Source organism: Periplaneta americana, chromosome 11 (genome assembly GCF_040183065.1).
Source record: "Periplaneta americana isolate PAMFEO1 chromosome 11, P.americana_PAMFEO1_priV1, whole genome shotgun sequence".
Classification (NCBI taxonomy): Eukaryota; Metazoa; Arthropoda; class Insecta; order Blattodea; family Blattidae; genus Periplaneta; species Periplaneta americana.
The window spans coordinates 84,584,773-84,728,951 of NC_091127.1; the positions used below are offsets into that span (position 1 = coordinate 84,584,773).

Below are 144,179 nucleotides of genomic sequence, written 5' to 3' on the forward strand. Positions count from 1 at the left end.
GATTGCATACTAATTGTAGGTAAATGTAATAGAAAGTTATGGTGAAACCCGTACATAAGAATGTAGTGGTACACCATAACTTGTATAAATGTTGATAGCAATACAAATAAATAAATAAATGAGTAAATAAGTAAACAAATAAATCAATCAATCAATAAATGAGTGAATGAATGAATAAATAAGTAAATAAGAAATCAGTAAAACATTGAAATAAGTGTTGGAAGTTCATGTCAGACGACGTATTACTTGTACTTGCACGTACTTTTTCTTTTATTTTTTTTTCCTCTCTCTCAATGTGTCCTCATATTCACCCTCCTGCTGTTTGAGTCTCTCGATCTGGTTTTCTACAAATTCTATAATAGGATATTTAATTTGTGTGATCGTCAGTTTCTCTTCTTCCATAAATTGGTCGTCTCTAGTGATATGCAGTGTGTTTAAATACAGTCGTCTCTAACTTACCTGGATCTGGACACAGGAAACTTCGTGTTTTGGCTGGATCCTGGGATCTCCACATACGAAAGTCTGATTTTCGCAAGCCTTAACTTGGACAATTCCAGACTATCTCTATGCACCCGTATTCTGCGTAGGTCACTATCAGTTGATCTTGAACGTAAATCCGTTTCTCTCATCGCCATTTTCACACACAATGTAAACTCTTTGCTTACAAAAGCGCAATATGTACTATCAATGCTGTGCCGTTGCCAGGCGAAAGTATTTCATTATTACAAATTCTTTGTTATTTCCTATCCATTGAAATAATAAGTAAGAGGATTTTTAATTAATTTATTTTACGATGCTTTATCAACTGCTATGGTCATGTAACTTCTGAGTGAAATGCAGGTGAAAATGCCACCGAAATGAATCCAATGTCCGGCGACGAAAGTTATCCAGCATTTGCTCTTATTGGGTTGAGGGAAAACCCCGGAAAAAACCTCAAGCACGTAACGTGTGCCAACCAGGATTTGAACACGGGCTCCCTCGTTTCACAGTTAGATATGCCGCTACTCCACAGCAGTGGACTGTAGGTTTATTATTACACAGTAACTGCATGGTTTTGACTCGTCTCAAATATAGCTTAAGGGAAGGAATTTTGACATTTTGGCATAGAAAAGTTAGCCGTATCATGTCTTTAACTGGAATGTGCGACACCATGATACAACTTTGTTACAAACTGATTCACATTTATAATTATGATAATAATAATGATAATAATAATAATAATAATAATATTTTTTAATCCGTGGAGCCACAGCCCATAAAGACCAAGGCCGGCTGCTGGCATCACGTCCACACGCCTCAACAGAGGTGAACGATCATCAAACCAGATCAGAGTCATTGTGTGAATGCACATAATTCCCTCAGTTGTTACAGCTGACGCTATGTTCGGTTAAAGTTTGTCGAGTATGGCAAAACTCGATATTCGTCGACATTCACGCTGCAGGAGGATTGTCGTACACGTGTTCCACCTTCTTATATTCATGAAATATTCGCTGTCCTCCACTCCCATCTCTTGATGTTTTAATAGCTTACGGTTCTAGCACAGATCTTGTGATTAATTGATTTTTCATATGAAATAAGAGAACTTTGTAATGTCTTAGTTGCCTCTCTCATGTTCGAACATAGCAATACAGTAGTAGCTACCCAAATTCATCATGATGCTGGGCAGGCACTGGTCGAAATTTCATGAGAAAACGTCTTCCCCATGAGCAGCGCGCATTCTGTAACTCGAGTCTGGAGTATGCTTGGAGGGAGTAAGAATATGGAGTTGGCGCTCTAGGCGAATAATGACGAGGGGAAGCGTGCCAGGTGACAGAAGGGGGGAAGAGGTGGGCGAGGACATAGTACACGCGATTAAATACAGAGAAGCTGTTTTTAAAAGAAAATCAAGTTGTAATAACACATAAACTTTATTTAATGTCAGGCTTTCATACTACACAAACTTTATTTAACACGACATAGTGAAAGAAACGAAATTATTTGACTGTTTTAGAGAAAAAAATTCCGTTCTTTACATAATCATGATACATTACACCCATCTGATACATCTATATGACAAATTAATTATATTTCGGTATTTTAAAATTATAAGCATATGAAATTACAATAATAATATATGGAGGGTAGCTGCGAATATATTTAATAAGCTGTCGTGGACAGCCGATAAGGTGTGGTCCTCCACCTTGGGGGTTGGGCGAAGGGCTAACAACTCATCATATAAAAACAGCTTGTTACGAATCCATACAGTAAGCCTCGGAATGGGACTGATTCTCTGGCACGACCACAGCAAAGAAATAAGGTTACGAGATTTGGTACGTGGAACGTAACTACTAGTCTTTATAGAACAGGAGGGGTAACATCAGTAGCAAAAGAACTAGCTAGAATAGACTTCGTGGGAGTACAATAGGTTAGGTTAGATGGGGATGCCATATCACAAATAGGAGATTACTTGTTGTGTTATGGGGAAGGAAACAATAATCACCAATTAGGATCAGGATTATTTGTTCATAAAAGAATAAAATCAGTAGTAAAAAAAAGGTCGAATTTATCAGTGACAGGTTATTATATTTAGTATTTAAGGGTAGATGGTGCCATATCGTAGTTATAAATGCTCACGCCCCTACAGAAGAGAAAAACGACCATATAAAGGATAGCTCCTATGAGGAATTGGAACATACTTTTGATCAGTTATCTAGATATCATATGAAAATTTTATTGGGGGATTTCAACGCTAAAGTAGGACGGGAGGATATTTCAAACCAACTATTGGAAAAGAGAGCCTACACGTAACTAGTAATGACATTGGAGTTAGATTAGTCAAACCACATCAAAAAATTTAATTGTCAAAGTACAACATTCTCCCATAAGGATATACATAAATATACTTGGACTTCTTCAGATGGATTGACATACAACCAAATAGATCACATCTTGATAGATAAACGGAGACATACTAGTATAGTAGACATTCGAACTTTCAGGGAGGCAGATTGTAATTCTGACCATTATTTGGTAATTGGAGAATTAAGAGAAAGACTATCAGTAGCCAAGCGAGTAGAGCAACAAGTAAATATTAGTAAATTCAATATTCTGAAATTAAAGGACAAGGAAACTAAGCAACATTATCAGGTCGAAATTTCGAATAGGTTTGCCACTTTAGGAAGTTCCGACGAAGTTGAGAAAGAGTTAAATGTTAATAGCGTGTGGGAAAATATTACAAATACCAAATTGCAGCTGAGCAGAGCATAGGTTATTGTGAAACTAAGAAAAAGAAACCGTGAATAATACAGTTTTATTTGCTACATTTCTTATTGAAACAACCCTATCCACAGATTTTTCACATATAAAAAAGACGAATAGTTACGTATTTCTTTCTTGATGTCCTATTACTGCAGCCAAAAGCAGCACAAAACCTCATCTTGTTTGTAAATAACTACGCTTATACATTAATATAATTGTTATGAATATCTGACATTCTAATACACACTGGATATAAATAAGAATTATCTCTGTAAAGTACTTCAATACACGTTCTCCTCCTCCTGTTCAATCCAAGTATGCATGTAGTGGGAGAGGACTCTAGCAGACGGCTTCCAGAAAACTGGCCGCAAGCTGACATACTAAGGCTTAAGTTACTCCATATTCTCACTCCCTCCACGAACAAATGTGTTGAAAATACTGCCTTAGCCCATATATGCCCAGAATAATTTTTTGTTATCAAATTTAATAAAACTGCTTTCCTGAGTGAATTAGCATAATGAACTTAGAAATTTCAGAATTATTGATTAATTATCGCATTTCTAATTCCTGGGATATGATGTGTTGCAAAAACGCATCACCGGGCACACAGGGTAGCAATTATCACTCACATTGTGTTTTTAATATGATGGAATAATAATTAAATATGGCGACATATTTTGACCTAACCTATTTTATTATCATGCACAGGTTGTATTTTACAGATCTGAGACATTATTTATGAAAATTAAATTCTTGAAAGTATTTAACAGTGAATGCAACAACATGAAAAGTTTACATTTTACATCATAATTTCTGGGGGGAGGGGGGAGATCTTGGAAGTATTTAACATTCAAGGCAACAACATAAAAAGTTAACATTTTATATCATTAGAGACATTATTTCGGAAAATTAAATTTTTTGAAATTTTATATTATTTACATCGTTAGAAACATTATTTCTGAAAATAAAATTCTTGGAAGCATTTATCTGTGGACCTTTTGCACCTTGATAAACATCAGAATTTACTAGGTATCCTGACCGAAAGTTATGACACCAAACTTTGTAGCCAAATCTAATTAGCTTTCCTCGTATAAATAGTTTTAATGCACGCCTTCCAAAATAAGGTATCATAGCCTCGTCAATAATGGATTTATTCTCCCACAGTGCATACTGTAGGCAACTTTTTCTAAGTTCATCTAGAAAGAGCCTTACTTTAGACAACCTATCGCTCTTGTCATCAAATCTATTGTATCTCATAGCTCTGACTATTGATTCATTTTTGTGTCACTGCACTGCTCAGTACATTCGACGACACGGGACTTTAGTATATTCACTTACAAGAAGAATCCCAAAGAATGTTTTGAAATCACTTGGGGGAAAAACTAAATTTATCCCTGCCTTTCTGCACTGCATACGCAACACTTTGTTTTACAATATCAAGTACAAAATTTTCATTTAAAATAATTGAAAAATATCAATTGGGAATAAGTTCATGTTGGGGTTTGGCTCACAATTCTCAATTTCCTCCTTTAGTTTCCTTATCAGTTTACAGTAACTTGGTAAATTATTCTTCTTCCATTTCCTTACAATAGTCCCTGACAGGCTCTGATATTTCATGTACTTCTGCACCTTCTGGTATCTCTTCATTCTGCGCCTGATTTTCTATTACTGTATCTTCTTCCATATTTCTGAGGACCACTTCCCCTACACTCCTCAGTTGATGACAATTTAGATTATTTATGTTTCCACCGAAGTCCTCGTCAGCACTTTCTTGATCAGTATCACTTCTAGCTTCCGGTAGAGATAAGGAAACATCCATAGAATCTGCCTGAATTTTTTCTTTCTCTTCCACGATGGTTCCATGATGGTCATTATTTCATGTACACTTAGGTCCCTTGAATATAAACCATGAATAATATAACCACAGTCTAGTATATACAGTCACGAAGCTTAATACATAGTAAATATGCATCCCTAGATAGTTGCTAATCACTAGGATCGCTAATATCGCCTCATTACAGACAATGCGAAATAGTACCGGCACAGTCTATTGTTCCTAGCATCCTCACAACTCAAGCTTCGTGACTGTATGTAGACCTATATACTAGACTGTGGTATAACTGTGTATGTGTGTGTGTGTGTAATGCCTACCCACTTCATTTGCGTGATTCGGGTTCTGCATACTGCAGATAGATGGCAGGACGGTGACCCATTTTCAAGTTGCACACCACTTCGGCAGGCCACGTTATGCATGATGTGTGTCTGTGAAAAGTTATGTCGTGTACTAGGGTGAGTGTATATGTAATTGTAGAGTAAGGGATGGGTGAGAATGATGATGAAAGGGGCAAAGGAAGTGGCGAGATTGAGTGCAGTTCCATACGCCTGATAAAGTTACCCGATATTCATCCATAGGAGTGAGGGGAAAAAAACCGAAAAAACCTCACCCAGGCAACTCGTCCCAAGCGGACACGCTACCGCAAGATCACAGTGGTGGACTGAATAGAATAACTATTTTATGCAAAAAATCGAATTACATAAGTAAATGTATATAATTATTTCACTAATCTCATAAAGACGGTTATGATATTTCATGTGCCCGGTGTTGCAGAAACACAACACCAACATTCAGGCATACATTACAGAAATAACGTATCATGCAATATCCAGCTACTTTTACAAGAAGTATCCTTGGAGTTTTTAGATTGTAATATATACAACAAAAGTTGTAATAAAATTATAATAATAAAAAACATAAATTACCTTCCTTTATGATAGTCTGCAGATATTTCAACACTTGTAATAATCACTTCCTTTCTTCTGAAGTACTGCGCCAACAATGAATCAGTTACTAAACATTTTCAATACACCTGGTCTACCAACATCAGTATAATATAAAATAAGTGTCATAAACTTAACAAATACTAAAAACCCTATTTCACACACGTTTAATAGCAAAGAAGTAAAATGTTGCGAAAACGCATCACCAGGATAATATGGGCTTTAGGTGGAAAGGTTCCCTCCCACTAAACGCATCCTTTGGCATGGATCTCCCACTATAAAACGCATAGTTACCACGGGAACCAGGTAAACTTTCTCATTCCTTCGCTATCTGACCTAACACAGCTACCTACCAAAGTTCCCAGGTAGCTGCATACCAATGACAACTTCCGAACCAGAATGTTGCTTTTCGTGTTTGAAGAGAGTGAAATCCTATCTTAAAAATACGATGAGAGAAGAGAGACTGAACGCATTAGCTATGTTTTCCATTGTAAAGACTATGTTAAATGACATATCAGATTTTAATAAGAAGATGATTAAAAAGTTTGCAACCTACAAGACAAGGCGCATGGAACTAATATTTAGATAAGGTAAGTTGCATAGTTTATTTTTGTATGCAGCCCCCCTGAATTCAATACCCACGAGCCGCCACTGCTCATAATTAACTAAAAATTGTAACTACCCTCATTGATATCATCTTTCAGAACTTTCCTACATCACTTTCTAAGAATTACTTCCTTACCATAAACTTCTACCTGTATCTAAATTAATTAGCTAGCCACTGTTTTAAATTTCCTAACATTCTTTTCAATTCTATAACTTCCTAACTGATCTCTACATCCAAGTTCTTCTAAACATACAGTAGCGTTCAAAAGTATTTTGTAGGATAATTTCGAAACTATGTGGGCATAAAAGGATTCAGAAGAATTTCTCCACTGTTGCAATGAAAAGCATGTATTTCTCCTACAAGTAATACTAATGTATACATAATGTGATGAAAACTGATGTAAACAAAAATTATTTTTCGAACGACAAAAGCTCAAAAGTATTTTGTAACTTTGAAATGAATTGAATATGAATAAATTCTTCTGTTTTAGAGAAAAAGAACTTAATATTTTGTAGCATAACCTCTTGCTTTCATGACAGCACTACATGTTCTTGGCATAGGAACCACTAGATTTTCCAGACGCTCCTTTAAAATGTTCATCCACTTTTTCCTTAAAATCTCCAAAAATTGATGTTTATTGGAGTACTGCCTATAACAAACACGTCGATCCAACTCCTTCCAGATATGTTCTACTGGACTTAAGTCGGAGATTTGACTTAGCCATTCAAAAATCCTGTTTTTCTTCTCTGTAAACATATTTTTGACATGGGCTGATATATGTTTCAGATCGTTGTCCTGTTGGAAAATCCATTGCAGTGCGATGTATTTCCTTCATGTGGCACCATATGTTTTTCCAGGATATTTTGGTACATGAAACGATCCATTTTGCCCTCGACTTCAGTCAGAGATCCTGCACCACTTCTGGAGAAACAACCCCAGGTCATTACGCTACCTCCACAGTGCTTTATTGTAGGAACCTGATATCTCTTGTTGTTTCTTTCATTTATAGGACGTTGTACATAGTAATACTATCAGAGGATAATAGATTAAATTTACTCTCGTCACTCCATAAGATGCGAGACCAGTCTTGAGAGGTCCACTTGGAATATGTTTCTGCGAATTTCAGTCTGGTCTTCTCATCTGGGAATGGAACCTGCTGTCACCCACCTGTCAGCATCAGATTCATGAATGCCACCCAGGCCACCTGTCATTCTGGAACAATCATCGCACATGGTTGTACAATGGGCCAATATGCACAGATCCATTCCATCTGGCGCTCAAAATGACAGCCAAGCAATCCTTGAGTGTTACAAGTTTACTGAATTCTAGATACATATTGGTAACACAAACTTTCATTCTTACCTTAATTGCACTCAGAATTGGCTTATGCTTGATGATGATGATGACGACGACGACGACGATGATGTCTAATTAAGAATAAAAAAAATTGTGGTGTAATATAGTCTAACTACGACTCATGGTATTAAAATTTGGGAAGTCTGTGACATATCAAAGTGGATGGCTTCCTAGCAGTTAGGAAATGATGAATAGGAGAATAGGTTGTTAAAATAACTAATTAACTTATTTGAAAATATAAAAACCTTACACGAGACAGGCCTACCTTATTTGTTTGTAAATAAGTTAGCCTTTCTCTCCTTCATTACAAAGTGACCTCATTCATTCATTCATTCATCATTCATTCATTCATACTTTTCTGCACAAAGACAGGTCTTTCACTAGGCTATAGCAAGACAATCGCAATCTTGGAGCAAACATACACAGTAATGCTTAAACAAAGCATCTCACAATGAAAAATTAGTGGAACAAAGGTGGTTACAAAGAATTTTAGAGAATACTTATCTGAATATAAATTTATATGTGTTGCTTTCAAATTTGACGTGTAAGAAAATTCTTAATAATTTTTAGTTATTGCTATGAGAGAAATATTAAATAGCAACATACTTTAGAAACTGGTTTACTCCAATTATAGACCAATATGCCCTCTTACAAAAGACTTTCATGAACTATATGTAGTTATTAAAATAATATACATTTTATCATATATGACATTTTTTATTAAATTATGATTCCACATTTAAACCTCAAAAAGAGGTGCTAAAATGGCCTGCCAAATAAATGCAACTAAATTTAGTCATAGTATTGTGTGTGTAGTAGTATAATATTTAACTAAAAAACATACATATTCACTATCCCTGCTAAATTACACTTACTTGCAAAAATGTTCAACATCAGTCAATGGAACTTAACCCTGATTATTACACGTATTCTTATAGTGTGTTTGTGTATTGTTTTCTGTCTCTCATTTAAGAGATTCTAAAACTATGAATACCAGTAATTACAATAATTTGTGTATAAATTTATAAGACACACATTAATACAAGGTAGATTTATATTACATGCATGCAAATTCAGTTACAATAACCTTACCATCGTATGTTTAATACTATCATAATCCTGAAACTTTTTTTTAATATGTAACTTTACACAAATTTTGAAAACTTAACATGGATGAAATCACAAAACCTGCACCTTATGAAACTAAACCACATTTATTTTCACTAATGTTATATACCATTGCACTCTCGGCAGCAAATATTTTTAATCAATATATGTGGAACTATATGAAGTAATAACCCACTAAGTTCTACACCACTTCAAGAAATGAAAAAGATGTGTCCAGTAGCATACAACTTACAAGAGCATACAATACAACTTAAAAGAATAACTGAATATTTACACATTATGGTTAGTTATTAGGACAAACCTATTATAAATATCTACAGTTTTACTACAGAATTAAAGAACATAATGTACTACATAAATAAAATATATACAAGAATGTAAAAATCTACAGTTCACGTCTAAAATGCATGTTTACCACAAGAACAATATTCAATATCTGTCCACACTCTACCCTATTTCTCCTGGCTTAGTTATCTCATGAGTGAGTGATGCCTTATTGATGTCACTTATGAAGTTCCAACCTGTCTTCAGAACTGCATGCATTTTATTCTTTACCTGACATAATTAGAGACATTAAATCCAGATGTTTGAGATGGGCAGGGCATGTAGCACATATCGGCGAATCTAGAAATTCATATAGAGTGTTAGTTGGAAGACCGGAGGGAATAAAACCTTTGGGGAGGCCGAGACATAGATGGGAGGACATTAAAATGGATTTTAGGGAGGTGAGATATGATGGTAGGGACTGGATTAATCTTGCTCAGGATAGGGACTGATGGTGGGCTTATGCGAGGGCAGCAATGAACCTCCAGGTTCCTTAAAAGCATAAGTAAGTAACTTGTTTTCAGACAGATGATTAAAAAAAAAAAATAAGATTCGTACAAAATACATGCAACTTTTCAAAATAATTAGACATAAAAAGATATTCCCGATATGGTAGTGTCTCAGCTTAGGAAATAATCCATGGTGACAATATGGCTGATAATGGCCATTTTTTTTTGTATCTGGGGTTTTATATTTTATCCATACTCTCTGCATCATAATCCACAGTTAATTCCCGATTTACGACGAAAATCGTCTGTAGCTGCATTTAGATTGGCAACAGGCCATATTGTTTGGCCAAACACCTGCATAGAATTGGAATATTTCAGTCCCCTAACTGCCCATTGTGCAACTCAAACCAAGAAATGGATTCGGAACACCTCAAAATCTGTGCTTCAGTGGCTGGCCATGATAATATCTTTGAAAAATATTGGAGTGCAAGAAATCAAATGACTTTATTGTCAAATGCCTGGCATTAGAAAACAACAACATATTTTATCCATACCTAAACTTCGATTGTAAGTGGAAATGAAACCTAAATTTTAATTTATTAAAAAAATTAAAACACCAAATTATTTTAATTGATCTCAAACACTCCCTCCCATAAAGTAACTGTTTCTGTTGTCGACAGCAGAAGCATTCTTACTACAGGTACATATTGTGTAACAGTAAAGACTTGTAATAACCCTCTGTAGATAAAATACAGCCATGCAGCATTTGACAAAGGTTTTTCAGACTTGCATTTCATGCTTTGACATTTGATTTCTGCATCAAACTGATGAAACCAACTTTCATCACCAGTCACTATGCTTAATAGAAAGTAATCACCTTGTTGACTGTACCACTGAAGCAATTGAAGGCAAATGTTTCGACATTGCAATTTTTGTTCCTTTGAAAGCAAATGAGACAACTATTGTGCAAACATTTTTCTGTAGCATAGCTTCTCCAACAAAGTTTGGATGGCACTACTACCTATACCAAGTGTGGTAACCATTTCTCGAATCGTTATACAGCAAATCTCTTGGGCAAGCACTTTAGTCTCTTCTAGTTGTCTTCCATCAAAGGTGTTGACAGACGGGAAGAGCAGGGTTGATCAGCAATATCAGTATTGCCAGCTTTAAAATGCTGCACCCATCTTCAAACACTAACGAGACTCAAACAAGACAATCTAAGCTTTCTGCAATGGTTTGTAAATTTTCAAAGGTGAATGTTCTCTTTCACGAGAAATTCTATGACAGCACATTGTTGAAAAGAAACACAGTAGTCTGACAGCTTTTCAACTATTACTTTGGGGCCCTTTCTGTTAGTTTGAATAGTCCACCAACAGATTTAATTAGATGTCCTAGTCAGCACAATAATGTTCCTCAAAGGGCAATATGATGACTTTCGGTATAATCCTCGTAGTTGAATGATTGCAAATACCTCCAGACATGGTCATTTACAACTATCTTGATTCTCAAAGCCTGATAGTATCGCATTTCACTTCTGAAGTAGGAAAATTAGAAGGTGGAATTCATTAGCCCCAATAATGGGATGTTAGAAGAGTATAGTAATGATGACTATTCCTGTACTTAGGAAAAAAGATGCTAGACAGTTAACAAATCATACAGGATGATTCACGACTAATGATCAATGGTTCAAGAATCAGCTGTTCTATGTGCCATTTTGAGAATAAAATGTCATGTGAACATGGGTCTCATTATTGATTGTTAAGGAGTAACAGCTGATTGAATCCTACGAAAGTAGCAGTGGTTTTGAGCAGAACTAAAAGTTATTCACTTAAAAAACACAGAAATATTAATTCAAAAGACTGTATTAACCATAAAATAAACATACCTCAGTTTGGAAGCAGATTTTCAAACATCCCTTCTTTCATTTCAATGCACTTGACCACACGGATGTGAATAGCGCATAGCATTCCGTATCTCGTCATGGCTGTCCCTGATGAGTGTACCTGATATCAACAAACCTATCTTCCCCTTCACCCCTGTACTTCACGTCACAGCACAACCCTCTGTTTAGTTTACATTCTAATGTTTGTATTACGACACAAGCAACTACAAAGCCTAATTTACAATATGACGATTGGATTTTTACGAATAACTTTCAAATTTATGATAATTCAGACCCATGTTCATATCACATTTTATGCTCAAAACAGCCTGTAGAACTGATTCCTAAAGCATGGGTCATTAGTTGAGAATCATCATGTATAGGTGTTGTCAAGTGCTGTTGCCACTTTTCACCAACTTGCCTGACCATTAATTCCATCTCCTTCCACATTTGTTACAAATGAACTCAATGCCTTTTCTGATTTAAATTTTAATTACGTGAAGTGTTGCCAATCAGCATGGTGGTTTTGTCATACACGAAGTCATGTACATATTGGTCACATAATACCCCTATCTGTAATTTGTAGGGTACAAAGTAGTTCCCTTTTCAAACTGCGTAAAATTCTAAAAATATATCTAATCACTTGCTAATAAAGTATTTTCAATATTGAGCTACAGGCTTGTGAAGGTTATAATCAAGCTTTACAGGGTTTATTATTTTTTTTTCAGTAATTTTAAAAAATTTACTTTACCAGAGATGCCACCCTTTCAAGTCAAGTATGTTATCAGTAATCCCATAGTGCGCATTTCTTCCCCCCCCCCTTCTGGCAAAGTCATATATAAAGTATATTACATATTACGACAGACATGTTAAATTATAGTCATATTACAACAGTATTTTCTCATAAGCAATTAAAATATATATGATTACACTGTATGTGTCACTGCTTCTGCGATAAAAAGTGCTTTGTACCATATTTCACATCTAGTAGCTGCTTTCCTACAAATTTCTTCTTGAAACATATTTCTCTTCGTAATGTCATCTTGATCTGGATCAGAAGTAATTCCTATGTTGATGAGTTCAATGTAGGGCTCAATTGTCTTATTTTTTTTCACAACACTGAAAGACTCCACTTTCACTTCTGACATCTTCAATTTTAGCCCAATTTGTATCTATTCTAGATCTCCTTATAATGTATTCAGGAAAAGTGTAGCATTGGTAACTTGCTTATTTCTCTTGAGAAGTAACGATTTGATCTGCTTAGTTGAGTTGCCAGATTATGCACATAGAAGCAAATAAGGTTGACATACTCCACCCCCTCACCTTTTTGTTTTATATATTTTTTTGCTGTGACAAGTTTGTTTTCGGTAATAATTTTACCTTTGGCTGTAACTGTGAGAGAAAATCTGTAATAGCACCTTTGCTTTACTTTCTACAAGCACATGATTTTTTATTTTGTCTAATGGCAGGTCCCTTAACCAACCATTTTTCACTTCGACTCTACAAGTCGTCGCTACAGTTCTTAATGGTTCCAAGTCCAATTTTTTTTAAAAATTGAGTTATTGTATCCATGCGAGACTTATGGACATAAAGAATATAAATTTTTCATAAAAGTATGAAAATGTAGTAAAACTAAGTTTAAATTTACAATTCGTTTTAGTTCTAACTCCCAACGTAAGAGTAATTTGAATTCTTAATGGGTGTATCTCCAAATGCCAATCATAGTACAGTATACAGTCATGTGATTATGTAAACAAAATGGCTGCAATGGAGATTAACAAGAGCGTAATGCTGGAAGAAAAGGACGATACTATAACTTGTATTATTTTGAAGTTAACTATGAGTTACTGAGAGTGTGTAAAGAATATATCCTAAGCACCCTTGATATTAGCCAGAGAAGGCTTTATCATAGTATTGTAATAAATGCAGAAACTGGTATACTCGTTACCCCATCAAAGGAAAACACACTAACAGAGGTATTCCACAAGAACAACTTGATAAAGTTCGAGAGCATATACAGTCATTTTCAGTAATTAATTCTCATTACTGTCGAGCCTCACCAAGTCGTCATTATCTGGATTCAAATTTGAATATATCACGCATGTACTCGTATTCATTGTACAAAGAGTATTCAAGCCATCCTGTTAAAGAGAATACTTATAGAAAGGTTTTTGTACAGAGTTTAACCTCAGTTTCTTCAAGCCTAAAGAAGATAGGAGTGATCATTGTGAGGCATTTAAATGTAATGTAAAACCTACTGATTATGAAGTAAAATGTAACACATACCAGTTTTTAGAAGAAATGAAGGGAAGCAAGAAAAAGATAGGGATAAAGAGGATTTTAAGACAGGAGATCAAACCACAGCATTAGTTTGTTATGACCTGGAAAATGCTTTTGCATTACCTAAAGGAAACATATCAAATTTTTTCTATAAAAGAAAACTGAACTGTTATAATTTAACAGCTTTTTGTTTTGTGAATATAAAAACGTACTGCTCAATTTGGAATGAATCTCAGTCCGGGAGAGCCGGGAATGATATTGCTAGTGCTCTGGTTTCAATTCTCAATAAAATCTGTGTAAACAATCCCAAGGTTACAAAATTTAAACTTTGGTCCGACTCGTGTTCCGCAAAATAGAAACAGTATCATGTCAATAGCCCTCTTGCACTTTTTAAGTAACAATCAGAAAATTATAACCACAGTACAGAAGTTTTCAGAATGCGGCTATAGTCTTGTACAAGAGATCGATGCAGTGCACAGTATCATTGAAAACAAACTAAAATTTACAGAATATTCAGCCCAGTATGATTAATAAGAAACCTTAAAGCAATTCAGACTCACAAAGTGCACCTAATTGTATATTAAATGATGACGAAAGACTTTCTTAATTATAAGATGGCTATTTCGAAAGGCATGAATTTCTCTACTATACCTTACTGTAAAGTTAGACATACACAATAAAGTAATGTTTTTGTATCAAGTATAGGTTAAACTATAACTGTGAATTTGTTGATGTAAAGCTTTTAAAGAAAAATCAACAAGAGCACATTTTGTGACACCTTCTAAAGGGAATAATATGAATTTAACCATGCCCAGTAATTCCCCTTGTACCAGTCACGTGAGTATTCCTTCTGCAAAAGTGAAAGATCTTATGCCGACAGTTGATGTACAATTTTACAAAAATGTGTTTAAAACATGTTAACAAGTATACATTAGTAGTTTTTTTGGACATACACCATCTGGTAGTTAAAGGATTTTGACTTTTATATTGTCATAGGTTCTATCTCCAATACATTTGTTTACAATACAGCCTTTATGTACCAGTGAAAATACTTGTTTAAGTGCTCTATAAATATTTCGTAACTAATATCAAATTGTTGTGTATTTAATTTTTCTGTAACTTCACTATAAAAATGTTTATAGCATCTGTAACATACAATCACTGTTTTCTCAGAATCAAGTTTTGTGGAGTTAGAATAGTTAAGAACTCGAGTGACGAAGTGTGTTCATAGATTTTGTTATTGCCAAGAAGCAAAGACCACTTAGTTCATCAGAGATTACCCAGAGTGCACCACAGGATGTCACTCTACATTGCACTCGTAATGGATGAGGATGATGATGGAGAATTGTTGGGATGCCACATATGAACTGGAATGTCTGGGGAAAATCCCTGTTTGTCTGGACCATGGGCTTGTCTGACACAAGTTATAAATTCAGAATGGAGCAACCAGGGTCTGAACCCAAGCCCCCTAACCTATAAGCCCAACATGCTACAATTGAGCCACCATGGTGATAGCACATGAATGTATAGAAGCACCATTTACCATTTCAGATTCTGTTCATAGATCCAACAATTTTTACTGTAATATTTTTTATTTTAGTAAGTTATTTTACGATGCTTTATCAACATCATAGGTTATTTAGCATCTGAATGAGATGAACGTGACAATGCCGGTGAAATGACTCCGGGGTCCAGCACCAAAAGTTACCCAGTATTTGCTCATATTGGGTTGAGGGAAAACCCTGGAGAAAACCTCAACCAGGTAACTTCCCGACCGAGAATCGAACCTGGGCCACCTGGTTTCGCAGCCAGATGAGCTAACCGTTACTCCACGGGTATGGACTTTTTACTGCAATAATACTGTCTTTGCATCATAATAAATAAATAACCTTATTCATCATGAATACAGCAAATGAAAATATGGTACTGTTATTGACATCTTTCCAGGACCAAGCAAAAAAAAAAAAAAAAAGTTTGTTTAAACACCAGAAAAAAAAAAAGATAAGCTAAGGATGATATTTACCACTCACAATGTGCCTAAACAATTAGTAGAGACCACAGATTTTTGCATTAGCGGTAAAAGCGCAAGTCGTTGATTATAAAGAAAGTTGTTTTTCTTTACAAATATGCCTGTAATAATAGCGAAAATAGCAATATTTTATCACGAATTTTCGCGATAGATGTGTTTTGAAACGAAATAAATTATTTCGGCGGCAAAATGGCGAAATTGATTAAACATTTGAATTTCGTTATTTTTTTAAACATTTGACGCACCATTTAACTCACTGACCCAGGTTTGATTACTGTAACATTGGTACTCGGGTGTAGTCACACAAACCACGCGAGAACTTTTAATGCATATAAATCTGATTTTTTGAAAATTAACTCCAAACTAAAATACCAGGACAGTAGAACCCCGATTATCCGTCACCCTATTAACTGATAGGCGGATTATCCGTCTTTCTCTAGCTCCTTTTTTTTTATTGCAGAGAACAAATGAAGTGCTGTACGTTATGTTAGTACATATTTGTTCTTCAGAGGGTTATTAATTACAAGCCTTTACTCTTATACAGTATGTAGTAGGAATGCTTTCATTACTGGCAACAGGAACAGTTACTTGTGGGAGGGGGTGTTTTTCCCCAACTTGTAAAATAGTCACTAATGCTTTAAAAGAAATTACCCCAAGAACTTTCAACCCATGTCGATTGATAGCTTATCCTTACTATTTGAGTGGGCGTACCGTGTACTTCTATGCAAAATATCTTCCACAGGTGTCAAAAGAAAACGTGTTGTGCTAATTATCGAAAAAGATACAAATAATTGAGATGTTTGAGGAAGAAACTGTGGCTCATTTCCCTTTAGAATTACGAGATTGGCGTTACAACTGTGCGCTATTTACTTAAAAAAAAAAATACAAGAATAAAATAGTACTAAGTACGTGTACATAAATCTACAACACGAGACTTCTACTTTTCCTATCTGTCTGCAGACAACATCCTTGGTCCTTAAATTCCATCGTTGACAATGATACTTAAATCACTGAAGTTCTGATTCATTACCTAGCATGTTAAACATCATCACAGAGGAAATTACGAAATTGTAGTTTAATTATGAAAATCTTTTATTTACAGATTATCTGATTTTTTTCGATTAACCATTCAGTCTATTCCTTCATTACCACAGATAATAGAGGTTCTACTGTATAACTGGCCGACAACAATGAACATATACGTGTGGCTTAATTAGTTTCATGGGTTAAACATTTTTAACTTGTGAACATAACATCCAGTCTTCTTACAAGCTGAAAGCTAGAACTGGAAAACCACACATTCCAAAGGACATTAAGAGATTACCCCTACTGCCAAACCTGGTCATGACACTTGACAAAGGGAAAAGAAGGTAGCTTACTCTGTCTTTTTTTTTTTCTGTTATACAAAATAGTAAGGCCAAAGTCTTTATCGAATATTCAGTTGTAAAGATGGGTTGACAGTTTTAGTTCATTCCAGAGTTAAAGAATTTGCTGGTGAGGGTCTTTATGTATCTGAGACTAATATTTTAATGTGTAAATTTTGTATTATGCGGATAGACTGGGAGAAACAAGACACAGTGTCTAAACATAAAAATAAAGAGCATGTGCGTCTTAAAGAAAAAAGTGTAGGTTCGAACGTTTGTTCGATCATGAGAAGAAAGCCAAACTAGAAGAAACGGAGTTTGTAATGGATACTAGAAAATGATTTTGAGTGCACATATTCCTATTGAAAAGGTGGATAACCCAGCAGTTAGAACTTGGCTTCTATAGTATGTTCCGGGTTTGTTTTAATATATACAGTATTATAATTGTAATATTATAATTATTATTGCGCGCGTGTTGTACTACTAATATTAAAACAGTACTATTTTTATTTTACATGCTTTTTCATAAAGCAAATACCGGTAATCCCGTTAAAATAACTGTTCCATCGTACTATTCAGCACACATACCTAAAAAATCACGTTAATTTGATATTTCAAGCTAATTTTCAGTATTTCTCAAATTATTGTATATAAATAAAAATTATTTAAAATTTGCGTAGGATCAGAATAAATGTAGAATAAATTTATGTATAAAATCTTTTCTATCGTATAAAATCTTTTCTATCATTTTTTGACCCCTAATACATAATTTAGCGTTATTTTTTCACTTAAATTTATTTCCAATTTATACAAAATTATTGCGATAATCTTACAATTAGTTAGCAATAAAACGTGAAATATAATATTTTTATCACAATTTCTTTCCGAAATTAATGCGAAATTCTGTGGTCTCTAACAATTAGATAGCTCTGATTAAGTTAAATGTGTTACTAACTCTTCATTTTATTTTAGTAGGTTATTTTACGATGCTTTATCAACATCTCAGGTTATTTAGCATCTGAATGAGATGAAGGTGATAATGCTAGTGAAATGAGTCCGGGGTCCAACACCGAAAGTTACCTAGCATTTGCTCATATTGGGTTGAGGGAAAGCCCTGGAAAAAACTTCAACCAGGTAACTTGCCCCGACTGGGAATCGAACTCGGGCCACCTGGTTTCGCGGCTAGATGCACTGTTACCCACAGGTGTGGACCTAACTCTTCATATTTCCAAAACTACAGCTCAGTTCTTTCCTGGTGACAGCTCTTTCTTGGAAGTGCGACATCATGGACGAGTTTAACTCAGGATATTGTTTATTTTCTTGGAAGTGCGACATCATGGACGAGTTTAACTCAGGATATTGTTTATTTCCAGGGGTGGTTGGCTAGTCTGTTCTCTACTGTGCTTGAGATCAGAGGTCTTGAGTGTGAAGTTTTTAGTATAGTTGTGTTGAGGATAAACTAGATCTTCTGTAATTGTATTAGTAGTTTTATTAAGTAATATTTTTTGTGTATTATATTTTAGTGTTCTTGCGAAGTTAACACTTCAGCGCTTTAGTGCTACGACATCTTCGCGAATCAAGCGGCAACATTTTCCTTTTGTATACCTTTCCTGCGCACTTTTAACAATGCATCAGTGCTGTTATACTTAGAGGGCGGATTTTGGCATATTTGCATGTTTTATTCTTTGAAGGTTAAAGATATGCATGTATGAGAGAAATGTGTTTCATGCTATGGGAAATCGAGGGGGGAGTTTCATAGTGCATATAAATGCATATTCAGGGGGTTAGTGCATGTTTCTCAAATATTTGCATGTGGATGCATATATTACACTTTTTACCCAAAGGTCGTTACTAATGAATGAATGATTTCTCAAACCTACATTTAAATATTAACTTGAAACTCTCCACTCCAACACAACAACAATCATTCGTAATCATTAAAATTTTGAAATTGTTCCATAACTGTGAGAATAACATTTAATAAAACTGAAAATACAAGTTTAAGTTTCAAGACAATTCAATATTTTTACATCCAAACCAGCATTTCTTTGTGTATGAAACAGTGCCGTAGTGACAATGCTCCAAGTGGGTCGGGTAGCAGCAGTTATAAACCTTTACAAGTCAGTAAGCAAAAATGATGCCGCAAGGGAAAGCACCAAGAATGTGCTTCCAACAATGGACAGTTTATTGGTGGTTGGAACTCGCCTTTTAACTTAAATGTTTCTTTCTCTTTAGTTTAAATTCTTACCAGTTTCTTTATCACTGTCATTTTGTAAGTGTGAGTGAACAGACATAATGCCAAAGGAAAAAAGTAGCAAAACATATTTGCTTAAATAGTGGACTGAGGGGAATCCTACATTATCAACGGATGGAAAAATTGTCCTCTGCCAAGTCTGTAACAAAAATGTGAGTTAATTTTATTATAAATCTTTATTATATTATAAATTATAATATTTATATCTCTGCAGTAAATATTTTTGTTATATTATTTACAGTAAGTTTAATTTTTTTTTGCCAGAAAATTTTGAGAAATATTTAGTTGTGTACTGTAACAAAAACAATTGATTAAATGATCATGAAGTGATTGGTGAATGATATTTGATATAATAAATATAATGATTAATGACATGAGCACATAACTAATGAGACATTATGTAAGTATAGTTACTCTCTTTAATATTTGCCTACTTAGGTTTTGTATCCAAATCAATGTTTATTCTGATTATCTTAATGACAAATATGAACAACAAAAAATGTAAATTAATATTTGAGGAGAAAAATTCGCTCCGGCACCGGGGATCGAACCCGGGTCCTTGGTTCTACGTACCAAGTGCTCTGACCACTGAGCTACGCCGAATTCAATCCACAGTACCGGACCGAACCCTCCTCCTTCAATGTTTCCCTTTGTGGCCTGACTCCAAGTTAGGCATATATGTTGACGTATATGTCCATTGCTGTCAACTGCCATTATACTAGGAGCGCACTCAGTGGCCAGTGGATACTCTACATTGAACTTATTATTATTATTATTATTATTATTCTCATTGTGATTGCACTGGACATATATAATGGTATCAGACAATATAATACTGCCCAAGACTCATCATCATGCAGCCAATACAACAGCCACTGCAGTGTGCGGGTCAAGGTAAGATTTCAATTATAGAAGACTGTGCAGTTCTCCTCTGTCGGATAAGAGTTTCATTACACTCCCATACTAATACCCCTTCCATTAAGAGCATCACCCTCCTCAAGTGATAACTGTCACCAGGAAAGAATCGTACTGTACTTCCTATCTCTCCTCCATTGCCTTAACAGCTGCCATGCATCTTGTGCCATTTCATTCAAGGACAGGCTTCCACATCTACGATATCGGCCTCTCAGCTTTGCTTTACTTTCCTTTCAAATGAAGTCACACCAGAACAATTTTACTGCCATTAGAAGTGTGTCAACCTTTGCATGTTTGGACTCGCAAATCTAAGATGTAATGGCATGCACATTTGGTGGTAAATTGGTCTACACAACTAGCTTCATATGAATGAATAATGAATAGTCAAGCACCGACCATTAGAAAGAAAAAGCAGAAAGGGCACAATCAAAATGAATATAGCAATTTATCAGTGCTTAATAAAAATGATCATCAATTATGTGACAAATTACCAACATATATATATATATATATATATATACATATACACATATTCGTATAAGACTTCTTCCTTCCTCTTCCTAAATTCCATAATACAGTAAAATCCCTTGTAACCAGCACCCAATTAACAGATACCGAAGTGACATTTTTGACTGCACAAAAAAAAAAAAAAAAAAAAAAAAAAAAAAAAGTTTAAATCAGTCGAGCTGTCTGTGTTGACACATTAGGAAGTTCACACGAACTTCATGTTCAGTGGATATTCGAACATAATATTAGTGAATTATTTGTGTTGTGTGATGTGTTTTAATAAAGAAAATCCACACAGTTTTTATGTTATTTAGTTATGACCAAGTAAGTACCAGAAGTAAGGTTCAGAGTTGACATCATAAAATATGAACAGGTAATTTGTTAAAATACTTATTCAATTATCCGGAAAAATCTCGTATCCAGAACTAGCCTGGTCCCTTTGGTGCCAGTTAAGAGGAATTCTACTATATTTAAAATCAACAACATACAGCAAAAATCGTTTCATACAATTAAAATAAGAGCAAAGAAAAATACAAGTTTTTCAATGCTTATATCTACATAAATGAAAGCAACGTAATATAATTTTTAGAAACACTTGCTATATTATTTACATATTTAGCTTTATGCAGTACTTTCATTACATTAATGTCACTGAATATTTCTCCAAATCAAATTCATGTCTAGTGTAAAATCTCAGTGAGTTACAAAACACTAAAATACAGAACAATTAAGTTGCCAATAAATTTCTCCATTAACAGAAATATTATGAAAATTACAGAGTACATATGCACAGTAAAACTTCATTTATACATTCTTATGGGAGTCTGAAGACAAACGTGTAATTGAAATGGCATTTAATTACAACTGAAATAGCATTAATAATTAATAGCGTGATTATTTAAAAAAAAAAAAAAAAGTCAGTAACATGCACACTTCCTCTTTCACTCAATGGAATTCAAAAACCAATTTTCTTTCACTCATTGGAATTCAAAAACCAATCAGCAACCTTCTTGTCATATCAAGTTGAGTCTACTGTCGAAATATTTTCACTTTGGAGGGGTATTAGGATAGTTTTATTCAGTACGGTCACAGCTTTGAACCTCGATTCTCATCATTCAAAATGTTCCATTTCTTCCCTCTATATATACTTCTTGCCCCTCTCAGAATTGATTCTCCCACTGGCGCATAACCAATTTACTAAACCAATTTCGAAGCCAGCCACATTTTAACAATGAACACACATTTTACTGTATTTAAATGATTATAATGATTTGACAAAACGTCGTCTAGAAAACTGGAATGAATATTATATTCACACTCAGTCATACTCGAACAAATTAAAATTTACACTCTATTTACAGTGTGTTTCAAAAGTACCATTATATTGTAGAAATCTGTGTGAAGTGTTCTTTCAACAACATGTGTATGACGAGACAGGTAAATATGACAGGTAGGCCTGACCAACATTTACTCCAGGGGATGTGTGCACACCGTTATTTTCATGGCACAGTATTATTCACCTCCAGGAATGGTGTGAAATTTTGCGCAGCATTGCTGGAGAGATGGAAGCAAATGCATTCCGAACAGCGTTTTTGAGTTCCTCAGTTCTCTGATAACGATTCTGAGCAACTTTCTGTTTGATGTGTCCCCATAACGCATTATCATAAGATATCAGATAAGGACTTCGGAGTGGCCATTTCACGTGTGTGTATTATATTCGATGGCATAAGTACGATATTTTCGCGTTCTTACATTTTTCACGGCAAATCTAATTGTGAGCAAACTTTAATTACAATGTATAAATGAAGTTTTTACCTCTCAGGGTTTATAATACGATTGTATAAATGTGAAAAACATATAACTGAAATAAATTAACATGGAAAATATAGGCATTTTGCCGGGACTTAAAAAAAAACGTGTAAGTGTGAAAAACATATAAGTGAGAAATGTATAAATTAAGTTTCATTGTATGTATCATGGTGCTCAATTATTAACTTCTGTTGGTGTCATTTACACAATTATTATCAAGTTAAAATCCTGACTAAAGTTTTTACGTTATATTTTACAATGGCACATGACGACCTAAAATTCTGTATGGTCGGCTTTTCACTCTAGCAACCCAGTTTCGAATTCCTGCAGGTCCAAGTGGAATTTTTGTTGGTAGGTTCTTATGGGATACCTACTCCTATTTCCTTACAGGTATTCTACCACTGCTCTATTATTATTATTATTATTATTAATCATCTTCATTGCTGTGGAGTAACGGTTAGCTAACAAGTGGGCACAAGTTCAAATCCTGGTGGGGATAAGTCACCTGGTTGTTTTTTTTTTTTTTTTCTTTCCTCAGACCATTAATAGCAAATGCTGAATAACTTTCAGCGTTGGGCCCTGGACTCATTTCGCCAGCATTACCACCTTCATATCAGACACTAGATAACCACAGCAGTTGATAAAGCATCATAAAATAACCAACCTCCTTTCCTTTCCTCATCATGTAGTTTGTTTCCCATGGCGCACCTAGGGAGTTTTGGTATGTCACTCCTAGAGGGGAATAATTAGGTTAATGATACAAGTTCAAGTACCCATCACTGGATTTTAAAAAATTACACTGTACACATATCCTAAGTCACATTATTTTAAGTGTAGTGGGAATTCTGCAAATACACACTTTCGTCAAAATAGGAAAATCAATATTCAAGTAAGGCTGTTAAAGCAGATATGAAGAAAATTGTAGCAGATGTTGGTGCCTACTATGAGTTCAACAATGAACACAAATAATCAGCATGATGCCGAACTGAAAGCAATTGGAACAGCTCACTATAATATTTTATATCACATACACCAGAAAATTTAATGGCTCCAAAACAGCAATAAATGGCGTCACCAATTATAACAGAAAAATTAAATAAATTAGCATGAAAGAAGAACAACATAGTGCTGTTCAACTGATACCTGCACATGTGGGAATAATGCATATTATTTGACATAAAAGGGCACTACATACATTGGAAGTTCCAACAAAAACAATAACACAAGTTAATATAATAAAGCAGCATTTTACAGATGAACAAAGGCTAATCAAGAAGAATTTATTAAAAGATAACGAATATGTTGATATTTTATAGTCACTTTACCTGCGAGGTTGCTGTGCGACTATCGACATTTCTGCCATCTATAGCCACATCTGCAAACCATTATGCCATAGTGAACATAACTGAAGACATGTCAATCATGTACAATCAGTAGGAATTAAGGTCTTGCGAAACATTATCTGCAGGTTTGTACAGGAAATGGGAACCAAGCCAGCATTTATCTTTTTCAGTAACTAGATTTATAGTGTATTTTAAGAATGAAGAAACCACTAAAAACCCTGACCAGATTGGCCCGCCCAGGAATTTCAATCTGCAATTTCCTGAATGCAAGTCGAGTGTTTTATCATTGAGCTACCTATGCTGACATTATGGACAAAGTTGACATACTAAGCATGTCAATAAAATTACACTTGCTTCATTCGGAATAAAAACAGAACATGACTATCTATGCTTATGGCAAACCTGCATATGACCTACAATGGCTTCAAGGCTCCTGCAAATCAGAGGAGTGCAGTGTAGACTAATCAAGGAATATCAATGGGAACAACTGGCACTTGGGCATATTTTATTCTGAAATCCAGTAGCTTGCCAGGTATAAAAAATTAATTTCTCTAATTTTAGCTCACACAATTCTCTCTGTGCAATTATTATAAAGACAGTGTTCGAGCTTACCACATTCTGAAACAAGAGCATCTGCAACACTTAAAACAGTTACAAGAAAAGAAACACACACAGTCCAGCTGACTCACTGTTATTGTCCTCCCTACTATTAAAATACACCAAAAGAAGCTGTGATGTGTGTTAGCAGTCATTTCTGCTTTTCATGTGACGGTATATTTCTGTTATAGCATGTCACTGAGTAAAGCAAATGACAGTGATAAAAGAGAGAGAAAATTTTGTGTTTTACAGAGTCAGGCACAAGTTGTATTTAGAGTTTTTAAAAGCAATAGTGTTTTTGTCTGCTGATCTGTAGCTGCACTTTGGCATGAGTTCGATTCCCGCTTGAGTTGATTATCTGGTTGGGATTTTTCAAAAGTTTTCCTTAACTGTAATGCAAATGTCAGGAAATTCATGGTGAATCCTCAGTCTCAACTAGCCAAATATCAATTTTTTTATGACCTATTTCATCGATGCTAAATATCTTACTAGACTAGACGGCATTTCAGAAGGTGGTTGGCTGTTATATGCTCTGTACCATTTCTGGTATGTGACGTCACAAGCTTTTACAGTAGAATCAATCGGAATCAGTCTATAACAAGTACTTCCCGAGTTCGTTTCTTCACGTGTGAGTGTTTCAATACATTGAACTAACATTTACTGTGTGTGTGTGTAAGATAAATAAATGGAAGAAGAGACTGTAAAAAGACAAGTATTGCACAGGCAGGCACGGAAAATAGTGTTTAAGATTGTGGCAATGTTGTACGCTGCCTTGCTCTCTCTATCTGTCTCTCTCGACGCAAATGCTAGCAGACTACCACCTTCCGAATTGCCATCGACTCTAGTCATACAGCATTGTTAAATAACCAGCTTAAGAAAAAAACAATGGGTCATCTGAGTAAAACACAGAACAATATTACAGGAATTCGATTTTATAAGAAAGAGAGGGCGGGACGATATTTTAGAACCAATTATAATAACTTTTAAAGACAGTGACACAGAAAGGAAGCAGTGCAGCTAGGTGCAATGACTAACACGAGTACAGTCAGGTACATTTATTTTATTGCATCTTATTAGCAGCTGAACATATGTATATTATGAACTGCATGTTTCAATACGTCTTTAGAAATGTTATACAACATAATGGGGAATTGATTTCTCCCTCCCTCCCTCTCTCTATCTTCTTTCTCTCATAAAAGACAGCAACATTACTATGTTACAGAGTGATCTGCTATTGGTTCTCGCCATTTACATTGCATTTCAACGCAGCTAAATAGTTATGGAAGGTACCTGCCTATATGTGTGTGAGTGTGGGGGCATGGGTGCACGCGATGTAAAGGCCTGAATATTAATAGTATAGCTGTTGTAGGTAATGACGTTAACGCGTTAATGCTTTGGCCACAATAAGAGCCCCATCAGTCTTTCCATATGTGTTGGACTTAGAGAACTGAAAGAGGATAAAGTTAAGGAATTATGAAGTGCTTGAAATGAAACATCAGCTTTTCTCACCGAGGATCTATGCATGGCCTGACTTCAGTAAACTTTTCCTATTACTACATAAATAAAAGGAAGCTTAAATGTGTGATCACTAAGATACTAACAGGTAACTGTCACCAGAGAGACCAGTCAATAAATAACCAAGATATGACTACTAACAATAGGAATTATGCCCACGTGCATCAACGTCAGTTAGTGTAACCATCAGTTAAAATTGTCACCTAACCCCTGATTAAGCATTTTTACAGTGGAACAACCTCGGTTAAGATTTAAATAGGAGGTTAACCACAGTAATCTCTAACCAACCATATTCGAGTAGTTAAAGGAGATAACCAGCGATTAGTAGAGCAAGTAAAGGAAAATGGCAGCCAGAGCCACAGGTGATTATTTCGAAGAAGATTATTATTGTACAGTACTTGAATACTTGGATAGAGTGTGAGCGTGAAGGTTCTTTAGTGGAAAGAGAAAATTCTTACGAGGAATTGGGTGACAGAAAATTTCAGGAGGGATTTCGGTTATCAAATTCTACAAATGAATCACTTGAAATAACACAAGAACAGTCATATTTCTCCTATGGATCGACTGCTTTTATTACCATTCTATGTAACTGTTATTTTCTGTATTTTAAGAGGGAATGCTCGAATATCTCTTTCTCTATGTCACTGGCTGAACAAAGAAAGGTTATGGATGAATCTTAGGATAATGCACAATTCCCTCGTGTAAATGGGGTCCAAGATTGTACACACATTCCTACTAATCTTCTGCATCCTTTTTCTTTATGGATATTCTATCTTTTTTATATAATATATTTAAATTTAGTAATTAAGTCTATCAATACTTCAGCTTCACATTGGGATATATTCATTTTTGCACTCAATTTTCCATTTTGTACGATTTTAACCTAACAGTACTGAAAAATAAAGAAATGCAACTCGCAAATATAACAGCGCCCAAAGGCAAACAAATGCAACGCGAAAATGTAGGACACGTTCATTTGATGTAGAACGTAGTGAGCGCAGTCGTTTTTAGATGTTGACTATTATCTTTGCAGCAGTATGGATGCTTTCCTTTAGTCATTTTGTAGAAACAATGAACCATCATAGACTTTACTCTGGTTAAATGAGGTGTCAGCTAGCCATGTTTTAGTAATCAGTGATTATGAATGGTGCACAGAAATTACATTTTAACCATGGTTACTGTTTAACCGTCGTTCCATAATCTATGATTACTGCGTTTTTAACAGATTTTGATGCATTTCGCCATTAGAGTTTCTGTTACCGTACTGCATTACCCACACTCCAACATAAAAGATACGTAATACTCATATTTATATTTAACAGAAGCAATGTCAGTAACAACTGGTAAAAAAAGTTGGTTCCGACAACTGGCTTAGTCTACGACTCTAGGAATCGTTGCTTACGAGATTATATACAAGCTGGCGCTTAGAACGATCGAGAGTGAGTTTCTGAGCGTCATGACAATTTCTGCCGCTAGGTTTGCCTCGCAGTCCTATTAAATGATGAATACACTGACTGTATAGAGACTATATACAGTCACTGTAATGATGAATAGTTCCATTACTAAGCATTGTGTATCGTGAAAATTCTTTGATTAATTTTGCATTATTGATCGAGTACGAAGTTTATAAACATAAGCATATTACAGTCTTATTTCAGATTTATTGATGGCTTGTTAAATATCAGTATGCAGATTTTCAGCATCACTTAATGGACTTTATAATTTTGTTTCCCGAAAGTCTGAATTTGTTCAATTAAAAATTTTGCTTACAAACTACGTTGTTCGTCTGGTTCATTTACTTTGGCAAGTTGATTGTTTTCAGTTCCATGTTTTCCCTTCAGATTTCGTTGCATTGCTGAAAGTGAACTACCGGTTCTTCTACTTTCAGACATTATTATTATTATTATTATTATTATTATTATCATCATCATCATCATCATCATCATCATCATCATTAAACTAGTATAGTTCTTAATGTATCTTGCCTTAAGACAATCAGTAGCGTTATTCGAGGAAAAGAGTATGATTTACCATCATCATTTATAGTGGCGAAATATTCCACAACAATGGTTAATTATCACTGCTGAACATTGACACATATGATTTGCATTATTTAGGATACAACATACACAGCATTGCGATTTTAATGTTGAGCATACCAAGTTTAGTGTAACGTACTCCCCTCATCCTCCAAGCCAAATCAAATATTATTACGACATTACGAGTAATAAATAAATAAATAATAATTACTACAATTATTCGTTGTGATAAAGTACAATTATCACTGCATGGTGTACCGAAGATTTTACTTTATGTTTTCATTAAACTGACATGTCATGAGCGATGACAGAAAACAGCTCAGGGGAGCGAAATGCAGACATTACTAAAAATGAAATGGGGATCAGAGAGAGCAGATGCACATGTGCCTATGGGTGACAAAATTCTAAAAAAAATCGTCCCTGAGATATTTGTTTATGTTTTGGGAAAAATTCGAAAACCATTTCTAATCACATATATTGCAGACTAACTTCCTAATTAATTTAATTCTAACTCCTAATTTAAAAACTGTTTACACACACTAAAATATCATATCATTTGCTATTACTATTCACTACAGGTTAATCAGCAGATATTTATTTCACCACTGCAAGGTTTGTAAGAAAAATTGCACAATTGTACTAGTCACGTATTGTGACTGCTGTTTGCATTAGTAAAAATCATAACATTTCAACGTCAATATATTTTTAAAAAGAAAGGGTAAGTTAGGCCCACTTACAAATGATTAAATTATGAAGTCAGGGAAATGGAAGACAATACAGTACTTTAATTCATTGGAATAATAATAATAATAATAATAATAATAATAATAATAATAATAATAATAATAATAATAAAATATGTGAAAAGGGTAGACTACAGTGTTCATGTAACATATATTAAGTTTCTTTCATTATTTCCGAAAAGGTACGGTGTATGAATTGAAAAACAGGAAGGTAATACCTTAATTTATAATATGTAATATCTTTTAATATCAAGAATGACAGCCATTCATTTTAATATAATTGAGACGCAGAAGTTTTGAAATTACGTCTATTGACCATAAATTATTGTACGAAGAATTTAATAAGCAACAGTGAGTCCTTTAAATATCCCACATGTTAATGTCATTTAAGTGTTCTGCTATGAATATCTAGGACCGAACAGCACTCCGAGTGGCAGAACTGGCATTACAAGGGAACCACTTTAGACCTGTATTTCAAGCACTATGTGCCAGCTTGTATATAATCTCATAAGCAACGCTTGGAATAGTGACTGCTCTCAGGGTGCACACAGGTGTGGGTTCGAATCCTATCTGTGCCATTAGCTGAATGAGATTCTTCAAATGTTTATCCTAATATAAAATGAATGTCAGGATTCACCTAACTAGGTAACTGTGCACTTGATATAGCGTCGTTAAATAACCACGTCACATGTAGGTAATGCATAAATAAAAAAGAAACTTACATCCTGCTCTAGTGTCCTCAATTTAATGGAAATATACCCTGGAAACTGCTCTTTGACTGCTAAGAATTTAAAGGGAATTAAACCAGTGAGCATAAGCAATCTCTTAGTTGTTTGTTTACCATGTGCAAGGCACACAATAGGTCAAATTAATAGGCATAAGCACTTCGGATTATTTCTGAAGAAAAAGATGGACTATAATGCGAAGTCAAAAGAAAAACCATGCAAATGAGGTAACCCTCACAGAGCCTCTAGAAAATCAATCAAGAATACTATCCATGTGGGTGGTCTAAGCCAGGTACGACCAAGAAGATAGGTTGCCAACAGTTTGATTTGCTAGCCACTTAGCTCATTGTATGTTACAATGTACACACATCATATCACAACCTTCAGAATAAGTAAATACTCAGAATGAGCTGAAACCTCACTGAAAAGAAAATATAAATACAAAGCTGTTTAACTTAAGAATAGCAGGCATATATAATTTCTTTACACTGATTACAAAGCAAACAATAAATACAAAGAGTAATAAAATATAGTGAATATGTAACAACAAAGCAGACCAAGTTCACTTTGTGCTGGCATGGCAGAAGTACATATGTACAATAATCCAAAGCATTCTATTAATTTTCGTATCACCTTTGCCTGATAATATCAATAGCCAATAATAACTTAGGCTACATTAGCTGATTTACATACTTTAGTCCGAAGGTGAAATGAGTGAAAAGGCTTTCGTAATATGATTTTAATTTCACTGTTTAATATTAATAGGAAATTGATTTAGAGACACATTATTAATCTTCAGTAATATAAGTTATTTATATAAAATTTATACTTAAAAAGTTGCTTGTTATTTCAGACAAAACACAAAATAATGATCTATAATGTTTTTGTTAGTCAAAATGACATCTGCATAAAATTGAATCTATTTAATTAAAAATTGCTTCATACTGTTATATTATTTATAGGTAAAATTTATCTTTGATAACTTGGAAAATTCACTGTGTTTCACGTGAATAGGCAGAATAAAGCTATAGGTCGGATTTCAATTTTACAAATACAAACTAAAAGCCAAGAGAGATATAATGTATATTAGGTGAAAAACCCAATTTTCCATAATTCTATCACTAGAGCCAAATTCCAGCAGCAAGTACTCACCATTACTGAATATAAAATGTCAGAAGTTTACAGCCCCTATATACCATTCATCAAGTAACAGCTGCTGTACTTTCAACACAAGCAAATCTTGTGAAATAATATATTATATAGTCTTTTTCAACTACATTTTCTTTTGTGGCGTGTTCATAATATTCAATACATACTGCACATTAGAATTTATAGTCTCCAAAACGCCTGAATATATTTCAATGTTCAAAACTAGCTTTTATATCTTCTAGGCACTTAATCACTCAGAACAACACACTCTACTTCAGGAGGAGGACTTATTTCAACAACCTCGTTTTTCAATGTATTAGGAACACTTGCATTGTCTTCAATGGAAACGCTAACACTTGGCTTCTTAATGAATTTGTTTAACAAATTCTTTGTTTTAGGCAACTCCTGTCCCCTTGGACCAGACAATAAAATGGGAACCTTTTTACGTAGCTCAGAAGTGCTGGAAGTAGTGGACGTTTTGTTAGATTGCGGAAATACAAGTTTTCTTTGTGTTTTATCTGTGTTTTGAGAACTACCATCACTTGACTTTTCAGCAACCTCACCTGGTGATGCAGATGTGATGAACTGCTTCTTACGTTCTCCTTCAGACATAATCTTTGTAAATTTTGTAATTAGCTGCTTAGGATTGGATTCGCTGTTAACAGCAGAGGAAGGAGACGGTGTTTGAAAATCACTTTTCCTTCTTTTAGGTTTAAAAGTATAGGTCCACAATGTATTTGGAAGAACAATGTCACCAAGTCCATGGGCAATGCGTGTTTCTTGAAGGACATACCAGCACATTCGACCACTCATAGGCCCTTCTTCAGGACAAGCAATCCATGTGGCTAGTTCTTTAATTTTATTTGAAACACTCTTTTTAAAGATGTCACCAGGAGATGACACTGTAGAAATGCTTCCTTCTGAAGAACCTTCGGTAGTAACTTCACCTGCTGACTTTTTCTGGTCATTGCTCCAATAAGCCAAAAATTCTCTTGCTAAGAATTCACGCTTATTCACATTACCATGTATAAGCTTGATGAGGGCAGGAATTGCTGTAAAAACAGACATATCAGGAATTAATAAAAATAAGGTAACATACAATGACTACCAAGAAGAAACCTAATAATTATCAAACACCAATACAGAATAATTATTATTATGTTCAATAGCTACTTCTGACTTCGCAAAGATAAATGAAACATTTTCCTACGTGAATACAATGTTCAGAGGTCTTAAAATATCATTCCATGTCTCCATGTATTGTTTCTCTATTTCCCAGCATAAGACAGGCAATAAAATCTTTTTAAGTCAACTTTATGAATTCTTTAAACAACATTTCCAGTTGAGGTAGTGAAAAAAAAAAAATTAATTAATTAAATTAAAAAATGCGTAATACGTATTATAAAACATCTATATTTAATGGCTAAAAATAATAAAAATCTTAATATTCTGAACTGCTATAAGAAATAAAGCAAAGTTGACTGCTCATTCAGTCTCAAATTTTGTTAATACTACTGTATCTCCTTTTTTATATTGATTGTATTATTTTATTTATATTTCTCTTGTTTGTAATTATATTCTTTATTCTGTATATTTAAATTAAAATAAATAAATAAAATAAATAAAAATAAATAAATAACCTAACTCCACTATCATTACATTAGTAGTTACGTGTAAGCTCTCATTTCCAACAGCCTGTTTAAAAATATCCTCTCGTCCTACTTTAGTATTGAAATCTCCAATAAAATTTCCATGTGATATCTAGATAACTGATCAAAAGTGTGTTCCAATTCATTTTCTCTTCTGTTAGTGTCATTTTGATGAACCATGTGGAGGTCGTGTTATGAAAAAAAGTGGATTTATAGTATATAAGTTTCGAAGAATAACAAAAGTGATAGGCATCAATTTAGTTTGGAAACTTCTACAAGAATTATTATTATTAAGGTAAAGTACCTAAATAAGAGACAGGGCCCTAATAAGAGATAACTTGTTAACTTCTCCGGTATAATTTGCCATCTCTCGACAACTATGGTAAATCAATGTTTGTGCTTCTAAGGCATCGTGTTCTTTATCTAACCTCAGTTGAAAGTAAGCAACGAAGCTGAGAGCAAGCAAAGTAATTTTTCATACTTTGAACTTTTTACTGGTTTTTGTTGAGGAAGAGAACAGCAGTTAATGTAAGCTACAACAAATTTATTATTAATTTTATACAATTGCTGGCAAAATGTTGCATATAAGGTAGATTGCTAATAAGGAAGATAATAATTTATGGCCTTGGGTAGCTATTTCATTTTTACTTACTCTGTTCCCTAATAAGAGATAACCCTACCTAGGGGTCCTATTAAGAGATAGTATCTCTTATTTAGAACCCTTATTTGGTATTATTATGATGCTCACCTTTGGGAGTTTACAAAAACCGTTAATGCTTCCAGTCGTGTCAGTTTGTCTGCCAGTAACTACATAAGAACCAATGAAAGATTAATTGAACTATTAATTAAAATTAATTACGAATTAGGTCAATCATTAATTATCCATTGTCCTCAATTATTTATTACAAAAATTACTAATTGAAATGATTAAGTTATTATTATTAATGACTAAAATTAATTATTCATTGAGATGACAATAACATCAATACCTAAAGTCAATTAAAATTGGCTAGTCTGACAATATTTACCTTACTTAAAGATCAAAACATAAGTGCTTAATTCGTAAAATATTTTGTATACATTTCTAATAAAAATCTTGTGTAATTATTAAAACTATTAAATTTAATTGTGATTCCTGGTTTCGAAAATTTCGTTGGACCTGTGTAAATGTCGCCACTATGACCAGTGCCAGCGTTTGTGGCGCGTGTTCTTGAGTAAAAAGCCAGTCAGTTAGCACTTGTTGCCAGTGTAGCTGAGAATGGTAACATCCAACACGTCACGTAAGCAATCTGCCAATCACAGTTGTCAGCTTTAATGCCCATATATTGCAAAGGTAAGTTATTCGCTCTCAACGTTCCCATTACTTATTTCACGTTCCAGAAACGGTGACTTTGGTTATACCACAGTTATGCCTACAGAAACAGCAGCAGCAACAACCACAACCTCAAAAGCCGCAAGCTTCAACCAATGGGTAGTCGCATGTAAAGTCATCCAGGACAGGAAAATGAGCTATCATAATATCAACTCTTATCAGAAACAAATGAAAGAGAGTTTAGAGAAGGAAAAAAAAGAAAAAATGGAGCTCGCAGGAAGTTGTTTGAAAAACAACAAAAACCACAGAAAAACTCATTCCAAGAAGCACTGCTTGAGTTCGTCCAGTGATGAAGAATTCGCTGTGGAAATGGAATTAATTAACTCGAGTGACTCGGAATGTGGAGAAAATTATAATGGACAGTGCTTGTTTTGCACTGAATTTTTTTCAGAGGACACCAGGGCCCAGGGGGAAGAAATAGATTTAGTGTTCAAAATGTCATCGTTGGACACACAAAGACTGCAGCACTGATGAAGAACCTTTCATTTGTCCAACTTGCTCAGTACACCGAAATAAGAATTGTGTCAATTAAAGGGGTCGGCAAAATAAGTGCAATCAGCTTAAAATTAAAATATGGAGATCGAAATTTAATATTCTATCATTTTTCTTTCTCTAGCAAAATATTAACGTTAGCAATAGTAGCCGAAATAAGATTAGTACATTCATGTCTGATTTGACCGACTTTGTGTTCTTTTCGTAAACCATCTTAATTTCACTTGGAAAAATGCCAAATAAACAACAGAATTTCTGTTGAGAGGAGTTAGACCACTGTTGCACTGAGCCCTTCAATTTTAAAATGTACCTGAATTTATTAAAGTATCTACATGACTTCACAATTCTCAACACACAGATCAATTTCAGAACACACACACTATTTGACACCACATTTCAACACTTTTCAACAATCTAACGCACCCACACAACAGGCAGCGAAGTTCAAGATGACGCCGAGATCTAGTAGGCTCTGAGAATGGTGTGAAGAAACACCGAAACAGCCATAAGCCGCACATGCTTACACAATTAACACGAGTAAGATCGCCATTTAATCAATTAGTTATATATTGCTTCAATTTTGAGCCAAATGATGATAATTTTTGTCCACGTTCAAAAATAAACTTAAATAACACACATATCTCTTATTTGGAACCAATTTCCAAAACATCATTATTTCCCAGTTTTACTTTTTTTATAATTTAAAGTAATAATAAAAACTGACTAAAATCTGTACTGTCAATTCTAAAAATAGACGAAATGCTGTATGTATCCCACACATTCAGATTAAAAATGTCTATTACCATCCTCATTTATAAGCAGTTAAAAAAAAGTCTCTTATTTGAGTACTTTACCTTATGTTTGTGCGCAGTCCTAATTCGGGTATTTGAGATTATTTGCTTTTATTTTCACTACTGTTGTTTCTAAAAATGAGATCTATTAATCCAGTTAATGTTATATACATTCTAAAGAATCTAGTTGATTCAAAATACAGTGAACTACAGAAAGACAGTATTGATGATCAGTCTTCCACTTATGAACTATTTGATCTGATTCAGATGAATATCAATATACAGGTGCAGTTGTGATGTATGACTCATTAAATGTAGATAGTGAAAACAGTTATGAATCCTGGTAACAAAGACACATCTCCATCAACAAGTGAGTGTGAAATGTCATCTCCAGTTAAGGCACAGACAATCACTTTAACCAATGATGTAATCAATAAATATAGAAAAATTAAAAATTACATAGAAACAATGGCCATAAAAGGAACTAACAAGCATATAATATGTTGTTGTTTTCTAATGCCAGGCATTTGACAATAAAGTCATTTGACCTCTTGCACTCCAATATTTTTCAAAGATATTATCATGGTCAGCCACTGAAGCACAGATTTTGAGGTGTTCCGAATATTATCAACTGCAAAAAATTCATATGTATTACTAGTTTTGTACATAAGGCAGTAGATTACTTTAGAAAGCCTCCTAAACATCATGTGTTGCCAAATACAAAAAAAAAAAAATTATTGATGCATTTAAAACTTCATGCCACAAACTAGTTTCTTTCACCAAAGTAACACAAAACTAGTGATGGAATGGATACTAAATTTTCTCGAATCCGAATCTGAATCCTGAAAGGTTCTCGAATCTCTCGAATTCTTCATAGGTTCCAGAAAATTCCACTAGATGGCTTACTGAAAACAGTACGATACTCAGGGCCACCACAATATGATATTGGCAGAGGTGCCAACTTTTGAATTGGGTTATCTGTAATTCCATCTTATTCATCACCTCCTTTGGAAAAAGTCAGATTTGAGCCATACTACATTAGTTCTTCTGCGATAAAAGATTCTTTGTTGCATATTTTGCATCTAACAGTCATTTTCTGCAAATTTTATTTTTGAAACATACTTCTTATCATATGTTGATTTTCTGGATCAGAAGTGATTCCAGTGCTGATGTGCTTAATGTGGACCTGAATTCTATTTGATTCTTTCTCACAACACTGAAAACTTTTTCTGTAGGAGTCACTATGAGGCACACTCAGTACAACAAATGCAACTTCACACAATAATTTACATTTTACTTTCCACTTTAATTTTTAAGCTCAGCAATTTTTCCCTAATTTATATCTACTGTATTCTAGGTCAATCTACAAATGTTTTCCGGAAAATTATCGCATTGATAATTTGCATACTCATTTTCAAGTGTGTCATGCTCACATTCCTTCTGTAAATATGGGTATCTTTGACTAAAATATTAGAGAGATGAATATTAAACTTTTGTGCGAGATTGTGCGTATTTGCTTGTTTTCCGCACAGAACCAATACGCGGTAAGTGTGAAATACCACATTCAGTATTCCCAACGTAACACACATAACAATTTCCCTCTTCTTACCGCTTAAGCGCGACATTCATTTTACTGCTTTAGGCTTTTAACATATTATTTTTAGATACGTTTAACATAGTAATAATTATAAATTGGAAACTTACCACTGCAATTTCACCTAAATTGCAATGTTAATTATTGTTTTTAAATATTTGCAAAAATTAAGTAAACTCTACTACTCCACGAAACTTATTGCATTCCTGATACAAGTAACATTAAGGAAGCCGTGAAAAAATCAACAAGATTCCAGATGCCGATGTTATTACTGCAATATGTTATATAAATAATATTGTTAAAATATTAAAATGAAAAATAAATCATTACATTACCTTACCGTTTGTTTTAAGTTCGCATTTATAGACAGGGGGAAAAAAAAGACAGACGTATATCACAGCCTGCTGGAGTATAGTAAACACAGAAAACATTTTATAGCAACAAGATATTTTGGTTTTCCGAAGTTGCCGTCATTAAACAGAAACCAACATGGAGATTTCATTGCAACTAATTAGAAATTCGTCTTTCAGGTATGTAATAAACGATCTTCGCACAAAATAATGTACGATACACGAGCGGTATGTTTGTTTTCATGTTCTTGGAAATTAAAAAAGCTCAACTACGTTTCGCTTTTTCAATCTTTTCCTCGACCATGAAAACGTCAACATACCGCTCTTGTAACGCATATTACTATTTTGTGCAAAATATCTACAATTTCTGCATACCTAAAACATTCATCCTCAGCATTAACAAAGAATAACGAAATAGGCTTGTTTTCCATTTTGACTTGTACATATACGCTTTATGTTTCTTTGAACGAACATGTCTTCTACAGTCATCTCAGCCACCATGACCTACAGAAAATTCAAATGATCACACACTACAAAAAACATGGCTTTCACTAACACGTGAAACAACTAAACATGACCATTCCTTTGTGTAATCGTCTCAATATTTTTGTAATACTGCCATCTTCTTACTAGTGGATGCAGTTTGACAATTTACCTCATTTCAGGAAACCAATCATTGGGAAATAAAATATAGGAAATAACAGTCATATATAGCAATTGTACCAGATGAAAGTGACGATTTCACAAACACAGCTAACAAATGTTGCACATAGAACTAGAAGTAAGCAGTGTTGACATATATTATTCTCTCTCGTTTTCTATGTGTGAAATGAATTAAAATATACTTTTTTTTTTTCATGGTAATATTGTTTTTCTGTAATAATTTTTCCTTTGACCATAATTCTGTAATAATGGGGGGAAATCCGTAACAGTTGTCACCTCTGCATTGGTGTTCCAGGTGCCATCAAAATTGCAACAATTGCGGTTTTTTGTAGGTAAATGCTATTGTATGTTAAATGAGTTAAAACTAATCATGTCAAAGTTTTAATAGTCTTTTAGATTAGGATTCGATGGATTTGAATGAAGAAAAAAGTGCGAAATTTTTAATTTTCGAATCTCGAACCTTTTTCAAGATTCGCAGGATTAAAAGATCTGAATGTCTCATGCTTACACACAAAACATTGTTCATCTGACCTTAAAGGGCATGCAACTTAACAATAAGTGATTTTTCTTGTAAATATGAGCCAGATGTGTTTTTGTATATGCTGCATATCTTTCAGGCAGAAGAAGGATCTTCAATGCTATGTATATGACATGCCCACAGGCTGTTGCGTAGTTAAAGAAAAACATTGTAGAAAGAAATAAGTTAATAATCTGAATGAACACTAATTACCTTCTTCAGGAAACTTTTTCCTTTTCTTTAGTGAAGGAGTTGTGGGGCTTGACACATTTCTGAACTCTGGGCTCCCTGTTGTCATAGCATTAGCATCTGGAGCAGTTAAGTCAATGGGCCCATCTTGATACACTGCTTGGTACGGGCTCAACAACTTCAGCAACTGGTTTGTAGCTACAACAACCAAAATAATTATTTATATTTATTCAATGCAAGATCGATTTATAGACTGGAAAAAAAAAAAATATATATATAGAATACAACAAAAAAACAATGATATTGACAATAACTAATCATCATAATATTAAACTTTTTTAGCCAATGTAGGTACAGTGAGGGACATGAATGTTGAGCAGGCAAAAATGTTTCAAGATTTGTAGCACGGTTCATAAGAGGCTACAGTTTTAATTCCTTCTCAGCATAGACACAGTGGAACCTCGATTTTGGGTTTCTCGATTTAAGATTTACCCGCATTTTGCATTCTTATTTTGCGATCCCAGCAAAGTCCCATATATGCAATGCTATTTTTACCCCAATTTAATGTTTCTCGATTTAATGTTTTACCCACATTTAAGAAACAAATTTTTTGTCCCAACAAAGCAAATTAGCTTCGATTGTGCGTTTTTTCAGCCCTAAATGCTTATTCCCTTGTCCAAGGTCGTTTCAGTAACAGTTCTTATCCCTCTCCTTATCTACCATGTATACCCAGGTGAGATACCTGATGCAACACGCTGCCAGAAACCACGTGTTAATCATGTGCTGTGGTGCATGACAATCAATTCACAACAAAGCATCGCATTAAGACTGAAAGTGGACAATTTTAGGGCTTCTAATGGATGGCTTCATTGCTTTAAGCAGCACGACATTACATACAAAAATGTGTGTGATGAAAGTGCAACTGTTCCACATTAGTCGGTGGATCATCAGAAAGACGATGTACTTCCACGTCTCATTGAAGGTTATGATGCCAAAGATATCTTTAATGTGGGTCTTTTACTCCCTGATGAGAGCCTCCACATAAAAGGAGAGACCTGCCATGGTGGGAAGAAAAGTAAGGAGAGGCTCACTGTTCTTCTCTGTACAAATGCAGATGATTCCGAAGTTGAAATCCTTGGTAATTGGCAAATATGAAAAACCAAGGTGTTTTAAAAATGTCCGCACAATGCCATGCAGTTACAGAACAACAGGACTGCCTGGATGACAATGGACATTTTTAGCAGCTATCTGAGACAGCTGGACGTGAAAATGGGGGCTGCTAACAGGAAGATAATTCTTTTAGTGAGTAAATGTCTGGCATATCCCCCTGATACGTCATTCCTGAAGAATGTGAAGGCTGCTTTCTTCCAACCCTTGGATTTGGGCGTAATTCATGCCCTTAAGGGGAAGTATAGAAGTTCACTGGTGCAGAAACAGATTGCTGCTGTGGACAGACAAATTGGAGATTCTGTTTTCAAAATCTCCATCCTCACTGCCATGCATATGGTCTGCAGTGCATGAGAGGAAGTGTCAGCAGCCAACATCACCAACTGCTTCAGAAAAGCAGGCTTTATGAAGGCTGTCAGTGGTGACATAATGGAGAATGAAGAAGACTGCATCAATGAACAGTAGCAGGACTGGAAGCTGTATGAAGGTACATGTGTAGCTTCAATATTGATGAATCCAGGTGAAAAGGGAGTTACTCTTCCTCCATCAAAGATGTCCAGCAAAACAGACATCCATTCTTGATTTCTTCAAGAAGTGGCAGATAAACTTGATGCAACCAACCAGTATACTAATGTTGTGAAGCTCTTTAAAGCATATTTGTTCTTTTAGTTGAGATTAGACCATAAAAATTAGTTTCTAATATGTTCATGTGTTTCTTTTTCAATTTTGGCAAAACCCCTATTTCGGATTTTTCTCGATTCTGGGTATAATTTATCCGGTCCCCTGAAAACCCCTGAATCGAAGTTTCACTGTAGATGTGTAATATTTAAACAGAAAAGCAAAGCGAATGTCTTGTCAACATATGACCGAAACTTTCAGCTCAGAGCATGCGCAATGTGGCATTCTTTGACTTAGAAAAAACTCGAGTCACTCAACTATTATGCCTCTCATTGTACAGTGGTCACCCAATATTTCTGGGCCTGATGACGGTTACAATAACAACTTCAGTTCCTGGAAGTAGATTTGCCAGAAGTGAAGGATGTGGTAACAATATGAAAACAATTCCTTCACACTGCTGAAATGAAAAACAGTTGTCAGTTACAAACGAATTTCTGAGCATGGTGTAAGCAACCACTGTAAATAGTTGTTCTAGTTATCATTGTTATCCCTCAGAGCTCTATAATGTTGTATAGTGTTATATTGGAGGCACGTGGTAGCGTCATACTTAAGACATAATGCTGCAAGCAGGAAGGTCGTGGAGTCATGGATTTTTCCAGTAATCTAATCCTTCCAGCTGCACTATGATCCTGGATTCTATTTTAACAGAAATGAGTACTATGGGCATTTTTCTTGGGGGATAAAGGCGACAGGCATGTAGGATTGCCATCCCTACTGCCATTAAATGCCAACTGAATGTAAAAGTGGGAGCCTTAACCTCTTACCACCCTCTGGATCGATTTGGCCTGTCATGGGGTTGACCTTACTTTACTTTATAGTTGTGTATATTACAGCACAGTGCAACAAAAAAGAAGATCAGTTCTTGCGAAATGACAACATTTTCTAACTCAGATAAATATAGACACAAAACATCTAAATATTCACTAGATTGGTTCGATGAAGTAGTTATCCACTGAACTATTAATAACTTTTATCAGCGTTGATTTAATAATGGATACTTCCGTTGTCATATCACCACAGTAATAGCATTCATTACTGCACTGAGTGTGATATGTAAATGATTACCGCACTGAGTGTGATTTCTCCTATAAGCCCCAGCTAATCCAATAATAATAACTACTTTCTGCAATAGAAATCCATCATCATCCTCTTCTCTTAGAAATTTAGCAATTTCCTCTTTACTAAAAACTTTAGATTTCTTGCCTCTATATCCTTCGCCTTTTCTTTTCATAAATGCAATTAAATTTGTGTATGAGCTGATATGAGCCGTTCAGAGCAGAAGTGGTGTAACTCAATTTTGACTTACACCACTTTTGTTCTGAACGGCTCAAATAAATAATATACAAAACACAATTCCTACTTTCTCTTTGTTTCTCTCTCTCTCTCTCTCTCTCTCTCTCTCTCTCTCTCTCTCTCTCAATCTCTCTGTTCTTCGCATATATATTTACAGGCAAAATATATATTCATGTCACTTAAATTTGTATAATAACGACCGAATCATTAGCCTAGTTTATATGAGCCGTTCAGAGCAAAAGTGGTGTAAGTCAAAATTGACTTACACCACTTCTGCTCTGAACGGCTCATATTGAAGTCTTTTTTTCACGGAGATAACATGGTCAAATATATACATTACATTAAGGGGCAGAAGGCAATTAAGGAAAGGGAAGAGAAAGGGGGAGACAGTCCATTAATTTTATATTAAAATCAAGTTGTAATAATTATTTGGTCATTCTGAAATGCATATATGAATATTTCAATATTTTTAATTAAACCACTTACCACTATCAGCGACTTGTGAGGCAAACCATATGCAACCAATAAGTCGAGGTTTTATACGTTCTGTCTTCTGTTTCATTTCCTCTTCAAATTCCAGTTCCAAGAGCTTGAGTTTCGTCTTCTGTGCCTCGGGTGACTGAATGAAGTAAACAACATTTAAATAAAACAGTACCTCTATAGTCCGGGTCAGCTTACTTTATACCCTAAGGGTTAATATCAGTATTAATATTAATACATAATAGTTATTTTATGTGTTGTGTTGTGGTTATAATTCAAAACTATAGTTAGGTAAGTTTTCGGAGTTAGTACTAATAATTTGATGTGGTCAAACAAAATACATTTTTAGGTTAGGTCTCGTGAATCAATTGTTTAGTCAAACCAATAAATTTCGTATTGCCAGACAAAATACTTGACATGTTGATCCCTTTCTCGCATAGTTTGCCTACGAAAATGTTACAAATTATTGAATTATTTAGAATAACCTTCCAACAAAGTACGTTAAGTAAATAATTTAGTATGTAGGATCGTGTGATATCTGGTAACAGTTGGCAACACTGACAAGATGGCAATATTTGCTGTTTAGGAACTGTTCTTATGTGACCCTCACTATACATAAGTGCACACAGAACTCGATCATTAATTTACACTATTTCTCTATTTTATATGCATAAATTATGAAATTTTACTTAACATAGACCAACTAAACATATGTAACATAAAAACTGAATTAAAAAAAAATAAAAGACAGTAAACAGATCACAGGACCAAAAAAAAAAAAAAAAAAGACAGTGATGATAATGAATGTGATAGTGTGATAAATACAGTGGCGATGGTGGAGATGTATAACATGATTCTGTAAAATTTCACGAGTTCATGACTTTCGTCTACTCAACTATAAATTGTGCATTAAAAAACATCATGGCCAAAGGTTGTTTACACAAACATCAAGTACTGCAGTATTTGTTTCAATCCAGATGTCTCAATTCTCTCCTTCCTTTTGGTCTGGAAAAACAACTTTATGAAAATCCTTCAATATTGTAATTCTAACTTTCCATTCTTGAAACACATTTTGACTATATAGTCTTGTGTGTTCCTGTAACAGAAATGAATCTTTCCAGATAAAGTTAGCGTAATTTAGGGCATTCTAGCTGTGATTGTGAACTCTTAACACGCACTGATACATCCAGTAAATGGCCTCTAACTTTTCTTAGATGCTATGTGAAATAATTTATCAATCTGACGATATGTGAATTTTTTTTTTTTTTTTTTTTTGGTCTAATGGCAGGTACTTGGCTATTCATCATTCACCCATATGAAGCCAGTTGCGTAGACCAATTTACAAACAGAGTTATTGCCATTGGAGGTTGGTCTACACTACACCTGCAATGAGATGAGATGACAGAGATTTGTTGGGATGTCACAGGGGCACTGGAGCTCCAGGAGAAAATCCCTGTTACCTGGACCACAGGCTCGCCCAACATAAGATGTACATCGGGGATCGAACCCGAGTCCACAGGATTATAAGTTCAGTGCTCTAGCCACTAAACCAATGTGGCGGCTGATAAAATTGTTGTATTTTATTCCTCTTTTTGTTATCCATGGTTCAAGTAAATGACTATAAGTTCTAAATATATTAAACAGTAATACTGATAATGCTGGAAACATGCAATACTTTTACTTTCAAAGAGATTTGAAGTAATATTGTTGTTTTTGTTTGGAATGGCTTTTTTTTGTGTGTAACGTAAGTTACAACAACTATTTCATTAATGAATTACAAATAATTACCTAATTATATTCCTGATTACTGTCATGAAGCATGTTCTTAAATGCAACAAATAAGTCAAAAAAACTTCCGTAAAAGCTTCATTTTTTTGTTTTGGTGTATCAAATAAGTTCGTAAATGTGTCTGAATGTAACATGAGTTACTGTGCAATGACCCTACTGGACTTCTTACACCGGTAGTAATCAGTTGTTTAATATTATGTAATTTTCTGCCGAGTTAGCTCTGTGGTAGTGTTCCTGCCTCCAGACTAGCCAGTCCAAGTTTGATTCCCAGTAGGGTCAGAAATTTTCATGTATTGGTGCTATTCGACAGGAGTAGGCTACATGTCGGCACCAGGTTTCTCCTTCTCCTTTCCTCACCATCATCCTCACCCATTCCCTACACTACACTTACACGAACACTTATTCATACACTCACCCTAGTACACGACATAATTCTTCAAAGATAATAATAATAATTATTTATTTATTTAATCTGGCAGAGCTAAGGCCAGTAGGCCTTCTCTTCCGCCCAGCCAGACTCTAATTCTAATTAAATACATTTGCTTACACAGTTATTACATTAATATCTAGATCATAAAACAACATGAAAGTAAATAATGAAAATTGGATAACTAATGTTAGTGTGACAATAATAAACACTGGTAAGAAATAGTTATAATAATGATAATAATAATAATAATAATAATAACAATAATGAGATAATTTAGATATTTATACACATCATGTACAGTATAACGTGGCTCGCCAAAATGGTGTGCAACTTGAAAATGGGTCACAGTACTGCCATCTATCCACTATGCAGAACCCAAATCACGCAAGTGAAGTGTGTAAGCATTAGATACATACACACACATTATGTAATTAATGTAAATAATCAAATAATATTAATAATAGTATGGCATAATGAAATCAGCACTAAACTGGACAATTAGTTATGGTAGTTTTCAACCCTGCCATTATGGTTACGACCAAATAGCACTAATTATACAATGTCACCAACATAAGCGCATGACGTTGGCCTGTGACATCGTAAGAAGGAGAAATTTGTTTTTTTTTCTCTCTCTCTCTCTCTCTCTACCTCCTTTGTTCTGAACATTACTGAGACATAGCACCACTTTTAGCAACATGGTTAAGTAGGGTTTGATGGGCAGATACATACTCGTACATCAGTCTAAATTAGACACATAGACAATGATGAGGCTTATTAATATTTTGAAATTACTCTCGTTAGGATTATATTGTTCTTTAAAAGTATTTTGAAATATTCTCATTAGAATTATGTTGTTCCTATCAATATTTTCAAATATATTGATGTTAGCAGTAGATACTGTTATTTTTCTTATTAACAAAAAACCATAGGAAGGACTCGCAACAGAACAGTTTGACTGTGGCATATGTGCAAACCCTCATTCAGTGCCAGCGTGATCCTTACCTAGATTTATTTTCGCATGTACATTCTAGATCAAATCAAGAAATTCCCTTTCTTGCTCCGGTTACACATCTTGCATATACAAAGAGTAGGTTTGGTTAGTTTAGATTTTTATTAAGTAAATCCACGCATGCACAGTATCGTCTCACAGCCAAACTGTTCCTGTCGCAATCCGCACGTAAAATCTTATGTTCGACTATGGTTTAATTTCCCCCCAGCTTGTATTTGTGTAAATATTGCGAGTAGATTACATGGCGAACATTAACTGCAAATTTACTTTCGTTCATTTCAATGATATTCTGTAAACCATACCTTTTTTATCCTTCATTTCGTTGTGATAACCTACTGTAAGAACTTACTACATTTACATTTTCTTTCTGTGTATTCAAAACACGGCCGTTTTATTCCGTCAATCTTGGACTTGACTAGTGCAGTCAATTATTTAAGAATAGAGTTGCAAATTTTACTACCACCATTTCAATTGTCTTTTGTTTCAGACAGCTCGGTACGGCCAGTGACTAGTGGGCAGCATAGTTGGCATTGCTCTACCATGTGTGTTACCCAGTTGTTCCAAAATCAGTGTACAAAAAGTGTCTGTGGATCCCCCCCCCCCCTTCCCACTTGTAAATTATATTATTACTTCAGACTTCTGTGAAACACTATTAGTTGAATGGCTAATACATTGGCCTTCTGTAATACATTAAAATCCCAGTAATTCAAGTCGAATTTGTTGTGGACAAAGCATTTGGGGCAAATTTTCACATGGTACTCCTGCTTCCTCTCCCAATATTCCACTAATTGATCCTGAATCATTATGCGAGTGTAACAAAGATTCACTTTCTGTGGCACATTAAGGATAAAATTACAGTGATCTAGGTTCCCCTAATTTTATTAGTCAATAACCAGGTATCCAACGTAAAGAAGTGAAGTGTAGTCCAAATTCTAGAATAAAATTATACATTCCACAAAATTATCTACGATGATGGATATTTTAATATGATCCTATTAGAAACACACACAACTACTGCACTTAATTTACAATTCATTTTTGATATGGTCAGCTAAGCTCAATAAGTACTTATGTTATATATCAATATGTTAAATCTTTCAATCTTATGGCTTAACACAAAATATAAAACAAATTAACTCGGTGTTTTATATATTTTTACTTTTGTTGTATTATTCCACAAACGTTTTCACCCTCCTAGGGGCATCATCAGGTACAATGGTGTTTACAACATTAAATATCTAAAATCAATTATAAAAGAATATGACCCCATATTCAAAATAATGCATCATATTAGAATAATAATATGTGTAGATTATCGAGCATAGTGTGCAATTGAACAAAATGTTAGAATGAACATACAAATTATACATTAAGGCATAACTAGGTCAAAATATTAAAATCAGAGGCTTAAATGGCTCTTAATTGTGTGTTATGTTCATAGTATAAAGAATGCAATATGTTTAATTATAATTTAGTGCTAAAACATGATTATAAAAGTTGAGTCATAATATAACATTAATATACTATCGTAGAGAACTGTTAACTATCTCAGTTTTTTGGACACATTGTGCTTTACAGCAAATGAACTTTCGTTAATAAAATTATATATTTACAGAACATATTATGTGTAAGCATGTGCATTAATATATCATTATATGTTGAACAATAATAGTGTGTTATATACCCTCCACAAAACTGGCTTCATTTATACACCGACAGTTCCTTGATCTCCAGGGAACAAGGTGCAGGTGCAGGTGTTGCATGCTGTCTCTTCTCACTTTATAGATCTCTTGGATATGGAACAACAAGTTTTGATGGAGAAATCATTGCAATAAGTGAAAGTCTCAGGAATCTTCTATGCCACATCAATAAATTTAAAAATGTAGTTATACTGTCAGATTCCAAAGCAGCTATTCTATCAATAGTCTCTAGACACACACCTTCACCTCAAACAGCAGAAATAACTAAAATGCTCTCTCAATTAATAACACTCAATAAAAGAATTGTATTCCAATAGATACCATCCCATTGTGAAATCCTGGGAAACAAGAATGCAGATGCTTTAGCAAAGAAGGGCAGCACTGCTACTTACAGACCTGTTACTAAATGTACGTATTACTCTGTGAGAAGACTAGACGTAGACTTCAACAAATAAAATTTGATAATACAATCTCTAGGGAAAAAATGGAACTCTCTGCATCATAATCCACAGTTAATTCCCGATTTACCACACAAATCGTCTGTAGCTGCATTAAGATTGGCAACAGGCCATGACTGTTTGGCCAAGCACCTGCATAGAATTGGAACATATCAGTCCCCTAACTGCCCATTGTGCAATTCAAATCAAGAAATGGATTCGGAACATCTCAAAATCTGTGCTTCAGTAGCTGACCATGACAATATCTTTGAAAAATATTGGAGTGCAAGAGGTCAAATGACTTTATTGTCAAATGCCTGGCATTAGAATACAACATGTTATATGGTTAGTTATAATGCAGACATTTCACTAAATGTTGAGTCGTAAATAATCTGAAGTCAAATGTTGTAGTTGGCTTGCTGAAGGGGCAAGTAAGATGTTTTTAATATTCAAGTAATAACCATTGTATGCTCAACTTTATATAGTGACATTCGGGAGTAAGATGTAGCTATCTGTGGTATATCACGATACAAATGTATCATTGAATGATGAGTTGAAAACCTGGTTATGCCTTAATGTATAATTTGTATGTTCATTCTAACATTTTGTTCAATTGCACACTATGCTTGATAATCTACACATATTATTACTCTACTATGATGCATTACTTTGAACATGTGGTCATATCCTTTTGTAATTGATTTTAGATATTTGATGTTGTAAACACCATTGTATCTGACGATGCCCCTAGAGGGTGAAAATGTTTGTGGAATAATACAACAAAAGTAAAAATATATAAAACACCGAGTTAATTTGTTTTATATTTTGTGTTAAGCCATACGATTAAAAGACTTGACATATTGATATATAACATTACTGCAATTAAATTTAACTCAGTTGTTCCAATCGTTTTATACCTGATCTTCATCCTCTTGGCCTACATTTTCTTCATCACTCAGATAACCATGAGGAACAAAGAACTCATTATCAACTTCATACTCGTCTTCTGACTCTTTCTCGTCATCAGAACCATGAAGGGACTCTCCAGGCTCTTCTTCTTCCCATTCATCATCTGAATCTACTTCATATTCAAAGAATTTCTGAAACAGTAACAACCCATATTAACATTTTAAGCCTAGTCAGAATATTATTACTCTGAAGTCAGATTTGTCAAGCGGCTGATAAAAGTAAGTACAGTAGTGTTAAATGACACTGATGCACAGACCCAAGATTGTTTATATATCTCTGGGCTGAAAGTGTTAGGAAAGAAAACACATGAACCAAAAATTGTTATGACTTAATGGCACTTGTCTCAAATGTTTGAGTATTTGATTATATACATATTTCCTAGGTATATTGAATAAGCAGTCGCAGACAGCCAATGTGGGGTGGTCCTCCAGCTTAGGGGTTGGGCAAAGGGCTAACAACCCATCACCGTAAAAAAACAGCTTGTTGCGAAACCTTCAAATAAGTGGATTTGAGGGAGGTGGGATATGATGATAGAGACTGGACTAATCTTGCTCAGGATAGGGACCAATGGCGGGCTTATGTGAGGGCAGCAATGAAACTCCGGGTTCCTTAAAAGCCAGTAAGTAAGTAAGTAAGTAAGTATTTCCTAGGAATAAATGAAGTACAAACATTACGAGGTATTGACAAGGACATCAATACTGCAGAGAAAATGGCTGCTATCTGATGAAAGATACAACATAAGGCAGTAATATCACAGTCTAGTATATACAGTCACAAAGCTAAATACTTAATAAATATGCATCCATAGATAATTCCTAACCACCAGGATCGCTACTATTGCCTCATCACAGACACTTTAACTTGTCAACTGCAAAATGTTCACTTGTGGCAGAAACTGTGCCACGTATTGATTAGAAACTTTTGCCCCATTACTGTATATCTTAAAAGATTTTATTGCTAGTTGGTGCAATGAAATAAGCAGACATACCAGCACTCAGAATAGAAAATGGTTCATAGGGTGGTATTTTATCTCTCTTAAATATTGTGACAGCCGGGATATGATCTCGCGACTGGCAGAAGGAGGGCAAGGTCGGCAGTGGCTCGGCGCGGCAAATGAAGTTGCTTGCGCATCTGCTTCCTGGGGCATGTGCTGTGGCGTAGAGAGGAGAGGAGTGATGGCGACCGCAGCAGAGAGGGGGAAGTAATGCGCCTGCGACTGAGGAGAGAAATCCAGAGAAATCAAGAGGCGCCATCTTCTGGGCATCTGTAGAAATTTCCAGCATCGTACTTTCCGGAAACTATGGTTTAGTTATAAATACGACACACGAGTGAACTTGAGTTAGTTAGTTGCAGTCTTGTGTAGCAGTGAAGCCAGCTTCGAGACCGGAGTTCGACTTGAGTTGTGTCCGTAACTGTAGGAGCCGGAAGTCCTGAGTTTGAGTGCAGTGGACCGCAGTTGGGGGACCTGAATTCGAAGTTCAGTGGACTGTCTCTGAAGGTCTGGGGTTCGAGATACTGTGAACTCGAGTGACTGAGCTAGAAGAACTAGCAAAGCCAAACGAACTGTGAACTGAGAACTGACAGTTCTGATTTGTAAATAGTGCTTTGTGAACATTAGTTAAGATTAGCAGTACATTGTTGTTCTCAATAATCCAAGTAAATTGTCATTGTCGTCTGTGAAGTGCAATAACGAATACTGTGTTACTGTGTGGAGTGGAAATCCCATTGTTGACGGGAGTGTTTACATTCAATTATAAAAAGTGATTATTGTCGTAACAATAAAAGTTATATTCTTGTTTTGAATAAAAGTTACAATATCATATTATCTCTGAAAATGATGAATATACAGAGTGTATCAAGAGGTCAGGTCAATCCTTAAGGAGGTGAGTCAGGACCTTATTTACAACAAAAAAACCTAATACACATTTTCAATGTTCATCTCCATTTCCGAGTTACACGAATATTATGTACCGTATCTATCCCCATTTGATTCCACACCTAATGGACCTGTCTGCTTGAGAGAAGGTAGCTAATTGTCAGTTGTCCACAGCAAGTGCTCAAAATGTCTCTCTCTCACACAAACACACATTTCAGCATGCCATCTGATCTCTCGCTGCACAATATCCAATCCGTGCTGGTGTATCTCCATTGCAGCCATGTTAATCTTTGCAACGAACTCTTCCTTGCTTGCTATCTCTGTTTGGTACACTTTCTCCTTCATGCAGCCTGAATCACCTCCTTAAGGGTATATGTACGAGAACGACCACAAATATTATCAGGAAATGCAGACTCTAAATTTATAAAATTTTATGAGGAAATGAACTCATAATTGGACAAAAATTACAGGGTACCATAAAAACACTTATTAGAACTTAAAAATATCTGATTAAAGTATAAGAAAGGTTACTAATAATATTTTTTAGAATTCACTTTTTACTTTCAATTAAATTTTCTAAAATTTGAACATTTTTACACATATTATTTCATAACTCCACAACCATTAGAAATAGAATTCTGAAATTTTGTACACTGATTTAATATGCATTTATGCAAAAGGTAGACTACAATAATGCCCATTTCTTTGAAAATAGAAAAATTAGGTCACAAAACATTATGTAAATTTTAATAAATTTTATATAGGACAAATAAAAAATTAATTGTATTAAAATAAACAACTCTACATGTCTGAGAGTAGTCTACTTTTCAGAAATAAGTGTTTATTACATGCAGGAAAAATATTAGAGATGTTAGAGAGACCATACCAATGTTATGGTTACCAAATGATGTAACTGCAGATTTTTGTTTTTGTTTGTTTGTTTTTTTTTTTTTTCATACTTTGATAAAACTGTTTGAAAAATATTATTAGTAACCTTTTTTATACTTTTATCAGATATTTAGGTTCTAATAAGTCTTGTTGTGCTACCTTGTAATTTTTGTCCAATTGTGAGTTCATTTTATTATAAAATTTTAGAAATTTAGAGCCTGCATTTTCTGATAATATTTGTGATCGTTCACGTACATATACCCTTAAGGATTGGCCTGACCTTTTGATACACCCTGTATGTTTTACTCTCATAGCTTAATCCAATAATAGCGCGCACGCGCGCACACACACATGCACGCCCACCCGCACACGCACAAACACGCACGCACGCACACACACACACACACAGTGTTAGGGGTTTGAGTGCTCAGATTTCAACAGGAAGTTCTTTGTATAAAATAGAACCAATACTTCTAATGAAGTATTTTTCTATAATGCATAGTTCAATCAATAAAAAAATTGTGTGGAAAATTTTGTTGCCGATGTTTTCATCTCTTCAAAGTATTAAGGTTTACTATGAATGTCGCGACAGATATTAAAAAGATGAACAATGTATATATTTGTCTTTTTTTGCATAAAGTGAATCGTTTATTCACAAATTAAGGCTATGTACAATACTAATGGTTTAGTTACACGGAACATACAGATAACAAAATTTGAGCATTAATTTGTGAATAAACAGTTCACTTTATGCAAAAAAAGACAAAGACAAATTGTTTTTAAAGACATATGAAAACACTGGCAACAAAACTTTCCACACAATTTATTTTTTATTGGCTGAACCATGTGTTGTAAAAAAATATTTCATTAGAAGTATTGGTTCTATTTCATTCAAAGAACCTCCTGTTAAAATTTGTGCCCTCGAATCCCTATTACCATATATACAGGGTGTTTCCGAGGTGGTGTTACAAACTTTCAGGGATGATGGCGAAAGGCACAGGTATCAATTTGAGATAAGGAACCCTGGTCCGGAAATGACCAAGCCAAAAGTTACAAGCAAAAATAGTTGTGTGGAAATGAAATAATTTTATTCCTCTGTACACCTTATTTATGTGTATTTATCTGTACATCTTACACATACTGTATTCATCTGACGTTGTTTACGTTGTCTACTTACAGTATTCCATTCAGTGCGCTGTCTGAGGGATGGGGACAGGAAACTACACTAAAGCAATGCAGATAGCGTAATGTGTAATGGACATGGTCGTGCTGATATGCATGTCTGTAGACAGCAATGTATGTGTACAAGTTGCAGTGTCCAGTCGATCAGTCCTAGTGAAATGGAGGAGTACACGAGAGCTGAATAAGCAGACCTGATTTTCGAATATGGATGAGCCAATGGGAACAGTAGACAAGCTCACAGATTGTATCGGGCCAAGTACCCACGTGGGAGACATCCGGCCCATACCATCTTTCCATGACTGTTCCAAAGGTTAAAGGAAGGAGGGCACTTGGTGCCAAATTACAATTCCATTTCAACACAACTATTTTTGCTTATAACTTTCGACTCAGTCATTTCCAGACCATGGTTCCCTATCTCAAATTAATACATGTGCCCTTCGCCATCATCCCTGAAAGTTTGTAACACCACTTTCGAAACACCCTGTGTATATATATATATCAGATTGGCCATTCCTAGGTTATAAAATGGCAACATATAAAAGAGAACAGTTGCTAGGATCCCCATTGTCGAAAATGAACTTTTGGTAATGACCTCTACATGAAACTATAGCTCCATCTGCTATTACTCCATGCATTCCATCAGAGTTATAATGTGACTTCTTTTGCAGTCGCTAGATGGCAGCATACAGAAAATGATACAAGTTGTCTTGAAAGCACATTAGGCTGATCAATCTGTTATATGTGATCAGGAGTAGTGGAAAGGTTCTGAAGCAAATTTTATTTGAAAGATGAAATCAGTGAATTCATATTCAGTAAGCACTGGGCAGTTAAGCAGCTCACCGATGCTAAGTGAATAGTTGACTTCAGTACAGCTATGCATTTTTAATTACCTTAACTTGCAACTGCAGGATAAGAATAGTTTGGTATACAGTAAACACTCTGTTACCGTAACAGAAATAAAGGGGGCTGATCCCATTTCAGATAAGCAAAATTTTGGATAATGAATGAACCCTTTTTTTTTTTTTGTTAAAATGTTAGAAACTTACTCATGGTCAGAAGTTGTGTACATGAAAGCAACACATGTTTTTATTTGATACTATGCATACAAAAGACATAGTAGCTTAAGTAGGTTATTTTATGATGCTGTATCAACATCTTAGGTTATTTAGTGTCTGAATGAGATGAAAGTGATAATGCCGGTGAAATGAGTCCGGGGTCCAGCACCAAAAGTTACCCAGCATTTGCTCAAACTCGGTTGAGGGAAACCCCCGGAAAAAACCTCAACCAGGTAACTTACCTCTACTGGGATTTGAACCCGGACCATCTGGTTTCGTGGCCAGACGCGCTAACCGTTACTCCACAGGCGTGGACAACAGACATAATATTATTGGTACCAAATCTAAATATTGATTCTTCACTATTACTTACTTACTTACAAATGGCTTTTAAGGAGCCCGAAGGTTCATTGCTGCCCTCACACAAACCCACCATCGGTCCCTATCCTGTGCAAGATTAATCCAGTCTCTATCATTATATCTCGCCTCCCTCAAATCCATTTTAATATTATCCTCCCATCTACATCTCGCCTCCCCAAAGGTCTTTTTCCCTGCAGCTTCCCAACTAACACTCTATATGCATTTCTGGATTCGCCCATACGTGCTACATGTCCTGTCCATCTTAAACATCTGGATTTAATGTTCCTAATTATGTCAGGTGAAAAATACAATCCATGCAGTTCTGCATTGTGTAACTTTCTCCATTCTCCTGTAACTTCATCCCTCTTAGTCCCAAACATTTTCCTAAGAACCTTATTCTCAAACACTCTTAATCTCTGTTCCTCTCTCAAGGTGACAGTCCAGGTTTCACAACCATACAGAACAATCGGTAATATAGCTGTTTTATAAATTCTAACTTTCAGATTTTTTGACAGCAGACTAGATGACAAAAGCTTCTCAACCAAATAATAACAGGCATTTCCCATGATTATTCTGGGAAATTTCTAGCTCACCGTAGTATACTATTTCTTAATAGTATACTATAGTAATAGTAAAGAATCACTATTACTTTAAGAAATAGTATACAACGGCAAGCTAGAAATTTCCCAGAATAATTTAGTATATAGAACATAACATTATGTCACTAAAGTGTTCAATGTAAGTTATCTTCATACAGATGGACCTAAAGATGCCTGAACAGGTGAAAGCCTTAGTCCTGTAATACATACAAAATTCTAATGCATGAATGATTTAAATACATATTGTTTGTAAACTTTAAAACAAAATAAGATAAGTTAAATATGAAACAGTATTTTGTATCTTGACAGTGCCAGGGACTATAGTATGTCCTCATTGTACAGCTGTCAAAAAAAAAAGTGGCCGCACTCGTGAACAGCGAATATTTTCAAAGTCCACTTCGGGTCGCGGCGATGTTACACGATGCATGTGCTTGTACAAGCAGTTCCCGAACTATGAAAGTGTTCCACATCTGCTCCTCGCAGACCAGCGGTAGAGTGCTTGTTTAATGATTCAAAGGTTCTGGGTTCGTGCCTTCTTCAAGTTTTCATTTTATTTTTTAATCGTTCTTTAGCGATGTAAATGATATTCAAATTATCATTTATATCGAGTTATCCTTCTTTATGGATATCACGTTATTTATATTTTGTTATCGTTCTTTAGAGATATGAATAAAATTCAAGTCATCATTTGTATTCTGTTATCGTTTTATAACGGTATGAAAAATAATAATTATTATTGCATCTCCAATGAGAGTTAGACCTATTTTACACATGTATGTTAGGGCTATAGTTTTATACACAAAAAAAGATAAGCATAAAGAGAAATGGAAAAGAAAATTAAATTAGCTTACGCGATGTAAACAAAACATAAACAATCCGTAAATTAGGCATTGCGATTGCAAAACAAATATCAGGTATCAATTTGAAACATACAAAAACATTAACAACACACATACGTAACACTTCTATAACAGAAATATGCAGCTTTCCGTACCATACATCATAAATTAATACACAATAGTCACACAAACACAATCAAACTATAATTACGACATTGCGACGACATCAAGCATCCCATAACTGACTCACATACATAACAAATCAAGCATCCGTTGCAACACATACACTTCAACATAGTAACCACACTTTTAAAAGTTACAAATTTGGCTCCAAGAAGAATAAATAGGACACTGTTACTAATTACTATTCTTCTACAATTTCTTAAATACATCTGTAATAAATCTGTGAAATTCCGATATGAATAATATTCACGTTTTTTATATTGTTATCGTTTTTAGCGATATAAATAATATTCAAGTTATCATTTATATTGTTTTCCTTCATTAGCATTATAAAATAATATTCAAGTTATTTATATTGTTAATGTTCTTTCGCAATATAAATAATCTGTATTTTATGTAGGTAATTATTATAACACAAACATCTTTCTTTGTAAAATGGGTTATTTTATTTAGATAATTAAATACGTATTATATAATATCTTATATTAATTAAACAAACCGATATTTATCATTTATATTCTGTTATCGTTCTTTAGTGATACTGTATAAATAATATTCAAGTTATTTATATTGTAATCGTTCTTTAGCGATATAAATAACATAAATTTAATATTAGGTTTGGAAAAATCGAGTTGCATAATACTGGTATTAGTTTTTCTTTTTGTATTATTACATTATACTATCTTGAACCACAATAAAATGAAAAGGAGTAACGAGGAATTGAACCTGAGACGTTGACATCTAAATTCCGACGTTCGTCCGCTGAGCTACGAGGGCAAAAGTGTGGAAACATTTTCGGAAAAATTTGCCCAATCACACTCTAAGATTTTCTGATGATTCGTAGAAGCTAGTTCAGGATGCGGGGGCAAAGGCTAATTGAGATTTCCCGATCTCTGATAGGGTCAAACATCCTGATAGAATTAATATTTAAACCTTGTCGTGACTTTCGGTGAAGTCCCGAGGGCCCAATTAGTCAAATCCACTCTCCTCATCTCCACGCTTGGACCCCCTGGAATTTAATAAGATGCGAAAGAGATAGTGGTGTGAGGAAAGCAACGGGATGTTACCGCATTTAGGCCTATCCTTCCTAAGAAAAACTGAAAACATGAACAAAGGAAGCTTTAAATAGAAGAAGAAGGATCTTCTGCGGACCTCTGGAAAAAGAACTAAGGAAGAGACTAGTGAAGTGCTTTGTGTGGAATGTGGCATTGTATGGGGAAGGAACACGGACATTACGACGAAATGAAGAGAAACGAATTGAAGCATTTGAAATGTGGATGTGGAGAGGAACGGTGCGTGTGAAGTGGACAGATAGAATAAGAAATAACATTGTGTTTGAAAAAGTAAGTGAAGAAAGAATGATGCTGAAACTGATTAGAAAGATAAAAAGTAACTGGTTGGGTCTCTGGTTGAAAAGATTAATAGACGACATTAGGATATGTGGATCATATGCGGAGACTAAGAGGAAGGCAGAAAATAGGAAAGATTGGAGATTACTGGGTTTGCAATGAAAGACCTGCCCATGGACAGAACACTTATGTATGTATGTTCAGAATGCCTGGAATATCGTGTCTAAGAACAGTCTCTATTTGCAAAGACTAGTCAATTCCATGCCCACTCGACTGCAAGATGATCGAGATAAGAGGAAGATAGACTAAATATTGAATTGTGGCTTTTTGTTTTGTCTTTTGAACGCTTAGTTGTTTGAATGTTTTAAGGCCGACGCCAGTAAATTTGTTTTGTTTATGCCACGAAAGATATTTTTATTGAGAATAAAATCTTGTTTCTTTCCATTTGCAGCCACAATATCATAATGATAAAGTCATGGCATAATATATTAATGAACCTGATGTTAATTACTAAAATAGTCGTAAAAGAGAAAGGGGCCATTATGTATAGTTTGTCTCTCTCAAAAACAGAACAAAAAAGAACATAAAAAGCACGTGGTTGTAGTCGAACGCAGAACCTCATGAATAAGAGGCCTGAACGCTACCATTATGCTATCGATAACACACAGAATACTTCAATTATAACTGTAGATATCAGGCAACGTGGTCCAACAACATGTAACATCGCCTGTCTCCGAATTGTAGCGAAGATACCCGAAGGGAACTTTGTTCCAGGAGAGCGGCCACTTTTTCTTTTGACAGCTGTACATCACCCTGACAAGCAATCCCTTTGTGGAGACACAAACTTCTAGTCTGTTAGAAAGTATTTCTTTACAATGCATGCCCTTCCAGAGGCTCCTACATCTGTGAAGAAATTTATTCGAGATGAAGGGAGTGAAATCAAGATGATAAAATTGTCTGACAATCACTTGAACAATATGAATAACATTGAAGACCACTGGAATAGACAGAAGCATAAAAGCAGGCAAATGAAAATGGCTGATAGACAAAAACTCCAAACAAGATGTTGCCAAGCTTATGTCATTTCTAGACACTGTGTAGGTGTAACAATGACTTGGCTTCTGTTCTTAACAATTGAAAAGATGTGAAAATAAATGGTTGAGGAAGTTCAATTATGGAGAGGAAATCTTCTGTGAAAAATATCAAATGAAAAAGGAGAAATAGCTGTTACCTGCAACCAAGATACATTTAGTGATCCTAATATTAATTAAAAATCTTGTCAAGTTTTTAGATATTAATCAGTTTCTAGCTTTTCACATCATGACTCTGCAGCTCTTCTACCCCTTATTATGGACAAAGGGAAATTTTTTTTGTAGATCTTGTATAATTTCGAAAGTCTAAATCAGGCATTAGCTCGGACTTAATACTTTCGGTATTAAAACACATTTTTTATGGAAACCAAAAAACAGATTGTAGTTTCAACTCTCTTGAACCTACAAATAATATTTTGTAATAATTTTGTTCAAAATTATGCTGGTATGGAAACTCATAAAAACGATACCAGATTATACTAACTTACCTCATCCTTGCTGAATGGTTTCTTGGGTCCAATATTCTGACTTTTCTTCCTCCATGTACCCCAATATGGCGGACGGCGATTCTCCCAGAATTGTAATAACTTAGGACGAGGCACGTGACCAGTGGCAGCATATTCAACTATGTTGTTTGCTGCACCACCAGTAATATCGTCGTCTTCATCATCTGAAGAATATGCAACATAATTTTTCTTTACACTCAACATTTACTCTAAATTATATTTGTTATATGTTACTTTCCTATGCCCGTGTGTCCTGCATAAACCATTCAAACCTGTCGCGCCAAGCAACAGCCACTTGTTCTTCCTCTCTCTCTCTTTCTGAGCTGGTTGTCTCGCTTTTAGTTCTTTCTCTCCTTGGTGCGGGTGGAAACGAGTAAAGCATGGCTTCACCCCAGCTCCGCGCCCCGAGGCGGTGAAAGTTTCAGCGTGGGAGTGACGCCACACTTTGCCTCAGAAGCCCTATATAAGGAGACCGAGTCTCGACAGCCAGCGAGAACTGCCTTAGATGTGGAGTTAGCTGCCACGCTCTCTCCCGCCCAGTACTCCATAGTCCTCGCTTCGGCGCAGGAGAAATTTTTGCTTGGTTTGTGTTCCACACACGACCACCTCCTGGGAACAGGAGCCAAGTTGCATCCCTGTCTCTCGTGTTTCTTGCCTTCTTCTTTCTACTCATCGAAACTCTGCCTACCTATCCTCAAATTATTTCTTTATCCACCCTGCACATTCATACATATCTCTCACCTCCTCGGCTCACATCCATCTCTCTCCATTCTCCCCTACAGTTACGTACCTGGCTTCGACTCTCCAACCCTGTCCCGACTTGTTTCAATCAATCACAGTCCTCTCCTGAACACCCCCCCCCCTCTAGAGTCGGTAAGTCGCGAGTTCGCTCTGTTGATCCGTCGATGATAGATGATAGAGGTCGCCCTTCCCCGCTCCTGAAGTCGGTAAGTCGCACAGCACGCTGTGTTGATCCTCCGATGCCAGGAGCTTGTTCTCGAAGTCGGTAAGTCGCACAGCACACTGTGTTGATCCTTCGAACTAGAGAACTAACCTTCTACCCGGTTCCATCACTCTTGCGTCCTGCCCCCCCCCCCCACTAGACACCACGCAGATTCAGAACAAGCCAGTTTTCCCCAGGCACTCCCTTCATCTCTAGCCTCCTCTCTCCCTCCCGAACCCTACTTTGTTATCACTCACCATAACTCTTCCCTCTTCAAAACCTATGGCAATCTTTTTTCCCTTCTATCCCGTTTCTCCCATCTGTCGAAGAAAGAGACTCAATTCTTTATCAATTCTGAAATAAAACAACAGCTACTTTCCTCATTAGTTCTATTGATTTCTATGACTCCTCCTCCTAAAACTACTCCACGACGTTCCCGAAAAGGGGCACGGAGGAAGCACCGTCGACGGGCCGCCAAGAAGACGAAGCCCCGGGCTCCGCAGTGTTTAGCTGCTTGGAAGGGCGGATGCACCCCAGCAACTCCAGCGTCTTACCACTTCCCAGAGTATCTAGCCCCCTTGGTGGACCATTCCCCCGAAACGCCACCTGGGGCCTCCCCGACACCTCGTCCCGTATCACCGCTGCCCCCGACGCCCAGAAAGAAGGAAGAAGAGGAGCTGCCAACGGCGACTGAATTGGGGACTAGTTCCAATCGAACTCGGGACTCGGCCACCAGTCGTCCCGCCACCACCGACTCCGGACCACCCTCTCTTTGAGGTAGCTACCTGGCCACCCTACCAGCGCCCGGACCCCCGCTGCCGGAAGGAAGACGCCAACAGTTGAAAAAAAAAATAAATAAATAAAAAAAAAAATAAATAAACATCCAGCACAACTCCCCGGCACCTCATCAGGGCTCTCGAGGGTAGAGGTCGCGGAGAACAGCGCTTGCCGACTCCACAAGTTGCAGCCATCTTGTCACGTCACTCCCGTTTCCCCTCCCCACCTCGACAACACGTCGGAGAGAAACGACAAGGAGACCGGCACACGACATATTATTCATTACGAATTAAAATGAAGAAGTAGTCATCAGAGATTAAGCTCCAGCAGAATTCCTCTAGCTACACTGAACTACCAACCAAAATGAAGATTGTACACTGAAGTGACAAAATGAAAATTCTTTATTAAGATTATAACAGACCTCATGGTCTAACACTAAAGAGAAAGTAGAAGACAACGAAGAAGAATAAGGATGGTTACCAGAACAGGATCTCCATTAATTTCAATTTTTTTCAAAGATAAAGGTTACTCCCACTACCAACAATTTCAAATATTTACTACAATGACAACCCTCAACACCAATGTTAATAAATGAATATAACACAATACAATGTAATCCAAACCGCAAAATACTCGGCCAATTAATGTAAATACATTAGAATATCGAATATCTAAACCAGTAAACACAAAAGCTTTCATTTTCATTTTCTTTCTTATAAATCTTGACGACACTACTATTGCTATGGAAATGCATTCATGTCATTTAATAGAGACTGCATTTCAGAGTGTGGAACACCCTCAATTTCTGCAGTTAATGCAGGAACTGCGAGCGTCTTGGCTATAATCTCCTAAATAGTAAAGAAATTTGAGGTTATTCAAAACTTTCTCGGACTTCCAGCCAGGTAACAAATTGGTGATCCACAGACATTTCGAAGATGTTCATCTTCCTCATCTTCAGGGTTAACTGATAATTATGGATATATCTTGCTCCTCATTTATAGTGCTGGGGGGAGTAGTCAGCTGAGGACCTAGGTGCTGATTGGCTTTCCGTATTCCATTCATTCCAGACTGTGGCATGAACATAGCCGAACCCTGTTAACCCTGAAGATGAACATCCTCGAAACGTCAGTGGATCACCAACTTGTGCTAAACTGGAGAATTACCATGGTCGCTTTGAACCGTGCCATTATGTTTACCACCAAATTTAACTAAATACACAATGTCACCAACATAAGAACATGATGTTGGTGTGTGGCATAGTTGGAGGGAGAAATTTGTTTTTTTTTTTCTCTCTCTGCCTCCTTCGTTCTGAACATTACTGAGAGATAGCACCACTATTAGCTACAAGGTCCATGTAGTAGTAAAAATTATATAATATGACAGTTTTTGATTCGTAGTATTAATAAACAATAATAGGCCTATAATGAAAGCGGTGAATAATTTCATGGCCCCTAAAAATTTTTTTTCGTGAAAGGTTAGGTATTTTTCTCTAGGCCAGAAATAAAACAGCAACGCGGTCATAATTACGTACTTTACGCTTTGGCGAACATTAACCGGAAATTTACTTTCCGTCATTTTAATGATATTCTGTGAAACACACCTTTTTCCCTGTTCATTTCCTTGTGATAACCTACTTTAAGATCTTACTACATCTGCATTTTCTTTTAATGCATTCAAAAAACCGCCGTTGTACTACATAAAACCTTGCACTTGACTAATGGAGTGAATTATTTAAGAATATAGTCGCGAATTTTACTACCACCATTTCAATTCTCTTTTGTTTGACACGGCTCGGTACGGCCTGGTGACTAGCAGCCAGCGAGTAGTGTCGACTATCGACATTGCTCTGCCATGGGTATTATCCAGTTGTTCCCCAACTTGTTACCCGGCTGGAAGTCACATCACCAGGAAAGCTTCAGTAGCTATCTTAAATTTGAGGTTCTTTACTGGACACTATTTACAAGGAAGAAAAAAAAAATGCTTATGCAGTGTTACAGTTATTTATGCAGGGATTGATGGATGATCAAATGTCTATAGTGAACCAAAAATGTGCTTAATTAACTACTACAACAATGGGTACAATATGTATTTGGTAATACTGTGGACACATCAGGAAATCCACATACATCAGAATACCTGGCAGAGACAGCAACTAATGATATAAACAATGTGAAGAGGAATTGAAGTGTTTTGTGCCCTCACTTGCTAGGAAAGAGCAAAGACATGAATGTCATAACATATGGCTATTCAGCACTCTTTTGAATCTCTAGTGATGTGATGAATCAAATCCCTTAGCTCTCCTGAATCTCGAGTCTCTTGAATACTTCATTAGGTTCCACAAGATTCTGCTAAATGGCATACTGAAAACAGTGTGGCACTAAGGAATGCCTCAAGATAGTAATCCAGGTACCACCGAAATTGCAACAATCACCATTTTCTTGTTAGTGAACACTTCTACTGAACGTCAATGGAGTTACAACTAATCTTTCCAAAGTTTTAACAGTTTTTAGGTTAGAATTCGAAAGATTTGAATGACTGTTTCCAAATCTGAAAGAACATATTCAATGTTAATATTTTCGAAACAACCATTTTGCAAATGCTCTTTACAAACAATCAGGTATTTCAAAATCTATCATGCCAGCTGCAACCCATTGGAACAGTTTAGTGGATTGTCTGCATGCTTACCAGAGGGTGCTCATACGGCTATGCGCAGACACGTAAATTTTAGACAGTTGACGCATGACATCACCGAGGAAGCTAAACAATTGGCAGTATGAATTAAAAGCAAGCTATAAGTTGTTTTCTAGCAGTAATTCTGGTTACGTGTGCCCTAAGTGTGACAAATCTGCACTCATAGTGGAATATTTCCAAATAAAAATGTGTTATAATGAACTGAATTATGTTTATAGCAGTTACTGTTGTTAATTCGGGCTTTCACGTGTTTTATAATTACAGTACATATATAGGTTATGTATTTAAGTTAGCCCACGTGGTATTAAGTTAATTAGTTTATTGTAAATATTTGGTGCTTAAAAACATATTGCATTATTTACCATGCCCGGTTGCGCAGTGTTTTCGTGTAAAAATTATAATCGTAAGACTAAAGGTTCAGATTTGATTTACCACACCTTTCCCAAGGATGACAATGTTTGTAAGCAGTGGATTCATGCTTGCAGAAGGAAAGACCAAATCAACATTAAAAATGCCACCATGTGTAGTGTTCATTTTCTACCAGAAGATTATGAGAGGAACCTGAAAGCCGAGCTCTTGAACATTAAACCTAAAAAGATACTTAAAATTTCTGCAGTTCCTTCATTGCATCTGGACATCGATTCAAGACCAAACAAGATGAATATAGAGGCTTCATCTTCACACCAGCCAGAGTCACCACAAATTGCGGTAAGTGACAGACAGACAAGGCAGATTAATCGAGATTCAAGAAAGCGAGGGATTGAGAGATTGAAGACACTATCACCCAAGAAGAAGAAGTTTGATGTTGGTACAATTCCAGATAGCACCAGTGACTCAGAAAGACATTTGAAAGCACGGTTAGACAAATTAGAGAAAGATGATAAACAAATGCAGACTGAAATGAATAAGTTAAAACTTACAAATAAGTCACTGACCTTGGCTCTGAGCAGTAAACATATACAGCAACTTGAGAACAGAATTAATGCAAAGGTAAAAGAGAGAGTTTCCCTTGTTTTGAGAAAAATTTTTACAGAAAATCAGATCAAGAACTTGGTGACAAAAAAAAGAAGCCAAAATGGACAAGAGAAGATATAAACAGAGCCTTGACACTCCGCTCAATATCGAGGAAATGCTACATATATTTAAGGCAAAGTGTAGGAATCCCCTTACCATCACTGTTAACTCTAAGGCGCTGGGTTTCCAATTCCTTTAGATGCAGGCCTGGCATATTAAGTGATGTTTTATTTATGATGCAAACTCAATGCAAGAATTTGACAAAAAATGAACTTTTATGTTTCCTGAGTTTTGATGAAATGAATGTGGATGCAAGAGTGTCCTATGACCAAGATGAGGACAAAGCTTATGGGCCCCACAGCCAGGCACAAGTCGTAATGGTTCGAGCGCTATGCAGTAATTGGAAGCAGCCAATATTTTTTTTATTTTGACGTTCCAATGACAGGATCAATGCTAAAAGAAATCATTTTAGAAGTGCAAAAGGTGGGTGTTGTTATTGTGGGAGTTGTAAGTGACATGGGTGGGAAAAACAAGAGAGTCTGGAAGGATTTGGAAGTAGATTACAAGAAAAGTTGTTTTGATAACCCCAGTGATGCCACCAAGCGCATCTGGGTTTTCCAAGGTGTGCCACACATGATAAAATTATTGAAAAACCACTTCATTGACGACGGTTTTACTTTACCCAGTGGGAAGATAATTAACAAAACCATTATCGAGAATATTTTATCTATGGATGGAGGTGAAATAAAAATCTGCCCGAAACTGAAATATAACCATCTAATGGTATCAGGTAGAGACCGACAGCGTGTCCGTCCTGCATGTGAATTATTTTCAAATCACGTTGCAAAGGCCATTAGTTACCTCTTGTCCAATGAACATGAAGCATCAGAATATTTTAAACTTGTTAATGATGTTTTTGATATTTTCAATTCTAGGATTCCGGACAGTGAACAAATTCCCATTGCAAGTGGTTTTGGCATACATTTTAAAGACCAAGAGAATATTCTAAGGAAATTTCATACCATGTGTGGAAAAATGAGAGTTGGCAAGAACACTTCACTGCTTCCTTTTCAGAAAGGTTTTATGATGTCCATTAGATCTTTATAAGGTTGTTTCTCAGACCTCAGAAAATTGTATGGGCTAAGGTACATCTTAACTCCTAGACTGAACCAAGACTGCCTTGAAAATCTTTTCTCTCAAATAAGAGCATTGGGACGCACTTACGACCATCCCCTTCCAGTAGAATTTAAAAACCGTTTGAGGCTGCTTATAATGAGTCGCAACATTTCAGACATTTCGTTCAATTCCTCAGCTGTTGAACTAGAAGCAGACACAAATGATTATCTTACTTCTAACCTTTTTGCAGGACTTCTACCAGACATGACAGAGGCATTGGCAATGATAGAAAATGATTCTGAAATTTCAGAAATTACTGTTGAAAACCTTCCTGAAGTAAGAGTCATACAAAATGTTTCTGAATTTTCCAGCGAAGGTCTACGATATTTGGCTGGCTATATTGCTTTTCGCTGTCGTGAAGTAGATAGATCATTAGGGGATCCTACACGCCAATTAATTAGTGTTACACCAGATGCATTGCCGGTACATCAGGGCTGGATTGAAAAACTGTCTCGAGGAGGTCTGCTCAAACCATCAGATGAATGGCTATGCACAGTGAAACAGTTTGAAGTAGTGTTTGTAGGCGTGCATGGTGATAAATTAAACTGCTGCAACGTCATTAAGGGCATGTCTAACATTCTCACACAGAAGTTTCCGCATGTACATCCATTAATAATTAAAATATATACAAGAACAAGGACATTTATCCGCATTCGTTCACTGAATACGGCAGCGAAGACTGCAAGATTAGCGGAACTACAAAGAAAGAAGGCACGTAAATGGCAAGCTTCTGCTAGGCGCTGACAAGAGAGAAGAATTCATTCAAATCTTCAGGGAGGGGGAAAAAGGTATGTGATATAAATACCTACTTAATGATTATTTTGTTTGAAAATATGCAGCCTATTTTCAAACATAATAAAGTGTTCACAACTTCACATATTCATAGTCAATGAATGGCATGAGGTGGCTAGCTTTATTCTCCACCCGACTTCACCCCGTGGAGTCATGGTAATTTTAAATGAGGCTGAAAGAGCTCTAGGGCCAATCTGGGTCCAAAGATGTCAAGCATAATATGTTTGTAACATTTAATACAGTTTATAGTTTTAAGTGAGTTATGATAATAATCAGCTTAATGTGTATTATAACGAGTATTTGAAAATCTAGGACTAATAATATAGTAATATATATGGAAAAATTGTGTGCCTATATTAATTAAAATACATAGGCCTACTATCAGAAATAATTAGGCCTACCTATGGCTTTATTATTTCTGCATGTTCTAATAATATTTAATGATGTGTTATGTTTTCTGTCATTGTTATGTTAGGAAAGTATTAGCATTCACTATGTAATTGTTCTATTAAATAACGAACATTTCTTATGAAGGGTAATTATATTTTCTGATACAAAAATATTATTTCGTACAAACTCTTCTCCAGTTTAGAAGATGAAATTACTTGTAACACATAGGGATAAGGCACGCTTAATATAGTTTCCTTTTGTGAGTGGTACATTTTTCCTCACAAATAAAAGTTAAACAAAAACAAATTGTCGTTTAAAAGAATTTTGTGTGATAACTTGTTACAAATACTTCGGTGCTAGGAGGCCATTATGCTTCCCGTGGCTAACGAGCTTCCGAAGTGACGTCACGAGTTCGTCTGCTAGCGGAAATTGCCGAGTGGCTCTACCTTATAGTAAATCCATATACCTTGCATGCTTACATTAAAGGCTAGCCTACATTTCTAAAAATCTGCGAAGATAATAGGGGTAAAACTGAGAGTAATGTGCAAGCAGAAGTTGCCAACATTATGCTTAAGAGAAATGTTCAAGATATGACATGCAATTTGAAGTCCATTGAGGAGACTCGTGATGAAGTATAAAAAGACTTATGTTCTATTGCTCATGCTATGTATCTGACCACTTAAAATAAACATATGGAGTGTGACACGAAATGAGAATACTAAGAAAAATTTATAAATACATAGATATAATATGGTTTTAACACCAGCTGATTTCCTTGTTTCCATGCTTGAGCCAAAGGAAATCAATAACACTGAACAACTGCAACTAATGATCAGAAGAAATTGGGACATGACTAATGTATAACATAATATTTTCAATTTCATTCAAGCTTTCTAATATACTGACCAGCACAAAAAAGTGGATCACTTCGTAAAAACCGAATCATTGCCAATTAACCACAAATTTAGACAGAGTATTATTAAATTGGGTAGGTTTTATGACTAAGGAAAGATGTATTCAACATTTTTTGAGATGAATATGATGTTATGAGATCATAAAATGCCACCCCCTAAGTGCCAGGCTGTATGCTTCATGGTTTTACAACACGGATCAGTAATAAAACCTTTTAATTTTACAATTGTGCAGTGGCTGCTATTTATGAATTATCAATGTGTAGCACATTTTCTGACATGAGTCAACATTTTTCTTCAGTTTCTATTCTGAATTTGATAAGTTAAGATGCCTCTTTCATTCGAGAAAACATTGCAAGAGCTGTCACGTTGGTTGAGGGTGGATGAATCATTTGTTTTACAGCTAATGTCTTCAGTAAATCTTTTAGAAGCATCCAATGTGTCAGACAGCGATTGTGTGAACTGGATACCTACCACAAACGACCAGAATCAGGCTGTAGGTCTACATCCACAAGGAATTACAGGTTTCTGATTCTCCAAGTCTTACGATATCTCCACATGACTGCAGTCTAGGTCAGAAATCGCCTCGAAAGTCAGAAAGGTAATTGTGAGTGAGAGGAATGTTAGATGAAGACTCCAAAAAGCCAATTTTACTTCAAGAAGATCTGCAATTTCTCCATAGCTCACCCCCAGCATTGGGCAGCACGAGTGCAGTGATCAATGGTGCTGTTCAGGGATGAGTCCAGTCACCTGTTGGTACAGAGATAGTATGGAGAAGGCGTGGGGAGCGATGCCTTGCAATTTCTCCGAAAAAACATGAGGTGATCTGTCATGGTATGGTGCAATATCAGCTTTGGAGCTCAAGTATACCACGTTTCGTCGATGGAGGCACTCTGAATGCCCACAGATACATAGTGAAAGTGTAATCCCCTTCACTTCCTTCGCTGGAGAAAATTCCATTCTTATGCATGACAACATCCATCCCCATGCTGCTCGCTGCATGATGGACTATCTTCGCGACATCAGGATACCAACCCTGGACTGGCCAGCACAAAGCCCAGACTTAAATCTTATTGAATACCTGTGAGATACACTTGGTCAAAGACTTCAACATCACAATTTCGACACCCTGAATGAAATGCAGGCAGCATTGTAGGAGAAGTGGAACCTCTTCTCTCAGGAAACATTGCAGGACAAATGGAGGACATCATCACCACTAGGGGTGATAACTAGACATCGGATTTTTAGGCACTAAAAATTGTAGTTTTAGGCGCCTAAAATAAGCTCAAAATTAGGCTCTATTTTAATGAAAATAGGCATTTTAGGCACATCAAGGTATCATACTTATTTCTTTCACTGAAATTTTTAGTTATACACTAAAATACGCACAAAAAAGTATGTTTAAACATTAAAAAAGAATACTATATTATATTTATAAACAGAGCTGCACAAATTTAATATATTGAAACTAATGAAATAATGATTATTGATATCAAGATTACTCATTTTAAGTTATTGAAATTCAGTTCCATGCTCAGACTTTATTATAATTATCTGCACAGTACACCACCAGAATTTTTTCTAAATTCTCCACAGTTAACCTTTGCCTTTTGTCACTGAGAATCATTTTGAAAGCAGAAAAACTTCTTTCAACCGAAACTGATGTGAGAGGCGCAAATTTTAAATTAGGTACAATAGAAACATCAATACTTACTGGAACATTTACACTTTCCCCCGATATCACTCTTGATACTTTTTCCAACAATGAAAATCCTACATTCTTATTTAATACGTTGTCCCAGTTATTTTTAACTTTTTTCCCAGTTTCGCCCAAAGCAGAATGTATGTTCACTTGAGCTTCCTTTACTATTGCTATTTGGCTACAAAGAGATTGTTTTTCACGTTCTAATTGTTCAATGCTTGCAGGTATGAAAGAAAAGTTTGATGTTATGTAGGCAATATCGTTTTTCACTCGTGAGTCATTCAGACAATCTTTCACTGCTTTCACACACGCTGCACTATCAGTTTCAGGTAATTTATCAATAACTGTGACCACTTCTTTAAAATAGCTACTTAGAATAATACACCACTGACTGAATCCAGGTTCCCCATCGTGTAACAACCGGCTGAGGTGGGAGTGGGATATCTGGAAAGTTCTCTCTGAATATTGAAATCCTGGATGGGGCTTTACAAAAACATTTTTTTTGTGTTAGAAATAAACGAATTGACAAGAGGAAATTCATTCCGGATTGTTTCAGAAACCCTGTGAAGGCCATGTGCTAGACAGGTTACATGCGTGAGGTTAGGATAAAATGTTTTAAGAAGTGGAGCTGCAGCAACCATGTATGAGGCAGCATCAGTACAAAACAAGAACTTTAGAATCGTCTATATTACCTGAGTATAAAGACTGTTGGCCTTTATTTACAAAATAAGCAATGGCTTGGCTATTCACTTTCGAAAGTTCCTTAACACATACGAGGTGTGGAATCGAAGGTCCATCAGGACTAAGTTTTCCTACTACCATATTTGCTATATACCTATTCATAGGATCTGAGGTTTCATCCACAGAGACCCATATGTAAGAATCACCTATATCCTCCCGAATGGAAGCTAAAGTTTCATTGTATATTCTGTCTAAGTAATTTTTTCTTAGGGTCGACTCAGATGGGATATTTTGTTTGCAGTATTTTTATAAAAACTGTCTTAAAACCGGATTTTCAATTGCATTCCAGGGAATGTTAGCAGCAACAAACGCTTTGGTTAAATCAGCATAGAAATTGCTGCTGAGATTGGATGAAGTAGGCTGTGTTAGTAAAGTTTGTTGCAGTTGATTTTTCTGCTGAGCTTTAGCCTTATGAGCCGCTCCTTGCACATGCTGCTTTAGGTGGCACTTCTTTTCTTGCGAAATCTAAAAATGTAAAGTAAACTGAATTAAAATAAAATCCTAATTGTTGTATTGAAGTATTTCTAGTGGGTTCGAACAATCAAAATTTTAATGACCTGCAAATACTTTAACTATCGGAATTTAAAAGGTTAAAGTGTAGTGGTCTTAAAAAGAATTATACCTCAGGATAGCTCAGTCAATGTATAAATATTATAGGCCTACTCATTAAAATTAATAGAATTTATATATTTCAACTATTGTTACATACCTGTTTGCTACAAATCTTGCAGAACATTATTTTTCCATCATAAGTGAATTCTGAATATTCTGTTAGCCATTGCCGGATCAATGTAGATTTTGCACTTATATTTTTTGGCATTATCGCGTTAAACTTCACAGGAAAACGTCCTACCGCTCAAAACTTCTCAACACAAATAAGGGGAGGGAAAGAGCAACTGTTAACGAGCATTCAAATGAACCGTTGTTATTGAGATTCTATTGGACAAAAATACAAAGTTCCACTTATTGTTGCATTTCCTGGTAGTGTTAACACTAGGAGGGCCATTCTTTTAAATATTTTGTAACGGTTTACCCTACTAATTCGCAGTTTTACGACTTTTCATAAATATTTCAAAAACACTCTTTCTCCAAAAATTGTGATTTTATGACACTCTGAAGGGCAGTACAGCTAATCGGTTTCAGACTGAAAACAGTCATTTTTATAGTATAATATATCTCTGAATCGGTAGCAGCACATGTTGTGATTGTTGCCTGCTTCAAAACTAAGGTTGGTTCTTTGTCGGCATTTATGCCTCCAAACATGTTAAATTCGATGAAATCTATTGCGAGTGTCGTGAGATCCAAAACATTTTGTTTCCTTTATCAATGGTTTCATGGCCGGTGTGAAGCAAACTTTCCACTTTTTAAATGCCTTAAATTTCGCAGTGAATGCATGTATAAATTATAAAAAGTAAGAGTAAAATGCGAAACTTTACAGTGAGTTAGGCATTTTTAGGCGAATATTAACAAATTAGGCTCTAATAACCGTTTTAGGGCATTTTAGGGCACTATAAAACTCTTTGAATACCTTTCAATTTCCATGAAACACAAATATTAATGATTATTTTTACTTTTCTCCTAAAGAAACAAAATAGGCATTTGCCCTAGAATCCGATGTCTGGTGATAACTCACAATGTTAAGGCAAGATGTGCACACAGTGACAGTTTCAGTGGCATAATAAAGTGTTAATGTAAGCCACTGCCTCAGTAACTCCATGAAATGCATTATTTAAAATTTTGCGTACATTACAACACCTTAGAACTTTAAAATAAACTGCAAACAATAATATATTACAATACAAGGTAGGGAAGTGCTTTTTACAAAATCGAAAAAAAGTTTAAAAAACGAGCAGAGCGAGTTTTTCTATTTCCGAGATTTTGTAATACACTTCACAAACTTGTATTATACAACATTTTTTGCACGATCATATTTCTAAAATTGCGAATACAATATATTTTGTACTGAAAAATTTAGAGCAATACTACTCCAAAGCCTTTGCAAAACTATACTGTAATGGTAACTAAGTAACAATAAGTGCACTGTAAAATGGATCTATTTCAATATAGTTTTATGTTATAAAGAATGGTTTCCCTAGCAACAAGTTTCTGTGTGGGAATTCTAACTTTCAAGGCATAACAACAATAGCTGTTAAAAAAAAAAAAAAAAAAACACGATCGTGGAAAAAAATCATTTTGATAATAGGAATTGAAGTCCGCAGGATACATGTTTATTTCATATTACAATATGTCTTTCTCACAATGTTGAAAAAATAAAGCATAAGCTGCAAAATTATTAATTTCATTTAGTGTTCTGCTCAAGGGCAGGTCTTTCACTGCAAACCCAGCTTTCTCCAGTCTTTCCTATTTTCTGCCTCCTCTTTGTTTCCTCATATGATCCAGATATCTTAATGTCGTCTATCATCTGATATCTTCTTCTACCCCGAACTCTTCTCCTGTTCACCATTCCTTCCAGTGCATCCTTCAGTAGGCAGTTTCTTCTCTGTCCACTTCACATGTTCCATTCTTCTCCATATCCACATTTCAAATACTTCGATTCTCTTCTCTTCACTTCGTTGTAATGGTAAAATTATTACAGTTCTTAATAAAATTACGTGATCCACTTTTTTTGCCAGCCAGTGTACATTAAATATGTTCACAGTCATAATATACAGTGCGGTCATGTCACGCCTGATCCGAAGGACACAGGTGGGAGCAAGCCTGTAGAGCGCGAGGTAAAAGTGGCATTTTAGATCTGTAATCTCTGGCTTATTGCACTCATATAACTTTCATTAATTAATGGCATGCAAACAATCATCATTTTATTTCACTAACCTGTGTTACAGTAGTTGCTCAAGTGATGCCCATTAGCATTCAGACATTCCCAACATCTTTCGATGAAATTTGAATTCACACGCAAAAGTTCTTCTTTCATTATCCTTCTAATTTCTATTCTTATATTGTCTTTCAGTTAATTGATGGTGTGTGGGTTATTTCTATAAACTATTTTTTTAGAGTTCCCCACAAATAATAATCACACACAGTAAGATCTGGGGAACGTGTGGGCCGTAACCCTGTAGAAATAATTCTATCATCAAAAACCTCCCTTATAGCCTCCAAAGAAACACCTACAGTATGGGCTGTAGCAGAATCTTGTTGAAAATATGTTGTTGTTTTCTAATGCCAGGCGTTTGACAATAAAGTCATTTGACCTCTTGCACTCCAATATTTTTCAAAGATATTATCATGACTAGCCACTGAAGCACAGATTTTGAGATGTTCCGAATCCATTTCTTGGTTTGAGTTGCACAATGGGCAGTTAGGGGACTGATATATTCCAATTCTATGCAGGTGTTTGGCCAAACAATCATGGCCTGTTGCCAATCTAAATGCAGCTACAGACGATTTTCGTGGTAAATCGGGAATTAACTGTGGATTATGATGCAGAGAGTTCCATTTTTTCCCTTGGGATTGAGTTATCAAATTTTGTTTGTAGAAGTCTAAGTATGTAGATTTAATAAATCTTTTCACAGAGTAATACGTAGATTTAGTAACAGGTCTGTAAGTAGCAGTGCTGCCCTTCTTTGCTAAAGCATCCGCATTCTCGTTTCCCAGGATTCCACAATGGGATGGTATCCATTGGAATACAATTCTTTTATTGAGTGATATTAATTGAGAGAGCAATTTAGTTATTTCTGCTGTTTGAGATGAAGGTGTGTGTTTAGAGACGATTGATAGAATAGCAGCTTTGGAGTATGACAATATAACTGCATTCCTAAATTTATTGATGTGGCATAGAAGATTCCTGAGACATTCACATATTGCAATGATTTCACCATCAAAACTTGTTGTTCCATATCCAAGAGTTGTTGAAAATATACATGTTGTTTCACATTATCAGATAATTATTAAAAAAAACTGTGAGAGTATTTGTGTACGATACCTCTTTGAATTTACAGTATCTTAAAAAAATATCAGTCCTATTACTCAATTTGCTGTTACGGCACACCACACACAATCTTTTCAACATGCAAGGGAACTTTGTAAAGTAATCGTCAATTTTCTGTGCACCAGAATCTATAGTTCTGTGAACATACAGTACATATAACCACGTAAATGAAACCATGTCTCATCATAGAAAGTGATTAAGTGTGGATCAACAATACGTCAACAATGTTTTGTGAAACCCAATTACAGAAATTCACTCGACTTTCGTTGTCATGCAGCCATAATTCTTGAACTACAGTAACTCTGTACGGCTTCAATTTTAAAAGTTTAGTATCCATATGGGCTAAGTTTTTGATATGCCTACTTCTTGTGCAACATGACGTAAAAATTTATTAGAAGAACGTTCAAGTGATGCACCATATCAAGTTTCCTTCTGTTAGAACCCTTCATTTTGGCCTACGAATTTTAGAGTTCAGCGATTTTGTTTTTCTTAATCTAATGACAAGGTTTCGAATTGTACCTCTATTTGGAGGTCGAATATCAGGGAATTTCTCTACAAATTGCCTACACACTTGTCTGCATGAATCTGTTTTGACGTAAGTTTCGTACATAAATATTCGCTGTAGTAGAGTAAACTTTTCAGTCAACATTTCAATTATCTAAACAACTAATTTAATGCACAGCACACACACTTCAAAAGTATTTCAAAGAAGTATACAAGCACACACGTCTTCTATCACTAACATCTCAGACTGAACTAAGCAGTGGCAACGACCGGTGACATACAGGCCCTCGGAGCCTTGAAGCATGAAGCAATCAGCGGTTGGGATCTTTCCGCGTTCTTTAGATCAAACATGGTGCGACCGCACTGTATTAATATAATAAGAAAGACTATCTTTTTCATTACAATATTAATGGAAAAGAGATTGTAAAAATAACTTTTTCAACCGAACAAGGTGGTACAGTACTTCTATTTATACACTATAATATATTCAACAATATTTATGGAGATTCTATGAAACCACAACTGCAAACTTCCTACAATTCGTCAACATGTGTGGATGTGAGTGCACAGAAATATACTCTCGTGAGTAAAGCAAGCAATTACTAGGGCTCGGTTTTTTAGGTAAGTAAATATTTTGTTTGCTAATCTTTAAGGTCTCCAAACTTAAATGAAAGTTCAAGTTGTGACCTTACATGTCAAAATAAAGAGTTTCATATCACCTAAAGATACATATTTTAAAACATTTCATTAAGTATTTTAAATAATATAAATATTATTGCATATATTGCGATATAATATGTAGATAAATGAATATTTTGACTGTTGTTGGAGTTGAATCTCACTCTGGACTCTCCTGTAAATTATGTTGGAGTGTTGAAATGCTGTGCAATAGTTTAAATGAAAAGTGTTGTTTATCTATGCTGAGGAAAGCATCACATGACAGAGACTTCTTCCACATGTAAGCTATATCTGATTTCTCAACTCAACAGCATTACATCATGCGTCTCCATTGTTCAGTTCAGTCGTAGTGAGTTTCAAAGTTAATACATGGTTCATGTGCCATAACAATGGAGAAAGTGAAATGTAGTATCAGTGTTCGTTTGCATCAGTATGTTAACGAATTCAAAGAGGTGTTTACAGCTGATAGCAAAATACTTTTCTGCAAGTGATGCAACACTTAAATGGACATAAGTATACAGAGTGTCCCATTTATCTTGTGCACCTATTATAACTTTTTTTGTTTGGATAAGTATTGGAATTTTTTTTTTTGAGCGTTAGAACGAGGGGCTAACATGAGTGTGGGGATTTGGTGCATGTAACTACATTATGATACAAGATACACGTGACGTCATCAATTTTTCAAATAGCACTACATACTTTAATCATGTTACATTGATGACACACATTAAGACGAGTTCAAAAATGTATCACAATGTCACCTACCTAATCATTAATCAATAAAAACAACAAAACGAAACGAAAAAAGTACTTCCATTGTGATAATGTTATGCTTTGAGAGTCACAGATGATGTTCCAAATGGTGACCATTCACATTAATGCACATTCGAAGGCGTTCCCTGAAAGACCGTATGACTGTCCGGCATGCTGCTGGCTGAATGGACACACAAGCCTGTCGAATGCATTGCTGCATGTCATCTGGTGTTGTCAGAAGTCACAGGAAGAAGTCGAGTGGCGACAGGTCCGGAGAACGTGCAGGCCACTGTATGTGGAGTGTAGCGTCGACAGTTGTGGTTTGTTTACATGTTAAGACAGCAAACACACAACACATGTGTTCGGACGTCAGTCATCTTTCGTTTTGTGTAAGTTAATGCACAAGATGAATGGGGCACCACAACAAATGACACATTCTGATGTCATTCATTTTACATTTTGTTGTTATTGTTTGGGAAGGTGACATTGTGATACATTTTTGAACTCGTCTTAATGTAACATGATTAAAGTATGTAGTGCTATTTGAAAAATTGATGACGTCACGTGTATCTTAATACCATAATGTATTTACATGCACCAAATCTCTACACTCATGTTAGCCCCTCGTTCTAACATAACTCTCAAAAACAAAAATTCCAATACCTATCCAAACAAAAAAGTTATAATAGGTGCACAAGATAAATGGGACACCCTGTATAACAGCTGTTAACTGTTCAAGAAATCAACCAGGTAGGAAATCTTTACTTTGTGAATCTTCTGCTCCACCTCCTTTAGAATCAACAAAATTTGCTCAGTATTCAAATTACTTGTGTAGGACATTCATTTTCGCAGATATTTCCCTCTCTAAAATTAATAATCCCAAATCCAGAAATTTTCATTTTAAAAGAACAAGTATATGTTTCGTGATAATTGGTGCAGCTTTAAAATGCCTAATTTAAGCTTCATCTCTGCGGTTCACTGCAACAGTTCTTCACTCAATAACCAGGATACTGGAAACTTTGGACGAGTACTTCTTATACTCCACTGTATAGTAATGGCAAAAAAGACCAGACTGACGAAATAATCAAAGTTCTCAAAATGAGTCACTGCGCATGCCACACCCGCATTCACAAGATAGCGAGTAATCTATTGAAATTGTTGTAGTTTCAACTGCTGGCATAGCCCATTTCGAGAACCATTAGAAAATAAGCTGGTAAAATTCATGTTCTGGGAATAATAAGCTAATTAAGTAGTAAAATAACGCGGCAATCGAAAAGTATTGGGAATAAATTTGAATAAGGAACAAAAAAAAGTTTCCTTCCCAGTCAAGATTCGAACCACGAAAGTCCTAGTTACCAGTCTATCATGCTGTCACTGTGAACAAGGCTCTGAAATCAGCTACAAGGGTTGGTCCGGTTTTTTTTTTGCCACTACTGTACATTCAGTTCAAATTTTTTAAAGAAAATATTTTCTAGTTTTTGATGCACATAAAAAAATAAATATTTACCATTTCATAACACCTAAAATCCTAGCCCTAGCAATTACTGGTCTCTAAGTTCTTTTTTCTTTACTAAATAATGGGGGTATAAACAGCTAGATCATTCAAAGGAACAATTTTGATGCCAGCAGTATCGTGTTGCTTCATATGTTTTCACAGTTTCACAAGTTATATCAAGAATATCTAAACATTTGCAACACAAAAGAGGACACACCTCGCACCATGAAAAGGAAAACATTCAAGGAAGTCAAGCATAGGCTCACTAAACTAAGGAAGTAACAAAAGTAAAGGAAGATTCTAGACCAGTGGTCATCAGCACCGTGTACCCTCAGGCTAGCGTCTCTTATCCGCAGGTAAGAGAGGCACTAGCGTGCATTCGTGGCTGCTGGCGGGTATGCAGTCTCCCTCTCCCTTCTGCACAATGGAGCATATTTCGTTACACTCCTTACCCTTTACCCATTTCAGCGAGTGCTGACGACCACTGTTCTAGATAATAATGGAAAAAACAGAAAATACAAGACACATCAACTTTCGCAATTTGTCTGTATAAAACACTGTGCTCACCTGTGTACACTGCATTTTGCAAGAGCTGGAGAAAGAAGATGAATAAATATAGTTGCATATAGTTCAGATAAGCAAGTGTAAATTAATATTCTGTTTTTGAGATTTTTTGCGCAATAAACTGAGAATTTATAATGAAAATATGTACCCGATATCATAGAGTTTCTTTAACAATAAAAATTAAACATGCCTATATAAAAACTAAAAAAGGAACTAAGATAAAGCTTGAAATTGGCAAAAGTAATGACCAAGCATCCACTTGGTCAAAAACACTTCACTGTACAACCTTATGTATTGAACTTCAAGAGCCGAGCTACCATTATAGTGGTATAGCTAGTATTATAGTCATGACATGATATAATATGTCATAAATTGTAATTATATATAAAATACGTTGATATTCTTTAATTTTATATAATTCACATTTTCATCGTTATAGAAGCAGTGCCACATGCTGAGTTTTTATTTTTTTAGAGTGAATGACCAAAAGGAATTATTTGCATAAATATTTGTCTTTATAGAAATAAATACTTGTGTCAAATTTCCTGACCCCGTCTAACAAAATAATGGAATTATGGCAAATTATAATGAAATAAATTATTTAAAACTTACAAAATTAAATACACTTCCTTGCATCACATCTGAGAATCTATTGACTAATATTTTGCCACTGCTGTTACTTTAATGATATTTACATCCAGTAAAAATATTTTTCAAATTGGAGATGGTGTGGTGGAAAATATGTGTAGATTTGTTTGATTTGACATGGAATGACCCTAATAGATGCTACCCTATCAGACACATTTGTTCTGTCACATGCAATAGTTAAATTAGATAAACAAAACTTCTGATAATGGTCCCACCGAAACTGTCACAAGGTTCTTTGTTTAATTGGTTATTTTACAACGCTTTATCAACTGCTATGGTCATCTACTATCTGAATGAGATGAAGATGATACCAGTAAAATGAGTCCAAGGTCCAGTGTCGAAAGTCATTAAGGTACAGTACCACAATAGTTTCTTTATTTAACAAGTGGAGTTATAAATGTTATTAATTTAACAATTATATTTTATTGTTTCTCCACTTTATGCTAAGAGTAGAATACTTTAGAAATCATGTTTTATGTTTTTTTTAACTTAGAATCTGAAAACTCAAATAAAGCCTGAACATTGTATTTCCAATCAAATCGTTTTGGGTATATATTTAGCCTGTCGTTTGGCAAATATTGAACATATAGGCGATCAAAAAATTGAAACTTTAATTTAAACTATACATATCTTCTAAAACTTAAACTCAATGTGCCACCTGAAGAAAATGTTTTCAATCAAAATTACTTTGGGAATATATAATTAACTTGTCTTTTGGCACCTACTGAACATATAGTCAATCAAAAACTGGAAACTTTAATTTTTCACTACAATATTCCTGTTTTTTTTTAGTAGGTTGTTTTACGACGCTTTATCAACATCTTAGGTTATTTAGCATTTGAATGAGATGGTGATAATACCGGTGAAATGAGTCCAGGGCCCAGCACCGAAAGTTACCCAGCATTTGCTCATATTGGGTTGAGGGAAAACCCCAGAAAAAACTCAACCAGGTAACTTGCCCCAAACGGGAATCAAACCCATGCCACCTGGTTTCCCGGCCAGATGCACTAACCATTACTCCAGAGGTATGGACTATTCCTATGTTCACTACAATAAATCTGCCTAATAAATACATACCCAAAATGATGACATCATTCTTGAAATCACTAACTGCCCAAGTACAGGAACTGCTCTGTGGTGTGACCTTCTTGTTTCTGATGTCATCCAGATATGATGCACTTTTTGCCTGATTCCCCATAGATTCATCCAGTAATTGTTTACGTTCAGTAGTTAGTGTTATTCGTGTGTTGGGAGCCAACCTCATATCAGCTTTAACCTATGAAAAAAGGGATATGACAGAATTAATCACTTATTTTACTTAGATCGCCATGATACGATGACAAGAGTTGCACAATTTTCACAACTTACATTATAGTTGGAGGTATAAAATTGTAGCATTAAATTTTTTGTAGTTAGAGCAAAAATACAAGATGGCACATGAAATGTCATACCATTTCTTTTACACGTAACACATATTTATTTTTATTAAATTAGTACAAAAACAGTATAGAATTAATCATCATAGGCTGGAAAATGTTTCATAAGAAATAATATGTTCAATATGACTGCCATTTTTCCTTACAACCTCTTGTAAACCAACCCTTATGTTCATCATCACTCTAGGACAGAAGTCTTCAGATATCGCACAGCATTTGAAGGGTGGTGTGAATAAATAAAATTCTATTCTGGGTGAGGGAACATCCTAGCATACCACAAGAGAAAAAAAATGTATGGGTCGCGATTTCGAGCCATGCAATCATCGATCAATTTTTCTTCAATGAAACCGTTAACCTAAGTTTGGTACAAAGCCATGTTCGAAAATAGTTTTATCCACCATCTTTTGGCAACAAGACTCCCTATGCAAATGCAGTGGTTAATACAGGCTGGAGCCCATCCACATACTGCAAACACTTGATTTTCTACACAAGACTTTGATGTTCTTGTGATGTTGCATCGTTTCATGAAAGACATTAGGATGGAAAAATCTGACCACCTAATAGCCGGACAATAATCCATGTGATTACTTTTTATGGAATTCCTTAAAGAGGAATTGTTCAACAAGAAGCCGAAAATGAAGTGCAGCTTATAGTAAAGTTGTTTTGTGCGCTATCTGAAGACTTGTGTCGAAAACTGATGACCAGGGAACGGATTTATATGGACTAAAAATATATGAAATATGTAAATATATATGTAGTTATTTTTACCAAAATATGGAATTAAATATGGATTTTTACCAAAATATGGAATTAAATATGGACTTAAAATTATAAAAAAATGACTATGTACGTTAAATATTGGTACATTTTAATCAAACTAAACAAAAAATATAATGGACGTACCTTATCTTCCAATGTAGTTTCAACAAAACACAATTTTTATTGTCTGTTACCATAACAATAGGTTACAAACATTTCTTTCAAGTGCTGAAAAGTGAATCTTCTTCTATTGTCTCTGAGGATAGATTTATACTGACTAAAAGAGCGTTCGACGTCACAAGAAGTAACTGGTACATAATTCAATTTCACAATGTCTGCTGGGGATAAGTCCAAGTTAATCTTCACTGTTGATTCACCACTCATCACAGCAACAACCTTTTGTAGTTCTTCATATCCAGGGTTTTTTGAAAGTACAGTGTCCACCTTAGCTCTTACTGCATCTGCAACTTTACCTCTACCACGATTCAGTTGTTCCACAGTACTATTTATAATTTCAAAACTTTCAGATAGTGAAAGGTGCCTATTTTGGAGACTTTTGAGCGTTTTTATGATGCATGAAAATGTATGCTGAATGTGAGCTAAGTCATTCTTCACACTTATGTCACAGGTAACTGTTTTCGCAGTATCAATTGAGACTGCATCTTCAGAGTCCAATGCAAGGAGAACATTGTTAATAGAGTCTATATGTTCGGCATAATATTCAACTGCTTCTAGCCATGTACCCCATCTAGTTAAAATTGGCTTTGGTGGCAATGGAATTTCAGGGTACATTTCTTTCAACACGTTAACTCTACTGGGAGCTTTGAGAAATACTTTTTTCACTGATGAAATCAACAAATCTACTTTAGGGAAATTGTCTCTGACCACTTCTGCCACACGATGAAATGCATGCGCCACACAAGTAAAATGAGTCAATTTAGGATATACAACAGATAATGCTTGTCCAGCTTTGACCATATAAGGGGCAGCATCGCTAATAAAGAATAACACATTATCGTACATAATACCCTTTGGCCACAGGATACCCATAGCTTCGTTGAACAGTTTAACTATAGTTTTGTTATTGCACTTTTCTAGAACATCACAATGTAAAAGAATTCGTTCAGAATATTGTTCACTTAACAAACCGATAACTACATTACCAACAAGTCTACCTTCTTTGTCGGGAGTCTCATCAATGGAAACCCAAATTGAACTATCTTTAATTTCATCTCTTATCTTCTGTATTGTCTCATCGTAGATGGATGGAGCATACGTCTTCCTAAGTGTTGACTCATCCGGGATTGTATGTTGAGTATATTTTTCAAGGAATTCCCTGAAGACCTTATTCTTTAGTTTGTAGAGAGGAATATCAGCAGAGATGAGAGAACGGCACAGGTCGATGTTAAACTCAGATCTTACATTCGATGTTGTTGGTTGTGTTAAAAACAATTGTCTCTGCTTGGAATTTAGTTGTTTGTTGGCCTGATGTTTACTAGTTGTAATGTGTTGTTGCACCAGGAACTTTTGTGTAGATGATACTGCACACTGACACAAATTACAAAATAATATTTTATTGTCAGTTGATAAACCATCTTCTTTAAATTCTGAAATGTAACTTGTTAGTTTTGATTTTAAATTGACTGAATGACGTACTTTTGGCATATTTACCGTCTTTATAGTATGATTTACAAAACTGAACCTATGTGTACTCTGACTGGCATTTAACTGTTGAGCTGCACAACTGAAGTCTGTTAAAAATTTTAAATTAAATTAATACAGTTTTGTAACTTACTTTCCCATTGTTGATAGGACTGCTAATTTTCAAATAACTCTGATGTTAAAGGGATTACTGAACATGTGTTTAAATCTCTATTGTTGAAATGTATTTTTAAAAGTTAATGGAATTTTGTTTTGTTTTGTTGTTAAACCTAATATAATATGGACTGTTTTATATGAAATATGGAAAATATATGGAAATTAACGAAAATATGTACTAAACTCTAAAATATGGAAAAATATGGAAAATAAAAGTAGGATTTTTCAACCCTACACATTGTGAAACATAAAGATAATGCAAAATATAAATTATATTAGCTTTATAAGTAAATATGTATTTACATATAAATCCTTTCCCTGCTGATGACGAACGTACGGTTCATTACAAGACAAACATATGGGTTCGTTACAAGAGGTTGTGAGGAAAAATGGCAATCATATTGAATATGTTACTTCTTAGAAAACATGTATCAGCCTATAATGATTAATTCTGTACCATTCTTGTACTACTTTAATACAAATAAATTATTATGTAAAAGAAATGGTATGATATTTCGTGCACCACCCTGTATGTTTCATTTTATAGCATTAATTATTTGAAAAAAAAAAAAGTGTTTTTAGGTAAAAACTGTTTTGCTATTTTATGTATTTGAGAGGGATAAATGAAAATAAGATATCTATATAAATGGTAGTGGACATACACGATATGTTACAATGTTCAGTTCAATTAAATAAGTATAGTTTTAATTAAGTTGCCAAAAACACAAAAACAACGAATAAAAACCACGAAAATGGCAAAAAAAAAAAAAAAAAAAAAAAACAGTTTTACGTTTAGGAGACATTTTGCTATAACAATGTAACACTGAATGAATGTTCGTGTTTAAATTCAACAACCAGCAATTTTTGTAATTTAAAAATCAACAAACGAAATATTACAAATTGCTGGTACTTTCTTTCTTCATCCCTGCCTAGGAACAAAATCTATGTTCAGGTCAAAGAGTATTACAGTTATATTCTCTGGCCCACATGTTCTATAGCAGACGAAAGCAAAGATCAATATTGCAAATATGTAGTTCACGGTATTCCAGACTGTGATGTGAGTATAAAGATTTTTGGTTTGCTTGCTCAAATCGTGTCTTTCCTTGCACATGATGTCAGGGTCTGGCAACTGTCTTGTGATGTATTAAGTGATAGGATTGAACTGAAGTGTGTATTTAGGAGCTATTGGGGTATCGGAAACAATAAATAAAAGGTTCATAAACTGATAATCGGGCATCTTGTTATTCAACAAAGAGCTTCCATGTTTAGTTATTTAAATATACTGTCAAATTATTCTAGGAAACATCCCACTGTCAATAGACTATATAATAAGAATATTCCTTTAGGAGAAAAAATTAATTCTACAAACTAATAATAATAATAATAATAATAATAATAATAATAATAATAATAAATCTTCTTCTTCCTATAACGTATTAAACCTGGTTGCCTGTTACAGTCTCACTCTGTCGTTTCAGCTGACAGCCCAAAGATCTTGATCCTAACGGGCAGTAATTTAATGCTTGGTGTGGTATCCTTGTTCTAGGCATCCTGAGTATATGAGATTTCTATTTCTGTCTATAATTTTGAATTAATTCTTTCAAAATATCCAAATTTTTCTTCTTGTCTAATCTAGTATAACCACCAGTTCTTCTTAAAAATTTCATTTCATTGGTAGTGCTTCGGTGTTCATCACATTTATGTATAGCATATATTATATTTATTATTATTTATTTCTACTGCAATAGATCCCAAAGGAGACTCAGAGAGTCACAGAATATACAAATCAAAAGACTTACCCCCTAACAAACAATCAATAAAGAATAACTATCAAGCAAATAAAATGATCATGCAAGAACAAACAACCATGCAAAACCATGCTTTAATCATTTAGCACTGAAATAGAAGCGGAAATCAAATGTTATATAAAGGACACAGAAATTAAAAAGACTTTAAAAACAGTGAAATAATAAACCAAAGCTAATCATTTTATAACACAAAGTTACAATCATTTAGTGTAATGTTAATTTACAAATGTATGTAGCACATATAGGCGAATCCAGAAATGCATACCTATAGTATGTTAGTTGGGAGACAGGAGGGGAAAAAGACCTTTGGAGAGACCAAGATGTAGATGGGAGGATAATATTAAAATGGATGAGGGAGATGGGATATGATTGTAGAGTAGGATTAATCTTGCTCAGGATAGGAACTGATGGCGGGCTTATGTGAGGGTGGCAATGAACCTTCAGTTTCCTTAAAAGTCATTTGTAATTATAAATAAGTTATACATGTATAAACTAATTTTAAATAATATTTTCTTAACCTTACTCTTATGTTTTTTGTTTCTTAATCAGAAGTAAAAATAAATATTGGTACATAAATGCCTTTATAGTAATTGGATTTGCAGCAAAATAAAAACTTCTTGGCATTTTATTTAATATATTCTAAAAATGAAACAAGTCACAGTGATGAGTGCAAACAAATTTCTCTCCTGAATTAACTAACACATATCATAATCTGTATCACTGTTACAATTTTTAAAGTCCACAGAAATCCTACAGAAGCATTACAGCTTTAAACGTGGTACCAGTATTCTGTTTGGGATAATTTTAATACTGTCATATATCCTGAACTCTTGATGCATGTAAGGCAAAATAAGGAAAAATATCTGTAAACAATACGAAATGGTTTGATTTAATAGCTGACATGCACAATCAAGGTTGGCAACTGTTGGAATTAGTTAGCTTTTCTTTACCCTCTACGAACGAATATCAAATGGTTTATAAAGGGAAGTCCTGGTAGCTGTTTGGTCAATGGGAAAATGGTGCTGCTTGGTGGCATATCTACATACTAAATAGTTGGCAGGCTTTCATTTATCATACAAATTCACTTATTTTTCAAGATAATTTATTTGTATATGGTGTAAGGTGTACTGGATGTAAATTAAAATGGAAATGGAAGGCAAGATAACCACTTGTATTTTTTGTCACAACCTCCTTTATTTTATTCTTTGGTCTTGGAGAGGGTTATGGTAGCATATAGATGGCAGTGAATCTGTGTGCGCACTTTCTTACTAAAAATTTTCTCTACTGTCAGAAACTGTTCCAAGAGTTAGATGATTGTTTCAAATTGTTTGAAAACATTGTACGAACAACAAATTAATAGTCAGCAACTATCATCTTAGCTACTACAAATACGAAAATGGATATGTGCATGTGTCTGTTCAGTGGCAACAATTTCTTACTGTACTACGAACAAAGCTAATATATTTGTTGAACATGTGTTCCACTATGAAACAAGAAATACGGAACAATTAAACATACCTATTTCGAGGCTACAAGTTACATAATTACTGCAGTTAAAGTATACAATAATAATAATAATAATAATAATAATAATAATACTTATGGCTTTTAAGAAACCCAGAGGTTCATTCCCGCCCTCACATAAGCCTGCCATCGGTCCCTTCCTGTGCAAAATTAATCCAGTCCCTAACATTATATCCCACCTCCCTCAAATCCATTTTAATATTATCCTCCCATCTGCGTCTCGGCCTCCCTCCAGCCTTCCACTAACTCTCTATATGCATTTCTGGATTCGTCCATATGTGCTACATGCCTGCCTATCTCAAACTTCAGTAATAGCAGAGCGGGTAGAAGAGACAGTGACGATACTTCCACTAGTCCAGTGGTTCGTCGCAGATCGGCGCTCGCTCTGCTTTCTGTTCTCAGTTTCAGGAGCGCTATTCGAGTCAATGCAGATGTTTTTAAAATACCCACTAGATAAAAGTATATTATAGTTTATCACAATATTTTACTTATTTAAAAAATGTAATACTACTACATTAACTACTCTTGAGTTATATCATTCACTCCTGAATCGTAAATACGAGTATAATAATCAACAGTAAACTGGAACATTCTGTCAGCTTCAGAGAGAAGAACGCAAAAAAAAAGTACAGCTTCGCAAAACTGAACATTTTTGTGTTGTTGTAAGTACATTTTGACACAAAATTATAGTTTTCGATGTACAAGAAAGTATAATATAATATATCAAATGGGACATTATATTTTCACCAATACTTTTTTACTACTGCCAGAGTGGGTAGAAGACGTTACTTCCTCTAGTTCGGTGGATCGTAGCCGAGTGGCGCTAGCCCTATTTTCAGTGCCCAGTTTCAAGATCGCTATTCAAGTGAATGAAAAAGGTTTTTAAAAATAACCCATTAGATAAGAATGTATTGTAAAGTACTTAGTTGCAATATTTTACTTCTTTAAAAATGTAATATTACTATATTAACAAATTGTGAGTTATATAACACAACCCTGAATAGTAAATATAATAATTAACCGAAAAATGGAACATTGTGCCGGCTTCAGCCAGAAATACGCAAAAAAAAAAAGTACAGCATCGCAAAACTGAAAATTTTTTATGGCATTATAAAGTACGCATTGACATGAAATTATACTTTTTATACACAAGAAAGATTGTAATATAATGAAGGAGACAGTTTATCTTCACCAATAGTTTTTATCTGCTATTTAGTCATTAGTTGCAGTTGTATCTGGTTTATACGTAATTCAGGGGAACAAAAAATATTACGTGCAACTTAGACTCATTAATTAAGCTTCGATATTATATCTATGCTAATGTAAGTTTTGATCTTTTGAAATACCTAGGTTATTTTGTGTTTTGTAAAATTAAAACAATTTGGTAGTACTGTATTAAGTAGTTGTATGCTACTTATTGGAGAATATTAAATTAACGACTTTTCCATGAGGTCTATTACTTTCTCATATGCTCGATTAGAAATCTCTTATGATGTGGAAACGTAATAAACAACTGTAATAAAATTGTAAACCAGATTAAGTTCTAGCCTAGATGCAAAGTAGAATAATACTGTACTTTTCTTACCTAAATAACTTTTACGTTAATTACGACTAAAGTGCTATTATTAAAAATAAAATAATTAATAATTAAACATGTATATTTAATGAAGTAGAAGCTAGGTGCTTGGATTCAATTAGGAGTTCACAATTAGCACTTTAATACAGCACATTTTTTAACCGGCACATAGATTGAAAAATCTTCACATGTAGAAAGTCTATGGTAATCATCACAAGATAATCATTTTCTAATTCCAAAATATCGCTCTAGAGGATCCTAGTTAATTTTTTTCTGTCTGAATATATTTAAATCTGCTATCCCACAAGAATTAATATATTTCGCTAGTGCTCTGAATTGTCACTCTAAATAATTCAAGGGTTCTTTCTTAGGCAAACGTGTTCTTTATATTGTCAATTACATGTCATATATTTTCTAAAATCGTGTAATGCTAGAATCCTTTGTACAGGGCAGACGAGGGAGTCTTTGAGTTCAGCGTATCTGCAAGGTCGTTCATTCATCTTTGAATTCTTTTGTATTTTTCACTTTCCTCCAACCCATCACAGTTTATGACTCTAAAAAATGTATCGATTTTGAAAAACTCACACAAAACAGCTGAAATGCTGGTCTGGAGTTCATTCACTGGAAGGAATTACGGTCACTGTAACTAGACATAATTTTGGGCATTCAGGTGTGGAGTAATGGTACATAAATGCATACAAGCGCATGATCAACTAAGGTGTTCTTCTGATTTTCGGGTGTCACATCCAATTATTTTTTACTCGGATATTTAACGATGCTGTATCAACTGCTGGATTATTTAGCGTCAATCGAATTGGTCATAGCCAGATGGTACTTGGTAAGGATACATAGTTATGAGAACGGATTGATGTCCTCTTCGTTGGATATTTTCTCTTCTTTTCTTTTTTTAAGAAATCGAGGCAAGTTTGGGAAAATAAGTGTTATAGCATACGGTTTTGGTCGCCAGTTCTTGCGTGGAAGTCCTACCTCTTTACTGGCAATAATAAATTTATCGGCTCTTACAATCAAAAGTCGCCCTCGGTAGCGCAGTTGATATAGCACTGGCTTTCAATGCTCGAGGTTGCGGGTTCGATCCCGGCCGAGATCGATGGCACTTAAGTGTGTTTAAATGCGACAGGCTCATATCAGTAGATTTAATGGCATGTAAAAAAAACTCCTGTGGGACAAAATTCCGACACACCGGCGAAGCTGATATAACCTCTGCAGTTGCGAGCGTCGTTAAATAAACCATAATTTTAAAAAAATCACAATCAAAACTGCAGAAAAATGGATATCACAGATATAAGAACGAGCATACAGTTTTCTGTGTTCGTGGAATTGCTCTACACCACTTCTGAAAAATAGTCTAGTCTATGGATGGATAAAAGAAAGTCTCTTCCTTACAGATTATAGAGTATCTATAATTGGATTTACATCAAGAACAAAACAATTAGGCTTATTACTACTCGCTCACATAAATGGCACAATAAAAATCACCCGAACACCACAAGAAATATCTTCTTAATTCCATAGCAGAACGAGTTTTACATGCTCTGTCCACAGTACTGAGAGGAAAACTGCAATCTTAGAACGATCGCCACGCCAATGTTTCGCTCAGTTGCCACGGCGACACTAGGGGGTTTAAAAGTCCCATTAGACCCTTGCCGAGTTACCACACTTTCTATTCTAAATGCTCTGGTAATAGTAATAATACTGGTAATAATTTATTTACTTATTCTAGCAGAGTTAAGGCCATTGAGCCTTCTCTTCCACTCGGCCAGAAACAAAGGACACTTATGCGACAGAGCAAGTTAATAACACAAGTTTATAATTACAAACTAATATTTAAAAAAAACATTGGGCCATCGTCATACTAAATAGTAATTACAAAATAATATAAAGCTTAAAAGTTACTTTCAATTAATATTATTGTAAGTAAGGGATAAGTGAACTAAATTATACAATAGTACAAACTGAGAATTACAAATTAAGAAATAAATTTTAACTATATGATAAATATTTTATATATATATATATATATATATATATATATATATATATATATATACAGGCCATTCGGTATCTCGTGAAACCTATCTGTGCATGAGAGGAAAGAAAAAGTGGATTCAGAAGCTTCCCTCCTCGCTACGCTTCGATTTGCAGCTATAGCTAGCTCACTCATCTCCATCACAAAGTTCTTACTATGAGGTACAGTGCACGAATGCATTTGGTTTGACGAGATAACGAATGACCTATACACACATACACACAAGATAAAATTAAACATGTTTAAGGAAGAAAGAAAACAAACATTCTAGTGAAATAAAAATTGTATTAAATTATTAATAATTAAAATGAAGATTTAATAAATGCAATGCTAAAAGTATGTAAAATAACCGCGATAAGCTAAAATAAGGTACAGAAAAATTATGTCTGAAGCTATAAATTATGTGGCTTACTATTAGTCACACATTTTAATAATTTATTTTTAAATTGCAATATTGTTCGACAGTCCCTGATGGAGCTGGGTAGGGAGATCCAGAAATGAATTATTAATGCTGTGAAAAAGGAATAATCAGCTATTTTATGGGAAGACATAGATAATAAAGAGTCATTTTTAGAACGAGTGTCCAGGCTGTGATAAGGGCAAGAAATTAAAAAGTAGTGAGAAATACTTACAAGAAGTACTGATGATGCAATAAAGAAAAATTAGTGAATGGATATATATTTGATCCTGTAATCTTATGTATTGAAGCAATTCCAGGAAAGACATATGCTATATGCTCATATTTGCAGAAGCTGCAAATGAAACGTATGTAGACATTATAAATGGTTTGTAATCTTTGGACTAAATTAGAATTTAAATCTGTTAGTAGAATGCTGTAGTAGTCAAAATGTGGCATCACCAATGTCTGTATGAGAATTCTTATTAACTGAAAGGGTAGAAAATTTTTCCGGAGATGTATTGAAAGGTAATAGTAATAATATGCATAGAGAGTGTTAGTTGGGAGACCGGAGGAGGAAAGACCTTTGGGGAGGCTGAGACGCAGGTGGGAGGATAATATTAAAATGGATTTGAGGGGGGGTGGGATATGATGATAGAGACTGGATTAATGTTGCACAGGATAGGGTCCGATAGAGGGCTTATGTAAGGGCGGCAATGAACCTGCGGGCTCCTTAAAAGCTATTCGTAAGTAAGTAAGTAATAGTAATAATAAATAGTCTATATATTAAAAGTATCAAATGAAAAACTATTTATTTAACTGACCTGACAAACGTAAAAATTCTATATTATTTGTGATTCATTTAATCAACTGACCTGACTTAAATATAAAAATTATATTTTATTTGTGATTTTTGTATAATTATATTATAAGCTGACACACTAAATTAAATCCACATTATCGATTGCATTGAACATTCTGCCTCAGCATCTTTTTATAGTTTTAATAAATATATTTACAGCCTTTTAGCAAACCCTTCACTCACGACACACTGTTGATTGTTAGTGATGAACAACTGTCTGTTGTAAAATCGACACAGAAATAAGGGATTTCTTTATGCACTTGTATAAAGTTTCTTCTCACACATATTAAAATTGTAATAATGTAGACCTACAATCCTAAAATATGTCATAAAAATGAACATAGCGATAAGAAGAGAGGAAGTGAAGTAGAAATTCTTTTAAGGAGTAATGCACACTAAATGCGAAATACAGAAAAAAAAACACAATACACGTATTCACAGGTATACATATAGCATACGAAAAGACAAAGCTAGCTCCAAACTAAAAAATGAAAGTTTAAGCATTCTTTGAAATCATTTATATTTTGCCGAAATGCAATTTGTCGCAATAATATCCATTTATAGCATTAATTCGCAAATAATGAAACTGGCTTCAAAGGCTCGCAAATGTGATGAAAGGTAAAGAAAACTGAAATAAAAAAGCAATAACATTCCTATTACTTTTATCACATTTACCGCAATTGTGATATTTTCATGTCCCTAATAATAATAATAGTTATACAATATAAAGAATGCCTTACCTCAAATGGCATGAAATTCTCTTCTGTTTTTGTTTTTGGTTCCTCTGTAAGTTTGGTCTCAGATTTCTTTGGGAGAAAGAAACTAGTAAATGCTGCTGCCTCTGCTTGCATTTTACCTTCCTTCTTTCGTTTTCCTTCATTTTTCAACCTAGAAAAATAAAATGAGATTTTATAAGGAACCAGGATTCAATACCAGTTGTGCAGCACACCATTAACTGAACAGCTAGAATATCAGCTGTCCACTCTGGTAACGAGGATCCGAATTTTGGTGGGTCAATGTGGAATTTATGGTGGATAAAGATGGTGTTATGTGGTAGGTTTTTGCAGGCTACTCCCATTTCCCCCACTAGCATTCCACCGTTGCTTCATTAAATCACACTGGTGTGCTGTAGACACTTCCAATGCTGCATTAAGGGCAGTGCTCTTCGACAAGTACAGCATGTTCCTCCAAGAGGGACACACTGAAGAAAATGCACACATAAACACATATTTCTATATAATTATAATATAATTAACTACTATCTACTATTAATTATGACTGACAAAGTAAAAGCAGAATTTTTACATGATAGAAAGAAAAAATTCAAAATAATCAGTACATTGTTAGTTACACACACTTTCTCATTATACATATTACTAGTGATATAAAATAAAATGATTAGTATTAAGGAAATGTGTGTCTAAAAAATGTTCAATATCATTACAGAGTATAGTATTTTGGAATAATATACAAGTTTTCAATGTCATATCAATTCTGGATTCAAAACTTAGTAGACACTAAGGTGCAACTGAAATTACCTTACAAACTCAGAACACTTAACATTAGCTACTGTATCAGTTATTCCCTGTCAGTACTGTCCCTCATAGGCTATAGACATTAACACACAACACTAAAGGAAAACCAACTGCCACTACAAAGTTATTCAACATGGGATGTACAGAATTCTACAGATCTGGAAGATATCACTATAGATTCAAATAGGGAAATTGAAAACAAAAGCGGCAGCAGTTCCAAAAGAGATCATTATACATTCAAATAGGGAAATTAAAAATAAAAATCAGCATGGTGGTGGTGGGAGTGGGGGTTGGGTTGGGGGTGGGGGTGGGTGTGGGGGTGATGGGGGTGGTGGTTGTGCTTAAAATCACTGTCAAACTAAAACTTGGAATAATGAAAATGTCATTTCGACACTCATTTCTCTACTTAAGAATCATAATATTCTCATTATAATTCGCAAAATGGGAAAGTAAAGAGATACGAAACAAAACTGATCCCCATTGAAATAATTAGAAACAAATTGTGAGCACACTTTCCTCTCCTAAAGACAAAACTTTGCAGCTTCCTGTGACAAATTAAAATAGAAATAGTCTGAAGAAAATATCTCCCAATGAAAATTCACTACCTCATCTCTTGATAATTACACATATCTAAATTCTTCCTACCACAAAAGATTGGATTAAAACTAACTAGATTACTGTATTTGTCTTCCAATAAAGAGTCTATACTCTTTTGCATGTAAAATAGGTATATTGGAATGCGCTAGCTAAAACTCTTCAGGGCAAGCACAAAAAGAAAGATGAGCATTCATTAACAAGAGATGGAAAATGACATTAGCTATAACAGAATTTCTCAACATGTTAAAAAATATCACTCAAATAATACAAAAGAGATTGAAACCATATGATGAAGGAATATTAGGGGAGTACCAGGGTGGCTTTAGAAGTGAACGATCTATCACAGACCAAATATTTACAGTCAAAATATTGATGGAGAAGATGGGGAAAATAGCCTGGACCTAGATACAGATTTTTGTATACTTTAAACAAGCATACGACTGTATTGACAGAAATAAAATGTTTCTTGATTATGATATATTTTAAATCGTCTGTAGCTGCATTTCGATTGGCAACAGGCCATGATTGTTTGGCCAAATACCTGCAAAGAATTGGAATATATCAGTCCCCTAACTGCCCATTGTGCAACTCAAACCAAGAAATGGATTCGGAACATCTCAAAATCTGTGCTTCAGTGGCTAGTCATGATAATATCTTTGAAAAATATTGGAGTGCAAGAGGTCAAATGACTTCATTGTCAAACGCCTGACATTAGAAAACAACAACAACATTTTAAAATACAACTAATAAGATTAACCATGACAGAGACAACAGCTGAAGAAACTACAAACAGGTATGACAGAGTCTTTCAATGTCACACAAGGGTTAAAACAGGAAGATGGGCTGGCACCAATACTGTTTAACCTAGTGCTGGAATATGTGATTTGGAAATTATCCATTGATAGAAATACAACGTTGGAACACAAAATGGTCCAGATTGTAGGATATGCAGACGATATCAACATAATGGCATGATCCCATGTAACAGCTAAAGAACTTCCGGGAATTAAAAATGAAGCAGAAGAGATAGGATTGCAAGTAAATACAAATAAAACAAAAGTTATTATTACTACCTGAAGGAAAATTAGAAAATCTGAACAGTTTGAAATTAGATTCCAAAATTTTGAAACAGTCAATCAATTTAAATATTTAGGACGCTGGTTGACAGAAGACAATAAATGAAATAAGGAAAAGGATACATGCTGCCAACAAAACATATGCTTCACTGACATCTATATTTAAGACAAGGGATATCATATTATATAAAGTTATGATTAAGCCAGTAATAACATATGGCAACGAGTTGCCAATATAATCAACACCTTCGAAAGAAAAATCTTAAGGAGAATTTATGGCCCAGTCCAAGACAATGGGATTTGGAGAATATGATATAATAATGAATTAGGGACTATGTAACCTATATAAAGATCAGGACTTAGCCATTACCATCCGACTACAATGGACAGGGCACATAATTAGGATAAGAGACAACTGAATACCCAAGAAAACACTATTCAGTAAAATCAAAGGCAGAAGGCCTATTGGAAAACCCAAGGATCGCTGGATTGACGCAGTGGCAAACCAGACAGTGGATATCAGCCACAAAGGATAGAATCATATGAAGGCAGATGATTGAGGATACGGTTCGATCCCGAACTGTGACGCCATAGAAAAAGAAGTAACAGAATTTCTGTATATTAAAATATATACTCACTCCAATTCAATCTGTTTCTTCCTTTCTTTTTCCTCTCTCTCCTTCTTTTTTAACTCTTCTTTCTCTTCTTTTTCCTTTCGTCTTTGTTCCTCTTTTTCTTCCTTTTCTTTTCTTTTCTGCTCTTCCTTTTCCTCCTTTTCTTTTTTTCTCTGTTCTTCTTTTTCTTGCTTTTGTCTTAGCTTCTCTTCTTTTTCTTCAGCCTTTTTCTTCTCTCTTTCCTGAAAAGTAAATGCATTATTTCTACTATACCAAAATAGAAAACACAGTATTTTCTCTATTTAGACACTGAATGCATAAGCTCTTTGAAGTAAGTAAGGCATTGAGTTCTAAGAAGAGAATCAAATATGTATACTTCTGCAAGTTTCGAAACAAGCCAGCTTATTATTCTAAATACTTATCTACTTACTAACATCTGTAGATATTCTATAAAGCTGCATATTTAGTTTGTGTATGCTTCTATTATTTCAAATCTGATATTTTATAAGAAAATCTAATGCAAATACGCAGTACCAATAAAATAGTTTAATATTCACATAACATATTTTTCACTCTCTTACACTTTGACATATGCCAGGTTTTTCACTACTCGATTATTTAATTATGCTCTATCAACTGCGAGGTTATCTAGAGTTGGTAAATTGGTGGTAGATGAGACCAATAATTTCCCATCAGGTTATCCCACACTCATTTTTGATGGAGGGAACATCGGGAGGAAAAAAAAAGAAACCAAACCATGTTATCAGCCCAGGGTGGATCCGAATCCATGCCCAGGTGGTCTGAAATATGAGACCAGCTCGTGACCTTACAATTATCCAGTGGCTTATACACCATGTTAACTTAAAAAAGGAGGGACGAGAGGTGCATCAATTTCAGTCCATCCCAGGTTCTGCATTCCAGGCTGATTCATACGAAAATAGAAATTTAGAAATTATTCAGTAGAAATATTACTTGGCATATTATATAAAATTATCAACAACCTTTCACTAAGCAGTTAATTTTTACACAGTTACTTCACTAACAAAATTTCTGGTACTCACGACATTATTTATTATTCCTAGTGGCAAATTAACTAATGAACTGGCAGCAGAAGCGAGAATATAAGCAATAACATTCATATTTTTTATAATTTATATTGTGTTACACATAGACCATTATGGCAGCCATATAATTCAATTGTAAAACATTGTTTCAGGGAAAGCAATTTCAGAAGAAAGTTCCAGTCAGCATTCTAGCTAAGAAGAAGCTCGCTCTGGTTACACAAACTAAGATAGCACAACTCAGATTAAGTTCGATTTGAGATTTTCATGGTGATCAACATGGTGTGGAGCTGGCAGCTACTACAATGAAAAGAGAACTTCGTCACTCTGTACAACTTAAGGTGAAAGAAGCTATCTTCCAAATTATTAAATTTAAATTAAATTATGGTTTAGTTAACAACACTCGCAACTGCAGAGGTTATATCAGCATCGCCAGTGTGTCGAAATTTTGTCCTGCAGGAGTTCTTTTACATTCCAGTAACTGACATGAGCCTGTCGCATTTAAACACACTTAAATGCCATCAACCTGGGCCGGAATCGAACCCGCAACCTCGAGCATAGAAGGCCAGCACTATACAGACTATGCTACCATGGCCAACTCTTCCAAAGTATGACTTCATTAAATACTGAAGGACAGAGCCACTGTTGGCACTTAGAGGTCCTGTGTGAAACATTAATGTAGGGCCCCATTCATTTTAAATATAAGAAGGGAGCCATTTTGAACATATACGGACTTAAGGAATACAAAACCGCAAAAATCGTATTTGTCTCATCTCATTGCTGAGAAAGTGTTTCAAAATGTGTATACATCAATTTGGAACACTCTGTATATAGCACTCTACATATCCTTAACAGACGGATGTGTTCTAGTCATAACATACTATAAAATAAAATTAACATGTAATCTTTCTTTTTTTGTTTTTCTAAATTTATTGATAATATGTATTTACTTATACATTACTTCTTTATTACTGAAAGTGCAAGCTCCTATGCTAGAACATATTATTTTGCACTCAACAGCTGTTCATTGCAAGGACTGAAATCCTAAAAAAGAAAAAGAGGGGGAAAAATACATATATTATTATATTGTTAATGATATGTAAAATGTTTATTACGAGTGTTTATGGCTAAATGAAACATCAAATTGCTGTAATATGGTTAACACTTCCATGTTGATTTTGGAATTAAAATTACCTTTCTTTATTTTGTAACATAGTCTACCAATATTTTCGCTTAATTATCAAGCATCAAGAAGGTCCGGTTTAAAAATATGGTTAAGTGCTGCTTTATTATAATATGCAATAACCAGCATGCAACTTTCTTTTTAGTGTTACTTAATGAACACACAGCAAAGAATATAAATCATATAAATATATTTAATTATATAATTATTAATGATTGGATTATATTACCTGTCTTAGCTTTTCTTTTTCTTCTCTCTTCTTAGCTGATTCAAGTTGTTTTTGTAATTGTTTTGGAGTCAATTTCCTAATTTTTTGTGTAGAGTCAAGACTAGATTCAGGGGAATGGTGTTTGAAATTTTTACTTTCGTCTGTTGGAGTATTTTCCCCTAAATTATCATTAGCTGAAATTTCATGTGTAATTTCTATCTTAACCTCCTGATCTTTATTTGGAGTACATTCATGAGACTTATTTTCACTAAAACTTGTTTTTATTGTTGGTTTTATTAAACCATTTAGTAAAATACTGTTCATCTTAGTCCCTTCTGCAGTATCGTTTGTGCTAGATTCATTATTTCCAGCATTTTCTTTCGAAATACTTTGTGCAGCTAATGATTCTGCCTCATTACAAAGCTCTTCTATAACTACACAAACTTCATCATCACTTTTCTTATTGTCTTCTGATGATAACTGCGTAACAACTTTTACATCTTTATTCTCGCTTTCAAATATACGAGTTCTTGTCTTAACAATATTGCATTTGGCAGTTGTCAAATCCTTTTCAAAATCATTTTCACTATCACTAAGATTAATCACATCTTCTACAGTGTTATTCCCAACTGAACTTTCTTCACTTGGTAACTTACATTTATTTTCGCTAGGACTATTGCTTTCAGATTTCCTATGTTCACTGTTAGAAAGCAAACTTGTATTACAAATGTCAATTTTTACAACCTCAACTTCATCTACATTTTTCTCGGGTGTTCTAGGAGACTCATCCGAATTTTTTGTACACTGTTCAGTGCTTTTTGCACCACATGAATTAGGTAGTATTTTGCTCACACTACCCACTAAAAGTTTGCTATCATCTGAACAAACATTCTCTTTCGTTTCACCAAGGTTATTTGATTCATTTGGACGAATTACTTTAACAACTTTTACATCGTCAGATGTCTCACTTAGTTTACGTTTATTACTGCTTTTAAGAGGTGGTGATGAAGGCTTTACTCCTGGAGTAAGTATTTGAAATGGTAATCGTGCTGGAAACAAAACAAATAATATCAACATAAACCAATCTTGTTATTAAAATTAAAGATAATTTTTATCCAATAGTTCGAATTTTATTGATGATGATGATGATGATGAAATATGGAGTTTTGGAAAAAAAAAAAAAAACTTCTAACAAAAACTTGCACTAACATCATCTTTCACCTCAATTTTCCTATGGACTCAATGGGATTTAAATTTAGAGTTTCCAGCATGAAATGTCCTATATTTTTTAGCTCATTTAAATGTGAGATAACAAAATATATTTGCTAGTTGTTGAAATTTATGATATATATATTTTTTGTCTTCCAATTTTTCCAAGCAAATTAATGAATTCAAAAAAGTAAGCCCACTTGTTTATGAGTGAAGACTGTTCAAATAAAAACATGTCAAACACATGTATCTGTCAAAGTTTTGACATAACATTACTGTGCACATTCGAGTGTACATACTGCAGCAAAAAATTTGAATGTCATTGTCAAATACTCTTATAAAGATATTCATGACAAGAAAAATGTCATACTGTGCACTCATTGCAAGATTGTCAGTGATAATCTGTAGAAACAAATGATATCTGATAAACTGATGTATCTAAAAATTTTAAATCTGACAATGTTATTGTAATAAACCATAATATATTACGTACGAAACTTTTTTTTACTTCCACTTGGTAATTCATAATCACCTTAATCAGAATTATAACTTAAAATTTCAAGATAAATTTAGCAAGGGTCATCATCCATAGAGCAGAAATTTCTTACCAGAATAAGTATGACCAGACAGAACACAATTAGGGAGTAAGTATTAAATAAAACTAATAAAAAAAAATTCTCAAATAAGGAACAGTCTATTGATTACGTAACAGATGCCTACAAATAACAAGCAGAAATGTATAAAGTAAGGATGTGTGTCACAGAACTCCTACTCCTCGATCCTTTGCTACTACCCATAATAACAACCATCACAAACAGCGTCCTTGCCTGAAAATGGCAAATCTTACAGTAAGACATAAAATTTCACTGTTGCATGCACGAACAAAGCAGACTACTTACTCAAAGCTCATGTCACTGATGATGCTGTTTGACACAACATAAAAAAGCATATTAAAGCAAGTAAATATGCCACATGCTTCTAACATTCTCAAATTTTCCTAAGTGAGAAAGTAGACTATTTGTATTTATTCAATAAATCGTGGAATAGAAACATATGGTGAATATAATCACCGATTTAATGAAAGGAGGGTGAGAAATGACTGATATATATAAGAATGATATCTACTAACAACCAACTACATTAAAAAAATTGAGTCTCGACCAATTACTGTAAATGGTAGTCAATAACACGTAATTTTTGTCCTTCAAATAACTCTCGAAAATAGAATGCACCTCATATACCAAAAGATGAAAATGGCAGATTTTTTTTTCAATCAGTCATTATCTGCTAGAATGTCTTTACATAGTGCAGTAAACTTTTGGCTATTATCGTTCATTTGTTCCACAAAACTGCAACAGTTATCAAAATGACAAAAGAATCATAAAAACCTGTGCCATTCTGAAAATAAAATCTAGCCAGGTTTTATATGCAGTATGTTGTAAAAGATGTCAGTTTCTTATGCACTGAATGGTCTCCATGTAATTTGCCTCTGATCACGCTTTTCATTATAGTGCAGTGGAGGAACATAAATGTGAGGACTAAATGTTAAACACCAAATTAATGTTGGTTACATATGGCTACTTGACTTCATGTTAGATTAATATGCCGCCACTTGTCACTCTCCTGTTTTTTTCAACTATTTCTTTTCATTACTTCTCAACATACAATAAGGCCTCGATTATCTGTTCCATAATTAACCATTCTGCGGATTATCTGCTGCCTAAAAAGGAGACGAGATTTTTAAGTAGTGCACAGTAATTACTTACTTTTATGTGCTAAAAAAGTGGAAAATATTTGTTTTTATGTGCTATAAATATATAAAAATATGTACCAAAAACTCGAAAGTATGAACTAAAAACCTTGAACATAATAAGAGGTTAAAATATTATTTTAGTAAATTACTAATCTTATGACTGTAGCACATCACCATTGCAGTGCATTTGCTCATACTGGGTTGAGGGAAAACCCCAGAAAAAACCTCAACCAGGTAACTTATCCCAACTGGAATTGGAACCTGGGCCACTTGATTTTGTGGTCAGACACTCTGTTACTCCACAGGTGTGAACGGAATAGTATGTCTGCTGCAACGAAACCTTCACACAAATCAAAGAAATACTGTTTTCTTTGTGGTTCACTCTTTGAAGAGCTAGCAAATGACTTGGCTAATTGTTGTTGTCACTCTGCCACCAAACGCACTGCTTGATTGTGCTTTTGTCCTTCCAAATGCTGAATCACTTGCGATCTTTGATTGCATTGTAGGCTACATGTTTTTCTCATGGTTGACAATACGTGTATAGTATCACTTGAGATCTTCAATTACATCATACATGTTTTCCACATGGTTGGCAGTACATGTAAAGTATCACTTGCGATCTTTGGTTTCATCGTACATGTTTTTCATATGGTTGGCAATACAGTATTTTACCAACACTTGTGAAAATTCCTCAGTACTGAGTAACAAACGCGTTGAGTTTTCCTGCAAGACTTGAAGGCACTTTCTGCATGGTTAACAAAAAAACACTGAGAAACACTAACACCATGTTACCTGCTCGACAGATGCACAGGAAGTGGGAAGAGTTGACTCACTTGACTCTAAAGAAGCAGTTGATCTATGAAAATGAGAGCAGATACCAACTGATCATGTAACTATTAGCGATGCTCTTTCATTATGGATGAAAAGGTTCATTCATACCTGCACTCTGACAGCAAAAAGAAGCTATTTCTAAAACTTCAGATAACGAAATTTTAAAAATAGTTCCCTTTTAAACAATCTCATTACAAACATCTGATTTATAGTGAAAGAAATCCCGAAAATATGTTTTATAATTATATTTATTTCAAAATATGTGATTTTATAAGATAATACCCAAATCAGTTCATAAAGTGCATAATATCGTCAAATTTGAGCCTAGACATTTATTTGTCAGACGTCCCAATGCTCTATTCTAGTAATGTTGTTGTTTTCTAATACCAGGCATTTGACAATAAAGTCATTTGACCTCTTGCACTCCAATATTTTTCAAAGATATTGTCATGGTCAGCTACTGAAGCACAGATTTTGAGGTGTTCCGAATCCATTTCTTGGTTTGAGTTGCACAATGGATAGTTAAGGGACTGATATATTCCAATTCTATCCAGGTGTTTGGCCAAACAGTCATGGCCTATTGCCAATCTAAATGCAGCTACAGATGATTTGGGTGGTAAATCAGGATTATGATGCAGAGAGTTCCATTTTTTCCCTTGAGAGTGTGTTATCAAATTTTGTTTGTTGAAGTCTAAGTATGTAGATTTAATAAATCTTTTCACAGAGTAATACGTAGATTTAGTAATAGGTCTGTAAGTAGCATTGCTGCCCTTCTCTGCTAAAGCATTCTCGTTTCCCAGAATTCCACAATGGGATGGTATCCATTGGAATACAATTCTTTTATTGAGTGTTAATAATTGAGAGAGCATTTTAGTTATTTCTGCTGTTTGAGATGAAGGTGTGTGTCTAGAGCCTATTGATAGAATAGCTGCTTTGGAGTGTGACAATATAACTGAATTTTTTAATTTATTGATGTAGCATAGAAGATTTCTGAAACGTTCACTTATTGCAATATTTCTCCATCAAAACTTGTTGTTCCATAGCCAAGAGATCTATAAAGTGAGAAGAAACAGCACATAACACCTGCTTAGATATGTTAATGTAGAAGGGAAAATAGTTGAGATTTTTAGAGTTTCAAATGTTAAGCACAGGCAGAGCAGCAGAAGCACTTTTTTAGTTGTTGGTGACTTAAAAGAATTTGGCTATGACCGCAAATCAGTTGTACAATGCTATGATGGTAAGAGTATAACATCAGGTCATTTGAACAGGCTGCAAGAGAGGATCAAAGATAAAATGCCTTAAGCAATTTTTGTTCACTGTTAGCTCACAGGTTAAATTTCGTTATAAAATAAAGTTGTAATATATTTCTAAGTGTCACATATTTTTTGGAAATATGCTGGCACTCCAATTTTTTTCCGTAATTCTGCAAAACCAACTAATGCACTCAATTCAATTTTGGCAAAAAAAAAAAAAAATTCCTGTTTTAACCGAGACAAGGTGGACTTCAAACTCCAAACTTATCCTTGTGATCAGTGAGAACTGGGATATGCTAAAAGAGATTTTCCAAGTTATTTTGAATGATGCAGAATCTGATAAAAATGTTATTTGTTCTAGCAGTATGATATTTTTAATTTAACTGATGTCCTCTTCGACATCCTTTAGAAAAAATCACTGGACATCGGTTACTGCATAACTAAAATCAAAAGTACAGGTGATATTCCAAAGAAGAGAAGGGATAAACATTATTTCGTAACACTGTTTGGAAATGCCACCAAGCTCACTTAGTGTGACTGCAGGAAGAAGACAGTCAGAAGATGTTTCACAGAATTGTAGGATCCTTTATTTTGAAATTCTCGACAACATTCTGATGCAAATGAATGTTCGGTTTCAAGATTGTGATAAACTGGAGATCTTATATCTTGTGGACTGATATTCTAAAGAAAAGAAGAGATGAACATTATTTCATAACACTGTTTGGAAATGCCACCAAGCTCACTAGTATGACAGCGGAAAGAAGACAGAAGATGTTTCACAGAATTGTAGGATCCTTTATTTTGAAATTCTCGACAACATTCTGATGCAAATGAATGTTCGGTTTCAAGATTGTGATAAACTGCAAATCTTATGTCTTGTGGACTCTTCAAAATTTCAAGATCTCTCCACCAATTTCCCATCTGAGGCTTTACAGCAGTTACATCAATGCTATCCACAAATATTTGGTAAGCTCCAGTGGCTGAAAAATGAATGTGCCTTCTTTATGCATATCAAAATTTCAGAGATTTCACTCCTGAAGAAATACTGCACTTTCTGCAAGAAAATCTAGAGTATTCAAGAGTCTTACAAGTTATTCTCTCTTGCTGTGCCAATTCCCTCAAATAGTATATTGGTGGAAAGGAGTTTTTCTTGCTTACAAAGAATAAAAACTCCTTTAAGGAATACAACATCAAAGTGTTGACTTTCACCTTTGTCGAATACTGCAAATCCAAAAGGAACTCTTAGCTTGACTTACTGAACGTTACCCCTTTCACAATGACATTATCGACAGGTTTGCTGCCCTGAAGGATAGAAGGACTGACTTGATCTACAAAAATAGGTGAGTAATACATGGCTGACTTCATAATTTACTGATATCACCAGGGATCTTAAGTTCATGAATTTGCATATTTTCTCGCAAGTCTTATATCTATATGCCTGTGGGATATTTATACGAATTATCTACTTCCAAGTACTCTAAATATAGTTTTAAGTGGCATATAATTGCATATATTGGCCATTTTTATAAATGCATTATATTTTCAACATTTTATGCCTTTATGGCATAATTATGAGTTTATAACATTTTATAATTTTTTTTCTTTCTGAAAAAAAAAAAAATCCTCCCAGCACATTAACTCATGCAGTTGAATAATTCCTGCGAAAGACATGTTTACGCAATCAATTACGAAATGTGATGAAATCATTCTCAAAGCTATGATGTCATGCCTCCTCTCTCTGCACATGCACACAAGGCATACAAGGGGAATCACCATCGTTGAATCAAGGCAAGCTTTACTTTGCATTATGTAAAAGGTAAAGGTATCCCCGTAACATGCCATGAAGGCACTTGGGGGGCATGGAGGTAGAGCCCCATGCTTTCCATGACCTCGGCACTAGAATGAAGTGGTGTGGTCGGCACCACACTCTGGCCACCTTTTACCCCCGGGAAAGACCCGGTACTCAATTTTATAGGAGGCTGAGTGAACCTCGGGGCCGTTCTGAAAGTTTGGCAACGAGAAAAAATCCTGTCGCCACCTGGGATCGAACCCCGGACCTTCCAGTCCGTAGCCAGCTGCTCTACCAACTGAGCTACCCGGCTGTTGAAAAGTTAATCCATGTCCGAGTGTGTTTCAGGGCTGGTATTATGAATGCCATTTAAACCTTACATTCAGTTTAAACTCTTCGTTCTGCTTTGTATTATAAATCTTCACTACCAGTTAACTTGAGTTTAACTTGATAGACAGTCTTCTGCCATTTAAACTGTAGTTCAAGGCTCAACAGTGCAAGATGTCAGTTTCCACTATACACATGTACTGACAGTTTCCAAAAACTTATGAGTGATGGTGAGGAAGTGATCAATATTACTGAACGACCATAGTAGCCAAGAACTTTTCGAAACAGAATGCACCACTTTGAAATATAAATGAAATAAATTTTAAAACAGATTCAGGCTTTCGAAGTAGACAGAATTAGGCTTTATAGTCCCTAACCGTGTTTCGAAAAATTGAAACTCAGATACAACATGCAACAAAAAAATGAGAAAGTGCAAAATGTGTGTATTTTAGGGTTTGAATTTAAAGAATATTTGAAAAGGTAAATGATTTCCTTTTTATTTTTGAAAACATTCTATTGAACCTCTGCATCAGTTATTATATAGTTGCAATGCACTATTTTTCCTATGGTAATGATGGAAGATTTTGGATGTGTCCATAAATCTACTGTATGCCTATTGCATTCTAGAATTCAAATATTCAGAACAATAGCACCAGATATACCTCTGCCACCGCAACAATTCTAATACATTGGGGGACTTGGCTTGAGGCTGCTCTATATTATTCTGAACATTTTTCTCAAATTAGAGAAATCATCAATTCTTTAGAGTCCAATGATGCCGCATCTATTGCATTAGCTCAAGAAGCTGTGTCGAACAATGAATTAGAAGGTCACCTTGTATTCAAATCAGCCCATTTTCACAGTATTCCTAAAGCTATCAAGTCATTGGAAGCAATTGGTATTCCTTTACAAAAAATTTTAGCAGATTTCGATAGAACAATCTCCAGTTTAACATCACTACCAGGAATTGTAGGAGAAAAAGTGAAGGAGAAAGTAGGCCTATATAATGTTCTTTCCAAAAACCCTGGCTATGATCAACTGAATGAAATTTGAGAAGTTCTCGAAGGAAAAGCATCTACAAAACCAACACACTCCTGCTACTTCTTGCAATGTAGAATGAAGTTTTTTGTGCTACAACAACGAGGCAGGACCTTCAACATCCATGGACTAAAATAAATTGTCTAGAATCTATTATTTGGTTAAAATACGCTCGAATTGAATCAGCATATTTTGTGAGATATTTATGCAATTTTTTGGGCATAAATGCATACATATTCATCAAATTTTTAGGGCATAAACTTCCGAGCCCTAGTTATCACACATAACCATTCCCTGTGCAAAGTATAGTACATTATAATATTCATCTACACTAGAGATCCAGGTTCCAACACAAATAAGCAGAGTTTATGGTAAGTGAGGATAGTGTTGGAGCAGCAACTATTCCATTTCCATTAGAGGTTTAAACAGACTTCATGCATTATTGACGAAATACATAAAAAAAATTACATTTCAAAGATTCTATGTTCATCTTCAGGTGAAAAGGAGAAAGTGAGAAAATTCTTCTCAATGGAGTTGTTACAAATAACTACTTCGTTTGACTCACTCATTCAAAGATGAAGAAACAACAAATGAGCTGAAAATACAAAATCCAAGAAAGATAACAAAGAGGAGTTAATTGTTTGTATTTTATCTTTCCAATAGATTCAAAATTTGAGGATTTAGTCGTGTAAATTTAGTCCCAAAGAGTAGAATTTATTTTTCTTCTTTTTTTAATCTCAAAATGAAGTAAATTTAACTTTCAAAACTTTGTGTTTGCTGTTTCATCAGCAATGCAATGAATCCAATCTCAACATTCCCTGAAGAAGTAACTACTGCTTCCCTCCCAAAATATAGGCCTAGCAATCTCATACCTGTATTATCCCAATTCCCCCATTATAGTGTCATTACCTCAAAAGAAGTCTTCAGTTTTTCAAGACAATATAGTCTCCGGTACATATAAAAGAGAATTCATTTATATGATCAGCAACTTCAATTAAAAGCAGAAGAAGGGAGGAAAAGAGATAAGAGAAATAGGGAAGAACTGAGAGAAACAGTGTCAGATAATTTAGGATAAAATGTCATGATGCTTTTCAAGGACTGGATCCATGCACTTAGGCTTACATTAGTCCACTGTGCACCCTATATATGATGACTAGAGCCTGGATTTTTATGTAATTACATATTGCATTCCTTTACTTGTAGACTACTGAAAATGACAAATGTCAGTGACTTGTGGTTCTTATATGGTTATAGTTGAGTTTCATTTTACATATTTTTACATGTTCTTAGTAATATTACATATTATACATATTACGTAAAAAATGTGACATTTTTGTACATATCTAGGCAGTTATTGAGTTTTTAATTTTTTGTATTAAATTCGTTTCATTTTTCAGATTAAAGTATTGAATTTTCTTTCATATATACTTGGAGATAAATCTTAATGTCCCTGTCCCATAACACCGCCTGGTGGGCTGCCTTTTGTTCTCACTACATTACACAATGCTGGTAAAGAGGGAGGGCCCGGAACTGACATCATTATGTTCTCTTCACAACTATAGAAAATATTTTAATTTCTAAAGCTGGCTTAAGAGAATAGTTCTTTTAAAAATAAACAAACATAATACTGGAGATTCCAACCCTTTATCTGTAAAAAAAAAAAAAACAGTAGTTCGGAGTGCTTTAACCCTATACATTTGCACTAATACTTTCTCAGAATCGGCGATGGTCAGGTGCACCGGTCATTTAACTTTGTTACAAATTGAAAGTAAGCTATTAGTGAGGGATTTGGATCAGGTGTTAGGCAAGTCAAAGTACCATTATGTGTGAAAAAAAAATATATTTTTTTCTCGGAAATCTTAAGGCACGAGAAAAAGCATAGATTGTGAAAGAGACAAGTTATATTTGTAAACTATACAATGAGGTGGAAATGGCAAATCGACTTTCCAGGCTGCAGCATCCTCCCACTTCAACTGACCAATTAAATTGTTACGATATTTTTGTGAATTTAATGCATTAATAAATAATGATTTTAAATTACGTATTTTATTAATATTACGTATTTAATTACATATTTCCCCGATATTTACTACATTTTATTACATAATAAATAATGATTTTAAATTACGTATTTTATTAATATTACGTATTTAATTACATATTTCCCCGATATTTACTACATTTTATTACATAAAAATCCAGTGACTAATAATGACTGTTCCAGTCCAAGTGGTGCACTGGCTTAATTTCTTGACTCTGATGCTGACAAGTGGGCCATCCTGCCCCAGTCCTAACAGAGTCAAATCCCATCCCCAGACGAGAACTTGATAAGCCCAGAACCCCAAGTCCTTTCTATATCAGCCATCAAGATTTCATCCCAGGTTATTTTCAACTATTACAGATGATAGCTGAAATGAGGGGATGTGGAATGTGGTGATGTACTAAAAAGCAGAAAATGTGAGTACCACGAGAAAAGCTAACAGCAATGTCTGGTTTTTTTCACCATAAATCAGCCACAACATGGCCATGTATGAGAAGCACAGCAGTTGCAGCCAATGAGATTTTTTATGAAAGTACAATGATACATATCCTAGCTTCCTCTCTTAGGTGCAAGATGTTTCTACAGCTGTGCTACACAAAAGGAAATTTTGTTTTAGAAGTAATTGGTGAAGGCTGTGTGAATTATCCACAATGTTTACAGAAAATTTGAGTCCAACTTCTTTACAATATACTATGCATGCTTATTGTTAAAGAAAGTTTCTCTAGTTACATTTATTAGAAGCTTGACAAGTAAAAAGGGTAATGCTGCCTCATTAGATGTGCCAATAAACCTGGAAATCTGTCAATAAGGCTGATATTACTGCAGCTGCACAGTATTTTCAAAGTAAGAAGATAATATTGCTTTTATTCATTGTGGTGTATAACATTTATGTGGTAATACCACAGTTTAGTACAGTATATACAGTTGCGAAGCTCAATACTTAATAAATATGCAAACATAGATAGTTGCTGACCACCAGGATCGCTACTATCGCCTCAGCACAGACCCTTTCCCGAGCAGACGATAATGTATGTTTGGGTTTTCTATTTCAGTGTATGGAGCTCAGTGAAATATTGTAACTTTATTGCATATCATTACTAAGTTTTATTTAGTGGAATGTGTCCATAAGTTCCATTTACTTCTTATTGCATAATTTGTTGCAGAAATAATTACAAAACTGTGTTATTTTATTGTGAAGAGAATTTTACATGTTAACATAATCTATTCACATCAACATTTTAGGTTTAGAATGGCAGCTATTTTGAGGTTTAATGAAAAAGAATTTATGTTGTGATTTTAATTTAGCACATCTACCTTCCTTAATTATTGTAGATAGAAAATTTACCATACCACTCCTATGAAATTAGTGTATGTACGATTGTGTTATTTTGTCTCTTAAGAAGTAGATTAATACAATAAATCAATACGTACTCAATTGTAGTATTAAAATACAGACAAATTGAATGTACGGTGTATCATACATGACATTATGCTTAATTATAATATATAAATGCGAATATTGAAGTAATGGTACAGTCACAGTATAAAGAAGATAATTGTGGTATGGTAAACATAACCTATAATTTCAACATATCTAAATATCCGTGCGGTGCAACTGAAAATTATTGAATAGTGCATAAATGAATGTACAAGAATTTCACAATATTTAATCGAAATAAAGGCAGATATTACACATACAAACAAGGTAATTTTCACACCAAAAATAATATTTCACCTTAACTCGCAAGTGAATTATGTCTGAAGTGTCTCATAAGCATTGTTTTAAATTTTATTATTGCAATTACACTAAATTTTAGAGAAATATATGTTATTCTTTATGCATTCCAACTAATTTATATGATTTAAAAGCCACCCTTCATGATCGGGTTAAGCGAGTTACATGGTTTGCCTTATGGCCTGTATTAGATCACGATGGCAGTGACACTGTCTATTGTTCCTAGTACTCACAGCGCTCCAAGCGGCTAGCAACTACCGTGAGAAATGCAAAAAATCATCCCAAGCTTCGCAACTGTATATACTAAACTGTGGTAATACTCCACCATGCTGTATCACTACGGCAGACCTTAGATGCTGCGTACTACTGCAATTTCCTGCAACATCATCTTCGTCCAGCCTTAAGGAGAAAGTGACAACATCTTCTGGAAATGGTCCCTATCATTCTTCATGACAATGCAAGGAGTCACACTGCTAATGCCATAACAGACCTTCTGTGGCACTGGCGCTGGGAAGTATCATACCAACTGCCATATTCATCCGATATGAATCTGTACGATTATGATCTCTTTCCCAAAATGAGACAGCCACCTTGAGGGAAGCATTACAACACAGGAGAGACAATTATTCATGCCGTAGGGTGGACACTTTGGGACATTAACAGAGATGGACACACTGATGGTGTACAATGCCTTCCACAAGTGTGGCAGAAGGTGGAAGACTTGGATGCAACAAGAGACTACATAGGCCTACAGCAGTGATATCACTATTTTTAAACAATTTTTTTAGCCTGATCTACCTTGTGTAAATGTCACGACACATGCCTCTTCATTTTTAAAAACTATTACCCAAAACAATCCCAAAGGCCTGAGAACAAGGACAAAGAATAGAGAGAGTCAGGACACGTGTTTTCTTCTTTTCCATTACATTCCCACTAAAAATTCCTAATATCTGTGACATCAATGTGGTAATCTGTCTTTGTAAGTCAGACAATGCAAATGAAATAAGTTGACTACCTTTGAAGTTAAATATAAGTGTGTTCAATTCATAGAACCCTTAAATTAAAGTTGCTACACTATTACCTTGTTTTAACTTTTTTCTTGGTGGTGTTTCTATATCTCGTCTTTCAACTGCATTATCTGAAACAACCATACAGACACAAATTAAGAAGCAACGAAAATTAATTTGCATGTCATGACACATATTAATGCTATTGCCTTCATTCTCATCAATTTTTTGCTTAAAGGGCTTAACAACAAAACCAAACTAAAACACAAGATTACGAATTACAAATTAGAAAATTATTGAATAAAACAAGTAATGACTGCAATCGTACATCATCTTATACTGTTGATTGACAAAGTTGCTCCCTTATCAGATAAAGGAAATCCAAAGCCAAACATGTTTATTTACATACTAAACTACAACAGAAATTACTAAGTTCTGATTATTAAATACACTTTAAATAAACGTACTGCGCAGTAAAAATCAAGGCATGTATTCCTCAGAGACAGAACATTATTCTGAAATATTTTCTTAGGTAATTCTTCAGAAGAAGTGAACCAGTGCCACGTCTTTCCCACCACAAGAATTATTTGGATGATGAAGAAAGAGGGTAGGTAAAAGTGATTAATTAGTCCATTGAGAATAATGGTGCGTGTGCAGTCAGTGTAATGTAAGATTTTGTGGAAGTAAACTAACTAATCAGTATAACCTTAAATTTTTCTGTTCTCCAGTAATTCGCCCTGGACCTCTCAGCAAAGTAGAGATTGTATAAAAACATCTATGACATAATAGTATACAACCGACAAATAGGAGGATCTCCTACAGTCAATATGGCGCAGGTAAGAACAGAGAGGTAAGTATGTTCGATTTTATTTATTAGAAAGTACACAGTATTACTGTAAGCCCATAAAAGCACCTTCTTAACATTATGTTGAAAGTCTGCGAACAGAATGTAAAACCATTGTTTACCATGCACAGACGTCGCAGAAGACAATAACTAAATAAAAAATTGTGCCTTTTCTGGTACACTTCTTATGAAAAATTACCTTTTATTCTATTAATGCTTTGTCTGAAGGCTCAACCACAAGTTACAAAGAACTGAGGGATCTGGTGAGGGAGGGAGCTACGCCATAAAATATGAAAAACTGAGTTATTATTATTCTCAGTCCTGTCCTCTCCTCTCTTAACCTATTCTGTGAATATAAGACCGACAAGATTAGTGGGTCAGTTGGGGAGATATGAGTGACATGAGCCCAAGATATGACAAGGTTAGTGGGTTTGTTGAGGGGATACCTGAGTAACATGAGTCCGAGGTATGTGACAAAGTTAGTGGGTTAGTTGAGGGGAAATCTGAGTGGCGTGAATCTGAATACTGTGAATTCAATGATTTGAAGTGCTTTTTCTCTCCCATGTATAGTGTGAGGAGATGCCTAAATTTCATCTATAGGATTGTGCTGATAATATCTAATTTTCAGTAAGAACAGATGGGTTCTTTTCAAGAATGGGATATTGTGAAATTGTTTTGCTGATATCCTATTTTCAATAAGAACCGATGGGTTCTGTTCCAGAATGGAATATCCTGAAACTGTGTGTAATTAGAACACGGACTGCACCTACCAAATTATGTCTTAAAATACTAAAAAGAGCAGATTTGTCTGCGTTTGTCGAATACGCATCATTATATTTAAGAAAAGGCACTCTTCAGTACCAATAATTTATTTTGTGTGCACAAGGTTGGTATTTTGAAGTAAGAGGGAAAGGGTGCAGTCCGTGTTCTGGAGTTTATCCGATGTTAAAGTAAGAACGGGAAACAACTACTGTGAAGCAAATCAATATCGACATCTTGAATTTTTAATAAGGTTAAACGAGCGTTGAGCGGATTCCGCCGATTTTGGAATAGACACCTACGCACTTAGATTAGGTTAGGTTAGTTCATTCATAACGTGACAAACAGCTAGTCATAAATATAAATCCACACAGCCCTGCAGTACATATTGACTACACCCCAACTCTGGCTACTAGCAACAGGCATCTATAATGAACACCGATCAAAATACCTCTCATTTCTCGTGAAAAACAACTGACTAGACATACAGTGGACTTTATGTTGTCAGCAAACAGCTGGATACATTAAGATTGATGAATATAAATCCTGGCAAATGTAAGTCGAATTTGTGGTAGCCTAGATAAAGATGTTGGGGCAATTTTCCTTCGCAATTTTTCAGTTCAGGCGATCTCCATTTCACCATTTCTCTAGTCATTAGAGTCAATAAAATGAAAAAACTATAGGCCTGCGGCCTACATGTTTTGCCACTGCGCCGTACCATCGGATCTGATCATGGACGGTAGGATTTGGTCCTTGTAACGTGTTGTAATTGATTGTATAAATAAAAGTTGCATTACATTTAAAACTATAACGCTTACAACTAGGCCTACCTAGATAAACATTAGGCCTATGTTCTTAGAGTAAATAGAAATAAATCGTAAAAATTGAATAAAAACAATTCCCGATCAAAAACTCAAAATATATGCTAACATCGAGGCATGAACTCTGATCTTCTGGTTACGTTTTCTCAAAATTATTTAACCTCACTTACCATCTTCAGCGGGCTTTGTCTTCATATTTGATTTCGCTGGCTCAATGAACAAAATGTATTACAGATTCCTGAAACAGTATTTAAATTAGTATAAATGAGGAACATTACAATTATCTTAACATATTAAATTGTTGCAATATTAGCTATTTGTATTCTTTTTGTTCAATATTTTGCAATATACCTTAAAGCACTCAACATTTACATAACAAATATATCATCACAAACTTTTCTTCATACAAAAATCATTCGGTTCACCACGATTCACCTTAAATTTAGAGACCACACAAATGCGCGGGAACTGTCACTACAACCGGAAGATACATTGAAATCAATTAGAGTCCTTATCAATTTGTGTACATAAAATACGAGGATGAAAGATGAAATGTGCAGAAAAAAAATCTTATTATTTTGTTTTCTTTGTATTTTACATAAACTAACCAACACATTCATTTTATTTCCAGTAATATTAATACTACTGTGGAAGAGGGAATTTCTTCTCGCAAAATATGAAAAAGTCCCTTTTTCTCACGAAGCAAAGATAATCATATTTAAAGTTATTTTCTGTCACTACCAACGAGCGCAGAATAGAATAGAGAATAGAGTCGCTGTTTGAATTTTATACGAATGGATAAATCTCACCCTCCGCTATCTTAACTACACATGCGCTAATCGTTTGGGCCCCAATGTAAGCATAAAATTCAGTTATCATCTGAACCGGTCCGAATCAGCTTGTTCAATTGTTTACGCGTTTTCATGAATGAGGGTTTTACCGCAGTATATATGTGATTATATATAATAGATTGTGGTTTTACCACGTTTTACTTTCATTTTAGATTTATAATTTTGTAATAATGACTGTGGTGTGCAAACATTGCAATATGCCTACCATATTTAGTAACCAATCAAATTGAAACAGATATTAAGACATGCAATAAAATAATAATAGACTATCGTATCATTACGTTATCGTCACTGCCTGCTGGATCACATCCTAACGGCTATTTACACTGCCTGCTCAATCAACGCTTATCTGCGAGCACGGCCGACTTGATGCTCCCTTCGCTTCTCCTTTACCAGCCTTGACAATTCATTTTGATCCCTTTGTTAAAGCTATAATCGAGAAAATATGAAATTCCCGCCAGATGTCACTGACTCCCAAGGTTCACTGAGGAATGGGTGTATGGTTTCTTGTACGATTATAATTAGTAATATTGCGCTTATTTCTACTGGTATGAGAATTTTTGTGATATGATTCAAAATGACGTATTATTGTGTACTATTGTGTACTTCGAATAGAAAAAAGAGTGGACGAGCAATATCATTCCAGGAATTTCCGAGTGACAGAGAAAGATGATTATATTTCGTGACCATAATATTGTACGAAATTGAAATATAAAAATTGGAGTTGTATCCTTCGAAGAGGTGGAAAAATTCAAATATTTTATTTTATTTTAGTAGGTTATTCTACGACGCTTTATCAACATCTTCCTATTTAGCGTCTGAATGAGATGAAGGTGATAATGCCGGTGAAGTGAGTCCAAGGTCCAACAACGAAAGTTACCCAGCATTTGCTCATATTGCGTTGAGGGAAAAAACCTCAACCAGGTAACCTGCACCTACCGGGAATCGAACCCGGCCACCTGTTTCGCAGCTAGACGCACTAACCGTTAATCCACAGGTGTGGACAAAAATTCAAATATCTTGGAGCAAGAGTGACAAATATGAATGACACTCGGGAGAAAATTAAACACAGAATAAATATGGGAATGCCTCTTATTATTCGGTTGAGAAGCTTTTGCCATCTAGTCTGCTGTCAAAAAAATGGGAAAGTTAGAATCTATAAAAACAGTTATATTACCGGTTGTTCTGTATGGTTGTGAAATTTGGACTCTCATTTTGAGAGAGGAACAGAGATTAAGGGTGTTTCAGAATAAGGTTCTTACAAAAGTATTTGGGGTAAGAGCGATGGAATTAGAGGAGAATGGAGGAAGTTACATAACGCAGAACTGCACGCATTGTATTCTTCACCTGACATAATTAGGAACATTAAATCCAGACGTTTGAGATGGACAGAGCATGTAGTATGTATGGGCGAATTCAGATATGCATATAGAGTGATAGTTAGGAGGCCAGAGGAAATAAGACCTTTGGGGAGGCCGAGACGTAGATGGGAAGGTAATATTAAATGGATTTGAGGGAGGTGGGATATGATGATAGGGACTGGATTAATCTTGCACAGGATAGGGACCAATGGCGGGCTTATGTGAGGGCGGCAATGAACCTCCGTGTTCCTTAAAAGCCATAAGTAAGTAAATAGAAAGATGCGGAAATGTCTTAAAGTGATTTCACGCGGAGACTTTGTTCCTAAAGCAACTCCCCAGTTTCAGTCGTTTGTAGTTTACATTTCAGGGAAGAAGATTATTCTAATAATGGAAAATTTAGACTATTAAAAACAATATTCCCTCATTATCCTAGGTATAAAGTGACAGATATCAGAAGATCATGACGAACAGTTACTAAAACTGATCTCCCTCCACCCAAGAAACGCAAATCTTTTAGTTATATTGGTTTTTCACTATTTGAACAAGATGTTCCGAGTGGCTCAGCATCAGTTAATGACATTCCCTTCTTGCCAGTTGAAAATGACCATAAAGCGACGCAAACAGACATTGTCAACTTTGTGGAGCTAAAAAGAAATAATTAACAGGTTGCATGTGAACATTACACAACTTAATCAGGTGTTACAAGAGAAGCAAGATGAGATAACGAAAACAACCGAAAAACTCCAACTAACTGAAAGAGATCCGTTACATAAAGAACAGGAAAATGTATGGAAAGAGACCGATGAAGGCAGTATTCATGCAAAATTGATTCTAGATCAGCTGCTTAATCATCGAAAGAGAATACCAAACAAGAACATATTAGAAAATTTGTGTTCGGAAATTGAGCTGTTACTGTGTAGATGCCCTCTCTTGCAATGCGAATTTGTGATGAAGACGGCAAAAACCGACTTGCTAATAACATTACTGTGAAATTTGTTAGGCCGCTTCTAGATAACATTGCAGCAGCTTTAGCTGAAAAGCTTGTTCCTTCGAAGAATGCGGATTATAATCCACTGAGAAGCAAAATCTTGAAACTATGATTCTTGAATCTGCAATATCAAGTGGAATGTATCAGTGCAGTGAGTGAAATTATAAAACTCAGTACAAGTTATGGTAAATAATTACCCAAGTGATTACTTTGAAACATTGCAGTTTAGCCTAGGGGTGCTACTCAGCGAATGAACTACAAAATTACGTCTCTGTCATCATGTTACTTAAACTGAACAGGTTACTATGTGGTACCTTCCCTGCTTTCAAACTCACGCTTTTGCCATAATTAACAGAACTAAACATAATAATACTTATTATTTTCTTATTTAATATTTATAAGTGTTATTATTATTCTTTAATCATTTATTTTAATTCATATTGAATATTTCTTCTGTGGACACCAGAGCTTGGCAGACAGCGCCTCGTGGTGGAATTGAGAAATTATCCAATTTCAGAAAAATATTACTATTGTCAAGATCGTATACAAAAAAGCGAAGGGAACATCAAGTCGGCCGTGGTGCGAGTCTTGAAAAAAGTTATTTTGCCGCTAGGTGTCAGGTAGTGCCCACCACTATTAACATTATCAGTATATGCAAAGTACCCTAAAATAACTATTATTACGAAGCCTTAAGTACCAGAAGAGACAAGGGCTTAGGGAAACGATGGACCAGGGTTCCGAATCCTTCCGCAATACTTAATATGTAATATTTTTAATACTGAACTTAAAACTTATTTTTTTTCGAAGCGATACTACATCCAAATAAGTAGGCCTATACTTGCTTTAGGCGTTACTTAAATTATTATTAAAATCAATTAACGTAATAAAAATAATATCTGAAACTTATATAAAATATTTCAACAAGTTTAAACATATTTACGAAAAAATATATGCTTCCTTTAACCGAGCTAAGAGATTATTGGAAAACACGGTTTGAATTAACGACGGTATGGTGGTATCTTCCTGCAGTTTCTTTCAATCCATGAAATTGTTATACGGACACCTGGTCTACTGTTTTATTAAGTTCAGTATTGCCAAAAAGCAACTTACCCATATATAAAAGGCCCATTTGAAGTGTGATAAATTTTGCGCTCATTAAAAAATTCTCCCCCCTCCCCGAAAAGAAATGCCGAGTAAAATACTGCAAACAGATCATTTACCTCGTACTTTTGGAAATATTAATTTATAATTCAATGTGCTTTACGATATATTGTATTCTGATCCTTTCCACTTCATGTTGCTGTAATATAATAGAGGACAGATATGTTACATTTAAAATGACAAGAAATTACCTTTATTAAGATCTTAATAGGAAAATTTATGTAACTGAACTTATGTTACGTTATATACGAGGCGCATCCAGAAAGTAAGTTTCCCTATTTAAAAAAAAAAAGAACACACACTTTCAGGAAAACATTTATTGGCAACAGGTACAGCAATGTTTCAGCTATTTTTCAACATAGCCACCATCAGAATTGAGACACTTGTATCGTAGGATCAACTTTTGTATCCCTCTGTCGTAGAACTCTGCCGCCTGTGAATGGAACCAGCGTGTGACAGACGTCTTCAGCTCTTCGTCGTTGCCAAAACGCTCACCGGAGGACAGGAATTTCTTGAGGTGCAAGAAAACGTGAAAATCGCTGGGAGCAAGATCAGGACTGTAGGGTGGATGATCAAACAACTCCCAGCCAAATTCCGTCAAAACAGCTGCTGTGCGCCGAGCCGTATGTGGACGAGCATTGTCATGGAGGAGCACAACACCTGCAGTAAGCATTCCACGCCTCTTGTTTTGAATGGCATGTCGAAATTTTCGCAGTGTTTCACAGTAACGGTTAGCGTTCACTGTTTCCCCTCTTGGAAGGAAGTCAATGAGCAGAATGCCCTTCTGTCGCAGAACACCGTGCACATCACTTTCCGTACCGATAGCGTCTGTTTGAATTTCGTCCTGACCGGAGATCCACTATGCCGCCAATGCATTGACTGCTGCTTGGTTTCGGGATGAAGTGCAAAATCCAAGTCTCATCGCCCGTGAGGAACTCGTCGCCGTCATCGTGATACCGTTGCAGAAATGTCAGTGCTGCTCCTAAACGTTGCATTTTGTGTTCGGGTGTCAGGTTTTTCGGCACCCACCTGGCACACACTTTTTTGAACAGCAGGTGCTTAGTGACAATCTCATCCAATAAGGATCGCGATATCTGCGGAAAATGGCTGCTCAGCTCCGTAATCTTGAAGCGACGGTTCTCCATGATGCACTGCCGCACCAGCTCAACACGATCATCATTGATGAGGGACGGTCGCCCACTGCGCTCTTCATCATGGACACTTTGACGACCTTCGGAAAACTGCCTACACCAGCGACGCACCATCTGCTTACTCATGATGTTCGGCCCATAGACCTGACAGGGCTGCCGATGAATTTCAATTGGCGCAATGCTTTGTGCATTAAAGAACTTTATCACCGACCGAACCTCGCAGGCGGCGGGAGAAGGAATAAGAGTTTCCATTTCGGACCACTGCTGCCACGCTACTGGCACCAGGCGGGACCTGTCCGGCTGGCATATGATTGTTACGTCATAGATCTGTTACGCATGCGCAATTGACACGGCTAATTACGTTTACTTTCAAGGGGGAAAAATCGGGAAACTTACTTTCTGGATGCGTCTCGTAAGTTTATAATTTGAGAACCTTCCTGGATAACGGTTTAACTTGACTAGAGAATCGAAACACTTTGTTGGTGTGTCTCTTTCCAATGTTACGGTACTCAGGAGTGGTTTCACAAACTTCTGCAGTACAATACGTGCTACAAGCGCCCGATGGCTCTCCTCATTAGAACACTTTAGGATATCACACTGTTCCAGAGATGGAAGAATGTAGTTTGTTATCGTCTGAAGTAAGTGTGCGGACTTCATGCAGTAAGGTAATGCACCTTCAACGAACTTCTGCAAGGTTATAATTAAGCTCACAAAATCTGGTTTTGGGTATCGAAGACCTCCTTTATCTAATTTATGTATAAGTCCCATTAAAGGCGCTGCTGTTGGCAGGATCGATACATTGTTTACGCAGGAACTGCATGATGTTTTTTCCTCTATCACACGCACAAGATATCCGCAGACCAATACTTGGGATGCTGTTTCCAGATTGATGAAGACAGGCATACAAGGCTCGGAAATGCTTTCGAGTAAAACAGAGATATGCTGGGGAAGAATAACAGTAGTCTGTGAAGATATATCACAGCTATTTTCGTCACGAGACAATCCCTTTCCAGTCATCACTAATCTCTCCTTATGAGCAATATTAGCATCTGGTGCCGAAATCAAAAGGCCAGATTTTTTAATTCTTTTTATTGCATTTTGAGCTGTCCTTGAGTCTGTCATGTCAGTCCATCCTCCACCCATTCTTATAGCACTGAACATTGCTTCCACTGGATCGCCAGAAAAAGCCCGTGTCAATACATAGAAAAAGCCATTCTGTAGAAGATGAACGATGCAAGAAGCTGTCGATTCAGCTGTCAAAATTAGGGCGCCATGAGTTTCTTTTGTCAACCCTTTCAAATTACGGGTTTTTGATTCAGTTTGTAGCTCATTAATATAGTCACAAAAATCATCTTTCAACCACCGGAGACGGTCGTCAGCTGCAGAATAGAACATCATACCACAGTCTACTATATACAGTCGCGAAGGTTGAGGTGTTTTTTTGCAAATCTCGTGATAAAGCACTCCAAGCGGTTAGCAACTAGAAACAATAGACTGTCCATGGTCGACTTTGGACTGTGTCGTATTTCTATCGAGTGCTAGCTCATTGCGTATTTTACATTGATGCTTGTGAAATGTTCGTTATTGGTTATAATGAAAATGTTAATGGCTAAAATATAATAATTGGAATAATAATATGGGACAAGGAGGAGACGTTTGTAGTGCTATAAACTGTAGCATCAGTAATAGAAAGAGGCCAGAGTTATCCATTTTCCGATTTCCGAAAGATTCAGAAAGGTTCCTGGGTTTCCACAAGAATGCTGTGCAGAAACAAAACTGTTAATTTGAAGTTCTTTGTGATTGTTAGAATACATTATATCCTTAAATTTCACAATGAAATGTTTCAGTCTAACCGAAAGGACATTAGATACCGGTTAAAGTTCTGTCACTTAGGCTGCTATGTTTCCAGAGAAATAAAGGTTAGGTCTACTTTTTTTTTCAGAGGATATATTTTTAATTGTAGCTATTAATTTTGTTATTATTTTTAAAGACGTAGAAAAATTAAGTTTGTTTTAATGAAATTTATTGATCACGTTTTATTTTCAATTCTGGTGGGATTATTATTGCTTAGGCCTACTTTTTTCTTCAAAGGATATGTTTTTAATTATAGCTGTTAATTTTGTTGTTATTTTTATTTGTTGCTTTACTAGAGACGTAGAAAAAGTCTGTTACAATAAAATTTATTGATCACGTTTTATTTCCAATTCTGGTGTGATTATTATTGCTTAACCTCATCCCACTTTGTTAACTACGTAAGCCTACACTACAAGTACTGATACACGTAAGTTACTCCATTAATTCATATTTCCATTATTATTGTTGTAAAGAGAAATGCAAATTAATATTTATTGGTTTCATAGTTAATTATCGCTATAATCTTGAATGAGTGAAGCTATTATAGTAAATTTCAGTTCGTTTTGCACAAACAAAAGTTATATTAACTTATTTCTTGCAGGTATCTTCGAGTTTATGGTGGAATTTAATATACTTCATTAAAATAATAACGTAACTTTATGCATTTAATATTTCAATAATGGAAGGAAGGTGTTAATTTTTCCAAAAGAACACGACAACGAAAGTGTAACATATTTTGTCGGCTGCTAGGAGAGAGATCTGCGATGATGAGGCGACAGTAGCGATCCTAGTGGTGGGCAACTACGCATGTTTGCATTTTTACTACATATTGAGCTTCGCGACTGTATATAGTAGACTGTGATCATACTATCTGGATTGCTTCGTCGTAGATGTTGTCTTTTATCGCTTATGTCGTGTACAGCGAAAAATTTGTACACATTTTTCATGAAACGTATTGTTGGTCCTGCTTCTGAAAAAATTACCCGAGATGTCAGACGTAAATGATTCTCCTTCATATAGTCCAAAGTGCTTGTAACTTCCGGTGAAAATGTCTGTACAGCATACAGTAAAGAACGTTCATTTTCTCAAAGGAACTGGGTTCGACATGCTTCCTCGTTAGAAATCGAATGGGTTTCCTGTATATTTGTATCCTGTATATTTCCTTGATGAATTTTGAACTGATCGTTCCTTCTCTGTCTGCCATATCGTGGTCTAGAAACTGTGAACGGATGTTTTTGATGATGTGACAGTAATCAAAACTTAAATATAAATTACGTTGCAAGTTACATGAGTGTTCTACGCAAGGCTGTAGATCTCCGCCGCCTAAACCCTTAAGCATAGCAGTATTAGTTCTATGGTTATCAGTTACAAACCGAAGCACATGAAATCCACAGTCTTCTACAGCTTTCAACACTTGCTGAACTAATAAGAGCAGATCATTTCCTTGCAAATTTCGTACCATAAAATATGCTGCCGGTATTGTGTACTTGGTAGATAATCCATGAATAACCAAACACAGAAGTTTATTGGCTAAGACGGGATTTATTCCTATTTCTTTATTATAAACTCCTTCAGCTTCGACTAAACCAAAAAATTTATCCCCTTCTTTATTATAAAGCAAGCGTTCTTTTATTGCTATCTCATCGCATATAAGAGAAACTAGTTTCTCAATTTCATTCAATTTTGTGGCTTCTAACTTAAGTCTCTGTATAATTAAAGAGGAAACACCAACGCCACATTCCGTTGAGCCCATATACCTATCTAATGTGCTGCACGACGATGCTTGTATAAATTTCAAATTTCTTCCAAAATCTTAGCCTTTAGGAGACGATATTCGCCAACATAAGCAGTACCGAATAGTTGGCTCGGACCATTTTGGACTTTTTTTTTTAATTTCTAATTTGATCCAGTATATATACAACCATTTTGTCGCCATCATGTGCTGATTTCTTTATGTTCTCTACTGACTTTCTCTCAGTATAGCTATTAAGTTCTTCCTTCGCGTCTTGAAGTTCCTTCTCTATTTCCACAATTTTGTTTTCAAGTCTGTACACTTTCGCTCGAAGATTTTTATTTAATTTTTTATGATATTCCAGTTCACTTAATCTTAGAGTATTTACTTGAACAGCAATATGTCTGGAATCTACGTTTACATCTGCCTCGTCTTTTATAATTCCGGCTTCTATGTCTTTCTCACGATATTCAGCTTCAATGTCCTCCTGACATTGTGTAGTCTGAACATCTCAAAATCTGTGCTTCAGTGGCTAACCATGACAATATCTTTGAAAAATATTGGAGTGCAAGAGGTCAAATGACTTTATTGTCAAATGCCTGGCATTAGAAAACAACAACAACATTGTGTAGTCAATCTTGAGACTTTGTTCTTCTCGGAGGATGATGAACTTGAGTTTCTGGTTTTTCTCTTCCTCTTGTTAGAAGGTTTCTTGTATGAAGGATATCCAGGAAATATGCTTGGTATCGACAAATTTTTCAGTTTCCTATATTTCGTATCTTCTTTAAAATCTTCTTGTTTGAAGTGTAAACTACACACACATGAACGATCAGAAGGAATCCACTTACTTCCTCTTTTGTCACCTTCTCTTGATATAATATTTAACCACTTTTCCCGTAGCTCACTATTAAATTGAAATTCATGAAATGATAATCTTCTGAATTTCAGTTTTCCTCTGTGCGCTTTGCAGAAAGGGACACAACAAGACACCATTGCAAGTATATTATAATAAAATTAATATTATTTCAGGAAACGAAGTTTTATATCTCACAAAATTAAATGTATTTCAACTCGAATGTTCCTTCCTTCCATGTATTTTAAAGAATAAAATCATATCATTAATAAATAATCACTTACAAACACTGTAGTTACTTATAAGATGTCAAATAAAACACTATAATTATTTCTACACATTTAGTACAGCCAAACCAACGGCAGTTACTTGCTGCGCTCTATTGTCGAAACTGGACAATAATGTTCCATGCGAAACTCAATGCTAAGCAAGAGGAATGAGCAGGCAGTTACGCAGCGATAAGATGCGATCCAGCAGGCAGTGGTTATCGTCAACCCAGAGCAGAGCCTTCTTTAGTTACAAGCCGGAGCCATACGTCGGCAACACTGTAATTAACTGTCACCCGGAGGCTGACCGTACAGTACACGTGTTTGTGCTAATGCAGGCTAATGCCGATTTTCAATGTAAATTAATGTTACAATATAAGTGTGTGTCGATGGAATTATGTTTACGGTCGTACCAAACGTTAATTGTTGATGTATTATAAACTAAATGCGTGTTGGTGATAAAAAACAAGACAATAAATGAAAATAAAATTGTTGCAGTCTTTGGGGATTTTTACGGTTATGGTTGACAAAGTAATTGACTATTCTATTAAATATTGTATAACCACATTTTTATATTCTTATTTGTGGTTTGTGTGTATCAGAATTCTAGTCAAATTGTTGGGTCTCGCCTGCTATATCAATAAAGTTACGCCGTTGGTTTTCAAAGTCATTGTAAACAGCTGTTTTGTGATCCCATAAATGTTGCAGTTTTGTTGAAGATTCGGAATGCCTGCTATACGTCAGAACTATCTATAATTTGTAGATGCATATAATCACTGTTGGTTTCGTATTTACAGGATTTAAAGTCCACTGAGGTTACGCTAATTGATACATACATGTACTTAATAGATAATGTTGCGTTTTGTTACGTATTATGTTGAAGGGATGTGTTTTCATTTTTTCATAGATTGTTTTACTTGGCTTAACTGTATTTACATCCTCATACTTTTATTATAATAGGAATGTCAATAGTTTCTTCTGCTTACATTTTATTTTAGGCCTATTTGCATAATTCACATTCTTAGCTTGTTTTCTGTAGTTATATTTATTTAAAATTATATTTTAAAAAGTTTATAACAAATAATTTAGGATAACAGCATTGTTATGGTGACTGGCCAGGTTCAAACTAAAAATGGCTTCCTGGACATCTGAAATATTTATAGAAAAGCACGACATAATCACATGAAATTAAAATGCATATGATATCCTACACCTTTCATGTCAGAGGTGAAACAACATTAAGCGGCAAAACATTGTCAATTTACTAGCCACATAATGGTTAATTGATTGGAATAGGGTATTGCGAAAGTACGTCATTATTTTATTTATCCGAAAGAAGCTCATTGGGCTTAGGAGGTACAAAAAGAACATTTCCTTTGGAATCACACAATGTATCTATCACCTTTAGAAAAACTGTCATTTGAAAAATGTTTTATGCATACTACAGAATCTTTCTGGGGTTCCCAATTGCCTCTTTTTATATTTCTAACCCACTTCTGCCTTTGTTCAGGATCAACAGGAAATCTAAATGTAGTGACATAACCATCTGTCTTGGTATTGTAGTTGCTACGACACATATCCACACAGCACTTTCTAGGCATCTGAAATATTTGTAGAAAAACACGATAGATAATCGCATAAGATAATATTAAAATATATCCTAAACCTTTCACAGATGAAACACCATTAAGTCGCAAAACATTGTCAATTTGCTAGCCACAAATTTGTTAACTGAATGGAACTTAAGAATACTGCGTAGGAACTTACGTCTTTATTGCATTATTGATTTTATATTATTTTCGGTGCAAGGAATATCTTTTTTATTTATTTATTTACCTTCGTACTATCAATAAAAACATGTTTTTTTGTAATTATTTTAAGTGGCAACCTTTGTATGTAAGTAGCCCACTTACATACAAATGCTGCCACTTAAAATAATTAAAAAAACATGTCTTTATTGATAGTACGTAGGTAAATAAATAAATAAAAAGGTCAATGTAGAGTATCCACCGCCCACTGAACGAATATTTCACACTTTTATCACTGCCAATGCTGCGCTATAAACCAATTTTCGGCAATCTAATGTAAAGTTAGATATAGACCACTCTTACACTAAACTTGGAGTAATTTAAGCTTAGTAATCAGATATGATTCTACTTACTGTTTTTTTATATGCTCACCTGTATGTAATTTCTATTTTATACATATTTCATTGTTATTTTCCATCCAAAGATCATTAAGAACGCTGAATATTACTTAATATCTATCTTTCTTCAAATAATGTTTAAATGCCATGTTAATTTTCATTTGTTTTCATAAGTTAACAATGATGCACATTGGGAGCAACATATAAGAAATTATTTTCCTACACAATCCACGCTATATTCACATTGTTTTGAAATGATTAATCGAAGATGGTTTGCTTATTGTTTATTACATTACACGCACATTACTTGTATGTAATTCTATTCCATACGTTTTTTTTTCTATCCCAAGATCATTAAGAATGGTGAATAATATTCATGCTTGTTTCCTGTATTTCTTAAAATATGTGGCATGTTAGTTGTTATTTACGTAAAAATGATGCGCCAAAAATAATAATAATTTCGTACTCACTCCACATCCCTATATTCACTTTTTTTTTCAGTGATTTATTAAAGAATGTACCGGTACTTAAAAGACTAATAATAATTTAGAAACACGTTACATAAATAATCCTTGTGCCAAAAGAGAATGCTCCCTGGACCAAATTATATTAAAGAATGTACCGGTATTTGAAAGATTAATAATTTAGAAGCATGTTACATAAATCATCCTTATGCCAAAAGATAATGCTCCCTGGACCAAATTATATTAAAGAATGTACCGGTATTTAAAAGACTAATTTAGAAACATGTTACATAAATCATCCTTGTGCCAAAAGAGAATGCTGCCTGGACCAAATTGTCGTATTTTGCAGTGGTCGTCAGTACTCGCTGAAATGGGTAATAATCTAATATTATAATACAATTTTGTTGTACGTAGCAAGATCGATTATTCAATTGATAGGATATTTTATGAGGTTGTCATGACTGAGATATCTATTGTCAATTGCTTTTATTTGTCAGAAGGCCTTGACTGACGGGTATGTAAGGACTGGCGTTCTTCCGGATGGAGGTCGGGGTTTGGGATGGCGCACAAGCAACATGTTATACTAAATATGTTTAGGATTAGTATAAAACTGGCCTATGTCTCATATAGTGGGCGGGACATAACTAACATTCACCAATAAAAAAGATATTCCTTGCACCGAAAATAATAAAATCAATAATGCAATAAAGACGTAAGTTCCTACGTAGTATTCAGTTCCATTCAGTTAACAAATTTGCGGCTAGTAAATTGACAATGTTTTGCCTCTGGATGTTGTTTCACCTCTGACGTGAAAGATGTAGGATATCATACTGTACATTTTAATTTCATGTGATTATGTCGTGCTTTTCTATAAATATTTCAGGTGTCAGGAAGCCAGTTTTAGTTTGAACCTGGCCAGTCACCATAACAATACTGTTATCCTACATTATTTGTTATAAACTTTTTAAAATATAATTTTAAATAAATATAACTACAGAAAATAACCTAAGAATGTAAATTATGCAAATAGGCCTAAAATAAAATGTAAGCAGAAGAAACTATTGGCATACCTTTTATAATAAAAGTATGAGGATGTAAATACAGTTAAGCCAAGTAAAAAAAAGTATGGAAAAATGAGAAAAACATACCTTCAACATAATACGTAACAAAACGCAACATTATCTATTAAGTACATGTATATGTCAATTAGCGTAAACTCAGTGAACTTTGAATCCTGTAAATACGAAGCGAAAAGAAACATGTTTAAACCTAATTTATTACAAAATAAATAATATTAATAAACAAACCTTGAAAACCAACAAAGTGATTATATGCATCTAAAATTATATGTAGTTCTGACGTATAGCAGGTATTCCGAATCTTCAACAAAACTGCAACATTTATGGGATCACAAAACAGCTGTTTACAATGAATTTGAAAACCAACGGCGTAACTTTATTGATATAACAGGCGAGACCCAACAATTTGACTAGAATTCTGATACACACAAACCACAAATAAGACTATAAAAATGTAGTTATACAATATTTAATATTTAGTAGAATAGTCAATTAGGCTACTTTGTCATCAATAACCGTAAAAATTAACCAAGACTGCAACCATTTTATTTTTATCTATTGTCTTGTTTTTTTTTATCACCAACACGCATTTAGTTTATAATACATCACCAATGAACGTTTGGTACGACCGCGAACATAATTCCATCGACACATACTTATATTGTAACATTAATTTACATTGAAAATCGGCATTAGCACAAACACGTGTCCCTTATGGTAGGCCTCCGGGTGACAGTTAATTACAGTGTTGCCGATGTATGGCTCCGGCTTGTAACTAAAGAAGGCTCTGGTCAACCACATAATACTAATAATGATGATGATGATGATGATAATAATAATAATAATAATAATAATAATAATAATAATAATAATAATAACCTTTGTCTTTATGGAGCTATCCACAACATCGGCCTGGTTGGCGCAGTTGGTATAGTGCTGGCCTTCTATGCCCAAGGATGCAGATTGATCCCAGGCCAGGTCAATGGCATTTAAGTATGGCAACAGGCTCATGTCAATAGATTTACTGGCATGTAAAAGAACTCCTGCAGGACAAAATTCTGGCACGCCTTCGATGCTAATATAACCTTGACAGTTGTGAGCGTCGTTAAATATACGGTAACATAATATTTTTCTATCCACAGCTTTTGATTGTAGGTATACTAGATCACACTTTTACTGGACAAACTACATAATTACGATGTTAGGGACATATCATTGAAATTAATTCAGTCCTTTTTAACCAATATATTACAAATGGTACAAATCGATCAATTAGAAAACTGTGAATAAAATTATGAGAAAAATTAAATTTGGTGTAGGTTCAAGCCAGGGATAGATCTTGAGACGCTCTTGTTTATAATTCAAGTTAAGGAACCATCATCTTTACACAATGGACATATTAGAACTTCCATGTATGCAGATGATAAAACAATTCTCAACTACAACAAAAGCTTGGAACATTTCAACAAGTGCAAAGTATTGAATAAAAGCATTCATGCATAACTACAGAGTGTCCCAAATTATTGATATGTAGGCCTACACATTTCTCAGCAACGAGATGAGACAGAAATATGATTTTTACGGTTTTGTATTCCTTAACCCCGTACATGTTCAAAATTGCTCCCTTCTGTCACAGTACACTCCCAACAAAAATATTTCAAAAAATTTCGTTTTTGCTAGAATTTTAGCTGTATAAATATCAATAAAATCAACAAATCCCGTCGGAATTGTCTAATTTTTTAAAAATACGTTAAATTCGTGTGTGCGCACCGATTTATAACAACAATTTCATATTCGGATGCGGAGGAATATGGGTTTGTTTGTGTAAATCGTGCAATTGTAAACATGGTCGTTTCTTGCGATAAAAACCACGATTTTTGTATAAACGTTAATTAAATCTATATATTCCAACCGATTGTGCTAATTCTTTCAGAGATTGTTTAATATACATGATTGAACAGTATTATGCCAATGGTTTCGATTTTCCCAAAAAAAAAAAAATTCAAAAAATTTCCTTTTTGCGAGATTTTTAGCTATATAAATGTGAATAAAATCTACAAATTCCGTCCGATTTGTCTAATTTCTTAAAAAAAAGTTAAATTCGTGTGTACTCACCTATATATAACAAAAATTTATCGTTCGCATGCGGAGGAATATGGGTTTGTTTGTGTAAATCGTCCAATTGTAAAAATAGTCGTTTCTTGGGGTAAAAACCACGATTTTTGTATAAACGTTAATAAAATCTATATATTCAAACCGATTGTCATAATTCTTTCAGTGATTGTTTAACATACATGATTGAACAGTATTATATCAATGGTTTCGATTTTCCCCACAAACCAAAATCTTTCAAAGAATTTCGTTTTTCCGAGATATTTATCTATATAAATACAATAGAACCTACAAATTCCGTCGGATTATTCTAATTTCTTCAAAAGAGTTGTATTCGTGTTCTCACCGATATATAACAATAATGTAATATTCGCATGCGGAGGAATATGAGGTTATTTGTGTAGACGGTACAATTGTAAAAATCGTCGTTTCTTGCGGTAAAAACCACGATTTTTGTATAAACGTTAATAAAATCTATATATTCCAACCGATTGTGCTAATTCTTTATTATACATGATTGAACAGTATTATCTCACGGGTTTCGACTTTCCTCACAAACCAAAATCTTTCAAAAAATTTCGTTTTTCTGACATTTTTTGCTATATAATTATGAATAAAATCTACAAATTTCGTCGGGTTTGTCTAATTTCTTAAAAAATGTTAAATTCGTGTGTACAAAACGATATATAACAATAATTTAACGTTCGCATGCGGAGGAATATGGGTTTGTTTGAGTAAATCTTCCAATTGTAAAAATCGTCGTTTCTAGCGGTAAAAACCACGATTTTTGTATAAACGTTAATAAAACCTATATATTCCAACCGATTGTGCTAATTCTTTCAGAGATTGTTTAATATACATGATTGAACAGTATTGTGTCATTGGTTTCGATTTTCCCCACAAAACCAAAATCTTTCAAAAAATTACCTTTTTGAGAGATTTTTGCAATATAAATATGGATAAAATCTACAAATTCCGTCGGATTTATCTAATCACTTAAAAAATGATAAATTCGTGTGTACTCACCGATATATAACAATTATTCAACATTCGCATGCGGAGGAATATGGCTTTGTTTGTGTAAATCGTCCAATTGTAAAAATCGTCTTTTCTTGCGGGAAAAAGTACGATTTCTGTATAAACGTTAATAAAATCTATATATTCCAACCGAATGTGCTAATTCTTTCAGAGAGTGTATAATATACATGATTGAATACTATTATGTCAATGGTTTCGATTTTCCCCACAAATCAAAATCTTTCAAAGAATTTCGTTTTTCCAAGATTTTTAGCTATATAAATATGAATAAAATCTACAAATCCCGTCGGATGTGTCTACTTTCTTAAAAATACGTTAAATTGGTGTGTAGGCACCGATTTATAACAATAATTTCATATTCGCATTCGGAGGAATATAGGTTTGTTTGTGTAAATGGTGCAAATGTAAAAATCGTCGTTTCTTGCGGTAAAAACCACGATTTTTGTATAAACGTTAATAAAATCTATATATTTCAACCGATTGTGCTAATTCTTTCAGACAGTGTTTAATATACATGATTGAACAATATTATATCACTGGTTTTTATTTTCCCAGCAAAACAATATCTTCAATAAATTTCCTTCTTCCGAGAGTTTTAGCTATATAAATATGAATAAAGTCCACAAATTCTGTTGGATTTGTCTATTTTCTTAAAAAAAGTTACTTTCGTGTGTACAAAACCATACATATAACAATAATTTAACGTTCGCATGCGGAGGAATATGGGTTTGTTTGAGTAAATCGTCCTATTGTAAAAATCGTCGTTTCTAGCGGTAAAAACCACCATTTTAGTATAAACGTTAATAAAATCTATATATTCCAACCGATTGTGCTAATTCTTTCAGAGATTGTTTAATACATATGATTGAACAGTATTATGTCATTAGTTTCGATTTTCCCCACAAACCAAAATCTTTAAAAAAATTTCCTTTTTGCGAGATTTTTAGCGATATAAATATGAATAAAATCTTCAAATTCCGTCGGATTTGTCTAATCCCTTAAAAAATGTTAAATTCGTGTATACTCACCGATATATAACAATAATTTAACATTCGCATGCGGAGGAATATGGGTTTGTTTGTGTAAATCGTCCAATTGTAAATATCGTCTTTTCTTCCGGTAAAAAGTACGATTTCTGTATTAAGGTTAATAAAATCTATATATTCCAACCGAATGTGCTAATTCTTTCAGAGAGTGTTTAATATACATGATTGAATAGTATTATGTCAATGGTTTCAATTTTCCCCACAAATCAAAATCTTTAAAAAATTTCGTTTTTCCAAGATTTTTAGCTATATAAATATGAATAAAATCTACAAACTCCGTCGGATTTCTCTAATTTCTTTAAAAGATATTAAATTCGTGTGTACTCACCGATATATAACAATAATTTAAAGTTTGCATGCGCAGGAATATTGTTTTGTTTGTGTAAATCGTCCAATTGTAAAAACGTCGTTTCTTGCGGTAAAAACCACGATTTTTTTATAAACGTTAATAAAAGCTATATATTCCAACCGATTGTGCTAATTCTTTCAGTGAGTGTTTAATATACATGATTGAACAGTATTATATCACTGGTTTCGACTTGTCCCACAAACCAAAATCTTTCAAAAAATTTCGTTTTTGCGAGATTTTTAGCTATATAAATATCAATAAAATCTACAAATTCCGTCGGATTTGTCTAATTTCTTTAAAAAAATGTTAAATTCGTGTGTACAAACCGATATATAACAATAAATTAACGTTCTCATGGGGAGGAATATGGGTTTGTTTATGTAAATCGTCCAACTGTAAAAATCGTCGTTTCTAGCGGAAAAAACCACGATTTTTGTACAAACATAAATAAAAACAATGTATTCCAACCGATTGTGCATATTCTTTCAGGTAGTGTTTAATATACGTGATTGAACAGTATTATGTCACTGGTTTCGATTTTCCCCGCAAACCAAAGTCTTTCAAAAAATTTCGTTATTGCGAGATTTTTAGCAATATAAATATGAATAAAATCTACCAATTCCGTCGGATTTGTCTAATCCCTTAAAAAAATGTTAAATTCGTGTGTACTCACCGATATGTAACAATAACATAACATTCGAATGCGGAGGAATATGGGTTTGTTTGTGTAGAGTGTACAATTGTAAAAATCGACGTTACTTGAGGTAAAAAAAAAACGATTTTTGTATAAACGTTAATAAAAGCTATATATTGCAACCGATTGTGCTAATTCTTTCAGTGATTGTTTAATATACATGATTGAACTGTATTGTGCCAATGGTTTCGATATTCCCCACAAACTAGAGTCTTTCAAAAAATTTCGTTTTTCCGATATTTTTAGCTATATAAACATGAATAAAATCTACAAATTCCGTCGGATTTGCCTAATTTCTTAAAAGAATGTTAAATTCATGTGTACCCACCCACTTATCACAACAATTTCACGTTAGCATGCGGAGGAATATGGGTTTGTTTGTGTGATTCGTCCAATTCTAAAAATCGTCGTTTCTTGCAGTAAAAACCGCGATTTTTGTATAAATTTTAATAAAACCTCTATATTCCAACCGATTCTGCTAATTCTTTCAGGGAGTGTTTAATATACATGATTGAACAGTATTGCATCACTGGTATCAATTTTTCACACAAACCAAAATCTTTAAAAAAATTTCGTTTTTACGAGATTTTTAGCTATATAAATAGGTATATATTCTACAAAATCCATCGGATTTGTCTAATTTCATAATAAAATGTTAAATTCGTGTGTACTCTCCGATGTATAACAATAATTTAACGTTCGCGTGCGGAGGAATATGTATTTGTTTGTGTAAATGGTGTAATTGTAAACTTCGCAGTTTTTTTTGCGGTAAAAACCACGATTTTTGTATAAACGTTAATGAAATCTATATATTCCAACCGATTGTGCTAATTTCTTCAGAGATTGTTTAATATACATGATTGAACAGTATTATGTCAATGGTTTCGATCTTCCCCACAAATCAAAACCTTTCAAAAAATTTCCATTTCGAGAGATTTTTAGCTATATATATATATATATATATATATATATATATATATATATATATATATATATATATTTGAATAAAATATAAAAATTCCGTCGGATTTGATTAATTTCTTAAAAAAAAATGTTATATTCGTGTTTACTCACCGATATATAACAATAATTTAAAGTTCGCACGAGGAGAAATATGGGTTTGATTGTGTAAAACGTCCAATTGTAAAATTCGTTGTTTCTTTCGGTAAAAACCACGATTTTTGTATAAACGTTAATACAAACTATATATTCCAACCGATTGTGCTAATTCTTCCAGAGAGTCTTTAATATACATGATTGAACAGTTTTATATCACTGGTTTCGAATTTCCCCGCAAACCAAAATCTTTCAAAAAATTTTGTTTTGTGAGATTTTTAGCTATACATATATGAATAAAATCTACAAATTCCGTCGGGTTTGTCTAAAATCTTAAAAAATGTTAAATTCGTGTGTACTCACCGATATATAATAATAATTTAACATTCGCATGCGGAGGAATATGGGATTGTTTGTGTAAAGTGTACAATTATAAAAATCGTCGTTTCTTGCGGTACAAAGCACGATTTTTGTATAAAAGTTAATACAATCTATATAATCAAAACGATTGTGCTAATTCTTTCAGTGAGTGTTTAATGTGCGTGATTGAACAGTATTATATCACTGGTTTCGACTTTCCCCACAAACCAAAATTAAAAAAAAAAAATTTCGTTTTTGCGAGAATTTTATCTGTATAAATATGAATAAAATCTACAAATTCCGTCGGATTTGTCTAATTTTTTAAAAAAATGTTAAGTTCGTGTGTACTCACCGACATATAACAATACTTTAACATTCGCATGCGGAGGAATATGGGTTTGTTTGTGTAGAGGGTACAATTGTAAAAATCGTCGTTTCTTGCGGTAAAAAGCACGATTTTTGTATAAATGTTAATAAAATCTATATATTCCAACCGATTGTGATAATTCTTTCAGTGATTGTTTAATATACATGATTGAACAGTATTATATCAATGGTTTCGATTTTCCCCACAAACCAAAATCTTTCAAAAAATTTCGTTTTTCCGGGATATTTAGCTATGTAAATAACAATAGAATCTACAAATTCCGTCGGATTAATCTAATTTCTTCAAAAAAGTTGTATTCGTGTTCTCCCCGATATATAACAATAATTTAATATTCGCATGCGGAGGAATAGGGGTTTATTTCTGTAGACGGTACAATTGTAAAAATCGTCGTTTCTTGCGGTAAAAACCACGATTTTTGTACAAACGTTAATAAAATCTATATATTCCAACAGATTGTGCTAATTCTTTCAGTGAGAGTTTTATACACATGATTGAACAGTATTATCTCAATGGTTTCGACTTTCCCCACAAACCAAAATCTTTCAAAACATTTCGTTTTTCTGAGATTTTTTGCTATATAAATATGAATAAAATCTACAAATTCCGTCGGATTTGTCTAATTTCTTAAAAAATGTTAAATTCGTGTGTACAATCGATATATAACAATAATTTAACGTTCGCATGCGGAGGAATGTGGGTTTGTTTGAGTAAATCGTCCAATTGTAAAAATCGTCGTTTCTAGCGGTAAAAACCACGATTTTAGTATAAACGTTAATAAAATCTATATATTCTAACCGATTGTGCTAATTCTTTCAGAGATTGTTTAATATACATGATTGAACAATATTGTGGCATTTGTTTCCATTTTTACCACAAACCAAAATCTTTCAAAAAATTTCCTTTTTGCGAGATTTTTAGCAATATTAATATGAATAAAATCTACAAATTCCGTTGGATTTGTCTAATCCCTTAAAAAATGTTAAATTCGTGTGTACTCACCGATATATAACAATAATTTAACATTCGCATGCGGAGGAATATGGGTTTGTTTGTGTAAATCGTCCAATTGTAAAAATCGTCTTTTCTTGCGGTAAAAAGTACGATTTCTGTATAAATGTTAATAAAATCTATATATTCCAACCGAATGTGCTAATTCTTTCAGAGAGTGTTTAATATACATGATTGAATAGTATTATGTCAATGGTTTCGATTTTCCTCACAAATCAAAATGTTTCAATAAATTTTGTTTTTCCAAGATTTTTAGCTATATAAATGTGAATAAAATATACAAATTCTGTCGGATTTGTCTAATTTCTTTAAAAAATGTTAAATTCGTGTGTACTCACCGATATATAACAATAATTTAAAGTTTGCATGCGGAGGAATATTGTTTTGTTTGTGTAAATCGTCCAATTGTAAAAATCGTCGTTTCTTGCGGTAAAAAACACGATTTTTGTATAAACGTTAATAAAACCGATATATTCCAACCGATTGTGCTAATTCTTTCAGTGAGTGTTTAATATACATGATTGAACAGTATTATATCACTGGTTTCGACTTGTCCCACAAACCAAAATCTTTCAAAAAATTTCGTTTTTGCGAGATTTTTTGCTATATAAATATCAATATAATCTACAAATTCCGTCGAATTTGTCTAATATCTTTAAAAAAAATGTTAAATTCGTGTGTATAAACCGATATATAACAATAAATTAACCTTCGCATGGGGAGGAATATGGGTTTGTTTAGGTAAATCGTCCAACTGTAAAAATCGTCGTTTCTAGCGGTAAAAACCACGATTTTTGTACAAACGTAAATATAAACTATATATTCCAACCGATTGTGCTAATTCTTTCAGAGAGTGTTTAATATACGTGATTGAACAGTATTATCTCACTGGTTTCGATTTTCCCCGCAAACCAAATCTTTAAAAAAATTTCGTTATTGCGAGATTTTTAGCTATATAAATATGAATAAAGTCTAAAAAATCCCGTCGGATTTGTCTAATTTGTTTAAAAAATGTTAAATTCGTGTGTACTCACCGATATATAACAATAATTTCACGTTCGCATGTGGATGAATATGGGTTTTTTTGTGGAAATCGTCCAATTTTAAAAATCGTCCTTTTTTGCGATAAAAACCACGATTTTTGTATAAATGTTAATAAAACCTATATATTCCAACAGATTGTGCTAATTCTTTGAGAGAGTGTTTAATATACATGATTGAAGAGCATTGTATCACTGGTTTCGATTTTCCCCACAAACCAAATCTTTCAAAAAATTTCGGTTTTGCGAGATTTTTAGCTCTATAAATATGAATAAAATCTACAAATCCCGTCTGATGTGTCTAATCTCTTAAAAATACGTTAAATTGGTGTGTAGGCACCGATTTACAACAACAATTTTATATTCGCATGCGGAGGAATATATGTATGTTTCTGTAAATGGTGGAAATGTAAAATTCGTCGTTTCTTTGTGGTAAAAACCACGATTTTTGTATAAACGTTAATAAAATCTATATATTCCAACCGATTGTGCTAATTCTTTCAGAGAGTGTTTAATATACATGATTGAACAGTATTATATCACTGGTTTCTATTTTCCCCGCAAACCAATATCTTTCAATAAATTTCCTTTTTGCGAGATTTTTAGCTATATAAATATGAATGAAATCTACAAAATCCGTCGGATTTGTCTAATCTCTTAAAAAAAATGTTAAATTCGTGTGTACTCACCGATATATAACAATAATTTAACATTCGCATGCGGAGGAATATGGGTTTGTTTGTGTAGAGTGTACAATTGTAAAAATCGTCGTTACTTGAGGTAAAAAAAAAAAACTATTTTTGTATAAACGTTAATAAAAGCTATATATTGCAACCGATTGCGCTAATTCTTTCAGTGATTATTTAATATACATGATTGAACTGTATTCTGTCAATGGTTTCGATTTTCCTCACAATCTAGAGTCTTTCAAAAATTTCGTTTTTCCGATATTTTTAGCTATAATAATAATAATAATAATAATAATAATAATAATAATAATAATAATAATAATAATAATAATAATAATAAGATTTATTAAACACAATGTGTACATTGTTACATTTTACTCAAAAGTTGCCTTCTTTTGCGTAGAACTTTAGTGTCTCAGTCCTTGCTTGGCAGGTTATTATATGATACTGACTGCAGCTGTGCCCACAGAGGGTGCAGATGCACTGCTCTGAGGCCGAGTGGTATCCTCGTTTGGCACAGATCCTATGGTGGAACCCGTGGGCCGCCGTCCTCGTGAAGACTTGACGTAGCTCGAAGTTAGGCTTCTTCCATTCTTCCGTGTTCATGGCTGGCGTCTGAAGGAATTTCTGGTCCACGTCTGCTGCTTTTTCTTCTCTGTCCCTAACGTGGGCCTCATATGCTGGTGTAGGTTGAAGGCCGTTGCTCGTCATCAGCTCTCTTACGAAGAAATCCGTGTCCAGTAATAGGTATACCAGCCTCGTTTGCGTTGTTCTTGACACTTGAAGAGCTCTTTTTAGGTATGACGCTTTCACGGCTTCTACCTTCTTCGGGTTCGCTGAGGTTAAGTGAACCCATATCTTTTTCAGCGCATAGCTAACTATTGGAGCGATCTTGATGTAGAAGAGGCGCAGGGCTGTGGTCGTGGAGAGCTTTTCGAGCTTCTTTATATCGTACGTAGCCTTGATCGCCGCCGAGCATCTTTCTTCTATGTGCTTAGTAAATGACTTGCCTGTCACTTGCAGTGTTAAGCCCAGATATTTGTATGAGTTAACAATTTCCAGTTTCTCATTACCATATGTGAAGATGTCCGATCTGGAGACGTTTCCGCCTTTTCTGAACTTCATGACCTTTGTTTTCCCTGTATTTATATCTAGGCCATTCCTTCTTGACCATACATGGAGTCTGTTAAGCCCTTCCTGTAATGCCTCTCTGTTGCTCGACATCATAACCATGACGTCTGCATACAGGAACATAGGTAGGTTTACTGCTACCTCTTGTATGACATCGTGTGTTAGCAGGTTAAACATCATCGGGCTAAGAGGGTCCCCCTGGAGAACGCCATTCGTCTGGGTAATAGGTCTGGAGTGGCTCACTTTGTCGCTAACCGTTAGTAGGTTGCCACACAGGATGTTCTCTATGAGTGGCAGGTTCGGGTTTTCCTCTCCCAGAATGCGGCGTAGTTTAACTACCATGATAGTCCTGTCCACTCCGTCGAACGCTTTCACGTAATCTATGAAAATGGCGTATATGTAGCCTCCGGCCGTGGCGGTAGCTTCCCATATGGTGTCGAGCACTCTCTCAATTGACCGAGTTGTGGATCTGCCGGCTATAAATCCAAATTGCTGTTCTGGTATGTACGGCATGGCTTGTGGCGTAATCCGGTTCAATAATATCCTGGAGAGCACTTTGAAAGGATTGCATTCGAGGGCAATACCACGGTAAGAGTCCGGCGAGTCTTTAGGGCCTTTCCCTTTGTACAGCATATGTATGCTAGATTCTCTCCATCTGTCTGGTATTTTCCCTTGTCTGAAGCATTCGTTAAATAATGATGTCCATATTACAATGGCTGCTGGCAATGATTCTTGTAAAATCTCATTGGTAAGGTGGTCCGGTCCCGGTGCTTTGTTCGATTTACATCTTTGGAACGCGGCCCAAACTTCCTCCGTCGTGAGTTGTGTGGTTCCCTCATTACTTCCTGTCGTGGGCTGCCTGCTGCTCATTTGTGTCCACTGGTATATCGCTGAAAAGTGGTCTTCCCATACCGATATGGGTATTTGCGGGTGGACTTTTGCTCTTCGGGGTTGCAGTATTCTGTATGGAGCTGCTTCGGCGTCCGCTATTAATTCTAGCTCTTTCTTCTCAGCAAACTGTGTGCGTTTCTTGTTCAGTAAATTTTGGTACTCTCTCCTTTTTCTTGTGTATCTGGCTAGATTTATATCCGATTTGAGTTCTCTCCATCTGTGCAATTCTCCTAGCGTTTCCTTCCGAAGGATATAACACTCTTCGTCGAACCAGGGCTTACTTTTTCTTTTTGCCTTCGTTTTCAGCGTCGAGTTGAGTAGTGCAGTCTCAAGTAGAGAGAGTGCACTGTCAGTATTTCCCTCTGTTAAGTGTTGAGTTATAGCTGCTTCGTCTAGAAGTCCGCTAAGCAAGGTGGGGTCGATATGTCTTGGAGCTGCTTGTTGTTCATTAACGGTGGTTTTCCGGCCCTTTAGCGGGAATCCAGTCTGGATTAGGATGTGTTTTCTTATAGGTGTCCACAGGTGATCCTGGCGACTGATGCGTATTTCTTTTCCTCTGTAGAATACAAGGTCTATCACACTTGATCCATTGTGTGCTACGTAGGTTGGGATGGTTCCCTCGTTGACCAGTGAGAACCCTTCTTCTTCTAGGGTTTCGAATGCCGTTACGGCTTTCCTGTCTGGTTTGTCCTTGCGACAGTTGAAGTCGCCGCCCAATAGTATAGGTTTCCTTCCGCCAGCGCGCTCTAGCGCGTGCAGGATAGTTTCTATGGCGTACTCAGTTGTGGCAGTGGGTCTAATGTACATCCCGATGACAATGAGATGTTCGAATGTGACTATCACCACGTCCCTTTCTGCGTATTCGTCGACGACTTGTCCCATTGATGGCCTGAATAGGCAGGATACTCCTCCCGAAGGCCTCCCTTCTGGTCCCACCGCTGCTAGACTGTGCGCTGCATAATATCCGGGTAGAGTGGCTGGTTCTCGGAGAAAAGTCTCGGTTAGTATTAACATGTCTTGCTCCAGTAGGCATATTTCCGGTGTTTTCATTAAGGAAATGAATCCTTCCACGTTCCACAGAAGGCAGGTTAGCTCTCTTTTATCGTAGCCGAAAGGAGCGATAGGTAACATCCTCCGGCCAGAAGTCCGGACTGAATATAATGTCATGATATCTGAATGGGATTGCTAGTTTGAACGAACTGTTCGTGCCCCTTGTGTCCAGCATCTCGCATTCTGAGACGTGTTCTATTCCGTTTTCTTTTAGGTAGCGAGTTATGTCATCCGCCGTTGTTTCGCTGCTGAGTCGCCCTACATAGATCCATACGTTTCTTTCTGCTGCTTTCAGCCGGTTAGATGCTGCGATGCCTCTTTGCGGTACTCTGTTAGGCTTTGGTCGTATATGCTCCGGGTGCTGTTCGCCTGAATTGTGCTTTCTACCTACCACTGTAGTCCATGTTGTGTGCTCGTCGCGTCCTCGAACGTCCACGGTGTCTCTCTGTACATGTTGTGTTCGCGGGGCCTCTGCGTCCTGCCCGGCGGCGGCTGGTTGTTGTAGGCGGTTTGCTTCTAGTTGTTTGGTAGCGGTCCCATGCCCAGGATCTGTGTTCTGTTTCGCCGAGTTGGATATTTCCTCTTGCACCATCCTCTTAATATTCCCTAATATGTTTTCCATCATGGATTCGATTCTTTGGGTTATTTTTCTGGTTACAACCTCTTCTATATCACCTCCTGCTCTGCTGGGCGGACCTCCTGCACCTTGGATGTCCGTTCGGCCGCTAGGTGTGTCCTGTCGTTGGTTGCCGATGCCGCTCTGCTGGTCGCCGTCGCTGTCCGCTAGCTTGTCGCAAAATGTCTTCCGGCTTTGGTTCTTTCTGCTCTCATTTCCTCCGGCAGCGCTGTCATAGTTGTCCCTTTGGCCGCTAGATGTGCACAGTCGTCCAGCGCCTGTGGTTGTTTCCAGTGAGTGGCCGGCAGATGGGGCGACTTGTCCTGGTGGACGACTCTCTCCACCTTCGCAATCTATGTCTGGTGTTTTATCGCTTTTGTCATCGCTAGCGAGGCTCTGTTTTCCTTTCATATTACTTTCTAGTGCGGTTTTTAGTTCATTAAAACAACTTCTAATGACACTCACCGAGTTTCGGATGTCTTCCTTTGTTTCTTTCTTCAAGTAACCACCTGTTTCCGCCACATTTTCCAGATATTGTAGAGCACTGCTCAAACGGTCTTCAGTATCGCCCGCCATCATTTTTAGCTATATAAAACATGAATAAAATCTACAAATTCCGTCGGATTTGCCTAATTTCTTAAAAAAAATGTTAAGTTCGTGTGTACACACCGACATATAACAATAATTTAAAATTCGCATGCGGAGGAATATGGCTTTGTTTGTGTAAATCGTCCAATTGTAAAAATCGCCTTTTCTTGCGGTAAAAAGTACGATTTCTGTATAAACGTTAATAAATTCTATATATTCCAACCGAATGTGCTAATTCTTTCAGAGAGTGTTTAATATACATGATTGAATAGTATTATGTCAATGGTTTCGATTTACCCCACAAATCAAAATCTTTAAAAAAATTTCATTTTTCCAAGATTTTTAGCTATATAAATATGAATAAAATCTACAAATCCCGTCGGATTATTTTAATTTCTTAAAAACACGTTAAATTGGTGTGTAGGCACCGATTTATAACAACAATTTCATATTCGCATGCGGAGGAATATAGGTTTGCTTGTGTAAATGGTGCAAATGTAAAAATCGTTGTTTCATGCGGTAAAAACCACGATTGTTGTATAAACGTTAATAAAATCTATACATTCCAACCGATTGTGCTAATTCTTTCAGAGTGTGTTTAATATAAATGATTGAAAAGTATTATATCACTGGTTTCGATTTTCCCCGCAAACCAATATCTTCAATAAATTTCCTTTTTGCGAGAGTTTTAGCTATATAAATATGAATAAAATCTACAAATTCTATCGGATTTGTCTAATCTCTTAAAAAAAATGTTAAATTCGTGTGTACTCACCGATATAAAACAATAATTTAACATTCGCATCCGGAGGAATATGGGTTTGTTTGTGTAGAGGGTACAATTGTAAAAATCGTCGTTTCTTGCGGTAAAAAGCACAATTTTTGTATAAACGTTAATAAAATCTATATATTCCAACCGATTGTGATAATTCTTTCAGTGATTGTTTAATATATATGATTGAACAGTATTATATCAGTGGTTTCGATTTTTCCCACTAACCAAAATCTTTCAAAAAATTTGGTTTTTTCCGGGATATTTAGCTATATAAATATCTATAGAATCTACAAATTCCGTCGGATTATTCTAATTTCTTCAAAAAAGTTGTATTCGTGTTCTCACCGATATATAACAATAATTTAATATTCGCGGAGGAATATGGGTTTATTTGTGTAGACGGTACAATTGTAAAAATCGTCGTTTCTTGCGGTAAAAACCACGATTTTTGTATAAACATTAATAAAATCTATAAATTCCAACCGATTGTGCTAATTTTTTCAGTGACTGTTTAATATACATGATTGAACAGTATTATCTTACTGGTTTCGACTTTCCCCACAAACCAAAATCGTTCAAAAAATTTCGTTTTTCTGAGTTTTTTTGCTATATAAACATGAATAAAATTTACAAATTCCGTCGGAATTGTCTAATTTCTTAAAAAATGTTAAATTCGTGTGTACAAACGATATATATATATATATATATATATATATATATATATATATATATATATATAACAATAATTGAACGTTCGCATGCGGAGAAATATGGGTTTGTTTGAGTAAATCGTCCAATTGTAAAAATCTTCGTTTCTAGAGGTAAAAACCACGATTTTAGTATAAACGTTAATAAAATCTATATATTCCAACCGATTGTGCCAATTCTTTCAGAGATTGTTTAATATACATGATTGAACAATATTGTGTAATTGGTTTCGATTTTCCCCACAAACCAAAATCTTTCAAAAAATTTCCTTTTTGCGAGATTTTTAGCAATATAAATATGCATAAAAACTACGAATTCTGTCGGATTTGTCTAATCCCTTAAAAAATGTTAAATTCTTGTGTACTCACCGATATATAACAATAATTTAACATTCGCATGCGGAGGAATATGGGTTTGTTTGTGTAAATCGTCCAATTGTAATAGTCGCCTTTTCTTGCGGTAAAAAGTACGATGTCTGTATAAATGTTAATAAAATCTATATATTTCAACGGAATGTGCTAATTCTTTCAGAGAGTGTTTAATATACATGATTGAATAGTATTATGCCAATGGTTTCGATTTTCCCCACAAAACAAAATCTTTCAAAAAATTTCGTTTTTCCAAGATTTTTAGCTATATGAATATGAATAAAATCTACAAATTCCGTCGGATTTGTCTAATTTCTTTAAAAAATGTTAAATTCGTGTGTACTCACCGATATATAACAATAATTTAAAGTTTGCATGCGGAGGAATATTGTTTTGTTTGTGTAAATCGTCCAATTGTAAAAATCGTCGTTTCTTGCGGTAAAAACAACGATTTTTGTATAAACGTTAATAAAAGCTATATATTCCAACCGATTGTGCTAATTCTTTCAGTGAGTGTATAATATACATGATTGAACAGTTTTATATCACTGGTTTCGACTTTTCCCAGAAACCAAAATCTTTCAAAAATTTCGTTTTTGCGAGATTTTTTGCTACGTAAATATCAATAAAATCTACAAATTCGGTCGAATTTGTCTAATTTCTTTTAAAAAAATGTTAAATTCGTGTGTACAAACCGATATATAACAAGAAATTAACGTTCGCATATGGAGGAATGTGGGTTTCTTTAAATAAATCGTCCAACTGTAAAATTCGTCGTTTCTAGCGGTAAAAACCACGATTTTTGTACAAAGGTAAATAAAAACTATATATTCCAACCGATTGTGCTAATTCTTTCAGAGAGTGTTTAATATACGTGATTGAACAGTATTATCTCAGTGGTTTCGATTTTCCCCGCAAACCAAGTCTTTCAAAAAATTTCGTTATTGCGAGATTTTTAGCTATATAAATATGAATAAAGTCTAAAAAATCCCGTGGGATTTGTCTAATTTGTTTAAAAAATGTTAAATTCGTGTGTACTCACCGATATATAACAATAATTTCACGTTCGCATGTGGATGAATATGGGTTAGTTTGTGGAAATCGTCCAATTGTAAAAATCGTACTTTCTAGCGATAAAAACCACGATTTTTGTATAAAAGTTAATAAAACCTATATATTCCAACAGATTGTGCTAATTCTTTGGTAGAGTGTTTAATATACATGATTGAACAGCATTGTTTTACTGGTTTCGATTTTCCCCACAAACCAAATCTTTGGAAAAAATTTCTTTTTTGCGAGATTTTTAGCTCTATAAATATGAATAAAATCTACAAATCCCGTCGGATGTGTCTAATCACTTAAAATACGTTAAATTGGTGTGTAGGCACCGATTTACAACAACAATTTCATATTCGCATGCGGAGGAATATAGGTTTGTTTGTGTAAATGGTGCAAATGTAAAAATCGCCGTTTCTTGCGGTAAAAAGCACGATTTTTGTATAAACCTTAATAAAATCTACATAATCCAACCGATTGTGCTAATTCTTTCAGAGAGTGTTTAATATACATGATTGAACAGTATTATAGCACTGGTTTAGATTTCCCCCGCAAACCAATATCTTCAACAAATTTCTTTTTTTCGCGAGAGTTTTAGCTATATAAATGAGAATAAAATCTACAAATTCGGTCGGATTTGTCTAATCTCTTAAAATAATGTTAAATTCGTGTGTATTCACCGATATATAACAATAATTTAACATTCGCATGCGGAGGAATATGGGTTTGTTTGTGTAGAGGGTACAATTGTAAAAATCGTCGTTTCTTGCGGTAAAAAGCACGATTTTTGTATAAACGTAAATAAAATCTATATATTCCAACCGATTGTGATAATTCTTTCAGTGATTATTTAATACACATGATTGAACAGTATTATATCAATGGTTTCGATTTTCCCCACAAAACAAAATCTTCCAAAAAATTTCGTTTTTCCGGGATATTCAGCTATATAAATATCAATAGAATCTACAAATTCCGTCGGATTATTCTAATTTCTTCAAAAAAGTTGTATTCGTGTTCTCACCCATATATATCAATAATTTAATATTCGCATGCGGAGGAATATGGGTTAATTTGTGTAGACGGTACAATTGTAAAAATCGTCGTTTCTTGAGTAAAAACCACGATTTTTGTATAAACGTTAATAAAAG

At 34.8% G+C, this 144,179-nt stretch overlaps 1 protein-coding gene across 1 annotated transcript; it reads right to left on the reverse strand.

The window, feature by feature from the left end:
- Window positions 1-31,033: 31,033 nt before the first annotated feature.
- Window positions 31,034-112,697, reverse strand: LOC138709166 (chromatin assembly factor 1 subunit A-like). Its single transcript, XM_069839723.1, has 12 exons — window positions 112,511-112,697; window positions 112,330-112,397; window positions 109,810-109,866; window positions 96,774-97,801; window positions 94,325-94,542; window positions 91,219-91,366; window positions 79,329-79,527; window positions 58,509-58,690; window positions 48,547-48,729; window positions 42,272-42,404; window positions 38,672-38,845; window positions 31,034-32,082 (listed from the first exon to the last, which is right to left on the reverse strand). The coding sequence occupies exons 2-12, from the start codon at window positions 112,352-112,354 to the stop codon at window positions 31,277-31,279; spliced, it is 3,153 nt and encodes a 1,050-aa protein (XP_069695824.1). The 5' UTR covers window positions 112,355-112,397; window positions 112,511-112,697; the 3' UTR covers window positions 31,034-31,276.
- Window positions 112,698-144,179: the final 31,482 nt, after the last annotated feature.

Excerpts from the sequence above, each read along its gene's own strand:
- LOC138709166 (XM_069839723.1), bottom strand. The coding sequence starts at position 112,354 with ATGAAGACAAAGCCCGCTGAAGATG. Across the intron at positions 42,405-48,546 it reads GCCAAGAGGATGAAGATCAG|TCACCCGAGGCACAGAAGAC; the intron begins GTATAAAACGAT and ends TACTTCATTCAG. Across the intron at positions 38,846-42,271 it reads CTCACAAGTCGCTGATAGTG|CTACAAACCAGTTGCTGAAG; the intron begins GTAAGTGGTTTA and ends TGGTTGTTGTAG.